This window comes from Paramormyrops kingsleyae, chromosome 16 (genome assembly GCF_048594095.1).
Source record: "Paramormyrops kingsleyae isolate MSU_618 chromosome 16, PKINGS_0.4, whole genome shotgun sequence".
Classification (NCBI taxonomy): Eukaryota; Metazoa; Chordata; class Actinopteri; order Osteoglossiformes; family Mormyridae; genus Paramormyrops; species Paramormyrops kingsleyae.
In genome coordinates this window covers 3768518-3882858 of record NC_132812.1, presented here as the reverse complement: position 1 = coordinate 3882858, position 114341 = coordinate 3768518, and the positions used below count along the sequence as shown (strand labels likewise).

Genomic DNA, 114341 nt, shown 5'->3' with positions numbered 1-114341 from the left:
AATTCAGTTCACTAGGTGCATTTACATATTTTTGTTTCATACTATGGATATAATACATAATAATAATCATTTAATAAAGACCTATGAACTAAAAGCATCATATAATTATTATGTTAAAAGCTAAATTACATAATAATTATAAATACAACAAAAATTCAGACTATGTCAGAAAACTAACAACTAAATTTTTGTGACAGAAATAAAACAAGCTTATTCTTTCAAAGAATAGCAGAAAGAAATATTTTTATATAAAGGTTCAACTCCATTATGTGCATCTATGTATTTTTTTGACATTTTGTACCACTGAAAGAGATAATAACCAAATCCCAACAGCAGTATTGTGTGAATTGTCACGATTGGTATTTGTATTTGCAAAAACATGTAAATATTTTCAGCATTTACATTTTTCATGCTGTCATACCGCGAGAAGATGCACGTCCACCCCAGCACATAAGGCTGGTATATACCCTGACAGGATGCAGGTCCACCCCACGGCACACACTCACCATGGGCAGTTGGGAGACACCAGTTAGCATAACTGAATGTCAGCCCATCACGAGGCACACACACACATCTATGAGCAATTTGGTAAATACAATTAACCTTAGCATGTTTTTGGACTTTGGGGGGAAAACTGGTGTACCCAGAGGAAACCCCACGACAACACAGGAAGAACATGCGAAATGCACACACATGGAGTCATGGCGGATACTCGAACCCTGGTCTCAAAGGTGTAAAGCAACAGTGCTAACCCAGCAGAGTTTATAACAAATGCAAGATCTCCATCTAGTGGGCATTTTCAAAACTTCTTTAAATATCAGATTTAACAGATTGTAATGTAAATTAGGCCCAAATAATAATTATTTGTATTTTTTATGATAATTATAAATACAACAAAATGCAACAAATGTCCATACAATGTCTGAAAACTAACAACTACATTTTTGTGACCGACATAAAACAAAGTTATTTTTTCAGTGAATATGAGGACGGAATGGTTTTTACATTAAAGTTCAACTGCCATTCAGTTTATTATGTGCATCTATGTATTTTTTGTCATTTTGTACCACGGACAGAAATCAAACAAATGCCAACAGCAACACTATTGTGAGAATTGTGATGATTGATTATATTTGCAAAACATGTAAATATTTTCAACATTTACATTTTTCATGCGGTGTATGTGAGTCTTCCGTCACACCATCATTACATGCACAGATAAAATATATGAAGCATTTTACAACTTGAAATGTTATGTTTAGAAAGTGAAGCAAATGTAATAGTTTTTCTAGTATTAAAATTGGTGGATTTAAAATTGATTTTGTTTTTCAAAAGGTTGTGTCAGAAGTGGGATTCGAACCCACGCCTCCAGTCGGAGACCAGAACACCCATTTCTATGGAAGGTATTGAACCTTGAGTCTGGCGCCTTAGACCGCTCGGCCATCCTGACGATGCGTTACTAACGCCGAAATTTTACATTACAATTCATCTTTTCCATAAAAAAAAATTGTAATTATTAGTATCAGTATTATTGTCATTCTTTAGTAGTTTATTTCAGAAATAATATTATTGTGTTTTGACTTATGAACCTATCGTATCGAAAAAAACTGTTTTGCTTTTAAATGATTGGATTTTCGACAAGGCAGAAATTTCTGCGTTAAAGTTAACGACTCAGCTAAACAGAAATGACTGAAACTCATTTTATCAACTAAATAGCGGGGCCAAGCACAACGATACCAGATATTTGTCCATTATGCAGCTATTTCTTGCACAGCAGACATACGTGTAGGCTTATCCTTCGTTAGAAAAACACATGTTTGAAAGCAAATGGGGAAGCAAATTGCCACGGTAGTGTGCTAACTGGCAAGCGTTCTGCAAAGGTGGTTCAAACAGCTGAACAACGCCACTGTGAAATAATACTTACTGATGTCGTCATTTATACAGTGAGCGAGGATAGTGTGCTGGCCTACTACTCAGAATAGCAAACAACATAGGTTTAAAACGAAGCCAAAACCTTAAAGTTGCAAAGTACTTTGCACTCGTTACACAAGTGTAGTGCAGCCAAGGGGGCGTTCTGCTGAGTCGGACTCGGTAAATAATAACCCAGGGCAGGTGACACTGCCGCACGGCCACCGGGTGGTAGCGCCTAGTGAAGGCGCTCCGCTGCTTTCGGGCTGAGCGCAAAAGAGGCACGATTTTACAGCGGCCGCAATTCGCCGGCTATTATATATAGCTGGTGTGCAGGGAGACGAAGTGCAGACAGGTGCCTGGTTATCTTAAAAGTTATTTTCTTCTGCAAAGTTGCGGACACGCTGAATTTGAAAAATATTTGGCTAGATACATAATAATATTTCCGTTTCTGTAACTACTAATTGTAAAAAAATAATATATTTAGAAGTGGCAAAGTAAAAGTAGACATTTTAAGTATTTGTAATTTTTATAATGAAAAGGTTTTCACCAAAGGCTCTTCATAATATTGCTAAACATGCTTCAAAGTCTTCGGTGACTGTCGTGGAGCAAGTTGGCATGATCTCCCAGAAGAGCCCGGAGACCAAAGCCTTCACCAGCTTCGCACCGGTCGGCGAGGAGCCCCAGGAGGGCGACGTGCGCAACGCGCACCAGCAGGACCAAGCGGTTAGCGGCACCTCACATTTATACTCGAGATTTTACATACTCAGTTAACCCAATTCATTTGATACCTTGTGTACAGAAAAAAATCTGTCATAAGGCTGAAAATGTAGTCTGATTTTTACGTTTTCCCGAAATTTTGGAAATGTAAAGCAGGTGGAGCAGATGGAAAGAATACTTACACAGAATATCCTCTTGTGTACGCGTATTATCAACGTGTTTGATTTATGGTTATTGTGCAGATATCGTTACAGTTTTTTGTAATTAATCGTACCATTGAAGGACCATCTATGCATGCGTATGTATATTGTCCATTATAGGATGAAGCGCTTATTAAATTGTATTTAAAACTCTGTAAATGAAAGCATTATACATGAAATATAGATTAATCGGGTGCACATTAACCTGGAGGTCCTAAGACTGCCGGGCTGTCCCGATAAGTTCCTCTACTGTTTTCGGCGGGGGTCAATCGCCTTTATGTAAATAACATACTTATTTTAATAGTGCGATGGATAACCTGCTATATAACGCGGTTTCCCACTTAGTTTAATTAATTCTGTTATTATGTTCCCAAAACCCAGGTTAAGGTGTTGAAACAGCAGGAGGTACAGACAGCTCATATTTCGACATATGTCTCTCCAGTGTTTACAGAATGTGTCAATGAAACGGTGCATGCCTTGATTTTGAACCTGGGTATGTTTGCCTCAGGAAGTTGTACTTATAGGGCTGTTGAGTACTGTTCTGACTTTCTGAGAATTACTCCCCTGACACACACGCCCACCATCAGAGTCACCTGCAGGGCATTCTGTAAGCATTTAGTTACAGATGTAGCTGATTAGTACTATCAGTGGCTACTGCATCTGTCTCTTATCTGCTGTCCCTCTCTTTACTTTTTCCATTCCTTTCTCTTTTGCCCTTTTTCTCTCCTCCCCAGCTAAATGTTGCTCTCCCGAGGGTTCGGCCTCCACACCCACTTGGTTATGAGAACTTTGCTTATGACGCTGGCAGCCAGAGAGAGGTGTACCCACAGGCCACCTGTACTGTCCATTGCACCATCCGCATCATGGGCACCAGGGACCCAACCTGCTCCCGCATCCTGGAGACCCGGCTCAGCTGCCTGCCAGGCTTGGTGGCTGCCCAGGTGAATTTTGAAGCTGGTCGTGCTTGTGTAGAGTTTGACCCTATAGCTCTTACCATCAAGGAAATCTGCCATGAAATCCAACAAATGGGTTTTGGCGCCACAGAGGAAGAGGAGGAGGAGGAAGAAGTGGGCCTGGTAAAAATCTTGGTGGGGGGCATGACGTGCACATCCTGCGTGAGCACCATCGAGGGCAGGCTGGGCCAGCAGCCGGGTGTACGAGGTGTCAGTGTGTCTCTGAGTAACGGGGAGGCCGTAGTGGCCTTTTCTCGCACCCTGCTCCATCCCGAGCAGCTGAGGAGCCTAATTGAAGAGATGGGCTTCTCTGCCAGCCTGGCCAGCAAGGAGGCAGACCAAGGCGCAGGGGAGAGGAAGCCCTCTCTGTCTTCCCTCAGAACCTTCAGCCAACAGCCCTGGTCAGCAGTCACAATCGCCATTACAGGCATGACTTGTGGCTCATGCGTCCGCTCCATAGAGCAGAACCTGAGTCAGAGGGCAGGTGTGAACTGTGTGCGGGTGTCTCTGGCCGAGGAGAAGGGAACTGTGCTGTACGACCACGACCTCACCAGCCCAGCAGAGCTCAGGGCTGCCATTGAGGACATGGGTTTCCATGCATCACTGACAGGTAAATCCTGCACAGGGGTGTTTAAGAAAGGGTTGCCATAGTAACTGCACATGGGTCATTCAATACTTTGACATAAAGAATCGTTAAAGATCTCAGGTGGCAGGTTCTAATGGAACTTAGGAGCCAAGAAAGGGATTTAACCCAAGAGGATTATGCTGATTTTCCTTTTTCTTTGACAATTCCACCCTCTGTTAGCAGCTGAGGTGTTGGGTGATTATTGCGATCTCCATCTATACCTGCATCTTGAGCTAATGTTATGCGTTTTATCCACTTGTTCTTCAGTTACTGTTACATTGAAATATGTAGCTGTTGCCTACAGTTGTATACTCTGTACTTCAGCAAAACATATACTTCAGCCTGTGATGGATAATAGTTATTAATAATAACAATAGCAGTAATAACAATAATAATAATAATAAGCCTGTTTCAGGAAATTATCAGCCTGTAACATGCATGTACAGCTAATCTCTGTAAGTAGCATTGGCCAAACCATAGAACAAAAGTAACCCTAGAAACGTCAAGCAGATTTTCTTCACCAATATGCTTCCACAGAACCAAGCTGTCCAGCAGGTAGGCAGAAGCAGCAGGTGAGCTCAGGGGAAGACGCTGGAGCACATGGCAGCAGTTCCCAGGCCTGCCCCTCCCCCAGCGAGACATTCCAGCACGCAACGGTGAACTCCAGCCCTGCTCGACAGGAAGCGGGAACACAGAAGTGCTTCTTTCGAGTTACGGGCATGACCTGCGCTTCCTGCGTGGCAAACATAGAGCGGAACCTGCAGAAACAGACAGGTGTGTGACATCATCAGAAGCAGCCTCGATCAATATTAAGGGAATAGGCTGGTGTGTAATCCAGAGGCATACAGATCTGGACGAGGGTCTGGAAGGTCATCAGATTGAATTCTATATCCAGAAGATTAGTCATGTGACCTTGGGATAGCCCTGAATGGCACTGAATGGCAACGGTCATGAACACTCTCCTACCATAGAATCCCCTGCTGGCTGAGTTTGCTCTCTGATCCCACCTGTATGTATGCATGCGTGTCTCAGTCTCTCAGGCAGAGCCACATGGAATCTGCAAACAGTACCCACATTCCTCATAACTGAAGAGTATAACTGTTTTGTTCAATCTGCAACAGTGATGTGCCATGTTGTAGTTAAGCAAACAATAAGAAATATCTAAAGAAAAGGTGCTTTTTGAATAAAAACTACAGTTAGAATTCACACAATGTAGGTGAGCACCTATCAAAATAATGACATATTCGGCTGGGTGTAGAAAATGTATGGATGGATGGACGGAAAATGAGAATAATTCTAGTAGCAGCAGATGTCCTCATGGACCTTTTATCCAAAGTTATGTACAGTTGAGAATTTAGGGTCAGACAGTCCCTGGGGTAATTGGGGTTAGCAGCCTTTCTGAAGTTAGGGGTTAGCAGCACCCTTCTCATCATTGGCACGGTGTTCAAACCCACTGAGCTGCACGAAGATCTGAATAACTGTATCAGGACATGTTGTTGTCATTGTCACAGTTAGGAGCAGCAGTTACAGGAATAGGTGTCAATAAAAGAAAAACTGTATGGGATTCAATCTCCCTGTGCCCTGACTGTGTGTTTTTGTTTTCAGGGGTAGTCTCTGTGCTTGTGGCCCTGATGGCAGGCCAGGCTGAGGTCAGGTATGACCCGCAGGTCCTGAACACAACCGAAATCGCACAGTTCATTCGGGCCTTGGGCTTCGGTGCTGAGCTCATAAAGGATGCCGCTGTCACAGATGGGAAGCTGGACCTCGTGGTGAGTCTGCGCTGCACAGCTTCAGCTGTGTTTTTCTACTACCTGTTTGAATCAGTCTGACTGTGTTCCGCTTTTTATGCCTGATCCCTGATCTAGAAGCCCCTTCTTAGTCATTAGGAGCTGCATGATCCAGTCAGTCTAAGGGTCCGTCACTAAGGACATGACTGCAACATGTGCAGGTGCAGGTACTCCCAGGTTGACAGCTGGGTCTAGCCATTCACTTTAATGAAAAGAAATATTTTTTATAATACAACATTACGTTGAATGTGACTTGATTTGTCTTGAAAAATATTAGAATTATGCATTAATAGTAATAATGCATAACAAACTAGACTTCTACTCACTTTATTCTGCCGTTGTGTAACAGTCCCTCTGCTTAACTATTCAGCAGAGGTCATTATGACTGAATGTAAGAGCCCCCTCTAGTGGTGCTCTTTAGGTTGCACCCCTCAGTCTTGGCTGTATTATTATTATCACCATACTGTAAATATCTGAGCCTGTTGAAGAAAATGTGCGCTAATCAGCTTCCCTCAGGCCCACCCAGATTTAACTCAAACCCACCCATCAGCCACTTCCTGAATCCACCATTGTGTTAAAGTCACAGGTACATGTGAGTAGATGATGTCATTTGTAGGGTGGGTACAAGGCGCATGGGAAGGACTGAAGGTGAAGGTCCAGTAGCAGGTGTGCCTATCCATAAAAAAGCCCCATCACCTATGGATAAGTTGAAAGTTCAAGCACACACAAGGGTCATGAGGACCACAACTATTACCTGAACTAAGTCTGTCCATCACTGGGGACCATTTCGCCCTCACTGTGTAGCACAGACATTCAAATATTGTTTGATTACTGCCCTCCGCAGGTCACAGGGATGACCTGCACATCATGCGTCCACAGCATCGAGGCCCGGCTGGCTAGCACAAAGGGGGTTTTAGAGGCTTCTGTTGCCCTGGCAACCAGCAAAGCACACATCAAGTTTGACCCCGAGGTAGTGGGACCACGGGATATCATCAGGATTATTGAGGTGGGACATCCAGATTTGGGACAATGACTTTGGGTTACTAAATCCTTGAAGAATAGGATCTGTGCTGAAGGGGTACAGGTTCAGAATGACCTGTTTATTTACAAACAATGTCTACAAGCAGGGGTACTGGGTAAGAATTGGTATTCAAATAACCACAAGCAGCATTAGTACTGGGTTCCGTCTTCGTCAAAGCCAGAGACACGCAAAATGAGACAGAAAAATGAGGATGAGTCACCCAAAGTAGTGATGGGGTGATTTGGTGATCACATGCTATCAGCAACCCCCTAGTTTATTGCTTCTCGAGCCGGTCCTTGGGGACTCCCCAGACGATCGACGTTTTTGCTCCCTGTCAGATCCCTGTCTATTTTTTTGTGTCCTTCCAGTTCCCGGCAGGACCGGCTTGAGAAACACTGCTTTAGTTTAACTTTGTAGGAATGGATAAGGTATCCATTGAGATATGGGTTAAAGCAGTTGGTGAAAAACGGCTCAAGATACTTTCACAGTAACCAGTGGCTTCTTGTTCTCCCAGGGTTTGGGTTTCAGTGCTGCTCTCATGGAGAGAGAGGGGATCAGTAGCCGCCTAGACCACCAAGAAGAGATTCGAGAGCAAGTATCCTGCTTGCCTGTTCTCAGTGGGCTTCAGTGGGCAACAGTTAAACCTTAAACTAAACTTTGTGCTTTGGTACTGCATCTGGAAACAGATCTGGAAAATATTCCTTGTTAAAGTACTCAATATTCCAAAGCTGCTTAAATAGCTTTGTACTATGCTTGTCTCTGATCATCTGTGCACTTTCATACTCCATGTTGATGTTAGATCTCTATATCTCCATGTCCCCTCGACCGGGTCCAGGTGGAGGAACTCATTCCTGTTCAGCCTGGTGTTCGGGCTTCCAGTAATGGGCTTGATGATCTACATGATGGTGATGGACAGCCAGCACCAGGGGGGGGGGTCCATGCACCAGGGCCAGAACGTGCTGCCCGGCCTGTCCATCCTCAACCTGGCCTTCTTCCTGCTCTGCACCCCAGTTCAGGTACAGGCACAGGGAACCTGGAGGCACCTGAAGGCGAATGGCACTGAGTGGCAATGGTCATGAACACTCTCCTACCATAGAATCCCCTGCTGCTTTCTGAAGCGGCAGGGGATTCATGCTTGGCTCATCAGTTGGAGACATTTGAGGGTCTTTTGCATGTTGCAAATCAGGTAACTTTTCCGTAAACCTTGTTCACATGATGTGAATGAGGCAGACCTGCTCACATTCTTCTCGGCCATGAACTATAACAGGACAGGAGTGTGTGTACATAGCCTTACATGCTCACCCTGTTTGCTGCATATGCAGGTTTGTGTTTGTCTCTTCCCTTTATTTCTGAAAGGGTCCAATTTATGTTATACACCCTTTTATGTCCCGCTCTCACATCATTGCCCCAGAAGTAAATTCTCTGGCCTCCCTCCCTGAGGAGCTTAAACCAAACTACCGTACTACCGTAAACTGACCGTAGCTCAGTTCAGGATCTCTTCATATCTGAGTTCTGCTGTGCAACCATCACAAGCTAATTTCTTCAGAACAGATGAAAGAGTTTTAGTTACAAAAAGCATAAGCAGTAGTGTGTGTGTAATTTGCAGAGTGCAGGAATATTCTCATAGTCTTTCATCAGTCTTATTTCTAACTGAACATGTTTTAACATTTAAGATTTTAATTTAAACAGTGCTTTAAAAATTGTCAAATATTGATTAAAGTTCTAAGTTTCAATTTAATACATTATTTAACCTTTTATATATAATAATCACCTAAAATTCTTAAATGAGTTTGCAATCACATAATTAATTATAAAATAATATAAATTAAAGAATAATTGGTAGCAGTTTACTTCCCTTTAGCCTCTCAACGTTCACCCTACTCTGCCTCTCAGTCTATACTTTGTACTGTTATGTCTACATCCATTCTTGATAACAGAACTGTAATTTAAGCACAAAAATTCTTTAAAACCATGCCAAATGATTAAATTGCTGTGGAAAGTGTTCCCCTGTAATTACGTGTGGGGGTGTGTTCCAGGCTCGTAGGTGTTTGCTGGTACCAGCTTGTGAACATTTCAGAGACTGATTGGGATTTGTGTCAATACATGAGCCTCCAGAGAACTGGGACCCGAAGGTTCCTTGATATTACCCACACAGGCCAGTTCCTGCTCCCTGCTGGGATTAAAGCTGCCCCCAAACCCCCAAAACGTGGGTTCTGTCCTTCCCGTATTAAAAAGGCACCAGTGATTTAAGCAAATCTGTAAAATGGGTAGAGCATAAGTAAGCATGGCTTCTGGCTTGTTACAGTACTAGGTTAGCACTATGCATTAGGTGGGGGTGCAGAATTATTCCATCAGGGACGCAGAGCCATAGTCACCTACTCCCGATAAAATTTTTTGATTGGTAGATTTTGGTGGCTATATAGGTTCTCCTTGGTAGATTGTGCTATATTGTATTGTAACGGTAATGCTGCAGCTTATATTTAAGTTTGATTGTTGATCAAGTGAAATCCAATTTTTATTAACATCTGTGAGGAGATTTCAATGCTAAAACCAGTTTGTTTGAGTGGAGAGATCTGGAAGATGTTGTTCCTGATTATTGTCGACGTCACAAGGTCTTCCTTCGGTCACTGCCTGCTAACAAACCTGCACGTCACTGCATTTTCTTCAGACACCCACCATTGTTTTTCTCACTGTCTTTCAGATCTTTGGGGGGCGCTACTTCTATATCCAAGCCTACAAATCTCTAAAACACGGGGTAGCCAATATGGACGTGCTGATCGTGCTGGCCACCTCCATAGCATACGCGTACTCCTGCGTCATGCTCTTGGTGGCCATGGCCGAGCGAGCGGAGCACAGCCCCGTCACCTTCTTCGACACGCCTCCCATGCTCTTCGTCTTCATCGCTCTGGGTCGCTGGCTGGAGCATGTAGCCAAGGTGGGGGCTGCGCTTATACCTCATATCACCACTTTATAACGTGACGAGGACGATATGCAAGGCCGTGCATTATGTCAGTGACTTTGGAACATGAAGCACGGTGTTGAAGAACAGATGTATCCTGCTTTTGCACCCATGAGCACAGAATCTAACCTAAATTGCCTTGCTAAAATATAAACATTAAAAGTATAAAAAATGTAAAGTTATTAGAGGTCAGTTAAGCACACTCTAGCAAACAAGTCATGAAAGACAGTTGAATTGAGTCAAAAAAGAGAAACAATGGCAGCACATAAAACAAAGGCTTCCTGTGCCCTTGAGGCTGTGTTCTCCTGTGGGCGGGGCTCTCACAGTGCTCTGACAGGGGGGGGCGGAGCAGCATATGCAGCCTCTGACAGCCTGTCGCTTCCTTCAATTCAAACAGACACATCAGCTTGTGTTGAACAGATGATCTAAGAAAACTGTCATGTTAATATTTTTTACTTCATGGGATGGATCTTGTCTGATGGAAAATGCGGAAAATGTTTTTTTCCTACATGAAATAGTTGGCAACTGAAAGGCGAAGTTTCAGCAGAGCACTATTATTTGTACACAGATATATTCAAACTTCAGCCCATTGTACTGACATTTTTTTTTCTTCAATTTTTTTTATTTTTTCAAGGATATAGTAGCAGCTTTCTGTGTATATTTTGGCTGCTGAGTTCATTTGCTGATGTTTTGTCTGGTAATTGCATAATTTAATCCTTTTTAGCTTCTTGTTTCTTTCACCAAGGGCAGGGTTGTCAACTTGGGTCAGCTGGCTCGCGTGAGATTTTCAATTTGAGACAAGTCTACACATGCATACACACGCATTTATATGTATGTAACAGTTTTATTACCTTGTTAATGGTCTGTAAGGTTTGCAAATTACCCCAACACTTGATTTAGGTCATTTTAGGCTTATAATGGAATAATATAGTTTTTGCGTCAGATTTCTTGCGTGAACGTGAGAATACGAAAGCGTGAGGGTCATGCCAGGTGCGTGAAAGTTGGCAACCCTACCAGGCTAGCATCTTAGTGAGTGATCAGTGGCTTGACCCCCTGCTAGTTAGTGAGCTGTGATGCTCTCTACCACAGAGCAAGACATCAGAGGCCCTGGCCAAGCTGATGTCCCTACAGGCCACTGACGCCACAGTGGTGACGCTGGGCACAGACAACTCCATCCTGAGGTGAGGGTGCCTCGCATGTGTGAGGGCAGGCCTTCCTCTGTGTGTGTGTGTGTGTGTGTGTGTATGTGTGTGTGTGTGTGTTGGTGAGGGTGCCTCACATGTGTGAGGTCAGGCCTTCCTCTGTGTGTGTGTGTGTGTGTGTTGGTGAGGGTGCCTCGCATGTGTGAGGTCAGGCCTTCCTCTGTGTGTGTATGTGTGTGTGTGTGTGTGTGTGTGTGTGTGTGTGTGTGTGTGTGTGTGTTGGTCAGAAGTACATTACATTATTACTGCACTGACTATTTTTGATGTTGTCGGTCCCTACAAGAGGAAATTTTATAAAAATCTGTGACCTAAAACTGGCTGGGTAGGAGTTATGGTTGTCATTGTTGCCATTGGGGTTTTGCCCATAGGAATGAATGGACAGTCCCCACAAAGATATGAGTACTGGTCTGTGTGTGTGTATGTGTGTGTGTCTGTGTCTGTGTGTGTGTGTGTGTGTGTGTGTGCATCAGTGTGATGTTTGTGCATGTTGCAGTGAGGAGCAGGTGTCAGTGGATCTGGTCCAGAGGGGTGACATCGTGAAGGTGGTTCCGGGAGGGAAGTTTCCTGTGGATGGGAAGGTGATGGAGGGAAGCTCCATGGCTGACGAGTCGCTCATTACAGGTGAAAGGAATGCTGGGTTAGAGCAGATCTAGGGATGCATTCCCTGCTTGATCGGTGCCATATGTTAATGCACAGTTTGGTTTAATGTAAATCATACTTAACATATCAGGTGTGGTGGTATACTATCGTAATAATACCTTCAGTGAAGCAATTAAGTGCATAAGAGGAGAGAATTACTATGCAGCCACTGCATACTAGAGTTATTAACCCTCTAGTGAATCCTCGTGAGTTAATGTTTGTTGCCATATTGCTGACAAAACATTATTTGTCAGTGTGGCCGCACCCTAATTTTGTTGCTCTGTCATTGGTTGGTGTCTCACTGAAGCCCTAGTTGTGTTTCTGCAGGAGAACCGATGCCTGTCACCAAAAGGGCAGGCAGCACCGTGATTGCTGGTTCTGTCAATGCCCACGGCTCCTTGCTGGTGCAGGCCACCCACGTGGGAGCAGACACAACACTCTGCCAGATTGTGAAGCTGGTGGAAGAGGCACAGACCTCCAAGGTGGGGTAACACATAGAGAAATGTGCACACATGCACAGCGGTCCACAGATACACACCATGCAAACTTTGGCTGACATGCGCATCAGGCTGCAGCTTCACTGCTACCTTGAGTAGAAATGTTCTCTCCATTTTCAGCAACCTGACCATGGATCACAGTGATCCATCACAAGTACATATGCACACATTTGCACTAAGGGTGAGTTAAAGTCACTCATTCACCACCAGTGTAGCTGTTGTCCCATATTATGTAAATATGGGAGAAAATAATGCAAATAGTATTCATGCTGGTGTTGAACCTGGGGTAACAGCACCCTCTGCTGAGGCACTATGGGCTCCAGGAATTTAAACAATTATCTCAGACACAACATCGCATTTTTTAATTCCAGAAATTAAATAAAAATTCTTTGAATTGTTGTGATTCACATAGAATCTTCTAAAATCCCCTTTTTAAAGGCTCCAATCCAGCAGTTTGCGGACAGGCTGAGTGGGTACTTCATCCCGTTCATCGTCGCGGTGTCCGTGCTGACACTCGTGGTCTGGCTGCTCATCGGCTTTCTGGACTTTGGCGTTGTGAAGAAGTATTACCCTGTGAGTAAAACTGCTGGCAGAACAGTGCCAGCCTGAAGCTAATTTGCTTGGTTGTTTCTGTGTAAGTGGAAGTGATGTAGTCAAGACCACCTAAACCAAGTCATTACCAAGACCAGAGTATATTGAGACCGAGACAAGACCAAAATCAAAGCAGGGCGAGACCGAGACAAGACCAAGACAAAGGCAGGGCGAGACTAAGACAAGACTACATAACACAACTCACTGTAAAATGTGGAGCATAGGCACCATCTTGGGGCTAGGCGGTATGGCCTATAATTTGTGTCACAGTATAAATATGAACCATGGATAATTTTTCTTCCTGAGATTTCAATATAAATGCCTCTGTAGAAATGTACAAAAAAATTCAAATAAGACACCTTATTAGTTGCATTTGAAGCAGGATGTTTTACACCCAATCACAGAACTGTGTTAACAAACCAATCAATATTAGGCCATTGTGATAAATATTGAGGCGTCGATGAGTGTTTCGACTGGTTTTGAAATAAAGTAGATTCTGAGACGAGACCAAGGCCGCAAAAAGACCGGTCTCGAGTACTACAACACTACTAAGTGGAAAGGCTCAGACACATATGACATGTAGTGTTAGTGCAATGCAATAGCTTGTAAACATTCAAGCATAACTTGAATAGCTTGTAAACAGATTCAAGAGATTTATTTGCCATTTGTACATGCACAGACAGTACGGGTACATAGGAATTTTTGTGCAAAGCTCTTAGAGTCAACAGTAAAGAAGGGAAATAATAAAAACCAGGATAGATAATAAAGGCACAAGATAAGTACTTTAAAGACATTATTGAAAGGCTGATAGTCTGTGACAGAAATGTGTGAATCACCTAATGAATCAGGGCTTGATTAGGGTGTTAACAGAGCTGTGCTTAATAAGGCCTTTGAGTTTTGGAGCATTTTGGAGTATTGCCAGGTAATTCAGCCAGATGTAAGTCTGTGTCCAGTTCCGTTACCCCTGTGGATAAAAAGATACTTCTGGTGGGAAAATGTTTGAATCCATTATTTATTATGAGTATGCCTGAATAGCATCATTAAACAACTGGGTGTGTGATTGTAGTCTGCTGTCTGTTCACCCTTCTGTATGTGATGTGAATTTCACTTTTCACTACCCCGGGGATTTCAGCTCCCAAAAAAGGAGACTTTTGTAAACAGTCGTAAGCTTCCGATAAATCGATTTTAGAGTCACAGACTCTAAAAGCATCCTAATTGGTCCCTAGTCATCATGTGCCTCATCCCTGATTTGATCCCATTAGTTACACCCTTTCATTGTCTGATTGGATACCTGGTTACTCTAAATGTTTACCACTAAACAGTTGACATGGGTGACACCTCTGATTTTCTTGCCCATCTGATTCCATGCAGTAAATTATCTGCCAGGGTGGGGGGCTCCTGATGGATGGATCGCTCAGTATCCCTAGTTACTAGTGTCTGAGCCCCTGATAGTTTTCCCCTTCCACCTTGGAGCTACTTTCAATGGCGTGTTCCCAGTTGCTGACCTGTATCACGCTAAATAGCTTGTCAGTGTGACTACTGCATAAAAAACTAATTTACTGATCACTGTGTAGATCCGTACATGCCCACTATAGGCTAATACCTATGTCGTATACATTTGTGTTCGTTTCAGTGTGGATGGAAATACTTTGGTAAACGATGTGATAACGCATAGCAGTGTTTACATAGCCTGAAATTAGGTAGATCCTCTAGAAGCCAAAAACAGGAGCACCTGGATCAGGAGTGACAGTGGGCAGCTCAGAGGCTTCTTGTAGGCTGAGGAACGTGTGCCCTGATGTCCCACCTCACCCGCAGGGCTTTGACCCCACCATCTCCCGGACGGACGTGGTGATCCGCTTCGCCTTCCAGGCCTCGATCACAGTGCTGTCCATCGCTTGTCCCTGCTCACTGGGCTTGGCCACGCCTACGGCTGTCATGGTGGGCACTGGTGTGGGTGCACAGAATGGCATCCTCATCAAGGGAGGGGAGCCGCTGGAGATGGCCCACAAGGTGGGGGCACGTTCTGGGGGGAGGTAATCCAACCCGGGGAAAGGGGGACAAGTGGGGTTGTGTTACTGATCAATTGGGTAATAGTTATAAATGTCAATAAATAATTGTCCTTAGCGTGTGTGTTGGCACAATGTCCAAGGCGTATCAGGCCTTGTGTCTTGGAAAATGGATGGATCCATTTATATGGATCAGTTAATATGGCTACTTTATTGTCTTGTGTCTGTGCTACTTCCATGATTTATACAGCATGTGACTTTTGAGTCCATGGGTCCACACTTTGTCTCCATGGCGCCTGCAGATCCAGGTCGTGATGTTCGACAAGACGGGCACCATCACGGAGGGGGCGCCGCGCGTCACGCGTGTGCTGGTGCTGTGGGAGCGCAGGCGGCTGCCGCTGCGGGAGGTGCTGGCTGTGCTGGGCACCGCCGAGGCCAGCAGCGAGCACCCGCTGGGCGTAGCCGTGGCCAAGTACTGCAAGGAGGCAAGGGGGGCGGTCATATATATTTATACCAAATGTCCCCACAATATGATTAAAAGCCTGATATTTTGAAGTAGTGGGAATATTTTTTCTGTCCCCACAAGGGGAAAACTTAATTAAATAAAAAATCTGTGACTGCAGTCAAATAATGCATGAAATGCATTTTGTTTGGTTACTTATGGTCAAGGTTAGGGCTGGGTAGAGGTTGTCATAGTTGGGATTAGCCTTCTGCCCATAGAAATGAATGGAAAGTCCCCAATAAAGACATAGAGATCTAATCTGTGTGTGTCAGGAACTGAAGACGGAAGCCCTGGGATACTGCACTGACTTCCAGGCGGTTCCTGGTTGTGGCATCAGCTGCAAGGTGTCCAACGTGGCGGCATTGCTGCAGGTCGAGCCCAAGGGCGGCGAAGCCCAGAGCGCGCAGGTGCTGCTGCCAGGCGTCCCTGAGGATGAGAGCTGCCTGGTCCACATGGCAGAGCTTCACGCAGCAGGTCAGAAGCATACCTGTCTGTACATCTCTCCCCTCCAGTCCTTTTCTTAGCCACTCTAACTGCAGTGAAAATGGAGGACAGTATACAAGTGTATATTCATAATTCCATGGCTTTGGGAAAAATATTAGAAAACCTCTAAATGCTCAATGTGAATGTTTTTCCTTGAATGCCTCTTCTGTTTTAAGCTTCCAGATTATTCCAGGCACACAGAGACTTTTCCATCAAGACTTGTAGCAGAGGATTCTGTATCATGTACAAATGCCGTTTCTGTCTCATGCCTCTGTTCACCTCTGGTGCTAATTCTAACAGTCAAATGCCGACCCCCCTGTTTTCTGTGAGCGTTCGCTGCTGTCATCTCAATGGTCATTTACGTTCTACCCGATGCTACTATTAAAACTGCGCTGAGGCAACTGGAAAACAACAAACTGCTCGTCTTTACCGTTTTTTTATTGTGGCTGGAAATTTCATCCATGCGAATCTCCAAACAGTACTCCAAAAGTTCTTCCATCACGCATCAGAGAGAAAAGTCATTACAAAAACAACAGCTTCTGAACATATTTTGTGTGTATAGGATTCTATCTCAGCACTTCAGGACTGTTTGAATGCACCAACTGGGACATTTTCAAGGATGCTGCAAGTAATGGTCAGAACATTAACTTGGAAAAGTATACATCTACCTCCAGCTACATCAAAAATTGCATAGAGGATGTCACAGTCTCCAATCACATCAGTGTACATGCCAACCAGTAACCCTGGCTCACCAGTGAAGTCTGAACATTGCTGATTGCTCACAACGTGGCCCCGAAAGCAGCAAAGAGCAGCCTGTCTTGTGCTATCAAAACAGCCAAGGGGAGGTATGCACAAGATATCCACAGCCACATCCTGAACAATGACACCGACTCATGTGGTAGAGTCTGCAAACCCTGTTGGGTGACAAGACTGCACCACAGACATGCCCCAGGGATACCTCTTGTCTGGACTTCTCTGAAAAAAAACTTCTATGCATGCTTTGACATGCAAAATGACACGCCACTGCAGAAAAGCACCCCTCATCCCAATGAGCAACTCGATCTGGAGTCTAAATGTATCATTCATTCATTCATTCATCTGTCCTGAATGTGGAGAAGACCAAGGAGATCATAAGAAACTTCAGGAAATCCAATACAGCACTCTCCCTGCTGACCATCAATGGCTCCACTGTGGGAGTGCTGAGAGGCACCAGTTTTCTCAGAGTACACATATCAAATGAACTCAACTAGACCTACAAGATCACCTCAGACCAAAAAGGCCCAGCATTGCCACATCAACAGAGCACATTTCCCCCTCCTGGTCCACCACTGTTTCAGGGGAACCATAGACAGCATCCAAACCAGATGCATCCCTGTTTGGTACAGGAACCACAAAGCCTCAGACTTCCAGATTCCCCAAGATAAAACTGAGGGCAGCAGAGATGATAGGAACCTCTCTAAGCACCCTCATGGACATATATAACAAACACTGCAGCAACAGAGTCCACTCCATCACACGTGGCCCCTTACACCAGTCAAACAGCTTGTTCATCCCCTTCCATCTGGAAGAAGGTTCCAGAGCATCACCAGGCTATCAGACGTCTCAACTCCCACTTATCCCATAAATGCTGATAAAATGCACATTTGTGCTACGATGTTTCTGTTATTTAAGTCTATTTTCTGATGCACTCTCCTGCACCGCTGTTTACTTGTATTACTCAATATGCGCTTTCACTCTAAACTTTTCGTTCAAACACGAACTACTGGGGAGGCAGCGATAGCTTAGTAATGGGATGACCACAAACAACGGCACTAACCTGGAAGTTACACGGAAGTGCAGGGAAAAAACGACAGAAGTAGCGAAGCAAGGATTGAGCAGATAGAATTATTTTTGTAACCCAATTTAGTTTATTGTGACACTTGTTGTTTAAGTTGTGTGACACTCAAAAGAATCACAGTTTAATTTCATATGTGTGAAATAACACCGGGACTTGACTTTTGTATCTATATGTCTCTGCAGGCCCCTCCTCCACCCCCTCCTACTCTGTGCTGATTGGTAACAGAGAGTGGATGAGGCGGAACGGCCTACAGGTGACCGCCGATGTGGAGGACGCAATGTCCAGTCATGAGTCCAAAGGACAGACTGCCATCTTGGTGGCCATTGATGGTACTGTGTATGTCCAGCTGGTTCTGCTGAGAGCTAAATAGGCACTATCTGTCTTGTGTTATAATAGCAGTCAGTTACTTGTTTTGCAGCAATAAAATTCTGATACAGCTTGTAGGGTGACTGTATTTTAGCTGCACCTAAACACTGAACACTGACTCTGGATGGCCACCCAGTCTAAGGCGCCAGACTCAAGGTCCAGTACCTTCTATCGAAATGAGTGTTCTGGTTTCCAACTGGAGGCGTGGGTTTGAATCCAGCTTCTGACATCAGTTTTTGGGGGCTGTGTGTGGCTCTGCAGTCTTGGTCACTGTGTGACCAGCTCACATCCAGGCAGAGTCACTGCTGCGCCCCTAATCAAACCCCCTAGCCTCTCCTTTTCCAGGGGTGCAGGATGCTGGCTGACCCTGCACTCTGATACCCAAAGTTGCCTTACCTGTCTGTGTGTCTCTGAGAGGAAGATGGGATGTGCAAAAACTACTCAAGTATCATGATTCTGTTTCCGTTCTGTGTGACAGACTGTCATAGACTGAAGTGCCTCCTTTGGGTCACAGGCGGTAGTACAGGGTGCATATTCTATGTGGCCACTGTGAAATAAGTGTCACTGTGCTGCTGTGCCCCATCCCCCCCCCACCAGGGGTTCTTTGCGCCATGTTAGCCGTGGCAGACACGGTGAAGGCCGAGTCAGCCTTGGCCATCCACACCCTGAACAACATGGGCATTGATGTGGTGATGATCACCGGGGACAACCGAAAGACAGCCAAAGCCATCGCCGCTCAGGTGGGGCTCGAATCCGCCGAACCCGGGCAGCTCCCATGCACTAGAGGACGGCCTGTCCATAATCCCAGTGTGTGTTTGTGTGGATAGGTGGGCATCAGGAAAGTATTCTCTGAGGTCCTGCCCTCCCACAAAGTGGCCAAAGTGAAGGAACTCCAGGAGCGTGGCTGGAAGGTGGCCATGGTGGGTGATGGCATTAACGACTCTCCAGCCCTCGCCCAGGCTGACATGGGCATTGCCATTGGCACGGGCACCGACGTGGCTATTGAAGCGGCCGACGTCGTGTTGATCAGGGTGAGAGAGCAATGCTGCATTTCTATCTGCCTTGAACACAGTGCCCTCTAGTGAAATGGAGGTGAATAGGCTCTCAGGGTGTCACTGCTACAAATGCTCATGTTAGTTTTTTCCAATCATTTTAACACGTGTCTCAATACCATGTCCACTTACAGTTTTTTCCAATCATTTTCACACTCTCAATACCATGTCAATACCAAGTGAACATGGTATTGAGACGTGTGAAAATGATTGAAAAAAACTGTAAAAGACAACTTCCAGTATGCAGGTATTACAATATAAAGGAATAAAGTATTTGGGATTAAATGAACTAGACTGATTTAGTTGGATGGTATCTTGACACTGATAGAGCTGGTTTACTTTGCTAAGGTGCAGATCCTAGTTAGTCAGAGCAGAGTAACAGTATGAAGCACCTTCCAAAAAGCTCCCCTATTCTCTTAACCTAAATATAGAGCATATAAAATGTTTAGACAGTATATATATATATATATATATATATATATATATATATATATATATAAATGCTGTTTATATAAAATGAATTTGAAAATAATTTCTTTGTTTATTTACAAAAATCCCTCTCTTTGCTCTTGCAGAATGATCTACTGGATGTGGTGGCTAGTATTGAATTATCTAAGAAGACGGTCCAGAGAATCAGGATCAACTTTGTGTTTGCTCTGTTCTACAACCTGCTGGGAATACCCATAGCAGCAGGTAGGCATAAATATGGTCTAATCTAGTATTTCTCAGCCCGGTCCTCGGGGACCCCCAGACACTCCACGTTTTTTCTCCCTCCCAGCTTCCTGCCAGACAGCCCATATTTTTGGACCCTCCCAGGGAGCAAAAACATGGACTGTCTGAGGGTCCCCGGGGACCGGGTTGAAAAACAGGTCTAATCTGCTCCACACTGTGCTACCATCAGACTCCAGTAAGTGATTAGCAGAGCAGACATAACATTTGTTCTGGCATCTGCTGGAAAAAGGCTATGTGATGCTAAGTGATTCTGTGTGATTCTGTATGATTTTATGTGATTCTGTGTGATTCTATGTGATTCTGTGTGATTCTGTGTGATTCTGTGTGATTCTGTGTGATGCTATGTGATTCTGTGTGATTCTGTGTGATTCTGTGTGATTCTATGTGATTCTGTGTGATTCTATGTGATTCTGTGTGATGCTATGTGATGGTGTGTTGTAACAGGCAGCCTGATTTTATCAAACACAGCTTTCCATCCATCCATCCAGATATTCGGCTTACAACAGCTTATCTTTGAGAGAGTTCTGGGTCTATGAATTTTTTTAAATTAATAACATTTTATAAATAAAAAAGTATTATTATGGGAAAAGGTTTAATTTGTCATGAATAAAAGAGCTGAAATGGTCCCTAGTTGAGTCAAACGGTTTTATTTGTGTAATTGTTTTATACGGGGAGGCCTCTGTAAACAGCCAATGAACTACTGATGATGTGCCGGAGCCACACAGCAGTTGGAGTTGAAGGAGACAGGAGTCAGGAGGGAAACAGCTGCAGAGCTGGTGCTTGTGTGTCTGTGTGTGTGTGTGTCTGTGTGTGTGCGTGTGTCTGTGTAGGTGTGTGTGTGTCAGTGCGTGTGTGTGTATGTGTGGGTGTGTCTGTGTGTGTGTCTGTGTAGGTGTGTGTGTGTGTGTGTGTATGTATGTGTGGGTGTGTGTCTGTGGAATAGATGTCAATGTAGCACTTGCTGTTCTGCAGGCATCTTCATGCCCATCGGCCTGGTACTCCAGCCGTGGATGGGCTCCGCAGCGATGGCAGCCTCCTCTGTCTCGGTGGTGCTGTCATCTCTTCTCCTCAAGCTGTAAGTTTACACACTTTCTGTGGGTGTGTGCGTCTATACAGCCTTACCCGTGATCTCAGATGTTTGTGTGACTGGACTCTGCTGTGTCTGTGTATCTGTTCATTTTCTGCTTTCTTTGTGTGCGGGCTGTGTTTCTGTTGCTGTTTCTCCAGGCATTTATCTAAGACTGTCAAAGGCATCATGCAGTCTTGCTTTCTTTTACTATATCTGAACTCCACGTATCATTTGTGTCAAGTCTTTCAAAGTGTCATTTTCCTCTCTTTTCTAAATTAGTTTTAAATCCAGTTACACCCACTGGTTTTATGAGCATGAAATTCAATTGTGTTGCTGCTGAAATCCAGCAGAGTACATGAAGGCTTGTCCACCTGACAGATGCAGATTGGCTCGTCAAGATTTTTCTCTAGCTCACAGAACCATCTCAACATCTTTCTCTCCGATCATCCATCCCTGCCTGGTGTGGTCCATGCAGCCGCTGAAAATTCCTTATTCCTGACTGACTGCATTGTCAGTGTGAATTTGAGAGATGATAGCAAAAGCAGTTTGTGGAGTAGCTACTGCGGTGTGTCCATAATACCCAGTCAATGACTGCAAAAACATTGCAGCAACAATTCTTCAGATTTGGAAACCATAAGGGGCATTTTAACATGATCAGTTGCCATGCAAGGTCTGAATGTAGCTTGTGCCCAAATGCCTTTACTCCAACTGCACCGCCGTGGGCCATAAACTCCCTGCTGCAGTGAGGCATCACCATAGAAACCAGGAATCCAATGGCAGGTTTGTGCAGGCCAAGGGCTACATCTCTGCGCTGTCTCTCGGGGCTCCACCCACTGCAGGAGAGACAAGTTACTAAATTACTAAGCTGAGCCCTTAGCCCCCTTCCTCCTTTTCCTCCCTTTCCCACAGTGGTCTCTCATCCTTTCTCCTTCAATCCTACATTCTCTCTCACACAATTCACAGACAGAAGCTTTAAAGGAGACACAGCGTGCGTGATGATCATCATCATAGTGGTGGCATTATGCTTGTGGATTTATAGACACGCTGGGGCTGTCTCTGTCTGCCATGCAAGCTGAGGGCAGACCATCTCCTTCTGCTCTAACACCCCCAAACACTTACACGCAGGTACAAGAAGACGTCTGTGGAGCACTATGAGATGCTGGCCCAGGGCCGGATGAAGACCCTCAGCCCATCCCAGATCAGCACGCATGTGGGCCTGGATGACCGCTCGCTCTATTCCCCGCTGTCCCGCCGGTGCTCACCTTGGGGGCACTGGTCCCTGCGGGGCATCCTGAAGGAGGCCGACCTTGTTGTATAGGCTTCAGGTGTAGGGGGGGTGGGGCGGAGGGCACTCCATAAAGGCACTCTGTCATCCCTCATTAAAGCCACGTGAACAGCATTGCTCTGTGTATGCAGCTGGAGCTCACTGCCTATTTAACTGTCAGTGCAAATGCAGTGTCGCACTACACATCACAAAACATACGGCCCACCCGCCAACCACCTGGCTAGACGTCTGCCTTCTGCATCCAGGAGGGTGATGGAACAGAGTCTCTGTGATGCTGAGGATGTTTATCTCAAAGCCTTCTTTTTGCACCCCTGAATCCGCTGTACGTCCTATGCTTTCTCTTCAGACTGTTCTGCATTATGACCCTTTGCGCTCCAGGATGAAGTTTCTTTTCCTTATGCAAATTTTTTAATAATTACACCAGACTTTTTACATGCTAAAACAAGACCAGTTAAAATCTCAATGGAACAAAAGTTTTTTTTTTATCTTCTGAAAATACTTTGATGTGAACACTGTTTTCATGATGAACAGCTGCCCCTTGGGCACTGACCTGTGAGCACCCATGCTTATGAACCCAGTGTTATCGCTGAATCTGTCATTCAATGCTTAGGCCTTACAGTTTGTTGCTATCCAGGAGATGGCTGACATGAGTATGTGCATCAGTCATCTACTGCTTTGGTCAATATAGTTTCTCCTTTGATAATTTCTCTTGACTGGAAGTAATAATATAATATGACTGAGTTATTTCTGCATATCATACATCCTAAAACTACAACCTTTTATAGGTGTTTTATAGGTTAGGACACTGTGGCTCTGATTGAAAGGTCATGGGTTCAAATCTCCTTCTTGTCCGAGTGAGAGGGCTGTTAACCCCAATTGTCCAGGGACTTGCTGACCCTGATTTCCATTCTAAGTCACTGTGGATAAAAATAAATTTAAAATATATATATATACCTTTCTACAAGATTAAGGGCTAATGTTGTCCTTTTATTTAACTTGGTTTTTGTCCTTTAAATGTTTTACACATACCCTCGCATTTCTAACCGCCCGGTACATGTCTGCGGCAGAGAAGCCCAGCGCCCTCCTGCCGTGTTAATGTGCCTCTGCTGACGGTCTCTTAGCACTGAGTACTGCGGTAAACTGCGCTTAATCAACCTCATCTCATTAGATTGGCACAGAAAACCAGGCAAATCAAGAGAAAGAAAAAGTCCTAGGGCTTAATGGAACCTAATTCGTATTTATGGTATTCCAAGCTTGCTGCAGCATTCTTGATGTTTTCACCACTTAGTTCTGCAGTGTCTGTGTGTAACTGTTACTGTATCAAATCCCAGATGACACGCAATAAATGGTTTTGTTCAGAAAGCTTCTAAACTCGAATTGTTTATAACTATACAATCGTAAATGTAGTATTTCTTAGACTACAAGTTTCACTTGCTATAATAGCTTATGCTGAATAAGTGATGTTTTTACGAACCGGAAATCATTTAATTGTTTTTCACGATGGCAGAGATATGAGGCTACAGTACTTGGATATGTCAATTCAGGGAATAGCAAAAATAAATTTCTTAAATTATGGAGATAAAATTTAGAGCCATGGATATAGTTCAGTAAAGTGCTTAAGTTCCAGTCGCATAGATCTCCTGAAACTGAAAATGAATGAGGAAGAAATCATGCATTTTTAAAGTTAATGTGTTGTCCCTGCCCATTTGCTTATGTAACTTTTTTTGCGCAGAAACATTAGGAGAATATGGAATAGCAGCAGCCCATGCGTATACATCGTACACATCCTTTGTTTGCCAAATACAGCTTTTGCAATATATTATTTATTTGCATTTCTTACTAATCACCATACTGTCCTCTCATTGCGACTGCTACATGTAGGCTACTACCAACTTTTCTTCTTACTCTGTTATTCTCATTCATTAAAGTAAGGAAATGCCAGAGAATGCGACAAATGAATGGATGAATGTTTCTTCATTTAAAAGACGGAATTACGTAATTCAGGTTTTGAGTGGGTGTCTTGAAGTACTACCCGCGGTGGTTGGGATTTAATTCTTTTGGTGGTCGCTAATCAGTCATCCATACAATCAATCAATCAGAGATCTCAATTTTAATATAGATGGTATTTATTAATTTTAAAAGTAAGATATAATTACAGAAATATCTCCAGTGTTCATTTGTAGAGATTTCTGGTGTACGGATGTAATAATATTTCTGTAGTATTATACTGAACCATCAATTGATAAAAGAGGGTATTAACAGACAGCTTACAGGGGGTCACATTAAGTCAGCGCATAGTTCATTTGGCCAGTTTTTTCTTCAAGTCCTGTGTATTCAGTACCTCGATCCGTGGGATGCTGTAGTGCTTCTGGCAGCTAGGACTGAACAAACGGGTAGGTTTGCCTGCTTTTATTATAACGAGCCATGTGCAGCAGGTGGTCTTTCTGCTAATCTCCTCACTTAAAATGTGCCTCTTTTCCGCAAAGCACATTCGCCATCGTCTACCCGTGTCTAATTAAGGTATGCGCGCTAAACAATTGCATTTGTCACTGTACATATGAACTATAGTTCGTGCATAACGTCTCATCATTTCAGTGTATCTGTTTGTATTTCTGCTGTTTTTATTTATATGTGGATGCGTGTCTGAATGATTTTAAGGACGATTGTGAATATTAAGATATCCACCTTCACTTAGATGCTCAACCACGTCTGAGACAGCGGAGAACGTGGGATGTGGTCTCTGAACGCGTGTAAATATGAACAATGCCCTTTGTTATAAATGCTGCTAGATTTTTTTAATTAAAAAGTTTTTATTTATTGGTATGACCATTATATTTTTAACAATTGATATATACGTTTAAGTGCAGCTATAATCGCTTTTGCATTCTTGTAAATGACACATCGAGCTGTTCTGCATTTTCAAATGTTTGCTATTCGCGTACTTTGAAATGTTTCACTTTCCTTGGTGTCATGAAATAAGTGCATATTTCAAATTGAAATATTAGTAATAGATGTAAGGTAAGTTCATTTGAGCCTGTTTCACTTTCTTCTAATCGTCCGGTATTACTCTAGTATGCACACCATTTGAAAGTGTTTTATTTAAAATGAATAACTGCGTGTTTTAAAGTGTGTTCGTTATTAAACCTATATGCTATATAATGATGGTCACACAGACACCACAGTCACTGAATATAGCAAATGCCTGAGGGGAAAATTCAGTATAATCTGATGCATACAGTTAGTATGCAATTCTGTGACAATTTTTAACTGTTAAATAGAAACGAGTTATTAAAGCTCGCTCAGTGTGCTTTATGTAACATCGGTATGCTTTAATCGCGTGCAGTAAATTTGTGCTATGGCTCTACTTTGCAGTTTCTAAGTGTTTGACAATGCACCGCTGAATGCATACACTATCGGAGATACTTTCAAAACCCATGGTTAAAACTGAATGCGTCGTTTCAATGTCACCTTCTCCCAGGTGACCTGACTTGGCATTCGACATGGTAGCTGGTATCGAGAAAGCATGCCACCGATGTCTGTCTCACATTGCCGGTAACGGTGAGTGCGTCGAAATCTATGAATGACCTGCAATATTTAAAATAATGACAAATCACGGTCCAAACCCAGCCTTCTCTGCGGTACCAACCCTCTGACTGCAGTGTGGGACTCAAGAAACATGATCAGTCAACATGATCGACAGTTATGTAAATGCCATCCTTTAAAAACAGCATTTAGTCTTTGTGTTGACATTAATGTATCTGTTTTGGGAGTATATTAAGTTCTTCGTGTTTTATTTAATTATTATTTAAACAGAAAGTGAGACCACAGCTTAGTACTTGAAACAACTTCACAGGTGAAAATGCTTTCTCCAGTTGTAGTTAATATGATTATCCATTTTAAACACAATGACTAATTAGAGAACAGAGCAGGGCAAGCACTTAAATGCAGACACCAAACAGTACTAATGAAGGAGCAGGAGTGAGACATAACCAAGACAACCAATCAACGAGGGTGCAGTTCAACAAGGCACAGCTGAAGTAACTAACACGCTTCAGCACAGAACTACGAAACTTTCGAGACCTGAAACTGAGGAAACGTAAGGAAATACTAAACCAGGAAAATGAAGTACAAAATAAAACCAAAACAGAACACAAGGAGGGTAAACCTAGAACAGAAAACATAAAACACTGGGGAACAGAAACTCATCAATACAAAAAAACAGATGAAGATGAAGCTCATTAGCCAGCCTCAAAGCCATGACAGGGGGAATGCTATCTGCAAGCCACACACTCAACCCACTGCGCCACGCAGCATTCCAGGGTGCAGGTGAAACACGCAAGGGTTAGACAGAGACTGACAAGTGGGATGGCCAGTGACACCAGCTGGTCAAATGGAGGTAGAGACATGAAGGGCAAGGGCGGATGGGCGCTGACTCTACCAGGTCCTTAACTCCCAGCTCCAGGGGTGCTGCGTGCTGGCTGAGCCTGCACTGCACTGCACTGCACTGCACTGTAACCCTCCTCAAGCTTACTCTCACCTGTCTGTGTGCCTCATGGAGGGCAAGTGTGGGTAGTCAAAGAAAGAAGGCCCCGGTGCAGATTAATAATTATAATTACCACTGTCCAATTCTATATCCCAACTTTCACTAACCATTCCACCCTGGATAACTGGGACTATCATTACTGATATGGAGGATTTAAAATGATGCAATGAGTCTAATACCGTGCAATGTTCTCCTCTGTTCTCCTTCCAGCCTATTTAATCTCCGGGCTGCTTGCCTTTCTGGCCTTGCCTCTCACCATGGCTTTTGTAGGTAAGAATCATACCTGGAAAGTGGCTAAATATTCCACAGTTTGTTCATAATAAAAATGGGCTACAGTGGCTCAGGCTGCGGGCAAAGAGGCTCTGCAAAGGGCTAAACTCCTGAGTCATAGCCAACGCCTGCAGGTTAGCAACCTGCTGTCAGCGCAGACTGAAATCTGCCTTCCTTCTTTTGTTTTAGGAGTGAAGACGCTACATGACTGTCCCATACAGCCCATGATCCCACTGTACCTGCTGGTTGGCGGTGTGGTCGGCAGCTTGAAGGTACCTCATGGGTTATCACTAGTACATCAGCTCCATCCTAAAATACATCTAGGTCTCACTGTAAAAGTCAATAGCATTTGGGGTTTTATCAATCAGGGATCAATCTTATCAATCAGAACAGTGCAGTGATGTCAGCAGCCAGCCTAAAAGCTGATTTATAATTCTGCGTGGAATCTACACTGTAGGGTACATAGTAGCCGCTTACACTGTAGCATGATACGCACCTCTCCGGAAATGTTACTAGGGTAGGTGTTACCAGGTGGCAGGCTACGGTGTAGGGTACGGCTGAGGGTACCGCGTAGGATATGGCTTAGGGTACCCTACTACTGATGGTGTAGATTCTATGCAGAAGTATAAATCAGCCTTTAAAGACACGCGTTTAGCGCAGGAGTCCTTGAGTCCATTGTCGTAGGTTGCCCCTACATTGGTTATCATAATTCGATACAAACCCAAGTTAGCAAATCGTATTGGTTAGGCACACTATATTGCCAAAAGTATTGGGACACCACTCCAAATCGTTGAATTCCAATCACTTCCATAGCCACAAGTGTATAAAATCTGCACCTAGGCATGCAGACTGATTCTACAAACATTTGCGAAAGAATGTGTCGCTCTCAGGAGCTCAGTGAATTCAAGTGTGGTACCGTGATAGGATGCCACCTGTGCAATAAGTCCATTTGTGAAATTTCCTCGCTACTAAATATTCCACGGTCAACTGTTAGTGGCATTATAACAAAGTGGAAGCATTTTGGAACAACAACAGCTCAGCCACAAAGTGGTAGGCCATGTAAAATCACTGAGTGGGGCAAAACACACGCTGAGGCTCACAGTGTCCAGATGTCACCAACTGTCTGCAGAGTCAATAGCTACAGACCTCCAAACTTTGTATGGCCTTCAGATTAGCTCAAGAACAGTGTGTAGAGAACTTCATGGAATGGGTTTTTATGGTCGAGCAGCTGCATCCAAGCCTTACATCACCAAGTGCAATGCAAAGCATCTGATGCAGTGGTGTAAAGCACTCCGCCACTGGACTTTACAGCAGTGGAGACGTGTTCTCTGGAGTGACGAATAACCCTTATCTGTCTGGCAATCCGATGGACGAGTCTGGGTTTGGCAGTTGCCAGGAGAACGGTACTTGCCAGACTGCATTGTGCCAAGTGTGGGGTTGTGTTTCAGGGCTTGAGCTTGGCCCCTTAGTTCCAGTGAAAGGACCTCTTAATGCTGCAGTATTCAAAGCCATTTTGGAATGGCCCCTTCCTGTTCCAACATGACTGCGGACCAAATTTAAAAAGTTAGGTCCATAAGGACATGGATGAGCGAGTCTGGTGTGGAGGAACTTGACTGGCCTGCACAGAGCCCTGACCTCAACCCGATAGAACACCTTTGGGATGAATTAGAGTGGACACTGCAAGCCAGACCTTCTCATGCAATGTCAGTGCCTGACCTCACAAATGCTCTCCTGGCAGAATGGTCAAAAATTCCCATAAAGATACTCCTCAACCTTGTGGACAGCCTTCCCAGAATAGTTGAAGCTGTTATAGCTGCAAAGGTTGAGCCAATTCCATTTTAAACCCTATGTATTAGATTGGGATGTAATTAAAGTTTATGTGTGTGTAAAGGCAGGTGTCTCAATACTTTTGGCAATATAGTGTATCTGCTCCTTTCTTTGGCATTAATTAGTAATCAGGCATAAGCTCACAAGATTGGTGGCTCTACTGTCCCTTAGAGTCTCTCTTAAACCATTGGGCCGCTTGTGGTGCATTTAGAGTTACTGCATTCACACTTTGGGCTGTCCTTATGGAATCTGGGGCAATTTACAGTAATGGGCCTGTTTAATGAAGCAGTGATCCAAAATAGCTCTTGTCTTTCCTGAGCAATTTTAATGTTACGACAAGCTGTTATGAGTTTATTAAATGCAAGATAGATCTCAGGGAGGTAAGAGGAAGGACACTCATATATGTAGCTAATCTCCTGAATGGTGCCCTTTTTTGCATTGTGCACATGACACCATTCTAGCTTGTTAGGTTGTAAAGTCTATAGAACTACTTTTAAGGTCAGTTTTATTTATAATCTCAATAACTGGTGGCTCCATAGCCCTCAATGCGTCACATCACTGTGCTGTCATTTGTTTGTCTGCATGACGCGACAGGTGTCTCTCCTCCTGTATGATGCTGCCAAGATGAGGTCTCTACTTTCCAAGTCTGTTGTCATCGGAGATGACGATGATGACGAGTACCCATGGCGACAGAATGCCCACAAGTACCATGTCCATGTGGTCCTCAGCATGTTCCTCTTTATCTGGTTCATCCTGGGAAATTACTGGGTGTTCTCCGTCTATGTGCCCAACTTCATCCCGCCCTTCCACAGGCCGCAGGACTACTGCCGCAAGTCGCTCTATGTGTTCTCCGTGTTTGTGCTGGCGCTCGCCCACTCAGCCCTGGTGCTGCTGCTCTGCTGCACCATCTGCCTGTACATATGTTCCCATGTCAGCACCCGGGATGACTATGGCGACAACTGAGCGCCCCACTGGGCATCTGCAGCCTCTGCAGCCTCTGCCTGTAACATCACTGCCACAGTGAGGTTTTGTATGTGGCCGCATTCTGCTCCCTGATCTATTGTGATGCAGTGCTGATGCGTTGATGCAACTCTATGGTACCAATGTAGCATGTTGCAAAACAGAAAATCATCTAATGTGATTCACATAGAATATAATTTCTTCAAAGGGCACTGCTCAGTCATAATTATGCAAATGCAATTCAAAGACACCCATTGCTGAAGGTAACTTTTGACCATATATTCTAAAAAGGGATTTTAAATGGCTCTAAACACAATGGTATATGTTCAAACCACATCATAGCCTAGATAACTAGATCCACTGCTTATGAGTCTGGTTCTGGTGAAGTGTTCCTGTAAGGTAGGTAATGGTACCCTCTCATAGACATTGTCAAACCCCTGCCTGCCAGTGTGAGTAGTATGTGAGTTAGGTCATCGGGGCAAATTTTGCTACACAGAGAAGCTTATTCAGTTAAGAAATTTCAGATGTTTCTGCTTCTCTGCTCTTTTATTTTTTCAGCCTGATCACATTTCTTTGCATGGCTCTAATTGGACTGATACTCTGGTTTCGTGCACATTCTGCTTATGTCTGCTTTGGGGCTGGAGCTTAGTTCCTATGTTTCAAGGGGAAACATGTCACCTCTGCTTTTCGGCCTGCACTTGTGGTTCCTGCGTTTTTGTAGTTGTAAATTAGCCTCAGTTTTCTAATACATATTCTAGTTTTATGTAACAAAAAAGCTATGAACAGCGCATTTGGTGTGTTTAACGACTTTAACAGTTAGAGGTATTTTTATGGATTTGGATGCTGGAGTTACTCTACCTGCATGAAAACAGTGGTGTTTAGTCGTTGATGTTCGTGGTGTGTGTTCAGAATGTGTTTCTATCCTGAGGTGCTGTTACATAGCCGCACAATAGCCTTTGGGAGCAGAGGAAGATTTGGGTGTACATGTGTCTGTGTCCATAACTCATTAATATCCATAGCCTGATCGATAATGATTTTTAACCAGAAAAATACACTTACATCCATGCATTTTCCACTGTGCTTATCCGGGTCAGGGTCTTGGAAGGCCGGAGGGGTCATCTTATGAAAGAAGACAGGGGTGCACCTTGAATGGGATGCCACATGAGCATTCACAAGCAGAGCCACGGAATATGGACAATTTAGACATCAGAGGAACATAAATATTTAAATATGCACCAAGTTGCACAGCAAAATGTATACTTTTCAAATGTGAATCTATAATTTCATGTCTTGAACTCTTCATTTTTTTCGAGATTCAGTCTATAATGGTACAGCTGTTATAAATGTTACATTGGTAAATGATGGTGAAGATGAAAATTCTGTTTGTCATATTTGTCATATTATATTAAAGTATTGTACATTTATAGTTTCAGTTTTGTAAGAAATAAAAGAAAGCGAGGATTTCATGTACAAATCCATATATTTTTGTTTGTTTCCTAATATGATCAACATTTCAGCAGCCGGAAAGAAAATTGTTTTGATTGTGAAAGACTCCCTTATGCTTTAAACGTGATACTTTACGTGGCTTTTCGATGAGACACACAGACACAGGTGAGAACATTGCTCAGGGTCTGAGTGCAGGGGCAGTTATTAACTGACAGCCCTGGACCAGTTTCCAGGTTAAAGAGGCCTTGCTCAAGGGGGCAGATGTGATGTGATTCAGACACTACCCATGAGAACTAAACCAGCAACCTTCCGAACATGGGGACAGGCTGGTATTACAAAAGTTTTATATAATATACACTCACCTAAAAGATTATTAGGAACACCTGTTCAATTTCTCATTAATGCAATTATCTAATCAAGCAATCACATGGCAGTTGCTTCAATGCATTTAGGGGTGTGGTCCTGGTCAAGACAATCTCCTGAACTCCAAACTGAATGTCAGATTGGGAAAGAAAGGTGATTTAAGCAATTTTGAGTGTGGCATGGTTGTTGGTGCCAGACGGGCCGGTCTGAGTATTTCACAATCTGCTGAGTTACTGGGATTTTCACGCACAACCATTTCTAGGGTTTACAAAGAATGGTGTGCAAAGGGAAAAACATCCAGTATGCGGCAGTCCTGTGGGCGAAAATGCCTTGTTGATGCTAGAGGTCAGAGGAGAATGGGCCGACTGCTTCAAGCTGATAGAAGAGCAACTTTGACTGAAATAACCACTCGTTACAACCGAGGTATGCAGCAAAGCATTTGTGAAGCCACAACATGCACAACCTTGAGGCGGATGGGCTACAACAGCAGAAGACCCCACCGGGTACCACTCATCTCCACTACAAATAGGAAAAAGAGGCTACAATTTGCACAAGCTCACCAAAATTGGACAGTTGAAGACTGGAAATATGTTGCCTGGTCTGATGAGTCTCGATTTCTGTTGAGACATTCAAATGGTAGAGTCAGAATTTGGCATAAACAGAATGAAAACATGGATCCATCATGCCTTGTTACCACTGTGCAGGCTGGTGGTGTAATGGTGTGGGGGATGTTTTCTTGGCACACTTTAGACCCCTTAGTGCCAATTGGGCATCGTTTAAATGCCACGGCCTACCTGAGCAATGTTTCTGACCATGTCCATCCCTTTATGACCACCATGTACCCATCCTCTGATGGCTACTTCCAGCAGGATAATGCACCATGTCACAAAGCTCGAATCATTTCAAATTGGTTTCTAGAACATGACAATGAGTTCACTGTACTAAAATGGCCCCCACAGTCACCAGATCTCAACCCAATAGAGCATCTTTGGGATGTGGTGGAACGGGAGCTTCGTGCCCTGGATGTGCATCCCACAAATCTCCATCAACTGCAAGATGCTATCCTATCAATATGGGCCAACATTTCTAAAGAATGCTTTCAGCACCTTGTTGAATCAATGCCACGTAGAATTAAGGCAGTTCTGAAGGCGAAAGGGGGTCAAACACCGTATTAGTATGGTGTTCCTAATAATCCTTTAGGTGATATATATAATAGTTTATAATTTATTTTTTTATTTGTATATTATTTTTCATTTGAAATCCAGTTTAGTTTTTGACAGTTTTCAGTGTGGATTTATTAGTTTTAATTTTAAAGACATATTTATTTCATTTAGTTTTTAAATATTGTAGTTTCAGTTTAGGGCATAAGCAAAGTCCCGTTTCCCTCGCCCGGACTAGGGTCACCGGGGCCCCACCCTGGAGCCAGGCCTGGGGGAGGGGCCCGTTGGCGAGCGCCTGGTGGCCGGGCCTTGGCCCGTGGGGCCCGGCCGGGCACAGCCCGAAAGAGGCACGCGGGACTGTCCCCAGGTGGGCCCACCACCCGCAAGGGGAATGTCAGGGGTTCGGTGCATTGTGGATTGGGTGGCGGCCAAGGGAGGCCCTGGCGGTCCAATCCCCGGCTGACAAAACTGGCTTTCGGGACATGGAATGTCACCTCTCTGGTGGGGAAGGAGCCTGAGCTTGTGCGTGAGGTTGAGAGGTATCGACTAGATATAGTCGGGCTCACCTCAACACATAGCTTGGGTTCTGGAACCAATCTCCTGGAGAGGGGCTGGACGCTCTTTTACTCTGGAGTTGCGGCGGGTGAGCGACGCCGGGCTGGGGTAGGGCTATTGGTGGCCCCACAGCTCGGTGCATTAACATCGGAGTTTACCCCGGTGAACGAGAGGGCTGTTTCCCTGCGCCTTCGGGTCGGGGATAGGTCTCTGACTGTAATCTGCGCTTATGCGCCGAATGTCAGTTCGGAGTACCCGGCCTTCTTGGATTCCCTTAGCGGTATGCTATTTGGTGTGCCGCGGGGGGATTCCATCGTTTTGCTGGGGGACTTCAACGCTCACGTGGGCAATGACAGTGTGACCTGGAAGGGGGTGATTGGGAGGAACGGCCTCCCTGATCTGAATCCGAGTGGTGTTCAGTTATTGGACTTCTGTGCAATGCATGGTTTGTCCATAACGAACACCATGTTCGAGCATAAGGGTGTCCATAAGTGGACATGGTACGAACATGCCCGGGGCTACAGGTCGAAGATCGATTTTATAATCGTATCAACTGATCTGCGGCCCTCTGTCTTGGACACTCGGGTAAAGAGAGGGGCAGAGCTGTCAACTGATCACCACCTGGTGATGAGTTGGCTCAGGTGGCGGGGGAGGAAGCCGGTCAGACCTGGTAGGCCCAAGCGTATAGTGAGGGTCTGCTGGGAACGTCTGGCAGAGGCTCCTGTTCGCTGGAGCTTTAACTCGTGCCTCCGGCAGAATTCCAACTGCATGCCGGGGGAGGTAGGGGACATTGAGTCCGAATGGACACTGTTCCGGACCTCCATTGTGGAAGCGGCCGTACGGAGCTGTGGCTGCAGGGTGGTCGGTGCCTGTCGTGGCGGTAACCCCCGTACCCGATGGTGGACACCAGAGGTGAGGGGGGCCATGAAGCTGAAGAAGGAGGCTTACCGGGAATTATTAGCCCGGGGGTCTCTGGAGGCAGCTGACGGGTACCGGCGGGCCAGGCGGAACGCGGCTCGGGCGGTCACAGAAGCAAAAACCCGGGCGTGGGAGGAGTTCGGTGAGGCCATGGAAAGTGACTTTCGGTCGGCCTCAAAAAGGTTCTGGCAAACCATACGGAGTATCAGGAGGGGGAAGCAGCTCCTGGTTCCTACTATTTATAGTGGGGGGGGGGGGCTGTTGACCTCATCTGGGGACATCATCCGGAGGTGGAAGGAATACTTTGAGGACCTCCTCAACCCTGCCTCCGATACATCTACGCATACTGCCTTTGAGACATCTGAGGGCGTAGAGCCCGAGGGTGCTGGGGGGAGCTTGCCCATCACTGAGGCTGAGGTGGCCGCGGCGGTTAAACAACTCCGTGGTGGCCGGGCCCCGGGGGTGGACGAGATCCGCCCGGAGTACCTGAAGGCTCTAGATGTTGTGGGGCTGTCGTGGCTGACACGCCTTCTCAACAGTGCGTGGAGGTCAGGGACAGTGCCGCTGGATTGGCAGACCGGGGTGGTGGTCCCCTTATTTAAGAAAGGGGACCGGAGGGTGTGTTCCAACTATAGGGGGATCACACTTCTCAGCCTCCCTGGGAAGGTCTATTCCAGGGTACTGGAGAGGAGGGTGAGATCGATAGTCGAATCTCGGATTCAGGAGGAACAATGCGGTTTTCGTCCTGGTCGTGGAACACTGGACCAGCTTTATACCCTTGCAGGGGTACTGGAGGGGGCCTGGGAGTTTGCCTATCCAGTCTACATGTGTTTTGTGGATTTGGAAAAGGCTTACGACCGGGTTCCCCGAGGTGCTCTGTGGGGGGTGCTTCGTGAGTATGGGGTCCGGGGTCCACTGTTGTGGGCGATCCGGTCCCTGTACGAACGGAGCAGAAGCTTGGTCCGCATTGCCGGCAATAAGTCGAACGTGTTCCAGGTGCGTGTTGGGCTCCGCCAGGGCTGCCCTTTGTCATCGGTCCTGTTTATCATATTTATGGACAGGATTTCTAGGCGCAGCCAAGGCGTTGAGGGTGTCCAGTTTGGTGACCTCAGGATTGCCTCGCTGCTTTTTGCAGACGATGTCGTCCTGTTGGCTTCATCTGCTGGGGATCTCCAGCAGGCACTGGGGCGGTTCGCAGCCGAGTGCGAAGCGGCAGGGATGAGGATTAGCACCTCCAAGTCCGAGACCATGGTTCTCAGCCGGAAACGGGTGGTTTGCCCTCTTCGGGTTGGGGAAGACGTACTGCCTCAAGTGGAGGAGTTTAAGTATCTCGGGGTCTTGTTCACGAGTGAGGGTAGGCGGGATCGGGAGTTGGATAGACGGATCGGAGCGGCGTCTGCAGTTCTGCAGGCGCTTAACCGGTCCGTCGTGGCTAAGAAAGAACTGAGCCAAAAAGCCAAACTCTCGATCTATTGGTCCATCTTTGTCCCTACCCTCACCTATGGTCATGAGCTATGGGTAATGACCGAAAGAACGAGATCGCGAATACAAGCGGCCGAAATGAGGTTTCTCCGCAGGGTGTCTGGGCTCTCCCTTAGGGATAGGGTGAGAAGTTCGGATATCCGGGAGGGCCTCGGAGTAGAACCGCTGCTTCTTCACGTCGAAAGGAGCCAGTTGAGGTGGTTTGGACATCTGGTGCGGATGCCTCCTGGGCGGCTACCCGGAGAGGTTTTCCGTGCCTGTCCTACAGGGAGGAGGCCCCGAGGCAGGCCCAGGACTCGCTGGAGGGATTATATCTCTCGGCTGGCCTGGGAACGCCTCGGTGTCCCCCCCGAGGAGCTGGTGGGGTTAGCTGGGGAGAGGGAGGCCTGGGTGCCTCTACTGAAGCTGCTACCCCCGCGACCCGAACCCCGGACAAGCGGAAGATGATGGATGGATGGATGGATAGTTTCAGTTTAAGCTTCAGTAATTTTATTTCTAGGGAAAGAGTAAGTGTTGTAGAGCTATTTTATGTGTCTGCCAAATTAAATGTTTTATTTTATTTCAGTTAATTTCTGATTATAGTTTTTGTTCAGTTGGAGATTTTATTTTTATTTTGTAGCTTATTTTATTTCATGACTCTGTGTGTGTATGTGTGAATTATGTTTATATTACATTTTGGGGACCAAATGTTCCCCACAATGTAATAAAAACCTTTATTTTGATGTTGTGGGGACCATTTTTCAGGTCCTCACAAAGATCTGTGAATGCAATCAAAAAACTAAAAATGCCCTACAATGGGTTGGCGTCCCATTCTGGGGCGACTCTGCATAGGACAATGGATGGATGGATTTTATTTCATCTTACGAAAACATTTTCTTGCAGTTTTATTTTTCATTTTTGTTAATGACACCTGATAACACTGGTAAAGTGTCCTACACTGAATGTAGTACTTCAACTTTACGCAACCAGTGGAATAGGTAGCCGTGTTAATTTTGACAGCAAATTTTTATTTAGTTTTAGTCATAGTCTTTTGACTAAAATGTAATTTAGTTTCAGTCACAATTTAGTCATCTAAATTATTTTAGTTTTAGTCTATAGTTTTAGTTGACTAAATATCATAAGACTACTGTTGTCTAAAACTGCAGTTGATTTAGTCGACTAAAATTAAAAGTGTAAACTGTAATGTTTAAAGTTTCCCTTTGATGTCAGGAAGTCGTTATGTTCTCCAAGATTAAATGAAACCAATGTTAAGGGATGGTATTAAGGTCTGACTGTGCAGTACACAAAGACACAGATTTCATTCTTATTTCAAACACAAACTTATGTGGTGTTTGAAATAACAAAATCTCAAAATCAGTAGTGCCGTTAGTGCAAAAATAAAATCACTTCAAAGTGCATAGGCTATAATGCTACCAGGCCTGCTCTCTCTGAATATTAAAATAAATATTTGTAGACGTAGTTTATTGGTAATTTCATGTTTGTTGAAGTTTCAACTGCTTAGGCGTCGTGAAATCGTTTTTATTTAGTCCCGTTTTAGTCTGAAAATAAAGGTCGTTGACGAAAAATTTCCGTCAACAAAATTAACACTGATAAGTAGACTCGCCAGCGAGTACATTGTCTTAATTTACGCCTAGTTATATACTTTGATAAAACGTCTGACACCCACCGAACCAAACAGACAGCCTGTCATGATCGTCCCGCCCACGTAACATGTGAATCACTGTATCCAACCGGTTCAAGCCAGGAAAGGCGGAAAAGGAGTGGCTTATTTTCAACGGGGTCTTTTCAGATACACGAGACCCTCTCCTGGTCTGTTCAGCTGCACCAAGTAGCTGTAAAATATGTCATTCTACAGGAACACAGTGTGGTTCATAAAGGGACTACAAGAATACACCAAGTAAGTGTCACTGTGAATGGATTTCCTGAAGGTTTGTTATAAAGCTGTTTTCTTTCACGTTGCCAGAACAAATATACTAATGCTTTATGCTGTAGTACAAACATTAGAATTATTAATAAACCATTGACTTAACATAAGAAATGAACAAACGAGAGGATGCCATTCAGCCCATCAAGCTCGTTTGGGGAGAACTTAACGAATAGCTCAGAGTTGTTCAAAACTTATGTAGCTCGATCTGATTTAAAGGAACTTAATGAACGTTTGGTTTTTGCGGGAGCGTTCAATATGTGGGTTGCAATATAAGTTACTCATACTGTATTCCAAAAAATACCAATCAACAATTGCCATATCATTAATCAAAGTAGCGATAGAATAACACACTGTGTGTGTACCGTTTTATTTCTCTCAATAATACTTTTTCTGAACGATTTTTGACAGCATAAATAGGGACATGGTGTTTAACTCAAAACTAAATGGCTTTGTGCTATGCTTCAGTAAAATCACTTAACGTTACTGTACAGTGTTAGAAATGTTCAGTAGAATCGTGCATAGGAGGTGACGGGTGAGTTGGTGTCAGTAAGTGAGTGCAGCCCAGATTTTGGGTCTTGCAAACTTTGTGCTAATTTTTGAAGAAGCAAAAATACGTATTTCGTTGCAAGCATTCGTAGAAAGTAGTGATGTAGAAACGAAGCTTTCTGAAGCAACGAAGCTTCCTTTCCAAACGTACAGGTGTTATGCCGGAAAAGGCATCCCTGCCGTAGAATGCATGCCTGTCTCTAAATGACCGATTGGTCGCTGATCTGAAACGAGTTGAGATACTTTGTCGAGTAAGGCTACCGTAGTGCTAATCAATAGCCCCAAAAAACCCGTAAAACTCTAACCCTAACCCCCAAAACCCCCCTAAAACCCTAACCCTAACCCCCAAAACCCCCCTAAAACCCTAACCCTAACCCCCAAAACACCCCTAAAACCCTAACCCCTAAAAAACCCCTGACCCCCAAAAAACCCTTAAAAGCTCTACTCGTCGGAACACCGGCATGCATTCTAAGGCAGGGATGCTTTTTTCGTCATAACACCTGTTATCGGTATGTATCTTCAAGCTTTACAACATGGTGCACAGTAGCGGCACCTGCTGGTGAAATAGAAGCAGACATTAACTTGGCAGGCGCTGCATTTGTATTGAATCAGTCGGCTTATGTCTTTTCTGTGAAATCACTTATTGTCTTATGAGTAAAGGCCACTAGAAACACTAAAAATGTTTCCTGAACTGATAATTATATATAATAATAATAATAATGACACTTTTGACTCCCGGAAATTATCTTTTGCCGACCTCATCTTGAGCACTGTCCATGACATACAGACGCATACATAGCTGAGAGCAAGCTTGGCAGCAAAGGGCAGTGACCCACAGCAGCACCCATGGAACTGGCGGTTAAGGGCCTTGCTCAAGGACCCATAGACATATAACTATTCTGCCAAAGTCGGGGCTCAAACCAGCGACCTTCAGATCACAGGCATAGGGGCTTAGCTTGCTGAACCATAGACTATAAAAGATATAAAATAATATTTTGCTATAAAATTTTCACTCACTGTGTCACACACATACACACACATATTTATTATGTATTATTTTTCCAGTGTTTAAGTAATCATTGAAACGAAAAAGGGAAGTGAAAGTGCTTGTGAACAGGGACAGTAAACATTTGGAGTGAAGGTGTTTGTGCAAAGTAACCAGGTTCACCACTCAAAAGTTTTCGTTAATAACAATATTTGTTCCACGGTGTTGGGACTAAGTTGATTCCTCTTTTTATTTATAGCTTTGTTGTGTTCTGTAGAGCAAATATGTTTGTTATGTGTAGAGTAAGGATAGACAAAATTACTTTTTTTTTTGAGACCCAGTTCATTTGATTCATTCAAGTGATTCATTCTCAGTCATTCACCAACTCGTACAGTGGCACCACTTGAAACACTTGAAATAGCCTATTATTTAATGTAAACAGCACTGAATTAATAGCTAAATAGTGCTAAGTTAATAGTACTGCACTAAAAAGCTCTAAAGACATGTAAGAAAAATTATATTTGTTACTGAATTATAGACATGAGTAGTTAAGGTACAATGTTCCCAAGTCTTGGGAACATTGTACCTTAACTACTCATGTCTCTTAAAAATGCAAATGTAACAGCTCATCACATAGTCAGATACCGCTAAGTCCAAACACTAAGAATCCTTGGTTAAAATCGTTTTAAATTGTGAAAATGTAAAATCCAACGGCAGCATACAGGAAGTCACTGCATAGGTAGGCTATATACTACACCAGTAGATTTAAGTCACACCTGAGGTACGGCTCTCTCATTCAGTCATGACCAAGAATTAGCCTATCAGAGTCTCATTCACCCACTCACTCAGCAACTCGTTTACTCTCTCAAGGTCTCTCATTCAGGACAAGAAGTATGAACTAGGCTTTAAGTCTCATTTTCATCATGCAGTAATTTACATGTATGGCATGGTGGTACCCTTAGGTTGATGTGTATGTGAAGTTTGTGTGTGTATGTGCCCTGCAGTGGAGTGGCTTCCTGTCTATGGTGTACCTTATGCCTCTTGCTTTCAGGGAAAAGATGGTTAGGGCTGGGTTGGTGTTGTGATTAGAGTTTTCCCCATATAACTGAATGGAGAATCACAAAGATATAATTACAAACCAGTGTGTGTGCATGTGTAATATGTATATTAGGGTGGTCCTTAAAAATGAAAATTTGAAAATGCTACTTCTCACCCCATAACTTTTTTTATACAAGAAAACATTTCATGAATTTTTGATGACTTTTCAAAGATGATTAGAGGTTGCTCAAGCAACTCGAATGGCGAAAGTCTTTTTTTTGTGTTACAGTAGGAATCAGTTACTATAATACTATAATGTTACTATAATGGAACACACGGGCATAAGAAATAACAACTTTCAATGCCGATTTGCAAATTCAGCACCCATGCCAGAGCAAAACATCCTAATGATTATCATACACTTGCACAGAAGTGACCATGTTTTAATTTTAACTTACACACTCAATAAATGGTTGCAGTCTGGAGCTCTGGGGAAAGTCATTGTGTCCCCTCTCACATTAGTTGCAAGTGGTACTAGTCAATTGTTTGGTCCATCATGGTATGAGCAGCATGTGAGTGTTTCTGCAGGACAGGCTATGAGGCTGCTGCCAGGCATTTCATTGCTGGGGATCTGGACGTGAGCCTGAGCGGTAGATCCTTCATGATCACTGGTGCCAACAGCGGCATCGGCAAAGCCACCGCCTGTGAGGTGGCCAGAAGAGGTACTGTAATGCTTATTTAACACTATAACTGCCCTTAATAAATGACCTTAATTGACCTAGTTCATTTTAAAATTAAAATGACATTAACATTAACATTTTACTTCAACAAATTTCTAAAAAAAAGTTTTTGCGTCACCATTTTTGATAATTCCGAGAAAGCTGAAAAACATTGGAAAGATGGAAAAAAAGTTATTTTTCATGGGATGGTCAAATTTAATGTCTGCATAAGTCTAAATTTCTTTTTTCAAAAAATTCCTGGAACTTGAAAAAAACATTTAAATGTATACAAAAGTTAAATCTGAGTTCTCTCTTTGAGCATCCCAATGAGCAATAGCTGAGTTGGGGCGCTGTAATAGCTCATAATATTAATATTTTACTGCTACTGTACCTGGGGTGTATAAATGGCGCTATATTTCAGGGGGAATTTTTTTAATAAATAAACATTTCTGAGCTCTGGAAGGTATGTGTCAGTCACATGCCAAATTTCATCAAAATTAAAATGCAAAGGCCATTTGTTGAAATTGAATGACCTAACTGCAATGGTTTAGGAACTTTCTGACATTGCTCGCCCGGTGGTTATTTTTGACAGTTGCATAACAACTAGTCTTGAGTAGATTTTAGTAACCGGTGGCATTAAATGATTAGCAGTGAATTTAAATGTGTGGACTGTCTATGTGGATCTGGGCCATGATGATAATGCACGGCCTGTATTCATACTTCGAACAGACTTTACCTTCCCATGGCTGTATGTTTTGTGTTGTGAGTAGGGGGGACTGTACACCTGGTTTGCAGAAACAGGGAGAGAGCGGAGGAAGCAAAGCAGGACGTTATCCAGCAGTCTGGAAATGAGGTAAAGACAAAAGTAAAATAGTTAGGACCTCAAGATGTCATTCACTTGCTGATCATGCTGATCATGTTTTCTAGACTCGATATATATGGGCCTTTCAATCTGCTCTGGCGTGCGCAATCATCTCGGATGATTCGATCCAGTTAGACCAGGGCTATTCAAATCACAGTCCTCAAGGTCCGAGCCCTGCTGATTTTCCAGCCTTCCTTTACCTGTGAGCTGGGTATGAAGCCTCTGTGGCCAATCAGAATCAATAATTATTAAAACAACTACCTGGGAGAATTGAAAACAAGGCCTGGATTTGGATTAGAGGTCCAGATTTGAAGATCCCTGAGCTAGATTAATCTACTACACAGCTGTGTTTGAAAACCCGACTTATTCTGGATGAGTTTCACCAGCATTAACTCATCCAAGATGAGGCATCTGATCTCGGATGATTTAAGCGATGTACGGAAAATATCCCCCTTTTTACAATAAATATTCAATAATAATCCAATTAAAAATAAACAGTCTGTTTTCTCTGTTCATGTAGTTAATTAACTGATAAATTATGATGTTGCTGCCATGTTTTCAAAATTGGTTTTGCTTATCCTGAAATACCATCTGAAGTGGTCATTGTAAAACCTTTTTTAGAATTTTCCAGTATCTTCATTTTTTCTATTCACTTGTTTGCTCAGAAGAAACAAGAAAAACTCATCATCACTGTTGCTAATGGTGCATGTCGCCATTGGTGTGAAGCAGCCAGAAATCACAATATATAACAGAGGACCTCATTTACTGTGGATTGTACTCTGCTAGACTGTTGCAGGGTGGTGTGAGACTCTGGATTAGGTCTTGTCACTAGAAGGTCAGTGGTTTGAATCCTGTAGCTGGAAGACTGAAATTACCTCTGCCGGGCCATTGAGCAAGGCCCGTAACCCTGAAAACTGCTCCACATTTGCTGGCTGAATGCCTAACTGGGGCAGAGTGGGCAGGGCCACCACCCTTGGGCCAGGGCCCTCCCATATGCCAGATACACATAAAGTTACATTGATATAATTTTTCCTAAGCTCTTGGGAGCTAGAACATATTACTTTCATTTTAGCTGTGACTTGCGATTTTATATATCTGTCATTTTTTGTATACATTCTTATTATGGTGGGTGTATGGTGTAATTTTTAAATTTTTAGAAAAAAAAAAATCTGTAAAATCCCTACAACAAACTTCAAAACATTGCTATGTATTATATTTTAAGTTAAACTAAGCTGTTCCTTTTGTATTTAATGGTTTTCCGTTTGAGGAATTTGCAAAAATTTGCAGTGCATGATGGGTAGGATCTAAAGGCTGCCTAACGTCCTCGTCCAATCGGTGTTTTGCCCCGGGACCTTATGTGCAGTTGTTCCACCACTGATGCTGCACATTGTGATTTTCCCCCCAAGCTTTGTGCTTACCTGTATGGTCTCATAGGAGAATAAGATACAGTGCTTCCCCTAGGTTTACGCAACTGTGTATCTTATTTACACAACAGTTTGTCATTTTTGTCTCTAAATAACATAAGGCTATTTAGTTTGTTTAATAAAAGGACAATGTATAGACCTGTTCTATAGGAAAGGTGACCTTAAATGACTTCTGTTATTATCTGTCGCTATATAGAAAATAAAATTTAATAAAATTAACTTGACGTGGGGGGGGGGCAGGAGGTGCCATTGGGGGGGGCAGGAGGTTAGATTCATTATTGATCAGATATATACAGTCATTTTCCTTCCGTCCTCTGTACATCCAGAATGTCCATGTTCACCTGCTGGACATCTCCAGCCCCAGGCAGGTGTGGCAGTTTGCGGAGAGTTTCATGCAGAAGAACGTCTTGCATGTGCTGGTGGGTCTTTGCCTCTGCTCCATAATCTCACACTGAACCAAATGTAATGGTTACTCAAATTGTGAATGACATCACATCGAACCAAATGTAATGGTTGTAAACTCAGTATATTCAAGGCCACCAGTGATGTCATATAATAGCAATGGTGCAAACTAATAAATCAAAATCTTTGGTTTTTGTCCCTTAAAATAAATAGTATAGACTCAATTATTCAGTTGTCAGCAGCTACTGTTTTGTGGCTTGCATCTCAATCAAGGATATTATATTTATATTAGTGCTGGGCAACGATTAAAATCTTTAATCGTAATTAATCGCATGATTTGTCTGATTAATCATGATTAATCGCAATGTTATGCGAAAATTTTATAATGAATTCAAAAGTAGTGTTTTGTGCACTTTATTTTAACCCTCTGGGGTCGGCGGTCCCGCCTGACAGAAATTTCGCCAAATCATTTAAATAACACTGCGAGTTTTTGTCATATAAACATTTAAAAAACACCCTCAGAAACCTTGGACGGTCTACTTCTCTAATATATATAGGTAGAAATTGTTGCCATTTTCAGCAGCAATTCTTGTACCTGTGTCCATGGCTCAGTGTGCTAAGCCTGTCTGCCTGTAATCACAAGATTGCCAGTTCAAACCCATCCTATTTAGAACGTGAATAGTGATCTTCAGCTGAGAGCAGTCCTATACACTCCTGATGCAAGTAAGACAAAGAAACTTATAGGCAACAACGAACAGGTTTGGCAATGGCATTCCACACAAAAATAGGCTTAAAAATAAAGGAATCAGTGGGCTTAATAGCCTAAATATACATGCACGTTTTAAATTTCTCAATTTTTTTCTGTTGATGCTGCTGCTGCGTCTCTCTATAAAATAAAATTTCACTGACAGCGTTACGTGAAATTTAAAAAATCCTATTAGACCTACTTTGAATGACAAAATGAATTTATTTGATTACCGATCTTTACTTTATAGGCTTTTATACTTTAATTTACTATAGACTTGATATGGTACAACCATATAAAACTTGCTCGCGTTTTGCTTTGGCTTCCGCCTGTTCGTGTAGCACCCTCTCATGTTTCTGAGAAAAGTGATTCCAAAGTGAATCTTTACTCACTGAAACAGTTTCACCACATTATTCTTCTTGCTCTACATTATTGTCATCTATACGTTTGATAAGAATAGTACACTTGTATGATTTATCAGTTTCCTTTGTGAAATACTTTGCGAATTCCATCTCGTTCCAATTTGTGTAACAGTCTTGATAATTGTACAGATGAATTCTGGGTAGATTTGGGCGCGCCTCAGAATCGTAGTGTGAGCGGTATCGGAGCGAAATTGGAGAGACAGAGCGACTGCTCCAGCCTTAATTAAAAAACCGCTTCGCGCTCTGACCAAATTCAGCCGGCTCCGCTCCTCGCTCACGCTCCGCTCCACTCAGCTCACATGCTCTGATTCAGAGCCAGCGAGCAACAGACTTTCAAAATAATACTACTACTAATATAATAAACTGCGTTAATTCGCGATAAAATAATTGTCGGCGTTAATAAAGTACTGCGTTAACGCGATAATAACGCAATAACTGACCCAGCGCTAATTTATATGACTCCGTGTTACGTGCATCACACATTCTCAGTGTTATGGCTGGGTATGGCTAACTAGTGTCACAATTTGATGCATCACGGTCACCATCGTATCCTGATGGAACTACTAAAATTTAAAATGTGCCAAACGTAATTAACAGGCATTAACACCATTTAACTACCAAGGATGAGTCAGTATCTTCAATAAAATTGTTGCACACTTCCCTAACCCTAACTCTAAGGTGCATGAATCATGCATTTCTTTGTGCAAAGTGTGCGTTTCTATTAAAAAAAAAAACAGTTGACATGATTGTAGTTTTGCATTGCACAGGCTACACAAACAGCGTATTTTTAATATGTAAATGTTATGAAATAAAATGGTTGACTCTACATCTGCTGGTGTTAAACAGTACCGCATTAAATTCAAAATATCAAAAAAGTTAAAAATATCAATATTGTGACAAAATTTGATGCTGAGTTTATTTTCTTGGTTAATACTTAAATGCTGAACAGATTCTTCTGTCCAAGACAGCTGAATAATTTTGATGAAAATCTTTGGATGGGGTCCTCCTCTAAAGTACAGCAGCAGTGGTGAATGGGTGTATTTTGTTTCCTGCTTCCATTAGTTGTTATTAATCTGATGTGGCTCCCAGATCAACAATGCTGGCTGCATGGTGAACCAGAGGGAGCTTCAGGAGGACGGGCTGGAGAAGAACTTTGCCACAAACACTCTGGGTGAGAAGGGAAAACTCCCCCTTTCTGTTACTCCTACTCAGGTCCCAGGAGAAGACAAATTGTTCTCCTGCTGGCCTACAAACTGACATGACTTGCATTTCTATACGTTTTCCCTGTTTGTACATCTGGATATTTTAGTGTGTAACCTATGATTAGGTTGCTCATTCAGCTGTTTGTTGAGAGTGATGCTGAGATCTAAGCTGATCCAGTGCCTTTACCACCTGCCTCTTACTGTTTTCAGGCACCTACATCCTGACCACAGCACTTATCCCAGCATTGACAAAATCATATGACCCACGGGTGGTGAGTGAGGCCTGGCCATCCATCCATCCATCCATCATCTGCCACTTGTCCGGGGTTCGGGTCGCGGGGGTAGCAGCTTCAGTAGAGGCACCCAGACCTCCCTCTCCCCAGCTAACCCCACCAGCTCCTCGGGGGGGACACCGAGGCGTTCCCAGGCCAGCCGAGAGATATAATCCCTCCAGCGAGTCCTGGGCCTGCCTCGGGGCCTCCTCCCTGTAGGACAGGCACGGAAAACCTCTCCGGGTAGCCGCCCAGGAGGCATCCGCACCAGATGTCCAAACCACCTCAACTGGCTCCTTTCCACGTGAAGAAGCAGCGGTTCTACTCTGAGGCCCTCCCGGATATCCGAACTTCTCACCCTATCCCTAAGGGAGAGCCCAGACACCCTGCGGAGAAACCTCATTTCGGCCGCTTGTATTCGCGATCTCGTTCTTTCGGTCATTACCCATAGCTCATGACCATAGGTGAGGGTAGGGACAAAGATGGACCAATAGATCGAGAGCTTGGCTTTTTGGCTCAGTTCTTTCTTAGCCACGACGGACCAGTTAAGCGCCTGCAGAACTGCAGACGCCGCTCCGATCCGTCTATCCAGCTCCCGATCTCGCCTACCCTCACTCGTGAACAAGACCCCGAGATACTTAAACTCCTCCACTTGAGGCAGTACGTCTTCCCCAACCCGAAGAGGGCAAACCACCCGTTTCCGGCTGAGAACCATGGTCTCGGACTTGGAGGTGCTAATCCTCATCCCTGCCGCTTCGCACTCGGCTGCGAACCGCCCCAGTGCCTGCTGGAGATCCCCAGCAGATGAAGCCAACAGGACGACATCGTCTGCAAAAAGCAGCGAGGCAATCCTGAGGTCACCAAACTGGACACCCTCGACGCCTTGGCTGCGCCTAGAAATCCTGTCCATAAATATGATAAACAGGACCGATGACAAAGGGCAGCCCTGGCGGAGCCCAACACGCACCTGGAACACGTCCGACTTATTGCCGGCAATGCGGACCAAGCTTCTGCTCCGTTCGTACAGGGACCGGATCGCCCACAACAGTGGACCCCCCGGACCCCATACTCTCGAAGCACCCCCCACAGAGCACCTCGGGGAACCCGGTCGTAAGCCTTTTCCAAATCCACAAAACACATGTAGACTGGATAGGCAAACTCCCAGGCCCCCTCCAGTACCCCTGCAAGGGTATAAAGCTGGTCCAGTGTTCCACGACCAGGACGAAAACCGCATTGTTCCTCCTGAATCCGAGATTCGACTATCGATCTCACCCTCCTCTCCAGTACCCTGGAATAGACCTTCCCAGGGAGGCTGAGAAGTGTGATCCCCCTGTAGTTGGAACACACCCTCCGGTCCCCTTTCTTAAATAAGGGGACCACCACCCCGGTCTGCCAATCCAGCGGCACTGTCCCTGACCTCCACGCACTGTTGAGAAGGCGTGTCAGCCACGACAGCCCCACAACATCTAGAGCCTTCAGATACTCCGGGCGGATCTCGTCCACCCCCAGGGCCCGGCCACCACGGAGTTGTTTAACCGCCACGGCCACCTCAGCCTCAGTGATGGGCAAGCCCCCCCCAGCACCCTCGGGCTCTGTGCCCTCAGATGTCTCAAAGGCAGTATGCATAGATGTATCTGAGGCAGGGTTGAGGAGGTCCTCAAAGTATTCCTTCCACCTCCGGATGATGTCCCCAGGTGAGGTCAACAGCCCCCCCCCCCCCACTATAAATAGTAGGAACCAGGAGCTGCTTCCCCCTCGTGATACTCTGTATGGTTTGCCAGAACCTTTTTGAGGCCGACCGAAAGTCAATTTCCATGGCCTCACTGAACTCCTCCCACGCCCGGGTTTTTGCTTCTGCGACCGCCCGAGCCGCGTTCCGCCTGGCCCGCCGGTACCCGTCAGCTGCCTCCGGAGACCCCCGGGCTAATAATTCCCGGTAAGCCTCCTTCTTCAGCTTCACGGCCCCCCTCACCTCTGGTGTCCACCATCGGGTACAGGGGTTACCGCCACGACAGGCACCGACCACCCTGCAGCCACAGCTCCGTACGGCCGCTTCCACAATGGAGGTCCGGAACAGTGTCCATTCGGACTCAATGTCCCCTACCTCCCCCGGCATGCAGTCGGAATTCTGCCGGAGGCACGAGTTAAAGCTCCAGCGAACAGGAGCCTCTGCCAGACGTTCCCAGCAGACCCTCACTATGCGCTTGGGCCTACCAGGTCTGACCGGCTTCCTCCCCCGCCACCTGAGCCAACTCATCACCAGGTGGTGATCAGTTGACAGCTCTGCCCCTCTCTTTACCCGAGTGTCCAAGACGGAGGGCCACAGATCAGTTGATACGATTATAAATCGATCATCGACCTGTAGCCCTGGGCATGTTCGTACCCTGTCCACTTATGGACACCCTTATGCTCGAACATGGTGTTCGTTATGGACAAACCATGCATTGCACAGAAGTCCAATTACAGAACACCACTCGGATTCAGATCAGGGAGGCCGTTCCTCCCAATCACCCCCTTCCAGGTCACACTGTCATTGCCCACGTGAGCGTTGAAGTCCCGCAGCAAAACGATGGAATCCCCCCGCGGCACGCCACATAGCATACCGCTAAGGGAATCCAAGAAGGCCGGGTACTCCGAACTGACATTCGGCGCATAAGCGCAGATGACAGTCAGAGACCTATCCCCGACCCGAAGGCGCAGGGAAACAGCCCTCTCGTTCACCGGGGTAAACTCCGGTGTTAATGCACCGAGCTGTGGGGCCACCAATAGCCCTACCCCAGCCCGGCGTCACTCACCCGCCGCAACTCCAGAGTAAAAGAGCGTCCAGCCCCTCTCCAGGAGATTGGTTCCAGAACCCAAGCTATGCGTTGAGGTGAGCCCGACTATATCTAGTCGATACCTCTCAACCTCACGCACAAGCTCAGGCTCCTTCCCCACCAGAGAGGTGACATTCCATGTCCCGAAAGCCAGTTTTGTCAGCCGGGGATCGGACCGCCAGGGCCTCCCTTGGCCGCCACCCGATCCACAATGCACCGAACCCCTGACATTCCCCTTGCGGGTGGTGGGCCCACCTGGGGACAGTCCCGCGTGCCTCTTTCGGGCTGTGCCCGGCCGGGCCCCACGGGCCAAGGCCCGGCCACCAGGCGCTCGCCAACGGGCCCCTCCCCCAGGCCTGGCTCCAGGGTGGGGCCCCGGTGACCCTAGTCCGGGCGAGGGAAACGGGACTTTGATTTTTTACTTTTTCATGGGGTTCTTTCGGATTGCTCTTTGTCTGGCCCCTCCCCTGGGACCTTTTTGCCTTGGGAGACCCTACCAGGGGCTATTGCCCCCGACAACCTAGCCCCCAGGTTCACGGAGGCACGCAAACCCCTCCACCACGATAAGGTGGCAATCCAAGGAGGACTGTTTTCAGGCACCTACATCCTGACCACAGCACTTATCCCAGCATTGACAAAATCACATGACCCACGGGTGGTGAGTGAGGCCTGGCCTTGTAAGATTATCAGTACAGTCAGATTTAAGACTCCTCTAAGGATTCCTGTGGAAAGGCAGGTTAGAATAAGTACCTAGCATCTCCTTGCTGATCGTTAGAAGTAATGAATGGAGTGTTTGCTTGAGATGTGACCCGTGTCGATGGAAGAAGAGATCATGGTCCCTGACAGTGTCAGCATGGGTCTCTGGCTCCTGCTTCACCTGGGGGGAGGGGCTGGAAGGACCCAATCTAGCCAACCAGCTGGTCAAAACATGCCTTAGGATAGCTTTGGGAGTATGGACACCCATCACTCTTTCTACAAGGCATTGATCAAAGGACAATTCAGTTAAAGAACATGGAATATATCACCCCTGTGTCCTCTACAGGAGGCCTGTGGTCTGTGCACTGGGCTCCAAGGCGGGTGAGGAGCAGGATGCAATTTTAAAGTTTTAAACAGTTTCTGATCAAACCCCCAAATGATGTTTTTGGATCAAGATGACAACTTAATAACAGAATAGAATAGAAGTGTTTCTCACCAAATACTGATGACTGGCCCAAGATTATTCAGTTTTGCTTTCCATCAACTGCACCTTCATACTGCATTCATTATATATTCATATAACATTCATATCAAGTAGAGCATGTGAGCGAAGTGGAGCGGTGAGAATTTCCGCTCCTCGCTTACGAGGCTGTTGGCTCCGCCCGCTTCTCCGCTCTAATTCGCAGTAAGCCGCTCCGCTCAACACCGCTCCTCACTCCACTAAAATTTCCTCCTGCTGCAGTCAAATCGCTCCACGCTACAAATATGAGCAACGGCAACATTGCCACTCAGAACAGAAAATATTTATTTTTCAACAACATATAGGCAAGAACGGACAGGTTTGGCAATGGCATTCCACACAAAAATATACAGTAGGCTTAAAAATAAAGGAATCAGTGGGCTTAATAGCCTAAAGAATATACAGGCTAAGCATCCACATTTTAAATTCCTCAATTTTTTTCTGTTGATGCTGCTGCTGCGTCTCTATAAAATAAAATTTCACTGACAGTGTTACGTGAAATTACAAAATCCTATTAGACCTACTTTGAATGACAAAACTAATTTATTTGATTACCAATATTTACTTTATAGGCTTTTATACTTTTATTTACTTTATAGACTTGATATGCTACAGCCATATAAAACTTGCTCACGTTTTGCTCTGGCTTCCGCCTGTTCGCGTAGCACACACTCATGTTTCTGAGAAAAGTGATTCCAAAGTGAATCTTTACTCACTGAAACAGTTTCGCCACATTGTTGTTCTTGCTCTACATTATTGTGATCTATACGTTTGATAAGAATAGTACACTTGTATGATCTATCAGTTTCCTTCGTGAAATACTTTGCGAATTCCATCTCGACCAATTTGTGTAACAGTCTTGATAACTGTACAGATGAATTCTGGGATTTGGGCACGCGTCAGAGTCGTAGTGTGAGCGGTATCGGAGCGAGACAGAGCGACCGCTCCAGCCTTAATTACAAAACTGCTCCGCGCTCTGACCAAATTCTGCTCGGTCCGCTCCGCTCACATGCTCTGATATCAAGTATATACTTACATCCTAACATACCATAACAGCTTTAATATACACTAATGACAAACGTTATATAGTTATACAACTATAATGCTTATCATTATCATATAATGTTTATTAATTTGTTTTCCTTGCTGTACTGAAATTGCACCGAACCATGAACCCAAAACCGAAATTTGTACCGAACCATAATTTTTTTTTACCGTTACACCCCCATTGGATAAAAGTATTTTTATTTAATGGTGTCTCGAGTGCCAGGAAAGCAGGCACATTTAGCACTATTCATTGATATGTGCTCAATGCAGTACTTTGTTTCCTCTGACCTGCAGGAGGCTTTCATTAAAAGTACACACTAAAAATAACGTCCTCACAGGCCTGTAGTGCATGAGCAGTTGAAGGCTCATAGTTGGAGTTTTCTAATTGAGGCTGTGTTGGGTCCCCCCCCCCCCCCCAGATCACAGTGTCATCAGGGGGCATGCTTGTCCAGAAGCTGAACGTGAGCGACATGCAGTTCGAGAATGGTACTTTTGATGGCACCATAGCTTACGCCCAGAACAAAGTAAGAGTACGCCGTTGAAGTGGCATTTCACATCCATTCAACACTAAACATGGTTTCATCAACATGTATGTTATGGATTTTTATGGAATTGCCCTTTAAGAAAGACAATGGCATCACAATTGAAGTTCTTGCATCTAGCAACATCTTGAAAAACACTGAACTGTGTAATTTCTTGCACTTACCTATTATTTAGAAATCATTTGAAGCGCACACAAAATATTGTTGGGTGACGCTTTCTAAGAAACTGCCATCTACACTAGTCAACATTTGAAGTGGATCAAAACTGTTAATCAAAGATGTTCTGAAACAAGAAGGGGTATTTTTCAAAATTCATGTTTAACATGTAAGTCTGCTATTAATCAATGCTGTCATCAATGCAATTTCATGACTCATCACTTTTAATGGTGCCCAGACATGATTATTTGTCACAAGGTGTGAAGTGCCTTGTCACACACTCATGACGACAACGGTGCATCAAGAAACTGTTGGTTGTTCAGTACTTTTGTGATTCACCTGAAGTCACAATGGACTAGAAATGCCTCTTAAACATTTTTTCCTGCAGTGCAGTGCCTTTGGAGTACCTTAAGGAGCCAGCACAATGGTCATAATGGTGATGCACTGGATACTGTACTGTTACTGTACTGTAGTCATTCTGTGTGGAGTGTCAGAGATTGAAGTAAGAAAAAACAGAAAAGAAAGCTTTTTCAGTTCAAACAAACAAGATTTTATTATGCATGCTACAGCAGATCTGAGTTCATACTGTAAAACAAACATGAACTGAATGGTTTAAAGAATGTACTGTAAAAAACAAGTCAAGAACGAGAAACAACAAACGTAATGTGCTGAGAGAACCAGTCAGTAGTCAGTGTTACCACCTCTGACACGGATCACAGCCTCACATCGCCTATGCATGCTTGAGATGAGGTTTTGGATATTCTGTTGAGGGATGGCTTGCCATTCCTCCAGCAACGCTATTCGCAACTCCACACGGGTTCCTGGAGGGACCTGGCGTGCTTGCACTCTTGACTGTAGCTGCTCCCAAATGTGTTCAATGGGGTTCAGGTCGGGAGACCAGGCTGGCCACTCCATTCTTGAGATGCCCTCCTCCTCCAAGAATTCTGTCACCAGTCTTGCTCGATGTGGGCGGGCGTTGTCATCCATTAGCACGAAATCTGGCCACATTGCACCAGCATACGGCCGCACAACTGGTCTCAGGATTTCATCCCTATACCTTTGGCCTGTCAGGCTGCCATTTTCAATGATGACAAGCTCTGTCCTTGCACCCATGGAGACGCCTCCCCATACCATGACTGATGATCCGCCAATACGGTCATGCTGTACAACATTTTGCGGCAAATTTCTCTCCCCAGGACGACGCCAGACCCTCCTACGCCTGTCTAGGAAGTTCACGCAGAACCGGGACTCATCTGTAAAAAGCACTGTACCCCACTGATTCAATGTCCACCTGCGGTGTTCTCTGGCCCACTGCAGACGTGCCAGTTTGTGTGCTCCGGAAAGAGGCACCCTCACAGCTGGTCTTCTGGCTCTCAAGCCAACTTCATGAAGTCGTCTTCTCACAGTCTGAGTGGACACTCGCACCCCTGTTGCATCCTGAATGTCATTTCGCAGGCTGACTGCAGGCATAAAACGATTTCTGCGGGCATGGAGGGTCAAGTATCGGTCTTGATTTGGTGTTGTGACCCGTTGTCTGCCTCCACCATGCTTCCTACTCACACTACCAAACCTTCTGAACCTGTTCCAGGCTCTGGAAATGACACTTTGAGATGTCCCCACTGCGTCTGCAACTTCACGCTGAGTCATGCCTCCTTGCAGCATCCCAATGGCCCTGTTAAGGTCAGAATCCTGCAATCTCACTAAATGTGGCATTTTCAGTGTTTTTTGACTTCAAGTGAAGCATTCAGAGCCTTAAATGATGAGCAGTTCCCAGTTACGAACACCTGTGACAGGTCAATTGGTACCTAATGACAAACAATCATGTCTGGAGACCATTAAAAGCCATTAAGGATGACATTTCATTAATGACAACATTGACTAATAACACTTATATGTTATGCATAAATTGTGAAAGAAACACATTTTGGTTTTAGGACAACTTTGATGAAAGTTTTTGATCCACTTCAAATGTTGACTAGTGTATAATGCAGTAGTGTCCTTACTGCTGTAATGTCACTGCTGATAAACAATGCTGGAACAAGCACAGAGACTATAAAAGAATGCCGCTCCATAGGCATGCATAGGAACTAGATGCATCGTGCAATGCTTTGTCTTTCATACATATTGTGGCATTGCAATGGGCACACATGCAATAGTCACATCGTGCTGGGATGTTTTCTCTTCACGCTCTGCCTGCTCAGCGAATTTGCTTCAGCAACACATGGATTCATAAGGAAAGATAAGGAATGCGCTCCTGTTTATTAAATTTTTTTTTGGGGGGGGGGAATGTGCCCCCCTGTCCCCCGATTTCCGACACCTGTCAGTGACCTTGGGTATATGGGAACATAGTTGTACAGGTTCCATGACCTTGTGTATGAGCAGAGGTTAGTGTCCCCCGGGACCTTGTGTATATAGGAGTATAGGTGTGCAGGTTCCATGACCTTGTGTATGAGCAGAGGTTTGTGTCCCCCGTGACCTTGTGTATATAGGAGTATAGGTGTGCAGGTTTCATATCTACAGTTTTCTATTACCAGAGACAACAGGTGATCCTCTCGGAGCAGTGGGCCTCTAAGCATAAGGAGATCCACTTCTCCTGCATGCATCCAGGATGGGCTGATACTCCAGGTGGGTCCTTGATCTGGCCCATGTTTTATCTCATTGCAGAGACTGTATATGACTGTGCAGCACAGTTGTATATGTATGTTTGCTGATTATGATTGTGCGTGCGTCTGCTCTTCAGCGGTGCGATCCTCCATGCCCGATTTCTATGAGAAGATGAAAAGCAGGCTGCGCACAGAGGCTCAGGGGGCAGATACTGTGGTGTGGCTGGCTGTATCAAAGGAGGCCATCCATCATGCCAGCGGCTGCTTCTTCCAAGGTGAGCGGGGGCTCTGTCCCTCTGCACAGAAATGCTAATCTGCTTCTAGCTCAGAAAACACGATGCCATAAACCACAGCTGTGCTGCTTACCTGTGATGTTAAAGATGGGAGAAGATGCTTGTCATGTATACTTAGATGCTTTAATGGAGAAAAAGGGTGTGTGTGTGTGTGTGTGTACAGTATTGCTCAGCAAATAGCGGTGTGCTCAGCTGACAAAGTATGTATCACCAAAAGTTAACAGCGCGGTTAAAGCTGTGGTCATGGGCCCCTTACTGCGGTAGCAGAGGCTGACCTTCCTCCTCTCCCACGCTGCCACAGACCGGAAGCCGGTGTCCACACACCTGCCTCTGGCCTCCACCAGGGCCTCCAAAGAGGAGGAGCAGCAGCTGGTGACGGCCCTGGAGGACCTGTCTCACAAGTTCCAGCCAAGACCACAGCCAACCCAGGGTGCAAGAGATGCTTAGGAAGCCCGTTGGGCTGCTTGCAGCAGTTAGCACAACGTGTCGCCCCTCTAACAACTGGAAAGACGACCTCACCAGGATCAACGGATGCCGACGGAAAAATCCCACTTATATAGTTTGTAAACTGTATATATCTAATTTAGCTTTTCCTGCCCTCCTTCGGTACCTGGACTGAATGTGTGATCTAAACACTTTATATTATACTGTTCCAATAAAATACATTTTATATTTAGAGTATATGTGTCACAGTCATAAGTAAAAAGAGAACAAATGCAAAAGCAATGAAGGAAATATTGAAAAGCTTTAATTTAAGGTCTCCTGATGTTCCCAATAAGTTCATTGACATCTCACAGTTCTGCTTTTTGCAAGAAGACAAGGGGGGGGGGGGGTACATATCCAGTGCAGGGTGAGCATCACGAGAGCAAAGCAATCTCAGCAAGCAGCTCGAGTGCCATCTGGCTGCCGTTGTGGCACGCAACAAGCCAACAGGATGTGAAACATTCAGCCACCTCACCCAAAATGTAGTCAACAGTCTGTTTGTCAAAACACCATCATTCTCCTCCTGAATGAAACTCCCAGTTAAGGTCAGACAAATTCACACAGTTAAAGGCTGCTTGCTAACTAAACTGGATTCTCTCCAAGATACAAAAACCACTCTTGATATGCTGTTCATAACTGCCTTTAAAATGACATTCTGACACTTTAAACAACCATTTTCTTAAGTCATTAACTAAAAAGAAACATTTAAGGTTTTCTGTAGCAGGAATTGTCTCCACAAAAAAATCACAATCAAGCACAATTTTGTAGGTCTTCACATTATGTACAAAATGGAATGTATTTTAGTTTAGACAAGTCATGCTGGATTTATCAAACAGGTAAACTGAAGCACAGTAGTAAAGTATTAACAGGTTGGGACTGGGAGAGGCTGCCATTGTGGTGTACAGAGCCAGCAGAAACATTCAGGTGTGGTTTAAACACCACTAGAGGGCATGTGAAGCAGGGACCTGCTGCACACTCCAAGACAAATGGCTAAAGCAGGTGACAGCGGCATGACAGCAGTGAGAAACGTACACCCTGTCCTCAGTGCTCTCTGGCACGTCAAGGCTTTGTGAATGGCTGAGATACAAGGTGACAGGACACACAGGAGAGCTGGCATGACGAAAATGGGGACACAATTTCAATGAAATCATAACCTTAACAAAACAGCTAAAAATCCTCTACATCAGATGCTTATTATTTAGCTGTGAGCATTCATCTCTTATGTTTTTATGCACTATTCTGCATATGCCAGACTTTAGTAACCTTGCCTTGAGTAAGATCCCATTTTAGTAACACAAGGTCCCTCTGTGTGCGGTGTTCAGCACCCCCCCTCCCCCTTCCCCCCTTCACATCTGCCACGGTCACCACACAATATCAAGGTGCGTTTGCTGTTTTGGTATATCTGCTCCTCTAACTACTAGTTAATCAGTATCGACACAGTACCAATGGAAAAATCCAACCGTAACCAAACTTCAAGCGTATAAAATTACACCCTTTTCAAAAACTGCGGTGCACTTCTGAGTTACAATCATGCTAAAATGTCATATTTACTGTTTTTACAGGTATTTACAGGTGTAGACCTGTTCTATGTACACTTTAGTTAAGCAGACGTGTAAGACACGTCTCCCAGTGCGCATGGGTCAGCCTTGTGCACACACCGCGGTCACACGTGATGCTGTAGGAACACACTGTCTGAGGCTGATGCTCCTTGCTAATGAGGGCCATGCGCTTGTGAAACAACGATGCTACCAGGCCTGTGTTCAGGCTCACTTTGGTATTACCATGACGGGTCATGCTACCACCAAACCCAAGTCCCACATCAACACCTTTAGACTCACAACAACATTCTGGACAGGCTTCAGCTCCGAAGACAGACAGCAGACATGTACACTGAGAAGGCCAAAGCCCACAAGTCCGGAACACGGCAAGACACAGAACAACACACCCTCACAGATTCATTTTAGCCAATTTTATCATTCCTTGCCAAGGGTGGCGTAGATTAACCCTTAATAGCAATTTCTACAAATCTGGGGTACAAAAATTCGGTGGAGGGTCAAAGAATATGCTGCTTCTGTTCAGCTTAGAGCTAGAGAGCATAAACACCCCTGGGAATAACCACTGGTCCCTCCTTCTCCTGCCCAGCCTATAATTTTACATATTTATGTACACCAAGGTCATATTTACATTTCCGGACCGCATGACCCACATAACAAAGTAGACAAGACTAAGTTAAAGTTCAAGGAGAGACCGCTGAATTTCCACCACCCAAAACAAGCTGGCAGAGGAGGCATGTCCATCCTATGTTTGATATGCTAACCTGCTTTTGAAAAATGCAAATCCCTGTGCAGTTTTGTGCATGCAAATCGTCTTCATACCCATCATGCTGGGAATGAACTTCAGTAAGAGACTGTAAGTGGGCTTGGGTGCAACATTTTAAATGGATCAGAACTCTGGAACATCGTCTCGCCCATTATGGCTGACAATATCCAGTGTCTTCATTCCCAGAATGCACTGCATACCTCATTCGGAAAGCTCTGCAAAAAGCTCATTTTAAAGGTGCGCCTATGCTAATATTACACTGAGGAAATATAAAGCGTTTTTCTTTCATACGGCTGGTCAGATCATGACCATGGGATAGCAGAGAATGATTATAGTACAACAGGGTCAAAAAACAAGGTCTAATGGATGTGTCCATAGAAAAGCCTGAAAATCACCATGACTCTCTGGGAGTACCTCTAAATTTCGTAAGAAATACTTCAATGAGTTTAAACAGCTGCATGAGCATTAGAACTATTGTAGAATATTATGTGTGTAAAACTATACCTTTTTGTTTATTTTTGATATGCTTTGATGAACTGAACTGTAAATCACTCACTGAATGGTTCAGACCTGTCAAATCAACACCAAAACAAGGTTCAGATATCATTTAACATCATCAGCAAAGTATGGTTACTGCCAACATCTCAGTAACACTCTTGTAGTCTCCACTGACCTCAAGGTTTGTCTCAAACTGAAGCTGTTTCAGATGCATGAATGTAAAAATCCAGAAGCTGAAACAGAATGTAGTCCTTACTTCTCTTCCTTAGATCCCTGATGTCTGTTGAGCAAATTCAGCATCTGTTCCTCTGAAGTGTCACTTGTATGGAGGGAGGCACCTCATGGAAAACTTTAGACAAATAAATACTTAGTATGTGTAAATACATCTATTAATATAATACAGTTGAGGTTAAGTGGCTGCCAACTGATAATGTGGAAGCATGGAAAGGCAGCTATTCGACACAATCGACACAGTGCTGAGGTGCCAATGACCAACTGACAGTTATGCTGCCCCCTTGTGGATCAACAGTTTGTGACCCCTCCAAAGATTTAATGGAGTGCAGTTCCCTTTCAGAATGTTCTGCTCCTTTGAAAGCATACACAGATCCATACATGCTCACTCCCCTTTTATGGATACTTCCATTTCCCAGGAGACAAAGAGCTAGTATGTATAAAGAGAAAATGTCATTTGACCAATCAATCAGCAGGCAGTTCCACGCAGAGGGTCTGAAAGGGGGAGGACAAAAACAAACCCAAAAACAGCATGTTGATGTTGTTCCAGTGTTTTCTGGAAGTTGTGACTGTGGTCCTCATGGCTGTTAATGTTTTTCCTCACGGTGTTCTTCTTTGATGAGTAGCAAACCTGTTAGAGGATGCTTCAGGAGACCACTGGAGTCATGTCCCAGAGCTGTGAAGTCACACATGCAGATGCACATATAGAGACACGCCATGTGAGCAGAAGGTAGTTTCCCTTACATTTTAACATTACAAAATCAGTGAGAGAACCTCTCACCTTAACGACCTTGTCCACCCCGGAAGTGAGCAGCCAGCCACGGGTGGGTTCAAAGTGCATGTGGACGACGCCGTGCTTGCTGTCGTGGAAGGTGGCTGTCGGAGCTCGGCTACAGAGCAGAAGCAGCATGAGGAAAAACATGAGGACTGGCCTTTAGCTGCGTTATCTAAATAACTGTTGCCCCTGCTTATTTAAATTGTTCAACTTGTCCATCAGCCCAGGTATGCTCCTTGGCTGTCTGCTGGCTCTGCCCATACACTGTGTGCCAAAGCACGGCAGCCAAACCCACCAAGAGGGACTTGAAGTGTGACCTAAGGGACCCTTCCTGGTGCACAAAGTCTGGCTGCACTGACCCACTGGCAGGCAGATATATGATTCAGGGAGTCAAACAGCTAAAAAAAAGCCTTGGTGATACTTTCCCTAGTCAATATTTTAGTTTAATTTTGTGCTTAAAATGCCATTTAAATGTACTTAGTTTCAAATGGGTGTTTACACAAACTGCAGCTATAGTACATGGTTCTGACCAATAATGGTCAACCAGTAACACAGACCAATTTAAACTAGCCCAGACTAGTTAGTAAGTCTACATGCAGGTAGTAAGAGGCAGTTAAAGGGGCAGTTCACCCCAAAACTGAAAAAGATATATGTTAGAGGGACTGTGGTGCTCTTTATCTATCTAGGTTGTTCTGTTGGGATTTGGTTAATTTTGGAGATATCTGTCATAATGTCGGTCCTCTCTCAAATATAATGGCACTGAATGGCATTCTTTCTGTGGTAATTAAAGTGCCAAAAAAACACTTTATAAGTGCTCAACAGCAATGTCTCTTATCAGAAATCATGACCAGCCTTTGTAGTGAGCAGTTTAATGTAGGAACTATTTTCTTCTATCGAACTCCACACACCAATATTATCACAGCACAGAAGATAAGAGTACAAGCACCCTGGCGCTATTTTCTGTGCAGTGATACGAACGGTTTTCAGTTTTGGGGTGAACTGGCCCTTTAAATAAATACTCACTCTTCATCAGTGATTGACTGGTAGCAGCTGTCACAGACCCGAACTTCGAACTCGAAGCCCATGAGGGGGATGCTGGAGCGGCGGGAGGAGCACTTGCCACAAACAGCCTGGCCACACTTCCTGCAGTGGTGCTGGGAGAGCAGGCAGAGCAGACAGGTCAGCTGCAGGTCTAACTCGCACAGCTGACACAGTTCTAAATCTGTATCACTTATCAATTAGTCTGATATTTAGCAATCAATTTGATATTTCAATGACGTAAATCCATCCATACATCTTCCTACTGGTTATCCTACAAGGGCTTAGCCAGGCAGGGAAACCTGCCAAACGGGATGCTAGCTCATCACAGACATACAACTCACACTATGGGAAATTAAACGACACCAATTGGGCCTGACTGCAGCTGTTTAGACTGTGAGAGGAAAGCAGCAGAGGCAGAAGCCCCAGGAGGATGTGCAAAACCAGGCACACTGAGCAGGGGTGACACTCAAAGCCCCCACACTGCAGATGTGAGGAAACAGTGCGACACTCCGAGCCACTGCGACACATCAATCACATTTACCCCTTAAATTTTTTTTTTTTTACAAAAAATGCTCTAATAAACGTTTTAATTGTCTAACTAATATCCAGAATTATACAAATTATATGAAACAAAGAATGATAGAATGACCATGTTTAGACCAGTGTTTCTCAACCTGTTACTCAGGGACCCCCAGACAGTACACAATTTTGCTCCCCCCCAAAGTCCCTGCCAAACACTCCACATTTTTGCTTGCAAAACACGTTGACTGCCTGTCATGTAAAAATAGGCAAATGCAGTGAGGCATCACCATATTTTTGCTGCCACACACACGAGCGGAGGGAACTGGCTGCAGCAGGTTTGCCACTGAACCCCATGTTTCTTTTCCTCTGCACAAATGAGGTTTTATAATTTCTCTGGGCAGCATTTATAAACATAAGAAGGCTGAAGGATGATATGCATCGTGTATGCAGAGTTTTCAAGGAAAGAATTGTGACTGGTCTTTGGAATGGAAGTGTGGCCAACATAATGTCAGCCCCCGCAAGGATACTGCAGATTTATGACCCACTCTGCACCCCCCAAACCCCAAACCCACACTGAGGGTGGGGAGTGAAAGATGGGATCTCTTTGGCCTGAATCCATCTGCACACTCTCACCAACACCTACATAACAGCCACCAACGGACGATAGCGCTTCCGTTTCCGGCCAGCTATGAGGGCACCTGCTTCTCCTCCACACCTCTGCTAGGAGATGGTGCATCCCAACTTTCCCGTTTATCCACAAATGATCCACTGAACAAATGACACATTTTTTCTGGGCCCCGCCTGTAACTGGAAGAGGGAAGCCTTTAGTCACACGTTCAGTTCCGTAGTCGTCACCGTGCCCGAAACCCGGGGCTGGTGCAGAAACCGCAAACATCGCTGTGGGAAGTTTGCAGGGCAAAGGGTGGGTCACATGAGTTATCTGTGAGTGTGTGTCTGTAAGTGCTGTGATTATGTGTTGGGGTGTGTACCCAGACCAGAATATTCCATCCCCGATCAGGTGTGACTAGCCGATTACAGAACCCTGACTCCACTTTGTGTGAACTTCGTCACACAACTGTTCTTCCCCACAAACTATAAAAAAACAGGTCAGGAAAAGCTGAAGCAAGCACTTTAGGCTTGAGTGGCTGTTATTCTGGCTGGAGGCCTCAGAGAGAAGCCCTGAGAGATCTGACAGCTCACTGGCGGGAGCTGGATGTGGGAAGCTAAAAGCGAGTCCACTGACAAGCATTTCTGAAGCTAGCTGGGTTTGTGTCGCCCTGCAAAACGATGACATGAACCATGTTCTTCCCACACGGTACGGAGTGGAGGTGGCGGGGGCCAGATTAACGGCACGGTGGTGTCTCCCAACCCCCCCCCCCCCCCCTACCTGCCGCAGGCCGATCTTCTTGCTGTCCCACATCTGCTTGAAGTTCCAAAAGAAAGGCTGCTCACACTTCTGGCAGGAGTCACTGTCCAGCCATTCCGGGGTCTGGGGATGGGGGGGGGGGGGGGTAAGAAAAAATTAAATGGGAGAAAATGAAAATGAAATGAAACCTACTTTCAGGTACTATAAAGCAGCTACAGCTGTGGTTCCCAACCCTTTTCCTGTTATTACACACTGGTCATAAGGTTATTATCCCAGGGTACAGCATTGCCTACCACATACTGCTAGTTACTGTAGCTCTTACCAATAGTAGGTATCACACTGCGCTTTTTTTATTGTCACACACACACACACACACACACACAAGCAAATGTTTTCATTGAGTGTCCCCAGAGAGAATGCTTCTGCAGCTCATGCTATTTGCACATCTCCTGTTGCAGAGCTGTCGTTTGTCCTTTTCTTCAGCCACACCAAGAGAAATTGAATGAGAGCCAAGAAGAATGGCAGGTGATGGCAGGTGCATATGGAGGCCATTTTGAAGCCTTAAAACAGGATGCTGCTGCTTGAGCACCATCATCCAACGTCACTGATCTAAAGCGAACGCTGTCACCCAAAAAGGCCCCCCAAGGAAAAGAAAGAGGTGGAAAGTTCTGAAATGGTGGGCAGATGCACAGTAATGGGAGGGTGGGATGACCTCATTGTATTGGCACCCTTGGGATATAACTGAGGACATAACAAACAACTCAGAAAATAACCCTCAATAACAAATTGGAATGGAGTGCCATAAGAGCCAGACCCCTGTTCCCTGTCCACTGACCCCCCCCCCCCACACACACACACAAAAAACATCCACACCACGCCCGCGTATCGCAGAACTCCGCTCTTCCTCTTCGTCTGAACTGTTTCTGAGTTTCCATGAGCCATTGTGCTGCTCTATTACTTTTTAGCACTTTGAGATTTGCTTCAAATGTAAAGTGCATTACAAATAAAATGTATTATTATTATTATTATTATTATTATTCACTGACGCTAAAGGGCTGTTCAGGTCCTTGTGAGAAGCAGGATACTTGTGATTAATTGGTTTCCCAACTTAAAGTCCATTGATAAGCATTTTTTTACATATATGCATGTATCTTTCACTCAGACATTTTCTTTTTATTAAGAATCTTACTTTTTCTTTTTTGACTTATTCAGTTCTGCTCTTGCATTTTGCTGTTAATTGCAATTGTATTTACTGGATACTAAACATAATGTTTGGTGTCAATGTTTCTGCGAAAGTGTCACTAATAAAAAGCACCCAGTAAGGCTGCCTGTCAATGAACTTTTCAGAACAGATCTTTAAGAACTACAATGTGAGTTCCAATTTATTACTACTGCAGATTAATGTTTTACTTAAAACTACTGATTGTTTCTAATATAATACATTTTTGATGTAATATAAATTTGCACTATTTTTACTGAATTAAGCAAACCCCCCCCATACTTTCTGTGAGCACTGTATGTGTAATGTATGTATGTGTATGTGTATTGTATGTATGGGTATGTGTATGTGTAATGTATGTATGTGTGCAAAGGCGTAGCAGAGAGTTTGATACTTAAAAATTTAACTGAAGTTCTATTTGTTGGGGGGACAAATGCAACCAAATTAAATATTGGTGGTATAAGTGCCCCGCCCCCTGGTCCCTGTTTATACAGACGTATGCATGCAGTGGTGTTTGGCTGCACCCACGCAGGGGGCTGACACAGACATCCTCTGTTCCTGCCAGCGCCGCAGGCATCTGGGTGTGGACACAGGTGCGTGCAGCTGCATGCTAAAATGCGCCCATATAGTTGCAGGGGCAACATCTCTGGTGGAAAAACACCAAGGCGACACACAGCCGGGTAAGACTGGGGAGTCCCCCCCCCGAAGGCCAAAGGCGGGGTACTGCGAGCGGGATTCCCTCCCTCCCTCCCTGCCAAAGTGGCCCCTCACCTCCTGCCGCTTCACATCCATGTTCCAGATGACGATGCCCCCATCGGAGCTGCAGGAGATCAGCTGGCGAGTGTGTGGCGCATAGCACAGGCCCTGTACCTTCTCACTGTAGGGACAGGACACACACACACACACACACACACACACACACACAGAGTTAATGATTCGGTTCACTAGCCCATTTGCAGCTGTGCAGATTTTGCCTGACACACACTCACATATCTTTCACGCAGACGCATATATGGGTGTGCCAGGCAGGCCACGACCTGCACATCACCCTGTCACTTCCCCTCCCATCACCCCTGCTTATGCCTCAGCGAATGCCATTGCTATGAAAGGGGTCTTTCACCAGTAGCCAGCGTTGAATAAAGAGATGCTGGAACCCTCATCCCATACCAACACTCCCACACAGGACCCAGGCTCACATTTGCAGGAGGCCTGCTGATGTCCATCAGATTTGTGATCTCTCAGCTTCTTCTAGTCCCTGTCCTTTCTACCTCAGCCCTGGCCACTGGCAGCCCCAGCCCCTCCCAGAACACATCTTCAACGGCCCCACCCCCCAGTGTCACCCTGAAATAGGCTTCGAGATCTGCTCCCATACTTGTGTCCCTGCAACTCGATGGCTGTGCCCTTGCGACCCCCGATGTCCCACATGATGATGGAGTGGTCCGAGCTCCCCGAGAAGAGAACGCGCTGCACTGGGTCCCAGCACAGCGCAGTCACGTTGCCTGGAGATGGGAACTTATGGTGAGGAAGCGCATCAACACAAACAACAACCAACAAGCAACACCGAAACCAACAACATCCAACATAAACAACAACAAACAACACCAACAATCAGATGCTCTGTAACAAAAAGCCTGATGGCTAACAGATCCTGTAGCCCTGACAATGGGATTCATCCCACCAGTAAAATGTAAAAGTAAGAGCAATTACAGCTGTCACATTCAATGCTCTGGATACAAGTCTTAGGAAGCGTACTCTTAATCGTTGTGTCTAGATCAGCTCAAAGGTAGCGCAACATGCAGAACCAAATCAGGCTGAACAGCATGTAGCAGCACCTGACCCTTTCAGTTAACTTTGAAACGCTCCCTGTCCCAAAGACCCATCCATAGTAGTACCTGTGTGTCCTTTGAAGGTGGTGACCAGGCTACAGTCATCCTGCTCCAGCTTCAGTATGGTCACCTGGCCTGAATGGTCACCCACAAAGGCGTGTCTCGTCTCCACATCAAATCTGAGGAAGGTGCTTGTTAAGAATCAGCTGCTAGGGGCTGTAGCTGAGGCCGTATGCATTTTGGCCTGTTTGGCTACCTTAGGTCATTAGAGTGTAATTTTATATATCAAGATTCCCAACACAATTCAGGTTATGCAACTCTCTCAAGGGTAAAACCAGAGGGCCACGTTGAAGATCTTTTACTAACCTTTCCTGTTCCATTTCTACTAATCATCAAACACAAGTTTTGGTTCAACAGAATTCTTTGTTAACCCACAATGAGAAAACCATAATAATGATTTAATCAGAAACTAAGGATGGTATCTGAAACTCAGGCTTTTGCTCGTGATGCAGGCCGGGATCAGAGGAGCACCACAAACCCAGATCCGACGCGATGGCGCTGGAACCCCATTCAGGAGCCTCTGTGGTAGCGACCAGCTGAAATTCAGCTCAACATCGGCCCCAGCACTGCAGGATAGTGTACACTTATCACTGCACTGAAGGCATGTTCTGGGTGGATTCCTGCCCCAATAAGACAGGAAGTAACAGGAAGTGAGACTGTATGGCATGGTTCCCCAATTCCAGTCTGGAGGACCAGAATCCAACACTGTTGGAGTCAAACACACATACTAAACCTGGCAGTTAAGTACTTATCAATTAAGGTGTGTTTGAGCAGGAAAATCTGTGTTGGATTCTGGACCTACAGGAATGGAACTAAGGAACTCGGGTCTATTGTCTTGCTGTAGCCTGACACAGGACAGCTGGCTGTGCTGTAAGAAGACCTCCGATTTGATTTGAAAGCACAACTTTACAAGCAGGTTAAAACATTAACTGATTGCTGCATGTGGCTGTAAATATAGCCAGCGATTTGAATCCCCATGTTTACTAGGATACTGTAGCCCGGAAACCCAGGCGGTGGTGCGGTAGCCCCCCAGACGCTGCCCACTCTCCGAGCAGTGCCAGGCGAAGGTCCTGTCCTGCCCTGTGCTGAGGACCCACTCCATCTCCAGAACGAACAGAACCACCGTCACTCTTCCCTGGTGGGCTTCAAGACATACATACACACACAGAAAAATGATTATTAAACTGAAGATCCACATACACATGTTCAGCATGCAGAAATGCTAAATTATCATCAGAAATGCACTTTGGTCAAAAACACACTTCTTACTAAAAACATCAGAATTAGCCTTGTTACATATCCATTTAAATATTTGTGTGCCTGCATGTGCACAATCAGCAGTCACACACCATACTGATGACTGTACCATGCAAAGCGTCCGCCGCAATCTGACACCCAGCCACTAGGGACAGATGGTGGCGATGTGTGAGTAACTGTGCATTGATTAGGAGCCAAAAGGCAGGACCAGTGTCTTCATACACTCATGTTCACAAGACTAAATTCACCATGGAGGAAGCTTTATATCCCCAATTTATAGGGGAGACGGGTGGAGCCAAAATGCTGTCAGAGGTGAACACTAGAGGCTGAAATGGAGCCAAGAGGAAGGTGGAAGAGAAGCCAGCAAGGAGGAGACTCTGAGACGCACAGGCTGGATAAGAGCCACACATGGAAGGCGAGGTACTGTCTACAATACAAGCAGCCAAAAACGCTCACCTTCCACTCACAAAGAAATGTATTCAAATATGTCTAGTTAGGAAAGCATGAGACATAAAAATAAATACTGATTAAAACAAAAAGTATAGAAATTCTGCTGGTACTTATCATTACACAAAGAATGTTTTTTTAAATGATCTGATTTAAAAAAAAAGCACAAATACTTCATTTTAAAAACACTGCATGAAATGCAGTGAGGAACCCCAAGCTTACAAAGCCAAATCTAAAACATGTGGAACAATAAGAGCAGTCATGCTGAAGATGCAGGTAAACATTATCCAACCAGAGCAATGGGACCACAAGAATGATTCCTGGTCTTAGAGGAATGTCATACGAGGAAAGGTTAGTTGAGCTAAATCTGTTCAGCCTCAAGCAAAGGAGACTGAAGGGGGACATGATCCAGGTCTATAAGATTCTAACAGGTTTGGATGCTGTTCAACCAAATAGTTACTTCAGCATTAGTTCAAATACAAGAACTCGTGGCCATAGGTGGAAATTAGCGGGAGAACATTTCAAACTGGATTTAAGGAAGCACTTCTTTACACAGCGTGTAGTCAGAGTATGGAATAGTCTTCCTGATAACGTAGTGCAAGCTGAATCCTTGGGTTCCTTTAAATCAGAGCTAGATAAGATTTTAACAACTCTGAGCTATTAGTTAAGTTCTCCCCAAGCGAGCTCGATGGGCCGAATGGCCTCCTCTCGTTTGTATAGTTCTTATGTTCTTATGTAAAGCATGCCGAGATACGGCCCCTCTCACCCTGGTACGTTCCGGCAGGTGTCATCTTGTTGTAGTCCTCAGAGACGATGAATTCCTGGGGGGGAACCCACATACATACCATATTCAAATAGATCAGTGTGAGGCATTGCCTGACTGAGTTCTTAAATAGGGATGCATAGGTAACTAACAAACAGAACTGTGCAAAAGTCTTAGGCAGTCAAAGAAAATGTTTGAGGCTATTTCTCTGGTTAGCAATCAGATAAATAGAAAAAAATACAACTTAACATTATCACATATGAAATTAAGAGTAACACAAGTCACTGACATCTTTCTGGATGGCTAGATGCACAACCCTTTGGTTCCCAAACCTCTCCTCAAGGGCACTTCAGCCATTCCATGTATTTGATACATTTCATCATCAGCTCGATTAATTAATTAATTAGTTAAATGACTCAATGGAGTATCGATCAGCCAAACAAGGTGGGGTAGTGGGTGAGTCAAAAAAATACACTGGTGTGTTGGAAGGTTAATGCAAATACCGAGGTGACTTTAGGAAAGGATTTGAAACGACTAAGCTGATGCAGTTTGACAGCTATAATACCATAGTTTTACACCAACATTAAGATCATCCATCCATCCACCCACCCTCTGTATCCACTTGTCCTATTCAAGGTAATGGGGGTCCTCAGCCTATCCTGGAGGCTATAGGTGCGAGGCAGGGAACAACCCAGGATGGGGTGCCAAGCCATCTCAGACATCAAGATCATTTAAACATCATTTTCTTTGAGTACCTAAGATTTTTTTGCACAGTACCGTATACAAGTAAAACTTTATGTCTGTGACCAGATCAGCATTTTCAAAGTTATTGATCAGCATTTTGTTACATCCTCTGATTTTGAAACTGCTGTTACATTTCCAGTTTCTAATTGAGGAAGATTCCAGCCTGTTGCAAAAACAATACAGGGCTGTGAAGTATGCACACTGCATGAGGATGTTCCTTTTTGACGGACCACTCCAGATTTAGCACATTTCAGCAAGTGAGCTTCCTAAACCATATATAGAGGAGCTACATGACCACACATGTGTGAAGATCTGCCATTTTAATTAGCAGAGCCATGCGTGAAATTTAATAAATGACAAATTAACTGACGGCCCACTGCACATGTTGGCCTGGTTTGGGGAACAGAGACCTCGGCAAGGGCCACTTACGGAGACCACACCATTGTCCATGCCCACCGACAGACGCCTGGTCTCCGGGTTGAAGAACATGCAGGAACAAGGTGCTAGGAAAAATGAGGAAGAGGAGATATTCCACAGGTGAATGAAATAGGGCAGTTTGTGTGAGTTTGTGTGCTATAACCTATGCAAGCAGAGTAGGTGTGTAACAGTGTCAGAATGAGTGACTAAGTAACTGATCATGTGACTAAGAGAGTGACTGAACGCACAATGCCTATGGCAATCCTGCTGGAAGTTCACAAGATCAATTCATTCTCTAAATTCAACACAACTGGGAACACACACTTATACTGGGTTCATTATGGCAACATCACAATTGATTTTAACACAATAAATGACCAACACCTGACAAAAAATGTAGGTGCAAATAAACAACAAAGAAGTAGCCAGCACTTTTTAAAGGAAAATGAAAAGGCGGCAGTTTTGAGGGGACCTTCACTGGGCTGACAGTGCCCCCCCCCAGCCTTTCCAGACAGCTCTGCATTGCACAACCCAATGCAAGCCAAATTGGTGAAGTTCAGTGAGTGTGTAGCTAGAAATGAAATTGTAAGTGGGGGCTGTGAAGCCTCCAGTTGTCTAAGCAGATACCAAGGCATCTCAGGGACTAGGACCATGAGAGCGCATTTATGACAACAGTGGAGTTCCCACAGAGACTATAGTAAATATCATAATACTTATTTATTGTAACACTTTTTGTAAGTAGTGTTCACCTCTCCCTGGCATCCACTGTGGCTTCTTTATTCAGTAAATGCACACACTGGCCATATCACACCCGGTCAAACAAGTCATACATAAAGCAGAAGGGCAGCGGAGTGGTTCTAGATGCCACAGCACTGTTAGCAGTTAGATATAAGTAATTACAGACAGTACATGTTGTCTGTGGCATCTCCTTACTCCCCAAATGTAGTTTACATGCAATGGATTGACAACATCCCATACAAAATATCTCATGTTGGAAATACCAAATAAAACGTATCATAGCAGTGACTAACAACTGATTGTTTCTGGACATCTCAGTTGCAAACAATGACTGCACTAATACAGTATATATGCTGCTAAGTGTTGTTCCACTTCTGATTGGAACCATTTGCTGGTTTCATTTAGAATTTGCACTGAAGAGAGTGCCGCAGACATATAGAGGTCCTGGAGTGGCCCAACAAAGGGGCACTGGGTTAATAGGTCTTCTCATGCTCTCCAGATGGCTGGGCTGTAACTCACCTGGCATGGTGTGATAGACACTTGGCCAGTATTGACCACTGTCCCTCTTCAGCCATATTCGAATGGTCCTGTGGGATGAAACCCAATTCAAATGTTTCAGTTTCACTCCACCATTAAAACCTTTATCTCCTGCGATGAACGCAGTGAGTTTGAGCACATCATTAATAGACTAAGTTCTTTCAGCAAGGCAACTGGATACAAATACCCAGGCAATCAAAAACACTGGTCCATACTCATTAGGGACGGGCGATACCACTCATTTTGTTTTTGTTCCTATTTGTGTGTGTGTGTGTGTGTGGGGGGGGGGGGTTGGGGGGGGTATTTCCGAAGTCACTAGCATCTTGGCCGCTGAAAGTCCTCCCCTTTTTCCTGCCTATGGGGGCTCTGCCTGGTAGTACTTCATGCCCTTCTTCCTTTAATAATATCAAGTTATTAAGTTTAAATTAACAGGTTTAAACATTGATATCTCAACATTACAATGCTCTCTCAAACGAAACGTTTAGGCTGAAGGAATCAATATTTCAAGATTGAGCCGCACATTCTTAATACTCATTAACATGTTGCCTGGGCTAAACAGCTGTTTAATATTTTTGATCCAGTCTATGACAAAATCATTTAACCGAAAACACAAATGACCAGAGTATTTTGGACATATTATGTGAGGACATATCGAAGACGGGCATTCCTGAGGAATGCCATTATATGGTGACCAAAACAAACTGGCATCACCTTACAACTTGATGTTTAGTTTACTTAAAATTTTGAACGGAATAACATTTATTTACACATTTCAAAGGCTGTAGTATTCTGGTTATTAAGTTCCAGAGAAAAACGAAAGTTCGGGCAACAAGTTCTGCCTCGTCCCCTTTTGTCATGCAGACAGTAATAAAGGTAACTATTCAAGAGGACAAAATAAAAGATTAACCACCCAATACGTGCTATGGCAGAGCACACCTTTTTCCAGGATACTTCAGATTACAATTGATTTTATTTTTCGCATTGAACTATAAAGCATACAATGACGAACAAACCACAAACTTCAAAGAGCAAAGTCCCAGTGTATGAACTGCTGGTGTTTCTTTGGGAAATTACCGCAATGGAAGCGTAGCAGTAAATGCATTTAACTGCATAAATGAACACGTGATAAAGGTGTAATCAATACAAATGGTTTTTTATAAAAGTTTATTCTAATATACAAAATGTATAATAATTTGGAATTGCACCTAAAAATAAAAAGGCAACTTTGCAACCGATCAGATATTTATGTGTGGAGGTAAGCAATCATAAAAATGATGTGGTGACTCAAGACTCAAAACCATTGTTCAAACTGACTGGACAGAGGTACCGTGACACTGTGGTTGAGAAACAAGTGCGAAACTGCGAGCAGGTGCAATCAGCATAATTGATCAAAACAAATAATGCAATATGACAGAATAATTTATATTCTGCTCAGTTAAAATGCTGGTGTAATTACTCAAAACTTCATATACAGATGATTAGCCGACCTGTATCAGTTGACCTCAATATGTTAATTTCAGTCTGTATTACTGTAAGCAGTCGATTTCGCTCTTTCCATGCTATGTCGCTGTCAGCGATGGGACGAGCGAGAAATATTTATTTGACTGATGGGACGAGATTGCATCGTTTAGCGATAATATCAATGGCAGCATAATTGCAAGGCTGGGGGATTGATCGGTACTGTACGTCCAACCAAATACGCACGCATAACGACTGCTATACACTGTCTATTGTGTGTTACGGCTCTCTCTGAATAATGAAATAGGATCACGAATCGCGTGCGTCAACTTCCTCAACACATAACAAACGACAGGAAGGCTGCGCCGCTGTCTCGCCAGGCATGTAAACGCGCGATCTGTCTTGGCCCAGTGATGGCAGGACCTACCTGTCCTCCGACACACTGATGACCCCGTCTTCCTTAGGAATAATGACCGCCGTGTTCACTATATCCTGAGAAGCCTCTATCTTATTAAGCAGCACGGGTTTCCGAGCCTGAGGTGTGGGCTGTACTTCTGCCGCCATGGAGATTCGGGTGACCCTACGCCAGTTCTTTCCCTCCGTAGCATAACAACCCTACACTGCCGGCATAGGTATCTCAGGTAATATTGCGCCCAGTACAACTACACTAAGGCGAGTAAGTGACAGAGAGTGACGCTGTAGGTCAGCTGACATCCTATGCCCATGTTTACACGTCACAGATACGGAGGAGATTACAGGCGGATACCGACCGCGCATGCGCGGCGTCTTGCCGACAATTTCCTCCTTAGTTTCCTGTACGAAAGTTGTACAGTAACAGCATCGGCAGACCGACCTTTTCGATGCTTGACGCACTATGAGAGTATGAATGCGTAATTTTTAGTATAGCTCATCCGGTTGCAGTTGCTTTGCGGAATTGATTACAGGGTCCCGGGAGGTTACTGAAATGGCTTCGTAGAACTCTTATACTCTTCTTATACTCTTCGCACTTATACAAAACTGAATGATGGGTCATCAGAATTTGCGGGAATCGCTGATGTGTAGAATTCCGCAGTGATCACTTTCACTGTCATTTCACATCCACTATAACAACATGAGCAACGGTTTTCAATTGGGGAAGCTCGCCCTCAAACTCTCAAAGTCAGGGTTTTTTTCTGGGAATCCACAACGTAACTTATTTTATGAGTTGAGTCATCATATTGTATATTTTAATGGCTGAGAAACGTATTTTCTTGCTGAATTAACATCAGTCTATAAACTTAATTAATGTTTTGTGCATAACATTCCATCACTGTGACTGTCTTGCACATTGTAACAAACGTACCTGTGCTTTGTTATCCCTTTTGTTGTTTTTTTCTTTTTTGTTGAAATCGAAAAATAATCAACAGCAGAGCGTTTACTGTTAATACAGCGCATCATTAATCGCACTGCTTTTAGCACTGAACTGAGGTTTATTTTCGCGGAGTCTGATAATGTCTACATTTTTATGTATATTTGTATTCAATATAGTTAATCTTAAATTTGGTACTTATGCACCTGTTAATTGACAAAACTTAAAAAAGAAAAACATTAAAATTCTTATAATGGGGAAAAGGTCACTTCAACCTCATGGCTGTGTGAATAAAACCTCAGGCTAATCGCTAACGTCAGTTAGACTATTAGGGTGTGACAAGCAAACCATTTTCTGTCAATCTGTTTGTGAGTACTGCATTTAGGAGTTAGCATTTAGGCTGATGAGCTGAAGCTAATCAGTCTTAGAGATGGGTGACAAGATCTTGATCCAATGTCAGTTTAACTATTAAAGTTACACTCTCTCGGTTGCTGTAGTTACAGTTTTATTACTTTGTTGACTTGGTCTCAGGTACTAGCTAGCAGAGCCCGCCTTGTATGGCTCCAGGTTACATTCTGGCACACTAAGACAGAGGAGAAAAACAGCTGGGGCTCTGTGTATTCAGTCCAACCTTCTGACACAGCAGATCTGCTACTTAATGCTTATTCCCCGTATAGAACGACCCCAGATATACACCAATCCCACTTACCACTTTAGCATTAAAACTAAGGGTTTGAGGGACAGACAAATATAGCAAAAGGAGTTAAATGAGAAGTAAGGGATATGAATGGGAAGTAACATTAACAAACGTATTTGATATAGTGAGAACTTAGCAAAATGGCAGTAGCAGCAGCTTGGAATATGTATACAAGGACATTGCATGGTTCAGTGATTACAGGCATGGAGGAGTAAAGTAAGGACACCAGCTTAAATATCAGGACAATTCAGTAAGTGCTGTAGTGCAGCTGATATGAATTACTCCAGTCAGATAAACAGATGTATATATGTGTTGCTTTAGTCAAAAGCTAAGCAAGTAAATGTATACAGAAGAGGGGAGAAGTGTGTCTAGGTGGTCAATGTGGTATTAAAAATAGTGTTATGAAATGCTCCACTCCTCAATAAATAAAACTATGGAAAAGCATGTTTTACAGAATTTAGTAAAGAATCTGTAACATAATTCATTTTTCTGTGAATCTACAGCTCTGGAAAAAATTAAGAGACCACTCAATTTTTTTTTATCTGGATTTTTAAATCCTGGTTTTATCCTGCTTCTGCTGGCAGGAGGCTACACTGAGCAGCAGGCTGCTTCCAGGCTCTAAGTTTCTAAGACAGCAGTACACAAAAATAAATCGAAGCAGGAGTCATAGGGAACGACCAAGAACCAGCCAGATAGAGGGCAGAAGAAACTTTCTAATGCCAGAGATGACCGTCAACTTATTCAGCAGTGCCTCATAAATTGGAGGATGACCTCAAGTGACCTTCAAAAGGAATGGGAAACATTATGTGGTGTGAAGTGCACTGCTAGGACAATTCATAACAGGCTCCTAGAAGCAGGACTGAAGACCCAAAAAGCAAGGAAGAAGCCCTTCATCAATGAGAAGCAGGGAAGAGCCAGGCTGGAGTTTGCAGAAAAAAAATATATTTTACACAGGCTCTTACCCATAAATTGAGAAATGAGTAAAACTGAACATTTTGCTATGGTCTCAATTTCTTCCAGAGCTGTATATAGAATTGATCTAGAACATCAATATCACATTATACGTGTTCCATCAAATTTGTAACCACTCATCCTGGGCAGGGTTTGGATACTTCCAGAATAGGATGCCAGTTCACTGCAGGCACAGTCAAACACACAATCATACACTACAGACAATTTAGAGATGCTAGTTAAATGCACCTGTTCAGGACATAATATCTAGAGGAAATCCACACAATACTGGGAGAACATGTAAATTCCACCCACACGAAACAGAGCACTGAACCACTGTATTTGTCATAAATTATTTATACCTCAGTTTGTAACATGTTTAAATGATCAGATTCAGGTTATTTGATAAAATAATTCATTAGTGTGCCACATCATCTGAACCTTTTTCTCAAAGGTATGATTCTGTAAACACCATGCTACATACTGTTATATGTATATCTATACAAGGTGTTGTTTGCCAATTTCACATTTATGCTGCTATAACAATGCAACAAATCTACACAGATATCCATAACAAAGTACTTCAAACTACTCTGCTCCATAACAAAGTATTTCAAACTACTCTGCTTCAAATTTATTTTACTGGGAAGCACATTACATAAAGCCCATGAGTATTCATTTTTATGTTCCGTGATGCCAGGCACATAAACTGCTGCTTCAGCATTGAAATGCATAAGCAGGGATGGTCAATCCTTCAGGTGACACAGGCAGCTGCCTAGGGCGCCAACCACTGAGTGGCTGCTGACTTGCCAGCCAAATATAGGTTTGCCTTGGATAGGGGATGCTGGTGTCGATGCTTGCCTAGGGAGCCACAGTGGCTAGGTACGGCCCTATGAATAAGAACCAAAGGCAGGACGTGGAAAAATAAATTAAACTGATCCCATATAACACCCTTCCTGGTGTGTTTTTCTAAAACATTTAACAAAGGTTTAGCCAGAAGAGCATAATTAACTGACAACTGTTTATACTGCTCACTTGTATGGTCATGCAAAAAAAAAAAATTAATACCTGTCATATTTTAGTACTCTACCAATACTGTGTTACTTTGAATAATTTGAAACCTGCACTCATACTGTATTCATCTGTTTGCTCTGTGTTCTGAGAATAAATTCTTTGTTACCTCTGTCAGCAGTTGTGATGGATTTGGGCTCCTGTTGGTATTGATAGTGCATAGTGCTTTTCTCTTCATTTTTTATAAACCATTTTTTCACACTGTAAACCAAAACATATATAACAGACAATTCATAAAATTATGGATAAATTACCTCAAGTCCACTGTTCCAGTCAATAACTCAGTATGAAAGGCTTGTAGTAAAACGTTTTGGCTATAATAACCAAAATAAAATGGTACTGTTATATTCCAAGAAAATAACATTTTGAAACAATAACACAGATAACACAATAAACTTATTTTATCAACAAAATGAGAAAATGCACTACAAGGAATTAAAATACTGATCAGACGGGTCACGGGTCTTCTCTACTTGTTATGTAATGTATAAGAGTTAGTATCCAGCTGTGCAATTAAACAGAGATAAGAAGGTTATTCGGCAGAATATTCTTTGAAGAAAATAAAATGTAAGTTATATTGTAAAAATATATTCGTAATTTCTTACTATGATGTTATGGGTCTAACATAACGGATACAGGACAAATGTGAGACGCATGACTAACTGAATAATCCTGCAATTCATGTTAGTCATTGTAGCTGTACGGTATAACTAAATGTGGCGATACAATTTAACGTCTCATTTAACACTAATAATGAACACATTCACAATACACAGGCCAGTAAGTCAACCACTGAATAGAAACTGGAAAGCTGCTTTTTAACATATGGGTGAGCTAATCTAAATGTCGAGGCTTTTTGTAAGATGTGTTTTACTTCAAAGGTAGGTAGGTGACATGCTGCTGGTACAAACAAAAAACAAACAAACGATGGGCACGAACACCACCACAAGAGTTTGGTTTGGACACAGCCAAAAGTAAGTTAATATTTTTTCTTGTGCCCATACTGCTAAACAACACAATTTAGCAGAAACACGACGATTACGTGATTTACCTTTAAGGATTCATACTGTATAAATGGTACGTAAACTCGTCTCGTTGTAGGCCCATGTGCAATAATTGAAACTGTCACGAATTCTTTTCGTGTCGTTTTCCTTGTATAAATACCTATAGGATTTGTTGTGATTTCACTGTGTTCCTTATAAATCCCTCGAAAAATTCAGATTCCGCAGATTTAATGCCAACGTGTATCCAGGCGGTCACTAACAAATTATCTCGGCATTGAAACATTTAAAAAAATCGTTATTAAGTCTAAGAACATAAACTACAATATGTCAAACTGTTCAAAAGCTTTTCGTGAATTTCAGCGACTGTTTTATTCGCTAAATGTATTAAGGTTGAAAAGCATTGTGATAACAAGTTTACACACATAAAGAACAAAGAGCGGAGGGGGTTTCTGAATATGGGTCACAGAGTATTGCTGCGCTAGTAGGTCTATATCAGCCCTTTTCCACAATCCCGATCCATTTGACAAGAACTCATATTTATATAATCCCCTCAAAATGTACACTGCGCAACTACTGTTACTGCACTACCTTAGATCCTATATATTTTTTTAAAAGCAATTACTTTGCATCACATATTTTTTTTCACATTTCTTCAGTCTGATTTGCACAAAAGCCAGACCGCATGCGCTTATGAGGCTTTTTTTCTCTTACCACATCCCAGACGTCCTCTAAAAGCGCATGTGCAACCGAGCAACCCTGTTCCTGTCTTACTTGGATATGTTAATATAATAGCTTCTAACAACCAATCAGCGGCAGACGTTGCAGCCATATGGTTATCAAATGTCGCTTGGAGGCGGGACGAAATCCCAAACTAGGGTTAAAACGAGTGAGAAAGACGGTGAGATTTCAGTACAGGGAGAACTAGGAGTAGTCAACTTAGGTCAGTGTTACAGTATTTTTTTCTTTTTTTTTTATTTTAAAAACAAACTTACGTAAAATTGACCTATTAACAACAAGCAACAAAAATCCCTTGTAGACCAACAGTCTTGCCCCACAGGATTTTTGGGTTTATTTAGAATAACTGAGGAAAAGGGGGTTATCTACTCCACTATCCTTAGTTTTTGAAGAATGAGTAAGATAGCCGGCCAACTCGCCAAATGATTACCGAAGCGACAGAGGGCGAACAAAAGATTTTTTTTCTAGTTTGGTCGATTGCACTGACACAAAGTCCATATAGAAGGTGTCATCACCAGCACAATGCCCGTTTTACTTTTTCTGATAGACACGTCCGCTTCCATGAACCAGCGCACCCCTCTGGGTACTACCTATCTGGACATAGCAAAAGGCGCTGTTGAGACTTTCATGAAGGTACCGTAAAATCAGGGTCCATAAACAGCTCCGAGCATCACATGGGGGAGATCGCGCTCGTTTGTTAGTCTCGTGGCAAATGCATGTCCGCTACAGTTTTTCAGCAACCTCGATTATTCTATATCTTTTACATATTCACACAGCTCAGAGCCAGAGATCCAGCGAGCCGAGGAGACCGGTACATGTTGGTGTCCTTCGAGGAGCCTCCCGTTGGAATCAAGGTAACGTGTCCCCGCTGTCAGTAGCCTTTCCTTCGCTTCAGTCTGCTTTTTTCCTGCCCCTAGATCTCTATTCACAATTTACTGTATGATTTCAAAGCAGCATCCGTAACCCGTCTGAAACATGGCCGACATTTTGTTTTAGTGTGCAGCAATGAACTGTGGGTGATGTCTTGGGTGTTCAGATTTCAAGTTGTCAAGTTGGTGTAGAAAAGGGGAGGCGAGATCCACGCGATAGGCCCTGTAACGACCTGTCGTCTAGTTTTCCCTATAAACAGAAGTATCACATGATACTCTTTTTCTTTCTTTTTTTAATTCAAATGTCAGACTGTCACAGTAGGTAAACCCGTATGATACTGTTTCTTTTCAGGAATTCCTTTTTTATTAGCAGTAATCTGGTAGTTATTAATTTTAACTTTTTAAGTGAAATTTATGTTACAGCTGTGGCATTGTAGATAGCAATACTAATGAGGGAGGATGATGAGGATGATTTCTGTCCTCTTCATCAAGGCGGGATGGAAGGAGAATCACGCCACCTTCATGACTGAGCTGAAGAACCTTCAAGCTGTTGGACTCTCCACCATGGGTCAGGCGCTCAGGACATCTTTCGATTTGCTCAATCTCAATAGATTAGTTTCTGGAATAGACAACTATGGACAGGTACGTTGTGTACAATGAAAATTATTCATTAATTTAGTTTCTGTGTGAGGGGAACTACAAACTACAAAAATAGATGTTTTAATACCCAGCCCCCCACCACTCACCCTTCTGAAATTTTCACACAGTATTATAAGCATCACGCACTAGTGTGTCCTCATAAACAGGATCTGAGAGCAGCCTGAAAAGTTTAATACAACAAAACTAGTCTTGCTCATCTTATGCTAACCAAAGTAGGACCTGCCTATTTTTATTAACCCTTGCCCACTGAGTGCCTGTATGAATACCTCCAGTTGCATTTCTTTCCCTGATTAACATCATAGGCATCATTTGCCTAAAAAAGACCCATCCACATCAGGAATACTGTATTTTGTATATTTGGTCTGTTCGTCATCTGGTGTGTTCAATGGAGCCTTTTCTGGTGCCCTTGTCGCTGTAAGACTGGACAGCATTTGTGAGGCACATTTGGCGGTGTACATAATCCTCCTTTTCTTGGTGTTGTAGTCATTGAGGTATCTGACATTTGAACAAGGAGCACCAAAAACGTATGGTGACTATTTGTTAGTTTTCAAGTTACCAGCTATGTATTAACCTCAACCTTTGTCCCTTTTCAGTTAAAAAAAACTGAAATTGCTGAAGTTTATAAAGTGGCAACTGTACTATTACTGACATAGTATAGATCAGAGGCCTGTCTGCTTGTCGTGTCACAGGCACTGAGCTTGACTTTGAGGCTGTTGTCCTTCACTCGTGCTTCCAAGCAAGTCCACCCCACAACTGGTCTGTTGCTGCATCAACAGTCCAGACAGAGAAGCTGCAACTTATGCACTGGTGAAGAGGGAAAAAAAGTTCATATAAGTCATCAAGGCGGGATGGAAGTTCATATGAGTCTTGAGAAATAATATAAATGTGTTGCAGAGAAATAATTATTTATATATACATACAGTACATACACAATTCTTTATTTTAAAAATGCGATGCAATACCTTTATTATCATTGTACAACGACATTTTGACATTATTAAAATGTTTAAAATGTTTCACAACATTGCTTAGCAGAGGCACAGTTTTTTTTGTATTTATTTTACTGCACTAGTTCTTGCTTTGCCTCCCGGCCTTCACAGGTCAGGCCTCCCGGCCTTCACAGGTCACTGGCCAATCCCTTTGCCATACTTTAGGTCATTGTTCTCTCCTGCTCACCCCCCCCCCCCCCCCCCCCCACACACACACACACACACACACACACACACACACACACACACACACACACACACACACACACACACACACACATGCTGTCTGTTTCTCTGCTCTTCAGTGTGGTCTCAATATTAATAATAGGTCAGGAGTCTGTTCACACCCCCCCCCTCCCGACACGGTGGATGAGATGGGCTGCAGTGAGTACCAGAGAAAGATAATGTGACACAATCCTAGAGGCTCATGGGTATGGTGACATTTCTGTCCCAGCCACTCTTTTCTTTTTTTTTTCTTTTTTCTTCATCTGCTCTTTTTCTCTCTGTTCTCTTTGCTGTATTCTGCCCCTCCCTGCTTCTCTTGGTCCTGTGCTTTGGGGAGGCTTGTTGCCTTGGGTAGCATGTGGTGTTGTGATAAGTGAGCCAGCATTGTGACCTGCTGATGTCGCACAGCTTCTGTAGTCACCTTTCAGTTTCAGGGATAGAGCAAGAAGGCATTTAATCTCTGTTCATTTTTTTTCCCCTTTATGACAGCGATCGCTGCCTTGTTTAAAAACGTATACCGTAATTTGAAGGAGTTTTGTAGCCTTTGTTGTAATGGGAAATCAGCTGACTGGTATAGCAGTACCCAGTCCCAGGTACTTTAAAGCCTCCTAGTGACTTTGCACCCTTGGTTTGGGCATCGTCTTCTGACATGGGCAGGTTGTCATGCCCTTTAGGTCTGTAGTTTACAGTGACTGGCAGGGATAAGCATTTCAGTCATTTTCTTTGCATTGTTTACCAAATGAGTTACTTATGGTTACTTGTTATAGATTTTGGGTGCTATAGTAATTATAATAATGTTGAGATTCAACAGTTCTGTTAGTGAGAGTGTTTGACGGTGTATTTGTGTACCTGTGTCTGCTCATGTCTCAGGCTGCTCTGTAGCTGCACTCCCTCTGGCCATGTGCCTCTGTGCTCCCCTGATGCTCATTAGTGATAAGCCCTGGCTACACACACTCTCCTGACAGATGTGGCCTCTGCCCTGCCTTCCAGTTTGTCCTTACTCGGCTACCGTAGTTTCATATAGTAGTGAACTGCTCAGATTGTGAGACCACATTCATGTCTATGCTGGCCTTCACTCCAGTTCCCTTAGCCCCCATAGTCAGTCCTCATATGTGCATTTTATACCTGGATTGATGGTCCTACTTATTTACTAGTGTCTTTGTGTATTACTCTGTTTATATTTGGTGGGCAGAACCGGACACGCACAGGAAACCAGCTTGCCCGTCTTGTTCTATGTCTGATTAGTCTGTGAAACGTTACTGTTTGTGTGAATGAGTCTGGTACAGCAGAGGTGGCGTGTGAAGGTGCACAGAGAGCTCCTTTAGGAGGAGTTCACAGCCCCGGAGAGCAAGCGTGTTTGTGTGCTGCTGCCATCTGGCAGCTTGTGGGAGCTGTGTGTGTGTGTGTGTCTGCGTGGGCTTGTGTGCTTAGCAAGCGGGCTGCATGTTCCCACATTTAACTCTCTTCCACTCAGGGACGTAACCCCTTCTTCCTGGAACCCTCGGTCATCATTGCCATCACGGATGGAGGCCGACTAACCAGCAGCTGCGGGGTGCAGGATGAGGTAATGAACAGCATACCATCGCCATGGAGACAGTCGCAGGAAATCTTGTGACATTAGCAGTGGGTTGGTGCTGAGCAGTAACTGTTGTGGGTTCAAGTCCTTGAAAAGTCCTCTGCCCCAAATCACTTATGCAAGATTCTTCAAGGTAGTGTGCAGCATATCTGGGTAGATGGTCAGATAGGTAAAATTGTCAGGCTTGTGGAATGTGCATCAGCTTTACCGCAAAATGATAAAGATGTTCTTTTCCTTCCAAGCCGATTCTCCCTGCCGTTCCTAATGTGATTGCATGCCATCTGTGGTCCTCCTGCCCCTTCACCAGCTGCACCTGCCCCTCACCACGCCCCTTCCGGGCAGCGAGCTGACCAAGGAGCCGTTCCGCTGGGACCAGCGTCTCTTTGCCCTGGTGCTGCGCATCGCAGGCCATACCTCAGCAGAGGTGGAGCCTTTGGGGGGGGTGCCCTGTGATGACTCTGCCATCACCCCCATGTGTGATGTCACTGGAGGTAAGGAGTGGTGGTGGTGGCGGCTGGTGGGGGGGGGGGGGGGGGGTATGGGGATGTTGGCTCTGTGCTTCCTGGGGACGAATGATGAATGAGAAATAAAATCCTTTTTAGATGCTGCTTGTTGCCTGGGTTATGGGGGAGGAGTGTATTTAAAAGAATCTGTTATGAAAAGTTCACAGCCTTTGTGTCTGACTCAATCACTTCACTTAAGAGTAAAAGTAAAAGTGGTATGGTTGGTATTTTGAAAAGCTGCTAAAGTGGACTCTGATGTGGCCAAACTGCTGGGTTGGGATGGATACGCAGGGATTTGGGCGCAGGCTTCCTGCCTCTGGTTTTGTAGACCGTGTGGGTGTTGGCTTGTCTTGGCCAGCTATGGCACCTGCAGGCTGATCTACACGCTCGCCTTGGCAGGGCGCTCCTACAGCGTGTTCTCCCAGCGCATGCTGAGCCAGTGTTTGGAGTCGCTGGTGCAGAAGGTCCAGAGTGGAGTGGTCATCAATTTTGAGAAGACAGGGCCAGACCCCTTGCCTGTGGAAGGTAGTAATGGGACGTCTGCATTGTGTGTGCCCCTCCTGTGGGTTTTCCTTACTTAGTTGGCCCCGCCCCCTTGTTTGTTGTCTCTATTGCCCCCCAACTTCCTTCCCCATATGTTTCTGTCCCTCTTCCATCCTGCAGATGGCCCTGGTGAAGTGCCCAAACCTGGCACGCAGCCTTGGCACTGCAGCCACAGGCTGATCTATGTACGCCCTAACCTGAAGACGGGTGTCCCCCTTGGCCACTGGCCTATCCCCGAGGCCTTCTGGCCGGACCAGAACTCACCCACGTTGGTAAGGTTACGACTGAGGGGATGTTAGTGGGAACTCTTGTCTCATAATGAGCTCTGAGGCTCTGTGTGTGACCGTATGAGAGAGACAAACTTTCTAAATGACTGTTTCCCGCCCCCTCCAGCCCCCGCGCTCCGCCCACCCACATGTGCGATTCTCCTGCGTTGATACAGAACCCATGGTAGTGGACAAACTGCCTTTCGACAAATATGAGCTGGAACCCTCGCCCCTCACTCGGTACATCTTGGAGAGGAAGTCACCCCACACCTGCTGGCAGGTACTCCTCTCCCGGGCTCCTAGGGCCCCCGCTAGGGCTGGGCGATATCATATCGATATTGCATCGTGCATGTGCAATACTCACTAGGGCTTCAGATGACAGGCGCAACATTTGGCCATGCGCCAGCTTTTCGGTGCTATACGGACATTTATTTACGCCCACAATTTAAGCAGTTTAGTAGTACGGCTAAAATATTAATGAGGCTTTGTATGACGTCCAAAAGTCGTTTTTAGTATAAATATGGCATATCCTTACGTTTAATAAATGTGTCAGACTTTGAACTGCAAAAAGAACCACAACACCTCTGACGTCTTTTTACGTTGTTTATCCACAAGATCTCCTCTTTTAAAAGATGTTGTGGCTGCTCTTCTTCACCGCGACTTCAGTCCTTATTGCACTGAGGTATACCAAACTGTAGTATACCAAACTGTAGTATAGCAAAACGGTATTATGTGGGGTGCTCCGCTAATCGAATTTATGAAACATAAAGTTTATACAGATTACTAACTTTTGGATATCACAAAACGCATCTCATTAATAATTAAGCCATACTACTAATCCTCTTACCAAGTTATGGGCGTAAATTAATGTCCGTATAGCACCGAAAAGCTGGCGTCCGGCCAAATTCTTCATCTGTCATCTGAAGCCCTGGTGATTACTGTGCATGTGCGATATAATATCGATATATCGCCCAGCCCTAGCCCCCGCCTCCTCCCCAGGGGTTCAGCCTCTGCCAGTCAGATCTGCTCATGTTGCTGGGTTACGTTTGTAACCCAGCATGCAGTTTTGATTAGGAAGTGCTTAACTTTAAGATAGTAGATACCAATGAGCACCACTATTGTATCAGTGTCCTGCCTTAGAATACGTTTGAATTGACAGTTCTAAGCAAACCATAGTTTACCTCCCAAAGGGACTGGATTATAGATGAAAGCAATGCAGATAGATGGTGAACCGCAGGCCTGGCGACCCACGCGGCCTCATTTCTGACCTCAGCTGTCAGCTGCTGAATTAGTTGTTACTGGATCAGGTGTGTAATTGGTATTAAATCTGAAAAACTAAGCTGCAGGTGACAGACCTCCCAGGAGGCCACCCAGTCTACCGGCCATGTTTGCGCCAGACACCTCGTGCTGTTGCCATGACACTGATGGGGTTGGATCAATGTCAACACATTACCATGCTGTCTAAGTTCCTGTCCACTGCAAAAAATCAGCTGCTATTTTGTCAAGTGAGGGGCTTGTATATTATACTCCAGTAATCAGACTCCTCCTCTTTATTAGAACCAATATGGGCAGAAACCAAGAGGTTTAACAATTTTTCAGAAGTATTTTTTTGTTTTAAACTTCATTCTGTTATTAGTAATCAGCAGAGGCTAGCTTTAAATGAATGCTTAATGGCCCAAGGAAAAAAACCCATGAGCTATACAAAAGGAATACAGATTAACTCTACAATACTTACAAATGCTGATTTTTATTATCCATAAGTCATTTGCACCTGTGTTAGGCTTTGAGTTAATTTTCTCTGTTTGGACCCACAGACTGTGAGTCCAGGCTGTTGACCCTTATTAAGCAGCCAGATCAGATGGTGATGCCTTTGGCTTTTTGACGCTCCTGTGGCTTGTTCCTTCCGTAGGTGTTTGTGTGCAACAGTGCCAAGTACAGCGACCTGGGCCAGCCCTTCGGCTACCTGAAAGCCAGCACGGCCCTTAGCTGCGTCAACCTCTTCGTCATGCCCTACGATTACCCAGTGCTCCTGCCTCTGCTGGGTGAGTGAGATGGGAAGGCATACCCCCCCCCCTCCCCAGCCCGGCACCCATGCACAGATCCCCTCTTACTGATTTTCCCTCGGCCGTTGCAGACGACCTGTTCAAGGTGCACAAACTGAAGGCGACTCTGAAGTGGCGGCAGGCATTCGAGAGCTATCTGAAGACCATGCCCCCCTACTACATCGGCGTGAGTAGCCAGACCTTAGGTGTTCAACAGGGTTCAGTCCTTGGGCCCGTCCTCCTGTTTATTACACTGATTCACGTCAAGTGACACAGTTATGGCACATTTGTAATATGTTCTCCCAAACTCTACTGTGAAATGTGAAAAATGTCTATTACATTTTACTTGTAATTAAGCTATGAATCTTGCAGTCGTGGTAATAGGTCCAGTTCGAGGTTAAGTCAAAAATGTGAGTGGTGTGTAGTATGCTTGTCCCTTAACCCTAACCCTTCCCTTTCACTTGCAGCCCTTACGCAAGGCACTAAGGATGATGGGAGCACCCAACCTACTAGCAGACAACATGGAGTATGGTCTGAGCTACAGCGTAGTCTCCTACCTGAAAAAGCTGAGTCAGCAGGTATGGTCCATCCGCCCGTGCCTTTGGCAAAGCACACTTCACATCTGTGATGTAAACATGGGTGACGATAGTCACTGTGCCTCCATCTATCCAGCTGTCTTCAAACTACTGACTGTTGCGTAAGCAGCATGCCAAGCAGGTCAGACAAGACCTCCTTCCAAGGCCACTGACTGTAGCTCCTTCTGGGGTTTTCTCAGGCATTCCCAAGACAGATGGGAGATATAATCCCTTCAGCGTCTCCTGAATCTGCCTCATCACCTAGTGGGACATACACAGAACAGCTCCATTATGAGCCATTTAATTTTAGCCTTAAAAAGACTCTTTCAGTTTACATCTTGACGTAGTTGTGAAGCTTGCTTTCAGATTTGTACATTTGACAGGTATACTCAAATATCACATGTGCCAGAGTGTTTTGCCTTTTGCTAACGTTGTCTGTTCAAATATGTATCTTTGGTCGCATCAGGGTGGACCATAGACTGTGTATGTGTATGTGTGCCTGTCCCTATCAATATAGTTATATGCAGAATCATTTTTTCTGATCTGTACTTGTTCTGACCCGGTTTCCCTTGTGGTGTAATTTCCTCTCTGCTCAGACCAAACTGGAAGCAGAGCGTGTTGTTGCCTCTATAGGGAAGAAGGCTGTTCTTGAAAGTGGGACCAAGGTTCGGTGCCGGGCTAACAGCCTATCACTGGCTCACCATGGGAACTTTGTGCGGCTGCTGCAAGTCATTGTGGGTGAGAGCAGTGTCTGCCCTGAGGAGCTCAACCCCAAGGAATTTGCCGGATTTCAACTTGCAACACTCAATAAGGTGAGCTTACCATAATTATGCCACTTGATACTGCTTCTGTACATCTAAAGCCCCACTCACTTTCACTTACTAGGTCAAACGTGGTTATATCTGGCTGTCCTGATCCCACCTAGGTCCCTTCACTTCAGTTGATTAGCCCTTTATTTGAGGTACCTACCAAGTGTAAAAATAGGGTGTTTACTCTTCTGTTTTATGAGTCTATGCACTAAGCTAGGACCAGCTTAGGGTTTTTCTAACAGCCCTGCTTTGTCAGGATGAGTCCATAGAAGCTTTACCACCATAGGAACCGTTTTTCAGGAACTAGGAACTTCTGTTGCCTTGGCACTACAGGAACTCTGCTCAATTGTAATTCCTCAGAGGTGGTTCCTGAACCTTTTTTTTTTTAGTCCATACTCTAGAGTAGGTACTTTTCACTTGACCACGGTCCAGTCCCACCCTACGGAAATAACCATCCATCTGCTGCAGCCAGATGTTACATGGGTGTCCCCTCAGTCTGGTCAAGCCCCTTGAGATCCTGCGAGCCAGAAGTGTGTGTGGGGGGGGTGGGGGGAGATAAAAGTATTGGAGCAGTAATTGAGCATGTGGAATTTTTTTGTAACTCACTTGCATGAAATGCATTAATGAAAACCTTTTGTTTGTCTCCATATTTCTGTATCGGAAAATTTGATCAATTCGAGACAAATCAGTTTTTTTCAGACCACGTGAGCTTTTTGTGTCTCTCATGCTTATTTAGCATAAAGGTCCCAGTTCCTGTTGTGCGATAGGAAAATGAAAGTGGCCAGGAGCTACAAAAGTTTGTCAAGATGGTCCAGCAGCTCAGAACCAGGAATTAGGTTCCTGGACTTTGATGGGAAAGCGCCTCATGATTCTGATCTTATTCATTCCCCATGCTACTCAACCTGGCCCACCATTCCAGAGTATGAAGCCCCAGAGTTTTCGCAATGCTTATGACATCCCACGGAGACAACTACTGGACCAGCTCAGCCGTATGAGAAGGAACCTACTAAAAGCCGCCACCAGAACTTTTCAGAGCCAGGACCCAGGTAAGTGTAGTCGGACCCAGCTGAGCCTTTGGGGCAGGGCACCTAACCCAGCTTCCATACGTGTGATAGTACTATACTTGATATATGTAAATTGCATAATCAAATTGCTACTGCACTAACAGTTATGACTGGTGGTTACTGATTCAGCATAGTGCTACAGACATGCTGCTCTCAGCTTATGTAATTTTATACCTAAGGGGTGAAAACCACATTCTTCATAAATTCATGGAGTCCAATGAGGACCTCTCCCTGTAAATAATATGAAACTGTCAGCAGAGAAGCCAGTGCCGTGACTCTCTGGGGGTCAGCGGTTAGCAGTAGAGAATGCATATTATGATTGTTGTTTTAGTGGGATCTTGTAGAGTCCATGTACACTGAGTGCTGGTCATGCATCCTTTCAGATCAGCTGCACAGCATTGCCATTGCTGAGATGGGCAACTACCAGGACTTCCTGAAACACGTGGTCCCACCTCTGAGGGAGGCAGATGCTGACCAGCCCAAGCGCCTGCACACCTTTGGGAACCCCTTTAAACTGGACAAGAAGGTAAAGGTGTGCACTTCCAAGCCTTACAAAGTGCTGAGGCGTGTTTGTCATTTGCAGAGCAAACAAAAAGCGACATTCCCTTTGGACCATCCTCAGTAATGATTAGCATGCTTGTTCTAGTAAAGGGAGGTATCCTAGTGTCTATCCCAGCACCATCCCAGCCTTAATGTTTACTCACATGGTGGGTGTATTTTGATGGTTGTTCTGATTGGTTTCTTATGCATGTGTCACAGCACCTGGTCCATGTTTATGAGAATCTAGGACCCATTGCCTTTTCACTTGCTCTTCCTGACAGGGAATGATGATCGACGAGGCAGATGAGTTTGTTTCCAGCCCCCAGAATAAGCCCAAGCGGCCAGGCGACTCTGGCATGCTGGGAGGTGCTACTGCCCCTAAGAGGCGGAGGTGCATGTCCCCGCTGCTCCGGCCAGGGCGTGGCTACACCCCACCTGTTCTCAGCAACCATGCTGGTGGGCGGAGCTCCCCAACACCTCCCAGTGCCCCACCTATGCCAGCAAGCCCCCAAGCTCCAGTTCCATGTGCCAAACTGCTTCCCTCCCCCAGAGGTGAGTCTATGCCTCTCCCCCAGTCCTCCTTGGGACACCATCTGCTAACTGAGTCACAAAGTATTTGATCAGAAAAGAGAATGCAGTCCTATGTGAGGACTTGGTATAAACTTGATATTAGTGTAGCTGAGGCCCTGTTCAATTTTACCCTGCCCTATTCTATATTCAGTGTACGGACATGGTGACCTATGAGACTGGATTTCTTTGAATTTGTGAAGTTGCCAGTTTTGTAAGCAGCCTGAAGTTCTTTTTAATAATGGAAGTAATGGGAATTGCTGTGTTCTTAATGGTCCTTTACAAATGGACACCATATGGGGTTCTGCTGTTGTGACGAAAGGTGCAGGTAAATATACAATTTAATGGAATAAGCTTCGCTCCCTTGCAGTGTCTGACACCAACCATGGCATTGATGACGGGGTCTTTGGGAACCACATGGGCAACCACTACAGCCCTGAGGGGCCACCGGCCCCCGAAGATGATGCGCTGCTGCAGGTATCACCATACCTGGCAAGTGTGGCAGATGAGCGACAGAACGGAGACGAGCCGCCAGGGGACAGCCGGGTCGCCGATTCCCTGGGCCGACCCACCCCCAGCCAGCTAAAGAAGCTGCATGAGGCCGAGGCCCAGGGGCGCAACGCCGAGCTCAAGCTCCTCATCACCCGAGAAATCCGCAAGCCGGGTCGACGTACGTGCTGACCGACGGGATGAATGTGGACCAGATATCGACTTGAAATGTGAATCTCTGTAGCTTTTTGTAGTGGATGAATTTGTACTGGGAGAGACGACACCCATGTCTGCTGTTTTTATTTGCTTCTTTAGGCTATGAGAAGATCTTCTACTTCCTGAAACAGCTCCGCGGCAGCCTCAGTGTGCGACTGATATTCCTGCAGAACATAATCAAAGAGGCCGGCAGGTGCACCATTAAGCTTTCTTGAGTTTCATCATTAGGGTGACTGTGCCTGTAATTATCATGTTACATAAGTGTATCTACAGAAGCACATATAATTGGCCATTTATGATGGAGATGTTATAGAAGCTGCAGCCCGTACCATCCAGCCCTTAAAACTCTTCCCCCTCCTTAGGTTTAAGAAGCGGGTCCTGGTTGAGCAGCTACAGAGCTTCCTGGAGGAGATCCACATGGAGGCAGATCACAAGAACCACATACATGGATGTTAAGTGTGCCATGTGTTCTGATCGCAGTCCTCCCTCGCTCTTCCAGCCCTGCCGTCTTCCTGGGACCTCATGAATGCATGTCTCGTGGGAGCTACTGTTACATGCTGGGCTTCTGGAGAGGCACAGAAGTACATTACAGACTGGGTGTAATCAACGTGTGATACTCAAGACAGGAAGTGGCAGAGAACTTCCACATGGGGCTGTAAACGCTTGTGTGTTTTTTTTTATTTTTTATTTTTTTCCTTTTCTGAGAGGTTTGTTCTGTCTTGTTACTGCCTCTGTTACAGTGCTGCTGCTGGTGGTTCTGGTGGTACATCAGTATACTGTGGCTGTTACCACGATGCTTGGGCTCCTAGAGTGCAGAGTGGTTCTACTGCGACTTGTCGCATAGGAGTCCCTACCCTGGGCATGTAGCCTCTCCATGCTGTAGGAACAACATTTTCCCCTCCATTGGGATAATGGTGAAGCATAGCGAACCTGCAGCCACCGGGTGAATCCCTACATATCTGCCAGTAGGACTGGATTGTCTTGTGGTCTCCACATGCCTGATTTGTGGATTTCATTTATATCCACTGATGAAATTGCACTCTTACCATATCCACCAATGGGGTGATAGGTGCTGCACTAGGAGGTTACTCACAGGAAGGTGGAGATTGCTGTGTCAGAATTGCCTGTGAAGTTGCTTTCTCTGTTGTGATGATGCTGTCTGAGACTGACATCACACCATCAGACCCTCTTAAAAAAGTTAACTTTGTTTGTTGGTCACACTTTATTGTGCCCCCCGCAAACACTCACACAAACACATCTGACCAAAATACAACACTCTCGTAAAAGAATATTGATGAAAGGATATTGACTCCCTCGATGTTCAACTTTTTAAAGAAATTTTAGGTTCTTGACGTTTTAATTTACAGCAAGTGCTTTGAGGCACGTCTGTCTTGGGAAGCAGTATTGTTTTCGGAAATCTCTTTGGTGGGGGAGACCAGTTGACCTTCTGCAGGTGGTCGCCAAGTGCTGAAACTCTCCCTTCCCATTTACCTTAGCTACACCATCCAACACAGGGACCAAATCTTTGCCATACTTGTCAATTTTTGTAAAATTTCAGATGCTATCAAATAAAGTATTTTCAATATATTGTATCTGTGTAAATAGTTTTCAGAGATATTTAAAGTGCTATATAATGAGTTGCGCTTTTCTAAGTATTTACACAAATAAAACTCCTTTCTATTTTACACCCTGACTGGTGGTTGTAAATGAACTATTTCAAGCAAATTCATTTTTTTCCAACTTATGAGTGTGAATTAAAAAAAAAAAAACAAAAAAAAAAACAGATGCATGAGCGGTGGAATGAAAAGATAATGGATCAATCCTGAAACTGGCTTTAGGAACATGGAACATAGGCCCTCTGGAGGGAAAGGAGCCTGAGCTAATGTGGGAGGTAGAGATATACCATCTAGATAAAGTCAAGCTCACCTCAATGTGTGGCTCAGTCTCTGGAACCAAACCCCCAGAGTGTGACAGGACTCCATTCAACTCTGAAGTTGCCCTGGTGAATAGGCGCCAGCCAGGTGTGGGTCTACTTAAGCCCCCTACCCCCCAGTTTGATACCAGTATGTTGCAGCACACTCAAAATGCTTAAATACAGACTTCACTAGCTCCCCAATCCTGTCGCTTCCCTTAGATCAGGGGTGGGCAATCTTATCTGCAAAGAACTGGTGTTTATGCAGATTTTCGCTGCAACTCCCTAATTCGGTCACTAATTAGAGGCCTGACTTACTGAAGAGTCCTCACACCTGGGTTTGAACAGCTGCCCTAAAGGTTACCCCAAAAACCTCCATGCACACCCCTGCCCTAGATCCTAGTTTGTTTCGCTTCCCGTTCTCTCTGCCCTGGGCTGAGCCCACCTGCATGTCCTGCTACTTTTAATGCATTATACCAGGTTAGTACTGTCTCACTCATACAGACTAACAAGCATAAAAAAAAAAAAACTACCATAGAATCAGGTGTTTTCTGCTTGGGTTGGGCCGTGCCCTGCAGGTCACTATGCCTCTCCTCAGGCCCGCTTCTGGTATGCGGTGGGTCCAGCCTGACAGTGTCTGTGGGGAACGTGGGGTGACTCATTGGCACTTGGCTGAGTACAGGGATGTCGCGCATAACGGCTGACTAACCACCTTTCTCCCCTTTTTCTTCCTTCAGTTAATTTTGTCAGTTTATTTTTCCTCTCTATCTCTTGTCTAATTTCTATATCTCCTTGCATCCATTTTTTCCATTAAACATAAACACCTCGTACTTTTCCCAGCACACAGAAACATACAAAGATAGGTCCACCCTCAATGGAAAAGTACAGTATGCGCCCTCACAATCTACATGTACTGTATATACTGTGTAATAACACCTAATGGTTTTGTCACTGTAACTTTTGACTTGAATCTTTTCTTTTTCTTCTTTCTTTCTTATTTTCAAGTTATGATCCACTGGGGTAGCATGGTGGTTCAGTGTTTAGCACTGTCACCTTCGACCTCTGGGACCTGCATCCCAGTCTCCACCAGGGTTCCATGTGTGTGGAGTTAGCATGTTCTTCCTGTGCTGTCGTGGAGTTTCCTCCCACAGTCCAAAAATATGCTGAGGCTGATTTTAGTTACCAAACTGCCCCTAGGTGTGCGAGTGAATGGGGTGTGAGTGTGCCCTGTAATGGGTTGGTGCCCCATCCTGGGTTATTCCCTGCCTTGTGCCCATAGTCTCCGGAATAGGCTCCGGCCCCATGAATTTGAATAAGATAAGCAGTTTCAGAAAATGGATGAATAATCTACTGTCACCTTGATGCATGTTTCACCATTAATAATAAAAATATCAGTTGAGTATCCAGCCTTCTATTGAGATTTTGGGTGGGGTCCTGGAAGGGCCCCCCTTTTGGTACTTTATTGGTCTACTGGGGAATATTAACAGTCACGTTACATAATGACAGGGGTGTGATTAGGAGGAATGAGCTGCCGATCTGAACCCAAGTGGTGCCTTGTTATTGGACTTATGTAGCCCCAGTTTTTCCATAATGAACTCTGTGAGTTGGATCAGGTGGCTGGTGAAAACACTGGACAGACCTGGTAGAGCCAAATATCTAGTGAGTCTATGCTGGGAGTGTCTGGCAGAGCCCCCTGTTCAGGAGATCTTTAGCTTGCACCTCTGGCAGAACGTCAGTCAAATTGTAGGAAAGCCTGGAGACACTGAGCCCGATTGGGTCATGAGCTGTGCCTTCATTGCTGAGCCAGCTGTGCAGAGCTATGGCTGTTAGGTTGTTAGTGTCTGTTGCAGTTGAAACCCCCCAAACACAGTGGTGGACAGCAACAGCAAAGGAAGATGTTAAGATGAAGAAGGAAGCCTTCCTAAGCTTGCTTAGCTTGTGAGACTCTAGATGCAGCTGACAGGGTACTGGCAGGTTAAGCAGAGTCTGGCATTGGTGGTTGCAGAAGGAAAAACTCGAGTGTGGGAGGATTTCGGTGAGGCCATGGAAAAGGACTTTGAGTTGGCCTCAAAGAGATTCTGGCATACTGTCAGACAACCCAGGTGGTGGAAGCAGGGCTTTGCTGTTTACAGCAGGGTTGGAATGCTGTTGACCTGGGATATAGTCAGACAGATGAAGAAGAATTTTGAGGACCTACTGAATACTTCTGATATGCCGTCCTTGGTGCAAGTAGATTAGGATGACTTGGAGGAAGACTCACCCATCACTAGGGATGAGGTTACTGAGGTAGTTAAAAATCTCCTCAGAAGTAAGGCTCCAGGGATGGATGAGATTCGTCCTGAGTTCCCGAAGGCTCTGGATATTGTTGGGCTGTCATAGATGACATGCCTCTTTGATATTCTAAGGAGGTGAGGGACAGGGCCACTGGACTTTCAGATGAGGTCCCAATCTTTAAGAAAGGCGAGTAGAGGGTGTGTTCCAACTTTAGATTGATCACACTCCTCATCTTATGCCTGGGCATTGTAGATGAGGATCAATCCATGAGTTCAACCTCAGGTTTAAGAGGAACAATGCAATTTTCATCCTGGTCATGGAACATTGGACCAGCTCTTTACCCTCTCAAGGATATCGGAGGGTTCATGGGAGTTTGCCCAACCAGTGTACATGTTTTTTGTGCATTAAAAAAAAGGCATATAACCATGCTCCTCTTGGGGTCATGTGGGGGATGTTCCTGGAGTGCCAGGCCTGCTCTTACGGGCAGGGGTGTAGGATCCATGGGGGTTGGGGGTAATTGGTTCCCCCCAGTATTAAATTTGACCTCACTTGACCCGCTCCACCAAAAAATAGACTTTTACATTTCAATTTTTAAGTTGTGTCCCCACCAATATCAAACACTCTCCTTCACTTTATCTCTGTGTAACTGGAGCAAGAGCTTGGTTCACAATTCCTGCATTAAGTCAGGGTCATTCCTGGTGGGTATTGGACTCTGCCCTTTGTCACCAGTCCTGTTCAGGAGTTGCAAATTTCTAGGTGTAGCTAAGAGGTGGAGGGTGTCCAGTTTGGTGACCTTAGGAGTGTGTCTTTGTAGTCCTGTCGGCTGAATTGAGCTGTCACTTCCAGTATGTACTGGGGCAGTTTGCAGCCTGCTGTAAAGCGTCTGTGATGAGGATCAACACCTATAAGGCTGAAGCCATGGTTGGATTGCCTCCACTTGTTTGGGGATGAGATACTGCATCAAGTGTAGGATCAAGTATGTTGGGGTCTTCTTTACAAGTGAGGGAAGAATGGAGTGGGAGATTGTTAGGTGGATCAAGGCAGTGTTGGCAGCTATGTGGGTGTTTTACCAGTCTGTTTTGGCTAAGAGAAAGCTCAGTTGGAAGCCAATCCTTTTGAGATACCAGTTAATCTACGTTCCTACACACATGTGGTCATGGGCTTTGGGTATGACCAAAAGAACAAGATTGTGGATACAAGCTTTCTTTGCAGGGTGTCTGAGCTCAGCCTTATGGTGCTTTTTCACTGTCATAAAGGAACCAAGCTGTACCCGACCCAGATGGTGGTGACACACCCAGTTTGGTTTTGGTCATGCTTTCCACCCTGCTAGTAAGCCAAGGCCATGTCAGCGTGTGTACGACTCGTGTAACTTACAATGGAAAACTATCTTCTCAGTTTGGCTCAGGTTCAGCTCGGTTCTTGGTGGCGGTGAAAAAGTGCCATTTGAGATTGGGTGAAAAGTTCGGACATCCAGGAGGGGCTCAAAGTAGAGCCCCTGCTCTTCCACACCGATACTAACCAGCTGGTGGTTCGGGCATCTGGCTAGGATGCCTTCCTGCGAAGGTGTTTTGGGCATCTCGAACTGGGGGGAGACCCAGGATATAGTGGAGAAATGACCTCTCTCAGCTGCGCTAGAAAACCTTGGTATCCCTCCAGAGGTGCTGGAGGAGATGAGGGATGATTGCTGCCCCTGAGTCCCCAAACTGTATGAGCAGCAGAGAATGGGTGGATGGATGGATGTTTTGTTGTTAACGAGATCTTTTGAGTGTAATACAAAGTGAGTTTTATATACCCAAAGTTAATTGCCGCAATCAATATGAAATGGTGCTACGGTGGTGGCCGTCAGCTCAGTAAGTTGACTCTGGGTTTGTCTGTGCATGTTCACATAATTGTAAACTAATGATTCAAACTAAGAGTTACCTATTGATAGGTAGGAGGTAGGCATTGCCCATCCTGCTCAGCAAACTTTACCGTCAGCACCCCTGCCCAGCTGACAAGGGGCCGTAAAGTGACTGACACCGAATATCAGTATCAGAATAAATCAGTGGTATCACCAAATTCAAATCCTTAGTCAAAGGGCGGCTCTTATATAAATTTTTTGGAAGTTTTTAAGTGAAAGGACAGTTTCTACCTACTTTTCTGGTGACGGGGCAAGACGTACGCCTCTCTTAAGCTAAAAGTCGGATTCTCTTGGAGCAGGTTAGGCACACAGTGTAAAATACTGTAGTAATACCCCATTTTCCAAATGAGCTATGATTGTCAAGCTGTAGTGCCAAAAATTCAGAAGTCTCAAATAACCTAGCTAAGCCAGTAAACCCACTTTATAGAATAGCCCTCAGCAGTGGAAGCTAAAAAATAAGAAAAATAAAAACAGCTACATTTCTCAAAATAAGATAAACACTGATCTGTTTCTCGGGTTGTGTGTGCTTAGTCATAATCCCTCAAATAAGAATAAAAAAAATGAAAAACAGGTATTAATTTTATTCACAAATATTTATACAGCTGTTATCACACTGACTCAGTGCTTCCCCTGTTATCACACTGACTCAGTGCTTCCCCTGTTATCACACTGACTCAGTGCTTCCCCTGTTATCACACTGACTCAGTGCTTCCCAAGCCGGTCTTCAGGAACCCACAGACAGTGCACGTTTTTGCTCCAGACTTTTCACATCAGGAGCTGGGAGGGAGCAAAAACGTGGACTGTTTGGGGGTCCCCGAGGACTGGGGTGGGAAACACTGCTGTAACTGATTCAGTGTCTGTCAGATTGAATATCTGTGGTTTTATGTTTTGTTTTGGGGTTTTTTTTGGGGGGGGAGGGGGCGAGTTTGATTATTGCTGTCATAGTTTCTGCTCTGCTGGATTCAGCATACGCCCGATGAACAGAATGGTACCTGCTGGTAGGAGAGAAAATACCAGTCACTGCACACACGGGTTATAAGGAAAGAAAAATAGGCTTCAAAACAGAAGGCTATAGATTTGTGTCCCAGAGTGCCTTTGTGTGCTGTATACAGTATGCATGTAATCTAATAGTACAGGTCACAATTCCCTGGTGTGGGTAAAACTGCAAGCTTTGGGATTTGCATTATTTATTATTAAAATCTGCTAAGAAAACCATTTTCATTTAGACAACTTTATTGTACCTGTGCTGACTTGTTTGAGGAGGAAAAGGAAGGGTCGGTCTGCCTTGAACACGGGCGCCCGGGAGCGTTTGAGCAGGACCACCGCTGCGCAGGAGGATATACTTTTCATGTTTGTGTCATTGTTGAGTCTAGTTTGGAACTTGTCTCCAAAATAACACTCTTAGTGCAATTACCAGCCAGTTTTACCACAAAAATGTGCTACAAAATGTATGACTAATGCAGTTTAAAAACAAGGTGATGCACATCTGTAAACATTAAGGTAGTACAATGTTTTCTATACATCTCTTACATGGAAAAAGCAGAGCTTAGGGCCCACAGACTGTACCGGTTCTCTTATTTAAAATGGATTCTGATGTCCATGTCTAAGCTGTGAGAGCCAATAAACAAACTTGTGGAAGTTTGAGAGAGTCACTTGTACGTACCTGTGACTGCCTCTGCCTTGGTTCCATTCTCCATGACCTCCACCACGGCCTCCTGCAGAGCCTCTGACACATAGAGACCCTCCTCAGCTGGAAACAAGAGGGGTGCAGGTGTTACGTAATGCAAGGCAGTAGCCCTGAAGTCATTCAAATAATCATGTGGATAAACTGGCCAGATGCTGCTAGTGTTAAGCAGGTACTAATTTAAATTAAAAAAAATAATAAAATCCAGTTCTTTTAAAATTCTGATGTATTCTCTAAAAGCTCCAGAAAGACGGATCTCTGACATAAATGGTTATGATGGGACCAATGAGACTTTAAAACCCAGCACTGTTGGCATTTCCATACACCGTCAGGCACCACCTCTCTATTGGTTACTCAGGCAACACACAGTAATTGACAGTGTACTGTAAAGCCCACCCACCAGATTCAAAGCCTGTTCCAGGCAGCAAAGAACAAAGGCTGTGCTCAAAATGTCCAATTGCTTACTCATTCACTCTATAGTGTTTGCTACATAGAATGCTCATTAGGGGATAAGGGCAGACAGCGATTGATTTTGGACACGAGGCGGATGTTATGCTGCTACATATTTATGCGCCAGATATTCATAATTGTCGCATAAACAAATGCCAGAACATGGAAAACAATGTTGCTATTTATTAATAAGTACATGTCCTTATTCATGCTTCTTTGCAACACGTCAGTTTATTTACAACATATTTGACTGTACTGCATCCACATGCACAAGCATGCTGGGGACTGCAGCTGTAACTATGGTGTTTTATACTAATCTTCAATACACTGTATTAATTGTGAATTAACCTTACTCATGTAAAGCAGTCAAATCCATTAAAATAACTGTTTGTTTTTAAAGCAGTGGTAGCTCTGGCACTGTTGTTATAGTTCATATATTTCATAAGCAAGCTACTTAACAAGGATTTACGGTTACAGTTCAGACTGAGCAAAGTTGCTCATATATTGTTTCGACACTCATGTGATGTGTGTTATGTAGTCAATGAAATTTACAGTTGAAAATCTTAACAGCACTACAAAATGGCGTCCTCACGATATACTGAACTATACATTGGGTGATGGGAGATTTTGAACACAGTCAAAGACACTAAATGCTACATTTTCATTTAAAAATTGAGTTTTCAAAGAAAAAAATTATCGCTCTCAACACAAGCGTTTTGACATGGTTTATAAAGGTATTTCCATCCACGGTGAATGAGCGAAAATGTATATGACATAGCTATTAGCCTACATTAAGCATGCACACATTGAGCCAGTGATCTTTAAATTAGTTTTTTTTTTGTGCAAACATGCAGCCGTCACATCGTGAGACATGTTATTAGTGTGATACAGGTCAGCAACAGGGAATGCACCATTGAAAACAGCTTCAAGGTGGAAGGGGAAAACTATTAGGGGCTCAGACACTAGTGACTAGGGAAAATGGGTGATTGATCCACCAGTACACTCCCACTATGGTGGCAAATTTTATAGTCAGGATAAGGCGGACACCAAATATTGGTTTTGGGATCGGTATCTGTGAAATCAACCTGGGTACTGGATCGAATCAGATGGTATCATCCATCTGAACTGTTTAGTTATGTGTAGAGTGACCAGGTGAACTATCAGACAATGAGAGTGTGTAACTAGTGATATCAAATCAGGGATGGGCCATGTGATGAGCACCCCAATTAGGGTGGTTTTAGAGTCTGTGTTTTCACTTATCCATACTGCAACTGTAAAGCAGAGTTTTCGTAAGTACATGGCTCTGAGAGCATTGTTAAAAGTCTCAGTTTTTGAGGGCTGAAACTTCGGGGTGTAGATGAAAGGGGAAAACGGAGGCTAATATCTGGGTTTTGATACAAAAATGTAGCAGTGGAGACGTAACCGAAAGAGGTCTTTGATACTGAATATTGTAATGATGTTATATAGCAAGAAGTACAGTGTATAAGCTGTTCTACTAACGTTACAAAACAATTTGGCTCAAACTTTATGTCCTTGGAGAATAAATAATTCCGTCTTTTTTGAACTGCTCAAGTAACAGACTAGTTCAATGACTATCTCAGTGTTGCTCTGAATAGATCCCTTTACAAGTGATTTTTGCTTTTTTTAGATCAGGATAAAGTTACCTGAGATCCCTGTGAAGTCTGCAACTGTGGGATCGAAGATGTCAGAGACACCAAGTGAGGGCAGCACCGATCTCAAGCTGGACTTGCTGTGGATCCTGAACCTGCCAATGGCGACAGACTATTTCACTCTTTGCCTGGTGTGGTATTACAGCACCTTAATGTCAGAGAACAGGAACTGGAAACTCTCTGTTGTCCTCCCTATCCTCTCCACAGGAGTGGTGCTCACCTAGGGAGGAAGATGTCCATCTTGATCCTGTGCAGGCTGGAGTGCCACATGGTCACAGCATGTCCACTGAGCTGTGTCTCCAGTTGGGACAGGGGCATCTTTCTGTCACTGGGCTGGACCACCAGAAGACCAAAGTAACCTCCCAGGTAGGGGAGCTCAAGGACACTGTACCTCAGGTCCATGGGAGTATGGAAATGGCCTGGACACATACATACACACACACACACACACACACGCACACACACACACAGTTTTCAATTATATCTTTATGGGGACTCTCCATTCATTTCTGTGGGGAAAACTCTAATCATAACATGTCAACCTTAACCCCTACCCAGTCCTAACCTTAACCATAAGTAACCAAACAGAATACAAGCATTGGCATTTTTAGTATTTTGATAGCATTCACAGAACTTTGTGGGGACCTGAAAAATGTAATCCTAATCCACACCTACACACACACACACAGTAGTTTCAAGCCCAATGAAAGGTCATTATCAACCACTTAACCTCAACTACCGCATTAAAATATCCAACTGGATACATGGCTGATATGTACTAGGTTTGCTGTGTAGGATGAATATTTTTTCCTGAGATCCCTGTAAGTCTGAGGTTTTGCAAATTCTTCCTGTTACAGAATCATCAAAGCATAGAATATATAATACCAAAGTTATCATCTTACATATCCATCCATCACTCTTCCATACTGCTTTAACTAGTACAAGGTCATAGTGTACTACATATCATTTTTCAGAATGTGTCGGTTTTTGTTTAAGACTTCAAAGGACATTCTATTTTCCAGAATGGCCCATATACACTCATCTAAAGGATTATTAGGAACACCATACTAATACGGTGTTTGACCCCTTTTCGCCTTCAGAACTGCCTTAATTCTACGTGGCATTGATTCAACAAGGTGCTGAAAGCATTCTTTAGAAATGTTGGCCCATATTGATAGGATAGCATCTTGCAGTTGATGGAGATTTGTGGGATGCACATCCAGGGCACGAAGCTCCCGTTCCATCACATCCCAAAGATGCTCCATTGGGTTGAGATCTGGTGACTGTGGGGGCCATTGTAGTACAGTGAAATCATTGTCATGTTCAAGAAACCAATTTGAAATGACTAGAGCTTTGTGACATGGTGCATTATCCTGCTGGAAGTAGCCATCAGAGGATGGGTACATGGTGGTCATAAAGGGATGGACATGTCAGAAACAATGCTCAGGTAGGCCGTGGCATTTTAACGATGCCCAATTGGCACTAAGGGGCCTAAAGTGTGCCAAGAAAACATCCCCCACACCAAAAAAACAACCACCACCACCAGCCTGCACAGTGGTAACAAGGCATGATGGATCCATGTTCTCATTCTGTTTACGCCAAATTCTGACTCTACCATTTGAATGTCTCAACAGAAATTGAGACTCATCAGACCAGGCAACATTTTTCCAGTCTTCAACTGTCCAATTTTGGTGAGCTCGTGCAAATTGTAGCCTCTTTTTCCTATTTGTAGTGGAGATGAGTGGTACCCAGTGGGGTCTTCTGCTGTTGTAGCCCATCCGCCTCAAGGTTGTGCGTGTTGTGGCTTCACAAATGCTTTGCTGCATACCTCGGTTGTAACGAGTGGTTATTTCAGTCAAAGTTGCTCTTCTATCAGCTTGAATCAGTCGGCCCATTCTCCTCTGACCTCTAGCATCAACAAGGCATTTTCGCCCACAGGACTGCCGCATACTGGATGTTTTTCCCTTTGCACACCATTCTTTGTAAACCCGAGAAATGGTTGTGCGTGAAAATCCCAGTAACTGAGCAGATTGTGAAATACTCAGACCGGCCCGTCTGGCACCAACAACCATGCCACGCTCAAAATTGCTTAAATCACCTTTCTTTCCCATTCTGACATTCAGTTTGGAGTTCAGGAGATTGTCTTAACCAGGACCACACCCCTAAATGCATTGAAGCAACTGCCATGTGATTGGTTGATTAGATAATTGCATTAATGAGAAATTGAACAGGTGTTCCTAATAATCCTTTAGGTGAGTGTATATCCTTATGTATTTCGTTATAAAGCTGAATTTAGGTGACTTATTTGGAGCGTAGCTATAGTTCCATGTAGTACAGGGATCCTTCAACATAGTGGTTGACTAGAGACTTCCCATAACTATAGACTTGCGATGCATTTGCTTACCAAAGCGGGCCTCTGTGAGCTGGTGCATCATGGGAACTTTAGTGACACTGCCATTAGCCAAGGTGAAGGGCAGCTCCTCCCCTAGATGAAAGCACCTCTGCCAGGTGCTACGGAAAGCCAGTGTGCTCACCAGTGCCATGTGTGGCCCCGCCCACTCTGGGGAGTCACTCCAGATGGGCAATTGTACATCCATCTCAGTGTCAGCTATAAGATAGAGCACATTTTCTACAAATTATTTAATAAAACTTCCTGCATTACCATTAAAAGACTGCAGACTCATATTGGAAAAGGGACTACACTTTAAGCTAGAAGATTCCAGGTTCCAAACCATGGGGAGACACTTCAATTAAACCTTTGAAATGTCTGCCACAGAGAAATGTCTACCTGTATACCATTACCACTTGAGTGAGTAAGTGATGTTAAGTTGGGAGAAGGCGCTTTCACACAGGTGAGGTTCCTGAGCTAATTAACCGATTACCATCCCATCATGCTTTACCAGTAACTAGGAGAAATTGGAGGACGCACGTTCTGCTTGACTGCATTTGTTGTAATACACAAAGCAAAACAGATGAGCAACTTGGAATGAAGGGACTGTAAATCTCAATCTTAGGCATCAGCCTACATAAGAACATAAGAACATAAGAACTATACAAACGAGAGGAGGCCATTCGGCCCATCGAGCTCGCTTGGGGAGAACTTAACTAATAGCTCAGAGTTGTTAAAATCTTATCTAGCTCTGATTTAAAGGAACCCAAGGATTCAGCTTGCACTACGTTATCAGGAAGACTATTCCATACTCTGACTACACGCTGTGTAAAGAAGTGCTTCCTTAAATCCAGTTTGAAATGTTCTCCCGCTAATTTCCACCTATGGCCACGAGTTCTTGTATTTGAACTAATGCTGAAGTAACTATTCGGTTGAACAGCATCCAAACCTGTTAGAATCTTATAGACCTGGATCATGTCCCCCCTCAGTCTCCTTTGCTTGAGGCTGAACAGATTTAGCTCAAATAACCTTTCCTCGTATGACATTCCTCTAAGACCAGGAATCATTCTTGTGGCCCTACGCTGCACCTTTTCTAAGGCCGCTATGTCCTTTTTAAGATATGGTGACCAAACCTGTACACAATATTCTAGGTGAGGTCTCACCAAGGAATTGTATAATCTTAGCATTACCTCCCTTGACTTAAACTCCACACACCTGGAGATGTACCCCAACATCCTATTGGCCTTTTTTATTGCTTCCCCACACTGGCGAGAATGAGACATGGAAGCATCAACATACACACCAAGGTCTTTCTCATAATCAGCTACCTTTATTTCAGTAGGTCCCATAAAATACCTGTACTTTATATTTCTGCTCCCTACATGGAGTACCTTACATTTGTCTATGTTAAATTTCATCTGCCAGGTGTCAGCCCAGTCACTAATTAAATTAAGATCCCGCTGTAGCTGCTGAGCCGCTAGTTCAGTATCTGCTACACCACCCACCTTGGTGTCATCTGCAAATTTCACCAGTTTACTGTATATATTGGTGTCTATATCATTTATGTAAATTAGGAACAAAAGTGGTCCTAAAATTGAACCCTGCGGTACCCCACTATGAACGCAGGCCCACTGTGACATCGAGCCTCTTATAACTACTCGCTGCTTCCTATCCGTTAACCAGTTATCAATCCAAGTCGCTACAGTTCCTAAAATACCTGTCGCTTTGAGTTTAAGTGAGAGCCTCTTGTGGGGAACAACATCAAAAGCCTTTTGGAAATCTAAATAGATGACATCATAGGCCTTCTTATCATCAACTTCCTGAGTAGCTTCCTCAAAAAACTCCAACAGATTTGTTAAACAGGATCTACCTCTCCTAAATCCATGCTGGCTATCCCTCAAAATGTTATTTGAGTCCAGGTAATCTACCATTTTCTCTTTGATTATAGCCTCCATAACTTTACCAGTTATACAAGTTAGACTGATTGGCCTATAGTTTGACAAATTACTTCTATCCCCTTTTTTGAAAATGGGCGTTATGTTGGCATGCTTCCAATCAGAAGGTACCACACCTTCAGATAAGGATTTTTGAAACAGTAATGTTAAGGGTCGGCAAATAATATCCCTCATCTCTTTTAACACTATAGGTAAGATGCCATCAGGGCCCTGTGATTTATTTATTTTGAGCTTAGCTAGGCTTTGCAAAACATCAGCTTCAGTTATATATATATTAGTTATAGACGATGTTGAATTAGTAATAAGAACTGGTAAGTTACTAGTGTCCTCGACAGTGAATACCCGTGCAAAACTATCATTGAACTCATTTACTATGTCAATGTCGTTTTCAATTATAAGACCCTTACTATCCTGCAGATTAGTAATTTCAGCTTTTAGAGCTCTTTTAGAGTTAAAATACTGGAAGAAACTTTTAACGTCATCCTTAGCCTCCAATGCGATCTTCCTTTCGACATTCCTTTTAGCTCGTCTAATGTCATTTTTTAATTCAGCCTGTAGATTTAGATACTCTTGCTTTATTATGTCATCATCAGTTATTTTCCATCTCTGGAACAAAGCCCTTTTCCTCCTTACTTTATACTTTATGTCCCTATTAAACCACCTAGGTTGCAATTTCCTAGATTTATTCTTGCTAGAAACAGGTATGAAGTCCTCTTGTACTTGCAATAATGTGCTTTTAAAAAATTCCCATGTCTCTTCAACAGTTTTGTTATTTAACTCCATCCAGTTCACGGTTTCTAGTTTTAATCTCATACAATTGAAGTTAGCCTTCCTAACATTATATATTTTTGATTTGGACTTTGCTCTTCGGGCACTAAACTTAACCTCAAATTTAACCATGTTATGATCGCTACTGTCAAGTGGTTCTAAAACATCTAATTTACCAATCCTGTCCTGGTTATTAGACAAAACAAGATCAAGAATGGCATCTCCCCTGGTAGGGGTGTTAACAAACTGAGTAAAAAAACAATCCTGTACTAATTCCACCATCTCAAGTTCATTTTCAGAAGAGCCAGCAACAATGTCCCACTGTATCCCCGGTAGATTAAAATCACCCATAACTACCACATCATTTTTATTGCTCATAATCCTAATATCACTGTATAACAATCTGCTTTCCTCAGCAGCTACATTGGGTGCTCTGTAACAAACACCGACAATTAGGCTATTTGAGTTTGTAGCATCTAATTTTACCCATATAGCTTCCGTACTTTTACTTATATCAGTAAGCTCCCTTGCCTGCAAGATTTCCTTTACATATACTGCAACACCACCTCCCTTCTTACCTATACGGTCTTTACGGAACAATGTGTAACCATCCATATTATATTCTTGTCCATCCTTATCACTCAACCACGTTTCAGTTATTGCTATAATATCATAAGAGTCCGATGAGATAAGAGCCTCTAAATCATGAATTTTATTCCTAATACTCCTGGCGTTTAAATACAGACAACAAAGGGTAGGCTTATTACAGTGCCTACTTATAATATGATTTTTTTGGGCTTTCCGTTTCCCCCCAGTTACATACTTAACTAACCTCCCTGCCCCCCCAGTCCCTAGTTTAAACATTCCTCAACTACTCTACAAATACGCCTTCCCAGTACACTGGTTCCCCTCCGGTTCAGATGCAACCCATCCGGCTTGAACAGGTCCCACCTGTTCCAGAAGGTCCTCCAGTGCCCCATAAACCTAAACCCCTCTTTCCTACACCATCCTTTTAGCCACGCATTTAATCTCCTTATCTCAGCTAACTTAGCCTCACTTGCGCGTGGCACGGGGAGTATTTCGGAAAATACCACCATGGACGTTCTGCTTCTAAGCTTATTGGCGACTTCTATAAATTTATCCTGCAGAACAGCCCTTCTACCCTTGCCTATGTCGTTGGTGCCAACATGCACCACGACAACTGGATCCACCCCAGCTGGGGCCAAAAGCTTGTCCACACGATCTGGAAGGTCTCCTACCTGGGCACCAGGCAGGCAAGACACCGTACGGGACCCTCTATCACGCGTGCACACATAACTGTCTACTCCCCTAATAATTGAATCCCCCACTACCACAACCTCCCTCTTTCTGGGGGGAGGGGGCTCCTCAGTGCCCAAGGGCCCACCTGCTTCCCCAGTCCCTTCCGGCTCTAAAGCTGGAAGCACCTGAAACCTGTTAGACACAGACACCTCAGGTGATGCCGCCTCTGTAACGTGTGTACGCCTTTTCCTGCGTCTACGACCTACGGTCACCCAGCTCTCTCGACCTCTCTGCTCTTCATTCTCCCTCCCCCCCGTTAGTGGCGTACACACCGTCTCCCTAAACGGCGTATCAACTAGCTCATCTAACTCACTGTTGCATTGGATGCGAGCCAGTTGCTCCTCAAGGTCGCGAACCTTGACCATGAGTGAGTCCACTAGCTTACATCGCTCGCAGATGAAGTCCGACTGGACACTAACGTCCAGAAGGGCAAACATCTTGCAAACGCAACACTGAGCTGGCCCCATAATTAACTAACTCACTATGACCCCGTACTCCCAGCCCAGTAAATTTATATAGTGTATTTAACTATAAAGATTAATTTGCGTAACAATAAATGCAGTAACGTGCGGAGTACACTAAAATAAGTTATTACTTGTGTTAAAACGGAACTTAATTATTATTTTATTAAAAATTTTAAACCTGATAAACTTACTACTACTTACCAGAAGAACTTCTGCCTGAACCAAGTATGAACTAAAAACAAGGCGAAAAACAAGGCGAAATCGAAGTTGCTCTTGGGAGGTCGAAAAACCACAAAAACCCCCTCACAGCAGGCTACTGCCGGAGCGGGAAAAAAGTGGAAAATGTCCTCCCGGCCCCGACTGGCGACCGAGCAAAGCTCAGGAGCAACTGTCCTTTTCCGACGCTTGGTAGCGATACCGACGTTAGATGTTATTAGTTATAATCGCCCCGCGGGTGTTTGTTACGGAGTTTAAACGCGCACGCGACACCCGCAGCTCTCTGTCGGTAATAATCGCGCTGTTGATTAACAGACAGGACAGACAAGCACTCACGCTGACCGAAATAAGAACAATAAATAGAAATAAACAGCCACCCACGTAAACAGGTAAAGCACACAAACACTCAAAACACTCCAAAAAAACAATCCCAAACAATCGCTGCAGCTCAACACCACTCTCTCGCAGCAATCCCAGCAATCCTAGCCTAAGAACATTCCACTAAAAAATTCACAGAGAAGGGCACCAAGTGTGAGCTGCAGTACATAAAACCTGCAGTTGCACTTTTATAAGTAAAGCGGCACAAAAACAAGGGCTGTGGTCTGATGAGTTACCCTGCATCTGTTGTCAGTGAGTGAATGAGTGCATGTGTGGCACACGTGAAGAAGCCAGCAGGCGTGAGGGATCACTCTCCATGGTGAAACTCAATGCTACTTCCTCACAACTGCAAGATATACCATAGTTCATATTTTTTTTAAAAGCAGATCTCACTGTAAAAATGTCTGGAGACCACTGTACTAGAGTGAACGATAAACACTAATAAATACAAAACTATTCTAAGCAATCGCAAGCATCCTCATGGGCTGTAGTTATCAAGGCTGGGAATGCCTTCATCCATGAGGCAGCTCACTGAATGGCTTGGTTAGTGTGAAAACAATGTCAACCATATGCCATGGCCATCCCAGTTCTTCACTTGTGAGAGATTCCGGAACAATGCCTGAGACAGCATTTTCTACCACCATCAACAAAAGACAAAGGGTGGAAAAAACAGTTTTAGTTATTCAGTCTATATTAGGAATAACAAACTATGTGCTATTCCACAGAGCCCCCTTTACCAGGTTCAATGCCCTGTATAGCCACCTTTCTTCTCAATGACCATCATGAGCCTGTTTGTCCTTAAACCAGTTAAGGTTTTGATTTGATCCCATCCTACATTAGATGAGGCAGCTGGGACCACCTCCCAGACGCTGCTCTGAGAAGTGAGCTGCTTGCCACCTTGGTAAATCTCATACTTCAGTAAGACCCATTTCTCAGCGCGGGGTTTAGTCACACAATGAAGGGAAGCAGGTCACGATTCAATCACCTTTCAAGCCTTTCTTGGCCAATCCATTGAATACTTTAATGTGTGGGAAGGGGCATTGTCTTGCATGAATGTCATAACCTTTTTGAAAGTTTGAAGGTATCTTCTAGAAACTGGCAGTACATTCTGTAGTTAATTTTTACACCATCTGCAAGTCTACAAGTTCATCACTGATAAGTGCAGCCCACACCATCACTCCTCCACCACCTTGTTGTGGCAGAAGGTGTGCATCCATGGGTCCATCTCATCTGGCAACCTCAGTCTAGAAACGTGTCAATGCCCATTATTGATGTTTTAACATGTGTGCCTGATTCACTTGAGGTCGTGTTTCATCTTTTGTGACTTTAACAATGTTGTGTAGCACACTGCACCTAGTACTCCCGGAGATTCCGTTCAGATTGTAATTTTGAAAAACGGTGTCATTTGATTCTAAACTGTTTCTGGACGTCTCCCTTTTAATTTGACACAAATATTTGCCAGTTAATTTGTGTCGTCTTCTCTCTACATACTTCTTCCAGCCTCTTTGGTGGTTGGCCACAAAATGATTAATTGTACAGTGATAACGTTTTATAAGTTTGCCAGTTTCGATCATTTTGCATCACTCTGACTGGCACTTTATTGTTTTCCCCCCGCTCTCTGTAAGATCCTGTTTAGGCCCATTTTAATAGCAATAATAATTTGCTTAATAATTCTGCACAGGGGAGTATCTAAGGTTTCCTGTTTTACTCCAAACAGAAAGTACCCAGACAGAATACTAAGCATGCTCTGTTTGTAAACAGGTCATTCTTAACTGGAGATTAATCTGGACTGAAACTATTGGTCTGAAGAGAAGATACAAGCAAAACACACACATACTGTAATTAATAATTCTGCATGCAGCTTATATTGTTTCCATTATTATACTAGTTGTGCATCACTGTGTGTAATATTAAGTATTTAAATATGTTTGCAATAATAAACATAAATGTTTTCATATACTGTTACCTCACCATCTGCATTTCTGCGGATCCAATCCTCAAGTTGGCTGATAGTCTGGTTTGGCTGATTAAAGCTTGTTTGTACCAGGCTGCTGTTGCCCCATGCTGATGCATGTTGGGTAAAGGCTGGGAGGAGTGATATGTCGTGCTGGATGAACAGGGCACATGCCAGGCGAACTGCCACTCTCCGGCTGGAGTTACCCACACCCCCCCCAATCATGTTGCAGGAGCTCCTGTACATGCACATCTGGGGACAGCAAAAATTGAGGTTAGATATGATATGTTACATATTTCCAGAAATATGCTTCACCCAGGGGACATGGGAACTGGCATCACACTGCAGTGCTATGCCAAATGATCCTCATTCCCTCTTTCTACCTATAGTTTCCTGGGTACTGGGCAGAGAGGAACCACTTTGGCATCTTCCAACAGTACTCAGTCATAATGATATACAGCGCCCATCACAATTATTGGCACCCCTTGTAAAGATTTGTAAAAATGGTTAGAATAAATCCACCTTTTGGTGAAGTAGCTTCATGTCAAACTAAAAAAATTAGAAAAATGCAACCTTTCATTGAACATATGATTCCTAAACCTTTTTACAAATCTTTTCAAGCGGTACCAATAATTGTGTAGGGCGCTGTATATACCAATGAGTCAAAACATTATGACCATCTGCACATGAAGCTAACATTCGGTACTGGTAGTTGATATACTCAATGCAGAAGAAATGGGCAGGAGTAAAGATCTGAGTGACTTTGACAAGGTCCAAACCATTATGGCCAGACAACTGGGTCAGAGCATCTCCCAAACGGCAAGGCTTGTAAGCTACTCAAGGTCAGTTGTGGTGAGTACATACTGAGGGTGGACAAGGAGGGAAAAACCATGAATCGCTGACCAGATGTTGTGCAGCCAAAACTTGTTGTGACACACAAACGAAGGTTAAACCATGCAGTGCAAACCCACAAAAGAACTACTGTGGTACAAATGGCAGACAATTTTAATGGTGTTTTATTGGAATTCTGTGTAACGACCCCTGCTGCATATGGGGCTGTATAGCCGCTGATTGGATTTGCTGGTCCAGCACCTTATACAGATGCTTCACATGAACCCAGCCGCCCACATGATGAAACAGCATATGGGATTCATTGGACCAGGTGATCTACTTCAACTACTCCAAAGTCCAGTTCCCATCATCGGTATTTTGTTGGTAGATAGGCGCTAGCAAGGGCCCTCTGGCCTCTGGCTTCACAGCACCATAAACAGCAGGGCTCCATGCCTTTATCCCTGCCCATTTCTTCTACATTCAACATATTGACTATGAATTCCGAATGTTAGCTTACCATATCAATATATCTCAGATTTTGACATTCATCATTAAATATATATACAGTGGTACCTCAGAACTCGAATTTTAATCTGTTCAGAACTCCAGATCGAATCCTAAAAAGTTCAAGTTGTGATCGAATTTTCCCCATAAGAAATAATGGAAAACCAATTAATTGGTTCCCGGCCCCAAAAAATTACACCTATATATGTTTTTTTTTTAGCATTTAAACACAAAACGAACCAGATAAAACAAGAAGAGCATATCTAAACACATTTAAGCACATTTATCAAACAGTAATTTGTATCTTAGGTCTGCGTTCACGGTTTGACTTCTGAGATTCAGATCAAGCTCTAGGTAATTTTTTTTTCGAACTGGCTGGTTCGACTTTTAAGAAATTCAAGTTCTAATGAGTTCGAGAACTGAGGTACCACTGTATAAGGCACAGATAGGCAGTGGCTCGGGGCCTTGTTCCTCCTGAATTTTTTTTCTGTGTGTGTGTGTGTGTGTGTGTGTGTGTTTTTTAATTTAATAAACCCGCCCCCATTTTGCAAATATTAAAAAAGAGGACGCACCCAAAATATAATGCTTATTGCTCTTGAACCACTTGTACTACATTCTGAAACAAGGGCTGATTTAAATCCTGACAGTGATGAAATGTTGATAAGATACACAAGGATTTCTAAGAGTATCACTTATATGGATAGAAAATACTTTAACTGTTTTTACATGATTTTACTTTTAACTTTTTTTGTGCTGCAATTGATTTTGTGATTTGTTTTGGCATTAAAAACATTTTTTATAGCCTACAAACACAGTGGGTTCAAAGACTGGACCCTCAGTAATGCTCACAGCAGATTTTCTCACACTATGTCTAGTTGACCCAGTCTTGAAAACCGTAAATGAAAATGTAAAATAAGTACCTTACCTCTGTTTAATCTGCGTTTCATTGTAATTTTTTCTTCTGCATTCCATTTCTGGCATGCCTTAAAAAGTGATTCCCGGCATGCCTACCTCCCGCTCCGTGGCCAGTAATGATCAGGGCTACTGAAGCTGTTTGTGCTGTATGCCTTTTAGGAGAGATGGGGCTTGTGATATGTCACTGAACTCAAGATTATTGGCTGTTCATTCCTTCCATGTTTGAGAAGCTCCGGGTTATTGGGTGTCCAAGATGTCCAGCCAATGGGAGGGCAGTTCGTCTTCATGTTTGGGGGCAGTTGGCTAAAAACAGTTGCCAATCATCCAAAACTAAAATCAGCTTGCCTGCTGGCTTATTTTATTTTAAGGGTCTGCCATACATATCGAATCCATGGGTAAACACGAATGACATCACTGACACCATGAAAACAGGGGTTGTTTTTTTTTCTATGTCTGCCCAATTTAGCTTGTTTTTAAATAAAGGACTATGAGGGATATTGATCATCGAACCCTTATGGAGGTATGGTCAGCATGCTTTGAGAGGTGGTACGTTGTTATTCATGTAAACAAACAGGAAGTGCACATTTTGACTTCCATATTGAAATATTTTGGCATCTATGTTGAAATATCCATCCATCCATCCATTGTCCAACCCACTTATCCTACTGGGTCGCGGGGGGTCCGGAGCCTATCCCGGAAGCAACGGGCACGAGGCAGGGAACAACCCTGGACGGGGGGCCAGCCCATCGCAGGGCACACTCACACACCAGCCACCCACACATGCACACCTAAGGGCAATTTAGCAATGCCAATTAGCCTCAGCATGTCTTTGGACAGTGGGGGGAAACCGGAGTACCCGGAGGAAACCCCACGACGACACGGGGAGAACATGCAAACTCCACGCACATGTGACCCAGGCGGAGACTCGAACCCAGGTCCCAGAGGTGCGAGGCAACAGCGCTAACCACTGCACCACCATGCCGCCCCTATGTTGAAATATTATAAATATATTTATTTTAAAGGCATTATGTTCCAAAAGCTTTTTCACTTATAAAAGCCCTCAGTGTCAGTTTTTCTACTAAAACTTGGAATGATGTTGGACTGTCTGATTTTGGTAGATGTCAGGGCTTTGAATGATGGGGCCAGATTTCCAGGGGCAGTGCTGGTAGGTCTTACCCTTGACGTTATAGCCGAGGGCTTCCTCCAGCTGGGCCAGGCTGCGTCACCCTGGCCCCAAACTGCAGGAGCCCCAGGGCCATGGAGATGCTGAGGGGCGACACAATGAGGTTGGAGCCCCTGTCTGCGTGCGCCTGGTAGAGTCTGACGGCAAACTCCGTGTGCAGATCCCGCAGTCCGCCACAGCGGCCCCGCACCAGACAGAGGCAGACCAGCAGCCAGCTCAGCCATTGGCCACCCATGGCAGCACGAGGGACACGATGCAAGGAACTACAGCCAGGGCTCACGGTGTCTGTGGAGGGCACACAGTTTCTGTGGTGACAGGGTGGTTGTGGAGAAGGTTCGCTGTAAATGAAATTAGCAGAAAATATCATTACTCATTTCTTAGCTGGGGTCTGAGCAGAAGAACATTAAGTGTGAAGCAACATTATATTCATAGCCTATCTGCAGTAACTGGATGAACACTGGTGGATGTCATATGAGCTGAGGTTTTATTTATTTATATTATGACACAATGTTAGATAATTATTTCCCCCATGAGACTAGCCTGCACCATTTTTGGCAATTCTTTAACTTTAAGGTGTTGCTCTATAAATAACTAGGTTTGCACTTCCAACCTGCTCGATTGTCTTTGCTACTAAGGGCGCTTTTCTACTGCACCAAATAAGGTAGTTCTGGTACGGTACTTTCGGTACTTTTACTATTTCATTGACTTCCGTTCGAGTACCAATATATACCAAAAGGTTCCAGTACTGAAAGTGCCAAATCAGCTGGGGTACTTCTTTGGTACTTCGGGGTGGGACTTCAAATACTATCTTTTGTTGATTGGTTATGCAAGCAGCCTGCCAATAAAACACAATACAAACGCTGCCTTGAAAGTAGTTGCGAAAATATTGACAAACGATCTGATCGGAAGAACAGATACAACAAAAAGATCCGGATCGCATGCCAAGAAATGAAAAAGTATTTTGTTGAATATACTAATTATTAATACAGCACGCATATAGAATGTTGTCCTATAGCGATGTGATTTTGTTAAAAATATAGCGATGTAATTTTGTTGTAATTTCTCGAAGAACCAAAAGTTCGGTACCTGGTGCGGTGGAAAACGCCCTTTGATTAGCACAATACCAGGTACGGTAGTAACCCGCTTACGGAGTAAACTTATGAGCAGTTTAAATCAGCTCTCCCTCGGCGCAGGGCACCAGGAAAACTCCAAAATGATACATTACTAAAAGAATGTATGGCTAAAGTGTAGGCTATATATAGACCTAACATAAAGTGAAATTATTCCCGAATTAATTATAACATTTAATCCTTCACGGTTTACTATAAAGTTAACCACAGTATTACTGTAATTGTTCAACCACATCATAAAATACATCTGCACACTGCAGGGTGGAAACGTCCTAGTCTTTTGCCCTGACAGAATAAAAGCGCATATGAACATCTTTTCCCACAAACGCCTAATTAAATTTGATGGATACGTTAAATAACAGGTAATATATTTAGTCATTTTAACGTCTTGTCTGTCCCAGCTGATACCGCACTCGCAGTCACCATGCTTTCGGGGATCCCGACACTCCTTTTCCCTTGTCCGATATTTGTGCGGCATTTAGAGAGGCATGTTACAGTAAGTCAATAAATCGTGTTGAAAGGGGGATGGCCAGTGTTTGCGATCTCTCGGCGATGTGGCGGACTGTCGGCGATGTCCGTACCACTGCATCAGAATCCCTGGCGGCGGGAGCTCCACGGGGCTCTACGGAGCCAGGCGGGGAGAAGCATACTTCCGATCGTAAAATCCCGTACCGGCTGGCCCGTAACCACCCTCACGCAACCGTGTAGACGATTACGTGCATTCAGCTACTGCAATCAGTGTAACAGAATTTGTAACTAATAATTAAACAAATGATAATATCAAATAATAATGCTATAGGGTGACAATATTCCGTTTTTCAGGATATTT

At 44.2% G+C, this 114341-nt stretch overlaps 5 protein-coding genes, 1 long non-coding RNA gene and 1 other non-coding gene across 20 annotated transcripts; 3 read left to right on the top strand and 4 right to left on the bottom strand.

Annotated features, from left to right (window-relative positions):
• Positions 1-1339: 1339 nt before the first annotated feature.
• trnal-caa (transfer RNA leucine (anticodon CAA)) lies at positions 1340-1450 on the bottom strand. Its single transcript has 2 exons — positions 1413-1450; positions 1340-1385 (listed from the first exon to the last, which is right to left on the bottom strand). It is a non-coding gene; the product is annotated as a tRNA-Leu (tRNA).
• A 470-nt stretch (positions 1451-1920) lies between these two features.
• On the top strand, positions 1921-31488 carry atp7b (ATPase copper transporting beta). Of its 10 annotated transcripts, none has more exons than XR_002840620.2 (22): positions 1921-2634; positions 3563-4391; positions 4944-5180; positions 6012-6175; positions 7038-7199; positions 7729-7805; positions 8050-8230; positions 9916-10149; positions 11263-11354; positions 11869-11996; positions 12342-12496; positions 12950-13084; positions 14918-15112; positions 15411-15593; positions 15883-16084; positions 18113-18259; positions 18894-19036; positions 19124-19327; positions 19924-20041; positions 21053-21155; positions 25913-25992; positions 27188-27239. XR_002840620.2 is itself a non-coding variant. In XM_023831794.2 (22 exons), exons 2-22 carry the CDS (start codon positions 2527-2529, stop codon positions 22465-22467), a joined length of 3990 nt encoding a protein of 1329 aa, XP_023687562.2. In that variant the 5' UTR covers positions 1921-2263; positions 2497-2526; the 3' UTR covers positions 22468-23105. The 10 variants fall into 10 exon arrangements, 9 of the variants coding, with proteins under 9 accessions (XP_023687562.2, XP_023687561.2, XP_023687568.1 ...); XM_023831794.2 differs by lacking the exons at positions 25913-25992; positions 27188-27239 and adding an exon at positions 22275-23105 and having other exon boundaries at positions 1921-2263; positions 2497-2634; XM_023831793.2 differs by lacking the exons at positions 25913-25992; positions 27188-27239 and adding an exon at positions 22275-23105.
• A 6158-nt stretch (positions 31489-37646) lies between these two features.
• dhrs12 (dehydrogenase/reductase (SDR family) member 12) lies at positions 37647-55853 on the top strand. 3 transcript variants are annotated; one of them, XM_023831804.2, is made up of 10 exons: positions 37647-37855; positions 41043-41176; positions 41944-42026; positions 43786-43878; positions 46118-46199; positions 49915-49976; positions 52001-52105; positions 54814-54904; positions 55020-55157; positions 55477-55853. In XM_023831804.2, exons 1-10 carry the CDS (start codon positions 37800-37802, stop codon positions 55620-55622), a joined length of 990 nt encoding a protein of 329 aa, XP_023687572.1. In that variant the 5' UTR covers positions 37647-37799; the 3' UTR covers positions 55623-55853. The 3 variants fall into 3 exon arrangements, with proteins under 3 accessions (XP_023687572.1, XP_072556611.1, XP_072556612.1); XM_072700510.1 differs by lacking the exon at positions 37647-37855 and adding an exon at positions 40009-40155; XM_072700511.1 differs by lacking the exons at positions 37647-37855; positions 41043-41176 and having other exon boundaries at positions 41980-42026; positions 46091-46199.
• Positions 55854-57593: 1740 nt separating this feature from the next.
• On the bottom strand, positions 57594-72636 carry wdfy2 (WD repeat and FYVE domain containing 2). Its single transcript, XM_072700775.1, has 12 exons — positions 72304-72636; positions 70401-70468; positions 69156-69229; positions 67986-68040; positions 66508-66658; positions 65522-65634; positions 65002-65128; positions 64401-64506; positions 62432-62533; positions 60505-60635; positions 59488-59596; positions 57594-59382 (listed from the first exon to the last, which is right to left on the bottom strand). Exons 1-12 carry the CDS (start codon positions 72438-72440, stop codon positions 59353-59355), a joined length of 1203 nt encoding a protein of 400 aa, XP_072556876.1. The 5' UTR covers positions 72441-72636; the 3' UTR covers positions 57594-59352.
• Positions 72637-75195: 2559 nt separating this feature from the next.
• Positions 75196-77770, bottom strand: LOC111854125 (uncharacterized). 2 transcript variants are annotated; one of them, XR_002840617.2, is made up of 3 exons: positions 77659-77770; positions 76053-76144; positions 75196-75762 (listed from the first exon to the last, which is right to left on the bottom strand). It is a non-coding gene; the product is annotated as an uncharacterized lncRNA (long non-coding RNA). The 2 variants fall into 2 exon arrangements; XR_002840618.2 differs by having other exon boundaries at positions 76995-77708.
• Positions 76885-91300, top strand: ints6 (integrator complex subunit 6). 2 transcript variants are annotated; one of them, XM_023831753.2, is made up of 19 exons: positions 77773-77887; positions 78230-78315; positions 78459-78536; positions 79044-79193; positions 81900-81989; positions 82309-82492; positions 82904-83029; positions 83168-83319; positions 83441-83593; positions 85223-85355; positions 85448-85542; positions 85823-85933; positions 86527-86742; positions 87659-87785; positions 88187-88329; positions 88625-88895; positions 89281-89580; positions 89715-89808; positions 89978-91300. In XM_023831753.2, exons 1-19 carry the CDS (start codon positions 77788-77790, stop codon positions 90069-90071), a joined length of 2703 nt encoding a protein of 900 aa, XP_023687521.2. In that variant the 5' UTR covers positions 77773-77787; the 3' UTR covers positions 90072-91300. The 2 variants fall into 2 exon arrangements, with proteins under 2 accessions (XP_023687522.2, XP_023687521.2); XM_023831754.2 differs by lacking the exons at positions 77773-77887; positions 78230-78315 and adding an exon at positions 76885-76917.
• Positions 91301-96262: 4962 nt separating this feature from the next.
• Positions 96263-112782, bottom strand: serpine3 (serpin peptidase inhibitor, clade E (nexin, plasminogen activator inhibitor type 1), member 3). Its single transcript, XM_072700211.1, is given in 9 exon segments — positions 96263-96693; positions 96943-97026; positions 97365-97451; positions 99500-99600; positions 99726-99924; positions 101910-102113; positions 108967-109201; positions 112302-112421; positions 112423-112782. Coding segments are annotated over 9 exon segments (1410 nt in total). The 5' UTR covers positions 112750-112782; the 3' UTR covers positions 96263-96640.
• Between the last annotated feature and the right edge of the window lie 1559 nt (positions 112783-114341).

Coding starts and splice junctions, on each gene's coding strand:
- atp7b (XM_023831793.2), top strand. CDS start 2,443: ATGAAAAGGTTTTCACCAAAGGCTCTTCATAATATTGCTAAACATGCT. Junction 7,200..7,728: donor ATATCATCAGGATTATTGAG/GTGGGACATCCA, acceptor TTGTTCTCCCAG/GGTTTGGGTTTCAGTGCTGC. Junction 16,085..18,112: donor GGCAGAGCTTCACGCAGCAG/GTCAGAAGCATA, acceptor ATGTCTCTGCAG/GCCCCTCCTCCACCCCCTCC.
- dhrs12 (XM_023831804.2), top strand. CDS start 37,800: ATGTCATTCTACAGGAACACAGTGTGGTTCATAAAGGGACTACAAGAA. Junction 41,177..41,943: donor CTGTGAGGTGGCCAGAAGAG/GTACTGTAATGC, acceptor TGTTGTGAGTAG/GGGGGACTGTACACCTGGTT. Junction 49,977..52,000: donor AATCACATGACCCACGGGTG/GTGAGTGAGGCC, acceptor CCCCCCCCCCAG/ATCACAGTGTCATCAGGGGG.
- wdfy2 (XM_072700775.1), bottom strand. CDS start 72,440: ATGGCGGCAGAAGTACAGCCCACACCTCAGGCTCGGAAACCCGTGCTG. Junction 65,635..66,507: donor GCCTGGGTTTCCGGGCTACA/GTATCCTAGTAA, acceptor CACCTTCCTCAG/ATTTGATGTGGAGACGAGAC. Junction 59,383..59,487: donor GGGTGGACAAGGTCGTTAAG/GTGAGAGGTTCT, acceptor GTGACTTCACAG/CTCTGGGACATGACTCCAGT.
- ints6 (XM_023831753.2), top strand. CDS start 77,788: ATGTCGCTTGGAGGCGGGACGAAATCCCAAACTAGGGTTAAAACGAGT. Junction 83,594..85,222: donor CACCCCACACCTGCTGGCAG/GTACTCCTCTCC, acceptor TTCCTTCCGTAG/GTGTTTGTGTGCAACAGTGC. Junction 89,581..89,714: donor AATCCGCAAGCCGGGTCGAC/GTACGTGCTGAC, acceptor TTGCTTCTTTAG/GCTATGAGAAGATCTTCTAC.